Raw genomic sequence first — 107,449 nt, 5'->3', positions numbered from 1 at the left:
TTTGCCCAATGATGCCAAAAACTTGTTGCCTACTGAAGCTTTATATAAGGTATAGTCAGGGATGGACAGTATTTCTGATAAATGTATTACATATACGCATTTTAAATAGAAAATAGTATTTTGGAATTTCTATTTGATAGTAATTATTTTGTATTTTCTATCAAAAATCTTTTAGTGTTCTATATTTTTGTATTTTAAAAATACTTTCCCGGAAACTGTCTGCGTGATGACGTCACATGTATGCAAACTGACGCACCGGCAGTTGGACAGTGTGGCCGGTAATTTACCCAGGCTTGTTCAAGAGGCATGAGAATGGAGCTTAAGGTGGCTGAAACGTGCTGGTTGGTATATTTCTAACAAGTAAAGAAAAAAAAACATAACATTTGCCCTTATATTTGAGAGTTAATTTGAATTAGTCCCTTTAACTATTTTAACATATTTGTTAAATTAAAGTATTTTACAGGGCAAAAAAGGAGAAAAGCTGTTTCAGAACTGTGGTATAATAACACTCATGTCTGCCACGAGAATGTGTAACTTGTTAAACGCACGCATGTGTTGTGCAGCATCGTCATTAAGAGGTTGACATGTTCTATTGTTACCAAACAAATCAGTTTATTACACACTGGCCCTTTGTATCATTTGGAAATGCATGTTATAAAATCATATTCCCTTCATGCTCCCTTGAAAATGTATTCATAAAATACAAATAATATATAAGTAGTGTGTTAGTGCTATATCTTGTAGTTTAATTTGATACACTTACAATATTAATCTTGTATCAAATAGATTTTGATGTATTTTTTTCTATCTCTGGGTATAGTAAAGTGGATCAGGTGTCTCCATCTCCCTTTCATTTTCCACAAAACACAAGTGTCCACACTAACAAGGGGCTGCTGGATTCCTTTTGGACATCTACAGACCTGCGTAGGACTGCGCTGGACATCGAGGCAGGCTTATCATTTGTAGATCTGCCTCAGGCTCCAAATATCTCCGGAGACCTTTGTACACCTCCCTAAACCCTCATTATAGAACGGGGTCTTGTTGTCCTGTTGTGTCTTGTAATGTCAATTGTTCTGACCTGCACTGTCTCTGTAAAGATAGAGGATCATCTGCCATAAAGCTCCGATGTTCATCAACACACTCGGGTCATAGGATGGAAAAAAAAAAGATGTTGATTTCCAAACCCACAGATAATCATCTTAAAAGTGCTTGAGGAAAATGAATGGCGGTAGTTCAGCCGTCACGCCGCCTGCAGTCTGACAAAGTCAGACAGTAAGAAAAAAGGGTTTGAAGTTATTATTAGCATATAGCACAGAGCCTGTCTAAGGGGATTCATTTGTACTTAATTAAGGGGAAAATTTGCCACCTTTTATGTGGATGTCCAATCAGTGTTGATGGTAAATGTTGTCGATTGAAGCAATAAATTCCTCAGAGCATGCTATATTCACTCAAAAAGCTGAGTTTGCAGCAAACAAACCAGATGTGGAGTAGAGTTGGCACCACGCACATTTTTACAAGATATTTGTTGATGCTGCTCTCTTGACATCTGATCAAGGAAATGGCAGGGTCTATAATCATAGGCGTTTAAACTTCCCATAACACAGCAGCTATACAAAAGGCTGCTGTCTTTGATGGCATGGTTGTGTCTCTGTGTCTAGACGGTCTCCCCAGGCTGGCTGTAAATAAACCTCAAACTTGGCATGGCTCTGAAACAGTGCTACAGTAAGTGTGTTATGTTGGATGAATGGGGAGTGAGCCGACGGTGTCCATCCTCTGGTTGTTGTGGATGTTAATTGATCGACTGTGAAGTTGTTTCTGGATGAAAAGTCTCAAATTCTCCTGGCAGTGAGATATCCAATGAGATAGCTGTGCTGTCACATGTATAGCTCTGGGCTGAGGTTAAATCTGTTGTTAACATACGTAAGCTTCATTCATACAAATGCAGGCCTCTTACTAGAAAACACTGCTGATGAAAGCCATCGCAAAACTTCTTTGGATGGTCATACTTTTCAACCTAAATGCCAATCAACTCTTGTCAGCACACCCTGCACACCCTGCTGAAACAAAGCAGACACTACTTACAGGTACAGTGTGAAACATCTGGCGCCATCCAGCGGTGAGGTTGCAAGTTGCAGCCTCTCCCATGTGCCAGGCGGTAGCCGACGTTAAAACGTGAATGACCCTATCTAGAGCTGTCTTAATGGTACGTGCCACAGCCTCCGTCCTTTCCACGCTTCCCATTCATTGTCAATGTAAGCTGGTAGCATGGCGGCGCGATTCAAGAGACAGAGCGTCACGACGGCCATTCCTCCTTTGCATAAAGTTGAGGTCTAGTCTACTTTATGCAAATCACGGGCGTCCGACGTGACTCGCCGCCTCTCGAAACTTCCGAGAATCTTTTAAACTAAAGGTTGTCGATCCAAACTAAGGACAGATTCAGCAACTGTATGGCTCATTTCTCGCCTCAAATGTTTTCAGAAACACATTTCGGCGAACTATTTTCGTAATATTAGAGAAGACAGTTTTTCCAAACGAGCCGCCATGTTGTTTCCGGTTTGAAAGCTGGGAGCAGCAGCCCACGGAGGGAAAGTGTTTGTCCAATCAGGAGCCTAGTGCCTTGTGTCTAGTGACAGCTCATCAAGTGTCCAATCCTGGGAAGCGGTGCGTCCCCTCGCGATAAAAAAACACCCCGGGGGACACGTACCATTAGAGTAGCATATAGGTCATTTAGAGTACGTGAGAAGTGAGTGGTGAAGCAAGAGAGAGAGAGAGTGTCAACGACTGTGTGTGAGCGAACAAGTGAGCTAGTGGAGCAGAAGACAGAGTTAGTTGAAAGTTAACACAGTGGTTTGACCGTTCTGGGCTACTGTAGAAACATGGCGGCCGGCTCCGTGAAGAGGACCCGCTCCCTATGTAGATATAAACACCTCATTCTATTCTAACGAATTCTTATTTTCAGGTGATTATACACTAAAGAAAGCTTACTTATTAATATTGTATTCCATTTCTGCTAATCAATCCCCCTTATAGTTACACACTGGTCCTTTAAAGGAGCGTTAGCAGCTAAACTCAACATATTAATGATTTTCTAGAGCCTCATGGCCCAGACCAGCTGCCAGCATTTAAAAGTGTTTACATCCAAACATTCAGTCCCAACACACTCTGGTGGTAAATGTTCTGTCCTGTTGACAACCAGCCAGTTCTCTTACACTGCTGTCATTGGATAATCAGGTTTTCCCGTCCACGGAGAATATGGCTGACAGTGGAAGCAGATGCTGCCAGGCTTGCACTGATCCCCAAGCTCAATTATGTCTATTATAAACACTGGGATGATGAATGTCTGCTGCTCTTCCTCTTCTCTCTCTTCATCATTAACAGCTTGACAGTTAGCTAATTACACCCGAAAAGATTATTAACAGGAAAATATGAAACTTTCCTCTCTGTTTTTAACAGTGTCTTTAGGGAGGAAACGGAGAAAAGCTGTGGGTGGTGTTAGCTGCAGAATGACTGAGACTGTGAAACACGACTAAACTATCGAAGAGGTTTGTGGTTTGTCAGAATCAGAATCAGAAATACTTTATTGGTCCCGGGGGGGGAGGAGGAATTGGGATGTTACTGTTTCTCATATATAAGCAAAAAGAAATAGAAGAAAAAATTAAATAAAGGAGGATTTAAAATGTAAATTATGTACATAATGCTATGTATAACACAATATATGTAGAGTAATATAAATAAATAATAAAAATAAGAAATGAGAAATATAAGAAATGTATACAGATATGTGCTTCAAACACATACAATATATAACAATATAAGTAAATAAAAAATGCTGAGAAGTGGGATCTATTAAGTGTGTTAAATATAAATGCAAGAATACTATAAATAAGAATTAAACAAGAATATTTCTTGAAATGAAAATGAAATCTCAAATGTTTTCAGAACCATATTGTAGTGTAGTGAGAAAGTTTGCTCCGGCTGGTCGGCGATGCTTGGTATTTCCTCAACTGATCTCAACATGGCTGCCGGGTCACAAACTTTCTAATTTTACAGTTAAACCGTGCACTACAAGATGTTTCTGAAAACATTTGAGGAGAGAAATAGGCATTACAGTAACATAATATTGATTCATATTTGATCAGCGCTGCCTAGTTTGACCGTTTGATCAGAGTTTGTGAGTGATTGACAGCCGGCTCTCATAGACGGCTGACTCCAGCTCGGCTCTGATTGGTTGTTTTCCTCCGGTCTGTGAAATCTTGCAGACGCTATTAGGAGCACCGGAGGACACAGAGACACACATGATTTTTTTCAGATTACCTGTCTCTGTCTCATGCACCACTGTTAGGATATAGTGACCGTTTTATAAAAATAACTTTTTTAATCATCGTTTCTCCAATTCTACCCACTTCAGCTTAACTTCCTGATAATGGACAACCCGAAGGGCATTATCCATCCATGGTCACTTGCCAAAGATAAAAAAAATAAGACCATTAATTGATATTTTCATATATTTTGCAACCAAAATCTAAAGTTCTCCACAATCCATTCACTCCGTTTCCCTGGTAACCCTGAGGGTTTGCTAGTACCAGGTAAAATAATTACCATCCCATAAGGTTCTTATGCAATGGAAACATTGTCCACTGCTCCAGTAAACAGAGTGCTGCAGGGATGATGTATTTTATAGGCTGACCAGGAAGTAAGCATCTCCCTTGTTCCCTCGACAAAAAGCCATTGGTATTTTTCAATCTGGATTTTTGATTATTACAGAAAATAAGCTCTGTTTAGGATACTTTTTGTTCAGCAAGATAATCATCACAAATGAACAACAACTTTTATGATTTTTGAAGTGTAGGCCTAAATGTAATCGGCAGAAGTAAAAAGTTAACGTTAGGCTATAAACGGACTACAACGCGGTCGCAGGCGGACGAGTCGCCGTGATGGCGTCTTGTAGTCTCATTTAGCCACTTGTTAGCAACCGCCTTGACAGTAAAAACAGAAAATATAATTTGACTGTATGTTTAACAATGAAACTAAGTTAACCAGCTATCCAGCCATGTCATTGTCCCCAAATCAATATTTATCACACACAAATGAGAGGCCATGTCCTACTGTCGGCTGCAGTCTGAAGTAACGAGTTCAATAGTGAATTAGATGTGAAATAATCGTGTTATGTCAGTAAATTCAGAGGGGCAGTGTATAACTTACTTCTTGCAGCTTGTGTGTTACAGTCGCCACCCTGTGGTGTTCAGAGGATGAGGTGCTGGAGGACTGACGTTACACTCAGTGCTGTAAATAAGGTATTCTGATTTTGTTTTGTAGCCAGCACATTCATTTAGAACGGTGAACAGACATTTTCACTGGAACTGCTTAGTAGGTGTCCATTATCAGGAATTAATTGACACCATGCAGCCAATCAGAATCGAGTATTCAACCATGGTATAAAACTATATATCTAATTCTAGTGAGTGCATCCAGCTGAATATATTTTGCCTACTAGTGAAAATAAAAGACAAGATTTTAAATGGCATGTCATTTAACTGATATACAACTAAAATGCAGACATCCCCTATAATGGAACAGTATGAGAGAGAGAAACAGACCAAAAGTAGAAGGCACACAAGTTTATTAAAATAGAATTGCTGACACATTGGGCCATATACTTTAAGATTGGCTAGTGTCAAATCAATTACATACAATACAATCAAGGTAATGACCAAATTCAACACATGTGAACTGCAGACCATATCCAAAAAGGGGGGTAAACTCTCAGGCAGCCACAAGAGGCAGATGGAGGGACAGAAAAGACACAGGTCTATAGTAACTCGGATGTGGTGAATGTGTCACGGTTGCATCACGTCAGGCAGAGGAACAAGTTGTAAACACAACAAACACATGATCACCATACAAAGTTCACCAGCTCTAACTGTGTCTGTCAGCTGTTTGGGCCCATGAGCCTAGGTTTGGTTTTAGAAGTGGGGGGGAGACACAATGACAAATAGAGTTTGTAGAATTATTTGATATCTTCCTGATATGTAATGTCCTCATACATGAACAAATGACAGATAGAAGAGGTAGTCTAACTTGAATGCTGGTACAGTGGACAAGTCCATACTGCCATCTGCTGGTTTGTGAACAATATCATATAGCAGTGGTTCTCAAACTGTGGTACGCGTACCACCCCTAATGTTACTGTAGCAGAGGGAGGAGGACAGAGGACAGCGGACAGGAGGGCAGAGGACAGGAGGACAGAGCACAGGAGGAAGGACTGATACTGACTGATGTCTGTGTTCTTCAGTCTTTATAAACTTCACTCAGTATTTTCATGTCAGGAATATGATTTATTTGAGATTGTTTCCAGTGAGATATTAAGGAGTTTATATGGTGACTTTGCTGTTGTAAACATTACTGTTGCTGCTCTAGAAACAACATTTAGCCCAGTTATATTTTAAATACAGTATATGTATATGTATAGCTAATATGCACACTTCAATATTTGTTTATTTATCGCAAGTCATATCGCAATATTGAACAGTGTTATCGCAGATGGCAGATGTTCCTCATATGGTGCAGGCCTAGAGTGAGAGGCTGCTCAAGTAGTATGAGAGTTGTGTGGAAGAATTTCAGTGCCAGTTCTAGTGCTCCCCCTCCCACGTCATTTCAGAGAGAGAGAGCGTTCCTATTGGCTGTGCTCCGGCTGGAGGGCGGAGCTTGGTATTTCCTCAACAGATCTAAACATGACTGTTGGGTCACACACTTTCTCATTTTACATCTGAACAGTACACTAAAAGATGATTCTGAAAACATTTGAGGAGAGAAATAGGCATTACAGTAACAGAATATTGATTCATATTTAATCAGCGCTGCCTAGTTTGACCGTCTGATCAGAGTTCGCAAGTGATTGACAGCTGCTCAGAGGCTTCAAGGCTCCAGCTCGGCTCTGATTGGTTGTTTTCCTCCGATGTGTGGACACAGAGGCAACTGATTTTTTTTCGGATTTCCTGTCAGATGCACTACTGTCAGGATAGAGTGACCGCTTTATAAAAATTACTTTTTTTAATCATATTTGCTCCATTTCTACCCACTGCTGCTTTAAAGGAACTGTTTGTAACTTCTTACACGTATAAATCAATCCGGGTTGGTGTCCCATGCGCGCAAGCATTAGCGCGCGGCTAAGCTGTTCAGACTCAGACTCCAACACAAACTACACGGAAGCACCAAAACCGCAAAGTTATATCCAGTGAAGCCCGTCTTGCAAAACAGTGTTGTCCGCGGTCGGAGGACGCGGGGAAGACCGTAGCTTTGGTCTCCAGGGCCGGAGTCTCTGCTGTACTCTGCTCCTCTGCCTGCCTGCCTGCTTGCCTTCACTCACACACCGCGCTCGTTCTTGCTCGCTCAGCTCGCCATCCGGCCGCGGTCGGGAGGCTGAGGCAGGAAAAGCCAACACTAAGATCAGCACTGATTCATGGAGAGACCTCCGTCTGGTCAGCTAACATTACTGCCAAGCAGGTGAAATATAGAGTGATATTGTGGTTTTAGCTGACGTGTGTCGCCTCACTGTTTTGACGGATGCTCGCTCACATTCAGGTAGTGCCTGCACACAGGCGAGGGCGATCAACAGGACGCTGACTTTCGTTGACTTAACGGCCACAGGTGTCGCTGTTACAACCAATTTCTGATTCTTATAAACAGTCCCTTTAACTTTCTAACCCAATCGCAGCATAATAGCCTGTATACTTTCTTGTAATCATGTGGTTATGTAAAAAACCTATTTGTTTAATTTATTCATAACTATTACGCTCCTCACAACACCTTACAGAAATTAAACTTTTTCATACTATTTTCTCCTCTTTTTTATTATTTAAAAAAAAAATCTTTATTCAGTTTGGCCTATTTATATAATTTATTTTCTTCTGTGTCAGGAATTTTTTCTAATAATAAAACAGATAATAAAAAGAATAGTGTTTTCTCTCTCTCTCATTTCCAACATTAGTCTATTTGCACAATGTCCCCCCGGTTCCTGACCTCTGTCCTACAGGATCTTCAAAACAATAAAGTAATCTGCGTTTTATGCCACATAGACAAATTCCAGTCTGTTGATAGTAGAGTTACATTTCCTTCAGTAGGACTAGGAGCACTAGACTAAACCGCTCTTTGATGATCCGCCTCCACTTCCTCTCTCCAGGAGCCGCTGTAGAGCCTCCAGCTGGTCATATGACAGGCAGCCACAGACCGGAGACAGCAGTCAGAGTGAGAAGAGCTCTGCTGGAGGACAGTCCGTGTCTCTCTCTGTCTCTCTCTGTCTCTACATGCAGACGTCTGTTCTCGGACACGAAGGTAAGAACATAACCAGCAGGCTGTCTGTCTCCTCACTGCTGCTCTAACTGAACTAACATACTGTCTGATAGAAACATAAAGACTGCAGCAATGAGAGCAGAGGGATTGTTTTTCTCGCTTTTTAACGACACCGAGGAACAACAAGTGTTGCTCGGATTAATATTTCAAAACCAAAATACGCCTATAGCTTCCTATGTAGTGACTTTTGATTGCGAAATAAGATGCGTAGCTCGAAAAATTGTTTTTTTAGCGCGTTTAACATTAAATGTGACATATTCTACTCACTTTTCAAGATTCATGCTTTTATTTCGGCGCTCTACTGGAAAATGTTTCCATGCTTTAATGTTGAAAATCAACATAGTCTATTACATTAGCTGCTGCAGCACTACTATAACGCCTGTCTCTTTAAGAGAAGCCCCGTCTTCTTCTGTTGTCGGACAATAAGCTGAGAATGAAGAGAAACCTTATAGCTGTAAAGTGACTCAACAAGTTTTTTTTTTTATTATAAAGCAGGCTTAAGTCCTATATAAATACTGTGAAAGTATCGAAACGCTCAATCCACAGGGAAATACACATAGCCTGTATTCAGAAACTCTGCATTTGAAACAAGCTGTCTGGATTTCTGTCCATTTGTGATGTCACAAATATACAATATTTAGACCCTTTACACAGATTTAAACGTAAACATTCTAAATGTGTCCAAGTTTATTTCCTGGTTGCAGTGTATGTGAATGTCATCAGCTGACAGGAAGTACACATGGACCCAAGCTGTTGCCTAGCAACGCAATTCTGTTGCAATTCCCTCAAAATGCGCTAAAACAGAGCGTTTCAGACAGAGAGGTAAATACAGGCATATTCAGGCCGACAGTATGAGGAAAATTAAGTTTTTTTTTAACATCACAGCATGTAAACATGTTCTAATAGAAACACAAAATACAAGTATGAACCTGAAAATGAGCATGATATGGGACCTTTAAAGCATTGTTGCGATACTTAATACTTTTCCTGAAAATTAGACATTTTCTGTCCTGGGTGCAGAAGCGCACTATCATGTGCTCTTGTAGGTAAGGCAAAAATAAACAAGGGAGTGTCATACATCATACCTTTCACACAAACTGATTTTTGTGTTCTTTTTTAAAAGGAACTATGTCTGTGGTGAAGCTGGAAGAGTGGCGAGAGCGGATTCGTAAAGAACTGGACAACGTAGTGGACTTCTGGCTCAAATACTCACATGACACAACGCATGGGTACTGTAGTTAAACTGCAATGCTTTCAAATGAAAAAATTGTCTGCTCATGACTTTTTTTTTTTTAAAGTAATACTACCCACTTGCATGCCAAGCTGTTGTGTACAGCTGTTTGCGGTGTGCATGCGGTGTGTGCCTGAACCTCTTGCTCCATGTTTCAGAGGCTTCTTCACTTGTATCGGGAAGGATGGGAAGGTTTATGATGAGCTGAAGTACGTCTGGTTGCAGGGTCGACAGGTAAGTCTCTGTAATGATGCTGGCAGTGCAAAACAAGCAATCCCCTGTATGAAATGTGGTCATCAGATGTTATGTGAATGATGTTTTGGATTGTTTTCTTTCACAGGTGTGGATGTATTGTCGCCTGTACCGAACCATGGATCGCTTCCACAAGCCTGAAATCCTCGAAGCCGCAAAAGCCGGTGTGTGTGCGTGAATGTCAAGCTTGATTCAGCTAGTTGAAGTTAGTGTTAGTGTGAGCGCTACTGAAGTGTAGAGAGAGATAGTTTTCTATTCCCTCTCAGGCTGCATCACTGATGAACTATTAATAGTTATAGGTTCACAATGTATACATTGGTGGAGATTTTGACTCCCTCAAAACTGGACCAATTTCAGAAGTTGTTGTCCGTATTTGTCACTTAGACACAAAAACATGGGAAAATAGGGTCCAGGTTGAAAAATACGGAAGTTATACTTTAGAAGTCTGGATGTTCAGATGTTGCTGACATTAACAGATGAACATTTAAGTTTAATGTGATCTCAAAGTTTCACACACATCCACAGGTAAATCTTTTCAACAGATGGTGCAGCGCGGTGTTCTTTTGTAGACGTACGTGACTAATGACAATCATGATAGTGTTTGCTCTGTACTTCCTGCTAATCATCATCAAGGCACGGTGAAGTGCACAGCGTGTCGTCACCGTTGGGTGGAAAATCTTGGATCTTCAAAGTGAACATGAGCATGATATGTCCCCTTAAAATGTCATGTCTGAATAAACCATGTAACACCTGCAGTATGTCCGAATGACTACTTCAACATGTAGATGAAGCCATCAGTTTTATGTATTCATGTCTGAAAAAGGGTATACTCATTGCTCATGTTGATATGTCTAATCAAAAGCTAATGTTTTGTTGTTCTGTTTGCACCTCAGGAGGAGCATTCCTGAGAAAGTTTGCTCGTGTCTCCAGCGGCAGCAGTGGCCAGTGGAAGTGTGCCTTCTGCTTAACGAGGGATGGTAAAGCAGTCAAAATTCAGAGGACTATATTCAGTGAGTGTTTCTACATCATGGCCATGGATGAACTGAGCAGGGTCATTGGTGACAAGGACATGCAGGTAAATAAAACAATAATTAAAACTAGATAGATTGTATATTATACATAGGATAGAAATAGTATAGTTCTGGGGCCTTAGGATGACCGTGTTGGTCTGTCTGTCAAACACTGCAGAGGATCATGCTCTGACTGCTGATCAGAGAGTACTATGAAATATGAATATTCCTGGTCCTCTAAGTTTGGTGTTACTCCGAACCTTTCTTCTTTCCCCATAAGACCAAATTATCCCTTTTCACTAACTCTTGGTTCTTGACAATGTTTCTCAAAAATGAATGGCTAAGGATGGCTCCGTCTTGTCTCAGGGGGTGGAGCGGGTTGTTTGCAAATCACAGCCATTCTATCCCAGCTCTGTCTCAGAGAGGCCTGTTCAAACTGGAACCATTGTGTTGTGACATAGATGTTACATGTATTGGATTTGCGCTACTTTTGTGCTGATAGTGCATAAACAGAAACAGATGTTGAAACAGACTGTAGAAGTAGTTCCCTATTTTTTTTTTTTTTTTGCAAATCTGGATCATATTTTCCCAAAAATGGTGCCAAATCTATTTTGACACTTGTGACAGTGTGACAGACAATGGAAGACTCCCATCATAATATAACTGCTGACATTATCGTAAGAGCCAGAACACTTAATATCCAGTACTCGTCAGAGTGTTACAGTGATATGTAGTCTGCACTTTGTGGGAGCCACAATGAGTTTATCTGAAGATGTAGCCTATCAAAATATAACAAATATGTTATGTGTACCAATGTTTTGTACTTTGTGGTCAATCTACTTTTTTAATTTTCAAACATATTTTGTTTATTTCTTAAAAAATATTTTTTTCTAGACTGACTTTTAGCCGTTCAGTGTTAACTGATAAATTCATCCACAAATATTTAACAAAATTGAGCCTTTAATGCAATCATTTTTGCTGTGTTAATGAAAACGGGCTGTCAGAATTGTAACTGGCTACATATTAAAGCAATGCACATAAAATAAAATAAAAAATACTTGCACTTTATTTCAATCCTCACATACACAGTATACATAGGCTATGTGAAATTTGACCTCTGCATTTAACCCATCCGAAGCATTTAGAAGCAGTGGGCTGCTGTAAAGCGCCCACGGAGCAACTTTGGGTTTAGTGTCTCGCTCAAGGACAATTCGATATGCGGACAGGAGGAGCCGGGGATCGAACCACCGACCTTGTGGTTAAAGGACAACCCGCTCTGCCCGTGGCTCAGGGGCTCAGTCTACAGCCATGCTAAGCAGCTCTGTTAGGCTGTACGGGGGAACAGCGGTGCTTTGAGCTACATGTTAACATCAGCATGTTAACATGCTTACAATGACGATGCTAAAATGCTGATGTTACATGATCAGTATCGCTTTTATGTGTTGGCAGGCTAACATATGCTAATTAGCATTAAACACAACGTGCAGCTGAGGCTGATGGGAATGTCATTAGTTGTGGTCATTGGCCTATAGCAAAGTATTAGACAATTTAAAATGTTTGATTACCTGTTAGTGGTGCTGTAGGAAAAGTCAGGGAATCACCGTTAATTAGGGTTCATCTGCTGGACCAATGTTTTTTTGCCAAAACTTATAGTAAATGTTGAGATGTTTAACCTCTGACCTGCTGGTAGCACTAGATGAAAAGTCAGGAGATGACTAATCCTCTGAGGAACATGAATGTCTGAACCAAATTTCATGGCAATCCGTCCAATACAGTAATTACCAAGATATTTCACTGAAAACAAGAGATGTCAACATCATGGAGGCGACAAATGAAAAGTCAAGTGATCACCATAGTCCTTCAGATTGGCTAAAAAGAACAAAATAAATATATATGAACATGAAAGATGAGGGGAATGACATTATAGGCACTGCACTGATGCACGGAAAACAAAATATTTTAAGTATGGAACTTCATACAGATAAATGTTGCATTACAGAGTCAGCACCAGTTTGTTTAAAATGCCTTATTAGGGAGTTGATGGCTGATGTGTTGCTAGCTAACATGCAAGGTTTCATTTCTTGGTAAACATGCCTGAACGTGCTTGATCTTTCGCAACCGCCCTTATTCCCTCAACATTATCACACCATCACTCTGACAGTCTGGCGTCTGCTCTGTCGTGTTGCTAGCTGGAGGCTGAACAGATGATGGAGCAGCTGATCTACTGGGTTAAGGTGGACTCGTCAGGCCTGGGCCGGCCCCAGCTTCCTGGAGACGTTCCCACCAACAGCATGGCAGTTCCCATGATGCTCTTGTGTCTGGTGCAACAGCTAACTGAAGGCCGGGGTCAGGAGGTCGTTCAGAAGTACAGTGAGCTGGCCAGCTGGTGTGTACAGCAGATTCTACAACACATCCAGGTATGCACACATAGAACATGACTGATGCTTTGTGGTTAAAATGACTTCATAAAGGGATGAGATTTAGGGTAGTTGGTTATTATATATATATATTTGCATTATCGCTAATGTCCGTGTGCTTTTGATTGGGGTTTTCTACCTCTGGAACAGAAGCTTACAGTTATAGTTAGTTACAGTTTCACTTTGACTCTGTATTAGAAGATTGTCGTTAATGCAAGTTGCTTTTAATATGCTAAAAATTATAAAAGCTAATTGGATTTAATTCATAAAATTACTTTTTTCTTAACTTGGTACAGAGAGACGGCACAGCTATTTTAGAGAATGTGTCACTGGAGGGAGCAGAGCTACCGGGTTGCTCGGGCCGACTGCAGAACCCAGGTAAACACTCCACTGCCTGCTGACCAGTCAGCCAGATGATAGCGAGCACAATGAGTCCATGGGGGGATCTTTGGTTGAGCTCTTTTCCTGTTCTTTGTTGCTGACCTCAACATTTTCCACTTGTCTTTGGTCTTCCCCACGTGCTAACCTGTGCTGACTCAGGCCATGCCCTGGAAGCAGGCTGGTTCCTGCTTCAGCTCAGTAGAGAGCAGGAGGACGAGGAGCTCCAGAGGACCGCCATTAACAAGTTCGTGGAGCTCCCTTATCAGTGCGGCTGGGATAAAGAGCATGGCGGCCTCTTCTACTTCCTGGATGTGGATGGTCACTGCCCCACACAGGTGAATCAATCCTCTATACACATGATGGTGTTTTCCTTTAAGGCCCAGACACACCAATCCAACATTCAACATGCTGAATTGGCCGAAAAAACTCTGACACCGGCCGACTGGAGCCGACGGTGCGGGACACACTGAAAAACAAGGCCGACAGACGCTCACCGACGGCCTACCGACGGCCTACCGACGGCTTGGTGTGTCAGGGCCTTTAAACAGTGGATGCTGTTGCATTTTGCTTGTAATAGTAGATATTGTTTTCCATTTGGCTGATCACTAATTTTAAACCAGGCTGTATGATACTGCTGCTCGTGTATTTGACCAGTTGGAGTGGAACATGAAGCTGTGGTGGCCCCACTGTGAGGCTCTCATCGCCTTCCTGATGGCCTACAATCAAACCAAGAAGCCAGAGCTGCTGGAGAGATTCTCTGAAGTTTATCAATACACCTTTAACCATGTGAGTTTACACTGCAGTGCCAACCCATAACCTGAAATTTTAAGAACCCACAAGGTCTTGGTTCGCAGCCCTGCTGTGGGTTTCACAAACAAGGAGGTTTTGGATATACCGTACGTATGACAGTGAAATGCTGAAACCACTTTGCGTAAATGCCATTAAAACTGACACACACTTCCTTGCACTGATTATCTAAACATATATCCTGCTTGTTTTGGCCATGACAAGCTCTGATTGTTATTATAGTGTCTGGAATTATGGAAAGAGTCTCGCTCAAAGAAAAGTCTCATTCTGAAATCTGGCGAGTTGACGTGTTGCTGGACAACGGTGGAATAGTGGAATACATCCATGATGGAAGTGCAAGTGACAGCTGGGCAGAGTTAGATGTGTCAGAGTACAGAAAGAGTAGCTTAGTGTTTTTCAAGATTTTCAATGTCATGGCTGAATATTTAGTTTATTTCCACAATGTGGATGAGGTCTTTGTATTTATTTGAGCCAGAGTGTACGGATATTCAGATTTCACAACAAGACTTACCCTTGAGCGGCACTTGGACTCAATAACAAACCGGATCAAGCGAAAGGTAAAAGGTAAAAATTGTTTTATTTCTCCGTAGGGTCCCTTCCATAATGTTGTCAGACGCTTCAATACAATCTGAGCCTGTTAGTGGCAAAAACAAGCACTTTTAGTGGACGTAACGTTCCATTACAGCTCGTGGTATCCCTCAATACTGCACCAATTTCAGAAATTGTGGTCCCCATTAGTCATTTCGACACATAAACATGGGGAAAGACGGTTGAAAAATACTGTTGTTACCCTTTAAAATGTATGTTTTGTGAATATAAAAATTACATATATTGGTATATTTCTGTGCACTGTTGGCCTAATATACTGTATGTGTGCCTGATTCTGTGCAGTTTCCTGATGCTAAGAGCGGCGAGTGGTTTGGCTATTTGACACAAGAAGGGAAAGTGGCACTGGATTTGAAAGGAGGCCCTTTTAAAGGTAAGAACAGAATTGCAATGGAGAATTGACTTAAGGCCAAAGTAACAACAAAAAACTGTAAAATGACCTTAATGAAATGCTCGTGGAACACAGAATAGCTTAAAACAGCTGTATTTATTTACCAATAAGAGCAAGGTAAAGAGAAGTCCTGTCCTCGTAGTAGTAGTAGACACTAACATGCTTTCTACCACTTTTTTTTACATATCCAGTAGTACTCCCCAACACCTGGAAACACACACTGATGTGGAAAATTGGTGGAATTCCCCTTTAAGGCCTTTATCATTACTGTACATACTGTGCTTTTGGGATGCACGTGGAGCCTGGGAGCCTGTGGCAGTTTCCTGCTTTGCCTGGTTAGTAAAGATAATTGTGTTTCCCTTCTCTTCTTCAGGGTTCTTCCATGTGCCTCGCTGCCTGTACATGTGCGAGCGTATTCTGGACGATCTGCTGGTTAACAAGGACTGAGCATTCCGACATGGGAGGTTGTAATAACAGGATTGAGTCTGATTTGTCTGTTCACTAAATCCTACTCCAATAATCAGGTTATAAAGCAAATTGCACTAAATTTCAAATATGCTTTGCTGTAAAGTTAGTTTTGTCATCTCATCACAAACATCCAGTCACTGAGTGGCAGCTCATACCATTTTTTGTGAAGCTAAATTACAGCAATATTACTACATTAAAAAACATATTCTTTATATATCTTTTGGCCACCAGTGGCAGATTGTATTGATTAATTAACTCAATCATGTTTTTTCTTACTTTGCACCCTTCTGACATCGTGTTTTTAAGTGGCTGAGAAGATATCCTACCATTGATTTTGTACTGTTAAAATTCTTCCCGTAATTAATTTTATGAGCTGCTCAGTTACTGAAATTACAAATTACAAGAAACAAAGATCCAGGTAGAATACCTAATATGACAGTCAAGGCTCATACTACATCGCACTGACATCTATAGGCAATTTAGACTTCACCTGGCTTTATGTCTGCGGATGGTGAAAGGAAACCACGCAGACACAGGGAGAACCTAAAGAGATAACTCAGCATGCTGGATTGAGTTCCAACCCAGGACGTTTCTTGCTTTTAGGCAACATTATTAACCACTGAGCCGCTGTTCCTCCTTCATCATCAAAACATTAACACCAAAAAAAACACCAAATGTTTTATTTAGAAATGTGCCTTCTACATGCACACGGAACTTTTGAGCCAGCTTTGAAGACCTCTCAAGGCAGATGTATCTTTACATTCTATTCATTCCAGTTTAGCTAATGTAGAAACTATGCTACAAGCACGCCAATGGCTATTCTAACATACTGGTGAACCACAATGTATGTTAGAGAAAGATTTATGCTACAGTAGCTTAGTGCTAGTCACATGCTTCGGATCTGTAGACTTAGACTACAGGCCATTGTATATTGAAACATGACAATATTACATAATAAATGTGCAATGTAATGTATGCAAATGATTTCATTGAATTCATTTGTAATTAGACAGTTCATGATGTTCAAGTTTCGGATATGACAGGTGATAGAAGAATATTTTGTGAAGCCAGCACTCGCAGAAAGTAGGATTTGACTGTAAGGAAGGGATCTACCACTGTATACAGCATGAGTCAGTTCATGATCATTTTTACTTATGAGAATTAGCATTATTATTATTATCACTTTATACAGTTGATATGGCCAACTTGCTAGCTAACTGTTGTTTTGGGGTCATGTTCAGCTCCTGAGAAAGAATTCTGGAACTTTAGCCAAAGAACGTATATTACTAAGAAGTGAAAGTCAGTTGTTTGTTCCATTGCAACATCAGCACCCAGCAGCAGAGCTAACGCTTCCCCCATTTTGGACTGAAAGCGACTACCGGACGCTAGTAAAAACGTCTACAAAGTGCCGTACAAAAGTAAAACTAAATAATTTCTATTCTATTGTCATCATTTTAATGTCTCTACCAAAATGGCATGTGTTGTACAATAAAAAAATATTATAAATATGCATACTATTTTCACAATTTTTCTTATTTAGTTATTAAACTTTTTTCTGCCCGGCTGCTTCCCAGAGGAGCAAGTGGTTGTGTCCTGTGCTTTTGCCCTGCGTGTTAGTAGATAGCCTACACCTACATTAAATTTTGCTTATGTCATGCTACTAGCACTACTAGCTACTGGCCGATAGCCGGTTGTTTGGGAACAGAGACGTTAATACATCCACCACAGTACAGGCTTACAGCATTCATGAATTACAGCTAATATATCCATTATCCAGAAATGAGTTTGCATTTTAGCACTTCCGGTTCCCTCTTCTGGAAGTCAATTGGTTTTCATTTAGATATCTGAAATAAGGTCTGTAGTTAACACAAGCTGAAGAGATTTCAATGTTTTGTTCTACAATATAAAATACGTCAGTAAATATCCCACACGTGAATTTGGAAGCCTTTATGTGTCTTTAAAAAGGCGGTTGCTAACAAGTGGCTAAATGAGACGACTAAACGTCATCACGCCAACTCGTCCTCCTTTACAGCCTCGTTGCGTGTACTCGCGGTCATGCGACTGTGGTGTAGTTCGCTTATAGCCTAACGTTAGCTTTTTATTTCTGGCGATTGCATTCACACTTCAAAAATCATAAAAGTGGTGTTGATTTGTGAAGATTATCTTGCTGAACAAAACGTGTAAGTATCATAAACGTTTATTTGTCACAGAGCTTATTTTCTGCATTAATCCCAAATCTCAATAGAAAAATCCCATAGGCTTTTTGTGGAGGGTACCCAGGGCGGTGCTAACTTCCTGGTTGGCCAACAAAAATAAGTCATCCATGGAGCACTCTATTAAAGCCGCATATAACTAGCAGGAAGCTGGCAGAACCAGATATGTCATATGAGCGTGCAGGGCGGTGTAATCATGGATGTATTAAAAGAACGGTTGCAGTCCCTTTGGTCTGAGGCACGTTCATTATGCCGAGGAAAATAACTCTGGATTCTGCAATTAGTTCATTTTACAACTTTTAGGACATAATGGGTTTAAATGCGGTGCTATAGTACTGGGATGTTGATTTACCTAAAAAAAATATATTATCCTCTGATTTACAGGCATCTCTTTATATGTCTAGTTTTTGATGTCTATTATGTCAAAATTTAATTGAAATATGTGTCGTGTAATTATCATGAATAATAATTTAAGTGATTATATGTGCACACATACCAATCATAGGTAAAAACATTGCTAAAATTGGCTGAATTATAATAGACAGAAGTTTTTATTTTTTTTTTATTTCACAAACTGGTCATACAGGTTCAATTACAAAGACATGTGCAAAACTGTAAAGGAACAGCAAGACAAAATAACAGATGCCAGGGGATAAACAGCTTTCAACTTACAAGTACAAAGCCAGGGAAAATAAACATTTAGATAAATATATTAAAGAAGTGCATAAAGTTTCCGTCTTAATAGCTTTTTTGTTTTCGGAGGAGAGAATGAATTTAATGTATTGTTTGGTTTCATGTTCAAATACAAAAAATGAAGGTTTAGATTTACTAAATTTGGATTTATGCATATGAAATTTAGCTAAGAGAATAATCAGATTAATAATATATTGTTTTTCTGATTTTACTGTTATCTTTATGGAAACCAAAAAAAACATTCTCTAGACTTAGAATAAAATCAGGGTCAATATTATCAATAATGAATCTACTCAAGTCCTTCCACAGACTTTTTGCTATATGGTCACAGTGCCAGAATAAATGAAATAACGTTTCTGGGAGTACATCACAGAATGAACAGTTTACATTGATGTCCTGTTTAAACTTAACAAGATAATGACTTGCTGGATAATACCTGTGAAGGATTTTAAAGGATACTTCTCTTATTTTGTTTGTCAAAAGATACTTATAGGGTAGAGTCCAGATGTTCTTCCACTTGAGGTCTTTTACAAGGTTGTTCAAGTAATTGACAACATAAGGCAGACAAACAATATCATTCTGAAAATATAATAGACAGAAGTGGTAGCCTGCTAAAGCCATAATTCTCATCACTAGAGGGGAACCGAACATGAGGAATGTTAGTGGAAAGGAGTGTTCAAAAGCTCCCAGGGTTTGGCAACACTACTGTAGCCTACACGTTTTGTGTGGCGTCAATAACTGTGATTATAGATGGGCAAAAATCCAAAATAACTATATTTAGCTTAAACAGATAGTTTTTGGTATAAAAAAAAACACTGTTTTAGGGGATTAACATCAAAGTAATAATTATAATAATTTGCTGCGTTGAATACAGCCCGTGTAACAGACCGGAAGCTCGATGTAACGGAAGCGGAAACGGAAGCCGAGATGTGAAGAGCCAGAAGAGAAATATCGAGTGATAATAAATGCGAATAAAACGGTGGTTTTATTGAGTTGGTCGATGGGAGACCACGGCGATATTAAAGACAGTCTCTCCGTGTAACGTTACTTGAGAGACGGAAGTGACGACGCAAATACGTACCGTGTTTTTTACGTTATTTATAAGTAACCCTCCGTGCCGTTAACACACCTGACCACCGCCTACGTCACGTCAGTGTGTTCCATTGACTGACGTTAAAGCTGCTGTTGTCTTAGTAACGCTGTCTGACTGGATGGGAACACTACCAGACAGGTTTCACCTGATTTCATGAGTCATGTATCCCTCAATGAAAGAAATGGATCCAGTTCACAGGTGAGTCAGGTGTGCTGGTTGATGTTGAGCCAAAGTCTGAGTTTTCATTAATGTCATGAAGGTGGCTCTCTTTTAACCCTTTGAACTCTGCAATAGAAATGGTCTGTCAGTGCCAACATTGGTATTTTTGCCTAGTGTGTGATGCCATTTCCTGGAGTATCTTCAATACGTCATACCTCTCAAGTCTGTACATCATAAGCTACAAGGTTGTGTAAGTCAATATACTAGGGCTCTCCCTCCCAATAGATTAGTGGACTGATCAGTTGTTTTGGTCTCTCTGGTAAACTAAAGATTTAAATTGGTCCTTTAGTGTGTGATTCTTTGTGGGGACACCGTTTCACAGATCTGTTGATTAAATCAACTAATCAATTAGTCGACAAAATCGTATGAGTGTTCTTTCACAACAATGAGCCACTAGCTGTACATTATCCCGCTTATTACACGGCTACTTACTGAAGACATCAATATTTTGACACAAAAACGGTCCGCCAGAGTCCGACATCCGAGCTGCGCCCATAGCAACGGTCTGCTATACATAGCAACAGTCTGTTATACATAGCAACGGTCTGCTATACATAGTAATGGTCTGCTATACATAGCAACGGTCTGCTATACAGAGCAACAGTCTGTTATACATAGTAATGGTCTGCTATACATAGCAACAGTGTTATACATAGTAATGGTCTGCTATACATAGCAACGGTCTGCTATACATAGCAACAGTCTGCTATACATAGTAACGGTCTGCTATACATAGTAATGGTCTGCTATACATAGCAACGGTCTGCTATACATAGCAACGGTCTGCTATACATAGCTGCGGTCTGTTATACATAGCAACGGTCTGCTATACATAGCAACGGTCTGCTATACATAGCAGCGGTCTGCTATACATAGCTGCGGTCTGTTATACATAGCAACGGTCTGCTATACATAGCAACGGTCTGCTATACATAGCAACGGTCTGCTATACATAGCTGCAGTCTGTTATACATAGCAACGGTCTGCTATACATAGCAACGGTCTGCTATACATAGCAACGGTCTGTTATACATAGCAACGCTCTGTTATAGAGAAATTACAGACTGCTGACTGCCGTGATTGACCAATCAGAATCTAGTATTCAACACAGCCGTGTAATAAACCATAATAATTGCTAAAAGTATTGAAATTGTGTCATAGATAAATAAAAAAACACAGAAATCAGACATACAATTTTACTAAATAAACAAGCAACAGGACAGCATTGAAGGACAGTCCTCTCCCAGTGAATGTTTTGACCTTGGCGCGGTTTTGCACCACACGTAATGTAATGACGCCATCATGAGCATGCGATGTGATATCGCGAAAGACATAAGCCATCTTAGCTTTATGCTGCTAACAAATGAATGCTCTAGCTCAGTGGTCTCAAACTCAATTTACCTGGGGGCCGCTGGAGGCAGAGTCTGGGTGAGGCTGGGCCGCATCAGGTATTCCACAAAAAAAGCTTTGTTAAAAAAAACCCAATCTTCTCAAACGTCATTATTAACAGTTCTTTAACTTGAATGGGTTCTTCTGAACATGAACGGTTCTTCTGAACATGAACTGTCCTGAACATGAATGGAACATTGAAGAACATGAACGGTTCTTCTGAACATGGCCTCTATTGCGTCTCCCACTTTTCCTGAAATTGTCTGTGCTCGTCACCAACCTTTCTCTTCACTGCAGGCTTTGAAAAAGACATGATTGGGGCTGTGTGACAAGATATATATTCATTCCACTTGGTGTCACTCCACAATAAAGTTGTGCCTGCTGTGTTTGTGTTGCTCTGCAATTACACCACCAAACCGCTAGTTGGCGGCGGCGTCTCTATGAGTTTCCTTCTTCTTCTTGTACTACAAACAGAAACTGAGCGGAGTTGGAGCTAATAACTGTTGAACCACAGAACTTTTACTGACATTACTGCAACGCCGAAAAGAGAAAATATATCTGAGTCGATTTGTGTGAACAAACATTGAACAGATGGAGGCAGAGAGAAGTAGAACTTTCTGTGGTTGTCTGGGGTCCTGTCCGTTCAGCATCGCTGAGAGACTGGACCAATCACAGCTGTTGCGGTCTGCGTCGCCGCGACGTGTAGTTACATTTCTGGAGAGGTGCACGTCAGGCTACGGCGTCGATTCAACGCAGAAGTATAAATCAAGCTTTAATCAAGCTTATGCGATGTTACACGGGCGCCGCCATAGTTGTTGTGAAATGTTTCTCAGCTTGCATCAAGCCCGGCCGATTGCCCGTCCCCGGGAGCCATATACCCCGCTGTGATTGGTAGGTTCGTTCAGCTCGGGCTCGCGCAACAAAGGGACCTTCCACGGCAAACTGCCATTCACATAAAACTCGCGGGCCGAGGGCGCCTGGTTAGCTCAGTTGGTAGAGCGGGCGCCCATGTAACAAGACTTGGTCCTGACCGCGGCGGCCCGGGTTCGAATCCGGCCTGTGGAAAAAAAAAAAAAAACTCGCGGGCCGCACTAACATTAAACTTTCATATCAAGGTGGGGGCCACAAAATATCGTCTTGCGGGCCGCAATTGGCCTTCAGTCTGTTTTTAAAGGGTTAACCACTAGATTACCATGGTAACTCTGTTAGGCTGCACGGTTAACCTGGTCCATACCTGAGAGTTTCAGATTAAAATTGGAGCCAATATTTTTTTCTTATTCTTCATAACGCGGCACGTTATTGGTCCATTTAGTGCGGTAGAAGATAGGTTTGGGCGTTTGGTACATCTATGCAGATTACCCTTCACTAAACGAGATAAAAAGTAGATTTGAAGGGTAAAAAACCATAACGTGTCTCCGTCAGATGCGTGTCTCACGGAATCAGTGCAAATTGATAAAATGTATTAGATGGAAGCGTATCTATTCCGTGAGGCGCATGAGTGACGGACATCAAAAACGCTTCCAACACTTTCAGTGGGGATTGGCCGTCAGAAAGAAAACAAATAAGCGCATTTCCAAAAATGTTGAACCTTTCCTTTAAGGGCTGTACAACTGCAACATTGTAAAGATCTAGACGTGTATTGTTTGGGAATAATGCCCTTTGACATGTTAGTGAACAGAATTTTTTCGCTTTGGACTAGAGATGTTAATAATTAACCGTTAACCGACATTAAGAATTTTAACTGCTTAATGTTCTCGGTTAAACGGTTAAAAGAAATATTAAAAATGAATTAAAAAGCTGAGCAAAACTTAGAGGAGCGGCTTGTCACTGTAAGGAGAAAAGCTGGTCCACCTTAACAGCCCACTGTAAGAGAGTCTGAGCCGGTGTTGCAAGATACAGGAAGTTGGCTTGGGTCTTGAGCGGAGGAGATGTAGCATTTATTCACCGAAAAATAAACTGTACACACACTGCTACAGCTACAATCACAGCTATATCGACACCAACAACCCCACACTCACGCGGTCAATTCTAACGTTAAATCTCTGAACGTAGCACAAACGGACACGGTCCTTCGAACACTTGCTAACGTTACGCCAGGCAGACAGAGTAACGTTACGCCAGGCAGACGATCTCGCAGCTAAACCAAGTGGTGCGGTGGAGACTTACTGGGAAAGTGGCTGCATGTTTCCTCGACAACACACGTAGCATCGTGGCTGCTACAGTAACTCTCCCTGACGGTGAACTGGGGACTCAGTTGTCTGTTTTGCACATAACTGTTAGACTGCAGCTGGCGCACCGCTGCATGCGACGCACTAATCTTGTCGGTTAACGGTTGATAATTGGTTAACAAGGGTCGGTTATCGGTTAAAAAAGAAATTCAAAATTAGCATTCTTACTTTGGAAAAAAAGGGTCTGCCAAATGAATTCTTGTAAAAATGTAAATACGTTTTTACCTATTAATCTTTACTGTTCTTGACTGACATGTTTGTGTGTTGTTTTTTTCTCTCAGTGGGACCGGTATCTTCTACCAGGCAATACCTGCTGTTGCATCCGATGGAAAGAACATCATGAAACTGATTCCTGTGCAAATGGTCGACGGACAGTTTTTCAAATCTCAAAATAGCCAATGCAAATCGGATGCTACACCACAGAAAGCTGTAACCACAAATATTGTCTCGGCACCTGTTCAGATGGTAAAAATGGCAGCTTTGAATCCTTCTGCCACTAAGCAAATTGTCAGACAGCAGGTTTCCCTCATGAGTGTCTCCTCTAATCAAGTAGGTTTGGATCTTGGTAATTCGCTGAACAAGCATCCACTACAGCAACAAAATGCAAATTTAATGGCCATAGTACCTCCAATGACAACACCTGCAACAAACAGTGGGAAGTCAGGAAGACCTCCAAGTCAGCTCCCAGTCACAGTGAAATCTCCAACACTCTCCAGAGGACAGTGCCTTCAGTTTCCCCCTAATGCACAAGTCCCAACAGTCCCAGCATCGGAACTACTTCCGGTTATCAAGAAACCGATTTTTACTTCATCAGCCAACTCCTCTCCAAATTCAGGTTTACCCAGTGCAGCCTATGTGTCACCTATCGCAAGTGTCAATATAGGCCTTACTCCACAAAGTGATTCTGCACTTGACAAGCTCAAGTTGCTTTGCAACATAGCAAATATAACTTCACGTGAACCTCCATCAAAAGGATCAAAATTATTTCCAAAGGTTTCACAAAGGCCCAACAGCCCCATAAAGTGGGTAATTGAAGAAGAGGACAGTTCAACGGCGCCAACTCTTGATCATATCGATTGTTCTGTTACTTCAGAGGTTCTTCGCGTTGTTGCAGGGAGAGAAATATTTGGGAAGCACTGTGACATCATTACACAACCAGGTCCAACTCTTGATCCTATTGATTTTTCTGTTACGTCAGAGATTCTTCGAGTTGCTGCACAGCTAGAAAATGCTGGGAAGCCCTGTGACGTCATTACAAATCCAGTTTTTGGGTCGAGTCAGGGTAAAAGTGGACGAGGACAGGAAAAAACCATGGCCATATGCAACGGGAAGCATCAACTACATCAACAGAAAGCTCCGATGGCAACACCTGTAACAAACAGTAGGAAGTTAGGAAGACCTCCAAATCAGCTCCCAGTCACAGTGAAATCTCCAGCACTCTCCAGAGGACAGTACCTTCAGATTCCCCCTAATGCACAAGTCCGAACAGTCCAAGCATCTGAACTACCTCCGGGTATTAAGAAACAGATTTTTACTTCTTCAAACAACTCCTCTCCAAGTTCAGGTTTACCCAGTGCAGCCTACGTGTCACCTATCGCAAGTGTCAATCTAGGCCTTACTCCACAAAGTGATTCTGCACTTGACAAGCTCAAGTTGCTTTGCAACATAGCAAATAAAACTTCATGTGGACCTCCATCAAAAGGATCACAGCCACATTTAAAATTAATTCCAAAGGTTTCACAAAGGCCCAACAGCCCCATAAAGTGGGCAATTGAAGAAGAAGACAACTCAGCGGCTCCCACTCTTGACCCTACTGATTTTTCTGTTACCTCAGAGATTCTTCGAGTTGTTGCTGAGAGAGAAAATGGCGGGAAGCACTGTGACATCATTACAAAACCAGTTTCTGGGTCGAGTCAGGGGAAAAGTGGACGAGGACAGGAAAACAACTTGGTCATGTGCAGGGGGAAGATGTTTTTTGTGGCCCAAAATCCCCAACAATCACTTGAGTCAGCTGCACCTCAGAAAAGGCAGGGCGTCAAAATGATTCTTCTCGATGGGTCGGATGAAGTGATTGACCTTTGTGACGATGACACTCACGATGACACGTCTCAGCAAGCAGCATCAGTTCATATGTCAGCAGTCACTCATCCGGATGAAGACAATGTAATATTTGTGTCGTATAGTCCACCAAAATCTGAGTCTGAGTCTGAGTCAACACAAGATTTGAGACTAAAAACACAAATGGCACTTGTGAAGGAAACAGACCAGATGGGCAAAAGCAGCTCGAACAATGTGACGGAACAAAAGAGCCTGGATGATACAGCTGGCACTCTTGGAAGAAGAAAACCTGGCCAGAGCACGTCAGTCAACACGGTCAAAAATCGTACGCATGCCTGTGGTTCAGCGGTGATGCACGAGGCCTCAAGCATCAGCAGTCAGCAGAGCACCTCCACCAAACAGTTGGAGAGCATGGATGTAGAAACAAAAAGTCCAGCCGATCCCAGCACCTCTGACGGCAGCAGCGAAATATGCTCTCGAATGGAGGACACCCACAAGATGGAGGTGAGGAATCTGCAGGTTGTCAGCTGATCAGCTTTACATTTGTACATGTTTTATTATCTTAATAGGTAAAAATCTCAAAGGTATAGTCACATTACCCTCCTGTCCTATGAATGTTCGTTCAATTTCACATTCACTTCTATTGAAACCAGCGTGATGGACAAATTCAAGCATGTGTTTGCTGTTTAGGTGCAATCTTTAGCCGGCTCCTGTTGACGCCGAGGTCAGAGTTCAACTTGGATCAATTGGATGTGCTCAGTTAGCCAACAGAAACACTGATGCACAAATGGAGAAGTTGTCATTGGTCACTCTACTAGACAACAAACTGCAGCGTCGCTCTCACACACTGTTTAAAGTCCGTGGTCGCTCAATATTTATTTCTTGCCTGCAACAGAAATGTGATATGATGTCCTTTTTCGGGACTGAGTGCCGGGGGGAATTTTGTTAAATAGAAAAGTAAAGAAACATAATGTGACCATACCTGGCCACGTGCTCCAAACAAATAGCAGTCAGCATGTCACCTCTACTACTGGGTCCATACAATCTACATTTACAATCATCAGTTATAAAAAAAGCAAACTACTAACTAACAGCAGGGCTAGAATATCTTTGTGTTTGTGCCACTAACTGGGGCTGTGCAGTGCGCGTACGTTTTGATAGTTTCTTTATTGGATTAAATCCAAAGTGTCAGAAACGAGAACATGACTAATATTTTTGTTTCGTGCTGCCCCCCAGTTAACTTAGGCAGCTATTTTAGATTTAGTCTTAGTCATGCTATTTAGACAAAAACGCTTAGTAGTTTTTAGTCACATTTTAGTCATTTTTATCCTTCATAGTTTTAATCTAGTTTTAGCTGACAAATGTCATTACATTTTAGGTTATCTCTCTTAATTTTGTCAGCTATTTTTTCATTTAGATTTAGTCCTGTGTCAAATGTCCTTTCTTAGTCATCAGATTATATTGAGCATTTCAGTCAATGTAGTCAAGTCAAACCAATCATTTTGTCATTTAATCAAACTTATTTTACACAAGATCTGATCTTATCATTATCTGATGAAAAACACAGGTTGGGATGATTAAGAATGCAGCTTCTCTACTCCAAGTCCCATCCGGTCCGTTACGAGAGCCAATCCGCACCGTCCAACATGCAAAAATATGTGTTAATAAACCACCTAAACACGACCCCTCAAACCGCAAACTTTATGCATTATAGTTATAGCACAATTGTCAGGACTGAGGACTGACACAAGAAGGACAGAGACTGACCGCCGCTGCGGGGCTTGGTGTATGTGTGTGTTTGAGATGGAGAGAGAAAATAACGAGATTTTGGTAAAGTTTTTATTTTTTAAACTGCATTTACGTCTCGTCTTTTTTCATAAACAATAATGCGTGTTTGATATCGTCGCAGATATCGGCAGATACGTCGCGCTGGACGGGCTCATTTGGATTAAGTTGAGATTTTTCAACTTAAAAAAAAAATAACACATGTATAACTTAAATTTGTATAGTTCAGTGTTTGCCGTTTCAATCGCAACCGCTCCAGCTTCCTCGCCTGCCATTTTCACAGGTTTGAAATGGGTTGGTGGCTCCTCTCCTTCCGCTACATAGCAAAGATGGCGATCCGTTGAGGGTGAGAAGTGTCCAGCGTCTCGCACTCGATGTTTTGGCCGTTATGAGTACAACATCCGATCTTAAGAGTGCACTGCATTTTGCTATACTTCTCATGAACGCACTTATGCAGTCAAAATAGCAAGTGTAAGTAGAGAAGTATGCTGATTGAGACACAGCAGTAGTCTCGTTTATGTATTGTTTGTATTTTAAAGAGTGTTTGTTTTGTTTTTTTCTCCCTGCAGAGCTCTATGAATCCCGCAGAAAGCTGGACATCTTCGCTGTCACCAGAATCGTGTGAAATGGCCGATAATCTGCTGAGACAGATGTTTGGGATAACCGCGGATGTGAAGATTTGCCTGCAGAGAATCGATGGAGCCTCAGTTGGGTCTCTTCCTGCAGAACCTCTACAGTGTGTGTCCATGAGGTCAGTGGAGGATCATCAGGAACCCACGAGCGAGTTGAAAGAGAAAGAACTTTTTTCACAAGAAACTGACAGCTGCAGTGGTCTCATCAATGACGAAAGAGTGAAAGTACCAACTGACCAGGAACTGTCAGGAGACTCTGCCACTCCAAGCCCTCACACAGATATTGGACCTCTCGAATGTTCACATTTCAAACCGAACACAAAAACGCTTTCTGTTTTGAGGAATAAGCGCCATTTAGGTAACACTTCGCTCACAGGAACATCGGATGATGTTGAAACTGAGTCAATGATTGGCTACGTGGAACCCATAGATGAGGATTTCCTCAGCACAGATGAAAGTGACACCCACAACTCACAGGACACGGCTGCCCGGCCACAGACTCCGACTTGTGTGGATCTGGATACAAGCACAAGGAGAATGGGAAGAAAAAGGAAGCGCACAACGTGTCCATGTTGCATCCCTGGTACTCAAGAGCCAGAGCAGTGGGCGTGGACGACAGAGCGCACAAGTAAAAAAGGGGGAAGAACAAACGCTGTAAGAAAAGATGTAAAAACATCTGGAAGGATCAGCTGTCTAACAGCCAAGAACAAGCACATATGTAGGACTTCTGAGGATCCAGCCAGTGAGAGTTTATCCACAACATCCGTGGACTATGATGAACTAAAACTACATGAACAGATCACAAGACTCAAAGAGCTTCTCCATGAGAAGGAGGCAGCTTTAGAACTGATGAGAAACAGCACAACCTGAGATGAATCAGCCAACGTTACAAACTCTAATATTCTAACAAAGTTAATGGATATATATTTTAGTATTCATATGTTATTGCTTCCATTTTTGTTTTGTTGGAGTTAACAAGGACTAACATATATTATTATATCATATTGGCTTCAGTACAGTGTCATGTACACAGGGCTGTAGTGGGAGATCTATACTACAGTCCTGCATGTACATACCTGGACATTAGAATATGATGGCCGCTCATCACATTTTAACAGAAGTTTATTTGTCAAATATCAGTTGACCACTGAGATCCACCAGCCTGCAGACAATTATTTACCTCCGAAATCTGAGAAGAAACGTTCACTCAAGTGGCTCACTTGACCAATTTCAATTCTGTATCTCTACAGAGATTTAAAACACATCTGTCACAGTGATCGTAACTTACTATTTATTTATGTTTATTTTATTCTGATATCTCTGTATGTATTTGATATATATCAATACTGAATATTTGAAACCTTTTCAGTACTCATTTTCCACAGTATGGATACACTGGTACCAGCTGCACTTTGTGCTCTCTCTGACAGTGAGTTGACACACACATACTGCTATTTATCTCTTAATAAAAAAATAAAAAATGGTATGCCCTTAATTGAAAATGGTATTGAATATAGATATGTTTCAAGGTATTGTATCGAAGTTTAAAAATTCAACTGGCTGTCAATCGATTCAAATATTTAATCCAGATTAATTGCAAATTAATTCATTATTAATTGTTACACCATTAATTTTTTATCTGTTCAAAATGGAGAATTGTCAAGTATTGGCTTATCAAATGTATGTATATATTTCTTATTGGAAATCAATTAACAACACAAAACAATGACAAATATTGTGCAGAAACCCTCACAGGTACTGCATTTAGCATAAAAAAAAGGCTCAAATCATAACATGGCAAACTCAAGCCCAACAACGTGTGTGTCAGTGTGCTGACTTGATTATAACTTGCCCCAAACTGCATGTGCATTATCATAAAGTGGGCATGTCTGTAAAGGGAAGACTCATTGAACCCATTTTCATTCACATATCTTAAGGTCAGAGGTCAAGGGACCCCTTTGAAAATGGCCATGACAGTTTTTCCTCGCCAAAATTTAGTGTAAATTGTACACGTTATTTTGCAATACGGATGATACCATTGGATTCCTCAGGTTTTCTAGTTTCACATGATGTCAGTATCTTCACTCTAGCTTTAAAACTGAGCCCACTACAACCTAAAAGTCACAAGTTGCATTAAAGAAATTATTTGCGTTAAAACTAATTTGTGTGAACACGTTATTTGACAGCCCCGTATATTCCTCTGATATTTCTTTGTCATCAGTATTATACTTATAACTCATGTCTAAATCCACATGTATCTAGTTTTAATATATACCATATAGTAACATACATTCTGTTACAGCTACTCAAAAGTGAGTTTATTATATTTTTCTCTCACATCAGGTGTCGGACTCGGTATCAGTGTATCCGTATATTATAGGGACTGTCGGTCTGTGAGTCTCTCCAGATAACAGGGAGACTTTTCATTATACACCCCATAATACACCACATGGTTGTGTTGACCAATGCTACACATCACACACACCTTTTAAATGTGCCTGTCATATTTATGAAATACTAATGCAATATTTATATTGTATTAAGGCACTAATGCAAATAAATTCACTGGTTCAAATGATTCATGTGAACACATCTTTTGAGCTGTAGACAGCAAAACTGACTGTATAGTGTTTGGATGGAGTTACTGTATATTATTACTTGTGTTTTTAGCGACATGGATGAAGATTTGTGATGTCGTTAGGTCGGTCAGTCATCAACCTTTTGGTCCAACACTTCCTACTAGTACTACTGGCCAGATTTCCATGGGTTCTGCTGGCTGTGGATTTTCATCTGGGGATGGATCCGAATGTTTTTAATAAACCCGCCTTGATCGTAGTTCTATTTTCTGTCTTGGTTGTCATTAAATATGTTTGGCTCTATGATCACTCCATCACATTACTGTGCCACAGGGTAAACCTCTATTGATCCCCAGAGGGAGAAATTCAGCTGTTGCAGGAGTGCAAGGACAGAAATAAGCACCGAAAGAGAAAAGGGGAAAGAAGAAGTCTAAGTATATAAAATAAGAATAGAAATAAAAAATAAAGCAGTTAACAGTACCTACTACCAGTGTATTTAGACTAATAGTGCAGTACTGTAGAAGTTGTATCACAATACAGTGGATGGTTCTTCAACTGAAAACAGTTACAGACAATACGATTTAGCTTTGCAGGTTATTACAATATTATGATGAGATGACTTTTAATATGAAGAACAGTCTTTCCAAATCGAAAGTAAAGATGTTAAGAAAGTACGAGATGTGAGCTTTGCTCTGTCTCTGACTTCTGGAATCTCTCTAAATGTACTTACACGAATAGAAAAAACAGCCAGAGACAAGTAATACAAGATTCAAGATTCAAAATGTTTATTGTCACACCAGTTATACAAGTACAATCGTGTGAAATGCTTTTTGCTGGGAAGCTCCATTCAAAATAATAAGTTATATTACAATTATAAAAGGAAATACTTTGTACAAGGCATATAAAGAACATATACATATTAGGAAGTATGAATGTACATATATAAGAAATACTTTGTACAAGGCATATTAAGAACATATACAGTATAAGATATATGATTTAGGAACTTTTTGTGTGAGAAGGTGTCATATGAATCATCTATTTAAAAAGTCTGATGGCCTGGGGGAAAAAAACTGTTCCTCAGTCTGCTGGTGTGAGTCCTGGGGGTCCTGTATCTTCTACCAGAGGGCAGGAGGGAGAACAGGCTGGTGTGTGGAGGTTGTACAAATAAAGGTGCACTGTCTATATTAACGCCCCTGGGACAGGATGAGTATTTTAACATTTAATTCAGCCTTTAAAACCTTTAACAATCTAGTTAGAAGTGTCACTAGCAGCACGATGTAAGAGATCTTGCAAACAGTGCAGATTACAGTTTAAATATGAAGAAGAGGCCAGGGTTACTATGAAATGAGTACAATTTATTTTAAATTGTTTCACTACTGTAACCTAGCACATGGTCTGTGAAGGTCTGATTGGGTTTTTTTTTTTATCAAATGCTGCTAACTTAACATGTGTGTGTGGATGAAGTAGGAGTACAGGATATATACAATTTCTTTATATTGTGTGCTCTGCATATATTGTTTGTCCGTTTTTATTTGTTTAGGTGACGCTTTTATTCTGAAGAGTACGGCCCCGGAAGTTCTGTTATTTAGCGACGAAGTGAAAATAAAACAAACACGTCGGTGTCTCTGAAGCTGGATGCGTTTATCTTCTATCAAGGTAGGAGCAACTATACAGGACATTTATTTATTTGTTTAAGTACAGCTGTTATTGTCGTTTGGCATTATTTAGTTCACAATTCAGTGGTTATATTTGTTACTGTAGAAACATTAAGCTCAATCTTCCATTAGTAGTCGGTAACGTTAACTAGTTTCTAACTATATAACACACAGCGGATGTTCACCAGCGGTTTGGTGGAACATCTGTACAAAATGGTGTCTGTTTAAAGGTACTGGATGTCAACAAAGAGAAGGGCTGTCTTCGCCTCCACCTCGGACTATTCTTCTCTAGATAAAGAAACTTAAATATTGTCCAAACGCCATTTAAATCCAGGAGGCCATTTTCCGTCTCCGTAGATGCGCCTGCTGGTAAAATACCTCTAAATAACACGTTTCCATGTGGGGAGACGGCTGACAGGCCATCATTAGAGACATATGCAACGTCTTCTCATACGACGGTTCGTATGATATGTCAAGAAAAAGTTATTCCTCTTTCTTTCGTTTTCCTAGGAAATGTCCAGCAACATGTGTCAATATGCGCTCCTTACATGCATGCAGTCCTTTCAAAATAAACTTCCGTCTTCACAGGAAACGACTTCCGCAGGTTTACACAAGAAAGCTACTTAGTTAGGCTGAGGAAAAGATTGATTTGGTTAGGATTAGGCAACAAAACAACTTAGTTAAAGCTGAAGTAGGCGAGATTGGAGCAAATATGATTTTAAAAAAAAGTTAATTTTATAAAACGGTCGCTATATCATGACAGTAGTGCATGAAACAGTCTGAAAAAAACATGTTCCTCTGTGTCCTCCGGTGTCCTCCGGTGCTCCTAACGGCATCTGCAAGATTTCACAGACCGGAGGAAAACAAGCAGTAAGAGCTGATCTGAGGTCTGCTGTCCAGCTGCCGTCTATGAGCCGGCTGTCAATCACTCACAAACTCCGACCAAACGGTCAAACTAGGCAGCGCTGATCAAATATGAATCAATTTTCTGTTACTGTAATGCCTATTTCTCTCCTCAAATGTTTTCAGAATCATCTTGTAGTGTACTGTTGTGCTGTAAAATGAGAAAGTTTGTGACTCTGCCGCCATTCTAAAATCTGGTGAAAGAACGCCAAGTACCGGTCACATGACCGGAACACAGCCAATAGGAACGCTCTCTCTCTCTCAATGAAATTACCTGTGATTGGTCAAAGTCTCTCGTCACGGGCTAGATTTTCTAAAGCCTGAAAACAGAGCCATGAGGAGGTGCAGAAGTCTAGTTTTCTCTCAGAACACTTGAATTACAATATGCTGATCGTGGTTTGGTTTAAAATAACTCCGGAAGAGGCGTTACTGAAGTACGTAATTTACATGACAAATAAATCAACGTTGACTTCTGGTTTCACACGGGACAAGAAGGCCGGTCTCCTGGACGAAAGTTCGATATTTTTTTTACCCATCCATTCGCCTCCCTACGCAGCGTTCGCCGCTAGTTATATTTACCGGTTCACGATTACGGTAATTACACACAAATTGATTTTGTGGGATATACACCAATTACAGCACATTACTTTTTGTAGGTATAACTATGAAGAGTGTATGAGACCAGACTGAAATGTGACATGTATGCTGGTTTATGGGTCCTGGAGTGTTTTTGCCTGGTTTTGATTATAAATTACTTGGCCAACCAAAAGCTGACTAAATGTCTTATATTTGAAGGTATGTCACAAACAGAGATCTTGCAGAGAAGTATAAAAGTACAGCTCTAAAGACAAATTTGATGGTGATGTTATACAGTTTAATCAAATATGGCATATGTGACCATTTTAATTTCAAAGTAAAAGTTGTTGTAGTCATCAGTGATCAATATCCTGTCAGATTATTTCTACATCCAGTTACTACCAACATAAAAAGTCACCCATAGTAACAGCTTACAAAAACCACAATCATCAAAATATCAAGGGCCTTGACTGCAGTGCAAGGATGTCAGCTTCTGGAAATGGCTGAAATTTTACAAAATCAAAAATTCAAACTAATTTGAAAATAAAGTAATGTAGGGAATAATCTGTAGTAGTTGTCTTCAGTTAATAAAGGGCCACTAAGTCAATGCCTGTGATCACCATAAGGTGACAGCACAAGATGAGGGCTGAGGTTGGAGTTGAATGAAGTGAATGAGCTGAGCTTGTCACCTTGAAATCATCTTCTTTTGTGCTGCAATTCCTTTCCTACTATTATGTGCACATTATGTTTATTTATCTTCTAATCTTATTGCTGTTTGCTTCGTATTCATTAGCATTTTGTGCCTGTTCAGCACTTTGGTCAACTGCGGTTGTTTTTCACTGTGCTATACAAATAAAGTTTGACTTGACTAACAACGGACCTGATTCGATTGTTATCAGTCCATTAAATGGGTGTTGTCAGTCGCTATAAGCACCATAGATGTGGGTCATTAGGGGCCTACTACACCTGCTACGTTAAAAAAAAAGTGAAAAAGGTGAAAGTGAAACTTAAAAGCAACACGTTCTAACATGTAAAACTGAATGAAACGCCTAGTTTTGAACACAAAGCAAAAGGGCTTCTTTAGGTTTAGGCAACAAAACTACAACTTCTTTAGGTTTAGGCAACAAAAAAACACTAAAGTTTAGGTGAAAACATTGTATTTTGGGTTAAAATAACTAGGAACACAAAGACAACATCACACTGTTGGTTTCACACGGGATGCAAATTCCAGTCTCCTGGGTGTAAACCCTGTGTTTTATGTCCCATCCATCATCCTCGACCATCACCCCATATGGAGTTTCACAATGTCTGTACTACAGCACCTGACTTCCACTTCTGCTCCTGTCATAATTACTATGTTCACTAGAGGTCGCTGTTGTGTTCTTTTATACCTTCGGTGATCTACTATGTGAATAGATGAAAAAAACCTACTTGTGGGGTTTTTTTTCACTAGTGGGGGTAGTAGGCCCCTAATGACCCACATCTATGGGGCTATCTATAGCAACTGATAATTATGTAATAGCCTGACAACAGTCTAATTGGCTGAACAACAACTCTGCTCTAACACTGTAATTTTATTATTGATTTATTTAGTAATTTTTTTGAGTAATCGATTTAAAAAAAAAAAAAAAAAATTAACTACAAATGTCCATCACAACTTCACAGATCATAATCGTTATCAATTATCAAAACTGTTATGTAAATAATCATCTTAACTTGTAAACTAGTAATTGCAAGAACTGTTAAGTTTATCCGACGAATGTAGTATGAGAGTATAAGAAAGAATTCCAATACTCCCATCCCCAAATTTAATTTCAGAACATCAATATTGAGCTGGGAGGAAATAATGGGAACTGGTTGTGTTATTGGGACCTATAACTCCTAATATAACTCTTAATGTGTACACAGGGAAATACTCAGAACATGGATCTCGTTGGAAATCTGGAAATCTACATCCCAGTGGAAGCTGAGGTGAAAAACATCCCTCTGTGGAGTTTACCAAACTCAGTGCTTAGACGAATGGACCTCCCCCTGTCTGACCAGGAGGGCTCCAGGAAGCTCACGGACTCTCCAGAAGGCATATGGATTTGTCCAGCGGTCATACGGAAGAAAGGCCAGAAACTGGCCTCCCACACAGAGAACATGTCCTCACTGCTGGGCAGACAGTTTCAGGCCGTGCCGGGTCCCTTCCAAATGTCCTTTGTTTCCTCCAACCGCACAGCTTACAAGGTGCTGAAGGAGACCATGCCTGGAAAATCGGTCTCCTCACACACATCTCATAGCTCCGTGTTACCTCAGGGCTCAGCACCGCAGAAGTACAAAGCTGCTGTCGTCATCTACCACGGACGCATTTACCTGTCCAGCAAGAAGCGCAAACGAAGCCGACGTCAACGAGAGACGGGCGAACCGCAGATAGAGTCGTCTAGAAGCCAAACTAAGGTAACGTGATGTTTAAATTGTTGATTACATTCAAGTCACAGAAAAAAACTGGGAAAGACAGGCAAGGTAATTTGAGAAGTTGTAGCATTAGTCTCGGAAGTGACTCTTCAGTCATGCTGTGAGGCTGTACTTAAAACTAACGTCAAAGAACTAGCGGCGATGAAGGCCGACTGTTGCGTCGCCTCACGTCGCCCGTGTCTTGGCCGACGAGTTGCACTTGAACACACCGCAAAGACTACAGCTGACGCCAGTAAGCACGCACTCATGCACCTGCGTGAGAGGAAATAACTCTCCTCGTCAGCAGACAACGGTAGTCTGTATTTGTCATTCAAAAAGGTAAACCGTAAGACCGAAGGCTGCGGATATACAAGCCTGTGTTTACTCGTTGGCTTGCTTTTCCTCACTTCGGTTTCTCGTGGACTAATTCGCTTAAGCTGAGCAGCCAATCAGAGTGATTTCTCTCACCGACAAGCTCCGGCTGAAAAGCCTCTGAGACAGGCAGACTAGAGCTAACAGTGTAGGATATACCATAAATACTAGGCCGACAGACGCTCACCGACGGCTGTTGACTCGGTGTGTTAGGGCCGTTATGCACAGTGGTGTTTTGTCAGCATGTTCAAATGCTCACAATAGAAGGTTATAAAATTTAAAGCTAAAGATATTTGACTGTTCCTCTTATAGAACATATTTGTGCGCAGTAACATTTATCTGAGACTTGTTTATCCTCCTGCAGTGCCGGTCTCCTCAGGTTTGTCTTGAACCTGCAGACAAAAAACTACGAAGGAAGAAATTGCGTGCCACGTTGCCCCGAACATCCCCACAACAGCTGAAAGATCGTCTCACAAAAACGGATCATCCCTCCACCACAGACCAGGTGAGCATAATCATAATTCAATGTGACATAGTACAAACAGGTGACAAATTACACAGACAAAGGGGGTAACACGAAATATACAGACATTAATATGAGACGTAATGAAACAGATGCTATGATTTGAATATGGTACAGATTTTAGATTTTTTTTTTGTTGTTAGTGGGAGTATTGTCAGTGTTTTGTGTAATTGTATCATATATGATTATTCATATTAGGGCTGTTGTGGCTCAGACGCAGAGCGGGTCGCCCTCCAATCGGAAGGTCGGTTATATAAATGCAAGTCCATTAACCATATGTGACAGAGGCATGTGTAGGTATGTCCGAGGAGGAGGAAAAATAAATGCATAAATATTATAATAATATTGATGAGTAAGATCAATAACTACATCAAATAATAATAATAATAATATGTAAGGTTGTTTGTTAATTTTTTTATAGATACCATTTAAAAAATTAACTTGCATTTATGTAGCACTTTTCTTTGCCATTATTCACCCTTTCACACACTGATGGCACAGCCTTCGGTTGCAGTTTTGGGTTCAGTATCTTGTCCAAGGACACTTCGACTTTCGACACTTCCTTTGAGCCACAGCCGTCAACAAGATAACTCAGATACGTGGCTAATTGAGATTCAGATTTGCATCGAAAAACTACACACAAATTATGGGCAGAGGGCTTGGCGCTTGTTGGTTTCCTCAAAATTACAAATCCTCCAGACCCCCCAAGAGAAAAAAATCAATGACATACACAAGGCTACTTCACGTTAGTTCAAGTACAACTCTTGTTCCTGGGTTCTGTTTGTATACTGCTAGGATTGAATTTTGAGTCTAATTGCTCCTTATGCTATTTTATTTTATATACTTTTAATTGTTATCATTTTACCTTCCTCTGAGTATCTGTTTATATTATTATTTCTCTCCTGAAATTTCAGTTTTAGGATTTTTGGTTCATCGTGTATTGCTGTGAATCCCAACGTGTGAATATGAGCCTTAAGTGATACCACTCTGTATGTCCTTCAGGAGCTGCTAAATGACAACAGGCCCAAGGAGAAACACACCACAATGAAAGTAACACACAGTGAAAACAAGAAGGACGTTATGATCAAGAGAGGTGATGTATCCTCATCCACAACTGGCCATTCTGTCCCTCAGTCCACTGACCGTGTGCTCAAAGCGTACAGCCGTCCTCATAGGGATACTGATGCAAAGCAGGCTGTGGAGGAAGCAGGAAGCTCAGAGCCAGCTTGGTGTCAGCCTCAGGGAAAGCAGCAGCAGCAGGAGGAGGAGGTGGCCAACAATGGTGGTGGTGAATGCGACAACCAGGATATGGGCGACGAAGAAGCCGACTACATACAAATGGACAGCGGTGAACCTGACAATATTGTTGGTTTTGCAGAGCAAAGTAGCAACCGTAGCTGGACCAGGAGAGAGCCTGAGGGTGTAGCTTCTTCTTCCTCCACGTCACTGCAGGAGTTTGACTTTAAGGCTCTGGCGGAAGAGGAGAAGATCGCTCAAATGAAGGCCAAACTCAGACGGAGTGAAGCTGCTCTCAACAACCTGCACGCCTCATAGTGACGGCTCAGTCAGAGTGAGCAACAGCAATGATGCTTCAGTTCCCCGAAAGTTAAACTCACAACGATACATTTACCCTCGAACACATGCAGTATCCCGGTACATCCACAATATGGACATATTGGAACATACATGAATACTAGGGGTGTCCCGATTTTGATTCTAAATTGGAAATCCATCGAAATGAACTTCCGATCTCGACCATCGAAACGGTTAAAACTATAAACCTGCACAAAAATCACTATAACCAACATAAGCCAGCGTGTTCTGAACAGACGCATTACATTAACATTTGCATTTTTGGAGCATAAAACGGCAAACTTAAACTACTCAGTTCTCGAGTGGCATTTTAAACTGCATGATTTAGCCTAGCGGCTAGCAGACTTTAGTTAGTTATTTTTCCTTACTCATAGCTCTCCTACTCTTACTTGGTTTAACATTAAGTCACTGATCAGAGGAGAGAGAGAGAGAGAGAGAGGAAAGAGGAAAAAAAGAGAGGAGAGAAATGAGCGCGACAGTAAATGACAATAACACTGTATGTTGTAGATTACAGCACACTGTAATGCACTGCAGAAGGATTTCTGTTATGTTTTCGTAATGATTCCGTACTGAGGTAGGTCACACAGATACTGATATTGAAAAGATGCAGCTTTATATATTGTAAACTGCTGTAGTTTAGTCGTGTGTGTGTGTGTGTGTGTGTGTGTGTGTGTGTGTGGGGGGGAACGTTGCCTTGGAAGGAGCCCCGAGGGGGGGGGGGGGGTTTAGACGGAGCTCCTGAGGCCATGCTACTTTAAAATATATGCTAGCTTTCCAACATCGTCGACCCCATCTTTGAGTTCTCTTTTTAAAGAAGGATTTGAAAGTGTAAATGACAGTTGTCAGGGCATAAAACCAATGAACTGTTGATCTTTACCAATCAAGACTCCGTAGTCTAACGATGGTGATGTTTAAATCGAAAAATCAAGTCAAATTGGGGATTTGGAGAATCGTGAAAACCTTAATACGTACATATATACAAACCAGGATACTCGTGTGCATGTAAACATACTTGGTACAAGATCTTTTGAAAACTTGTAGTTGCATTTCCTCGACATTTGCGAGGAAATACTATTTTTTCTGTTCATCTGTTGTATTTTTGTTTTTCATGTCCAGCCCAGCCTTAGATGTGCCACTCTTCTCATGTGTTAAAAAAAAAAAAGGTAATTGTGACTTTGATTTCTGCTGTCTGGACGCGGCTCCCTTCACTACCATGTATCCAACCTATATCGTTGAGTTTGCGTCCTTGAATTCCTTAGGTTTAGCTCATTTACCCCGTGCTTGTGCCTCTGATGAAACATAATTTTGTTTTGAACATATTGTATATGATGTTTAACACAGACATAGTCCCTTTTCATGTGATGACTTTTGAATAGTGAATAGTTTTGGTTTGTGATAAAGATGTCTGTGTACGGAACTGTGACTTTAGTTGTTATTTAAAGGACCATTCAGCAGATTATCTCCCAGATGATCTGCATTATTTCCTGCTGCTGCCTCTCGCATATACAGTGTACATTATATTTTTCTGACTTTGTGCCAAGCAGCTCTTCTCTTTCTTTCTTTTGAAATGTAATCTTGGAAGCAAGGGATCCAAGGAAGTACACTGATGTTCTTCTCCTCAGAGATTCAACTTCCCAAAAAAAAAAGATTAAACTTTAAGTTAAAAACCTTCAACTTTCTATGTCTTCCCTTCTTCGTGTTGCTGATTGTGGGACAGCCATTATCTCCTTTCATTTGGTGGCCCAGTGTATCCTATGCTAAAGGAGATAAGAAAGGAAGCATTGAAGCACCTTTCCTTAGCACTTAGAGACTTCGACCAGCTCTTATCGTGGCTGCTACTTAGATACTACCGGGTCATTTCACTCAGTTAGGAACCTTCCTAAGCAAAAAAAAAAAGACTATTCAAACCACTGCTTGGGCCACGCTGCACGTTACCATGATTTGTGTCTCATGGAGTTACTGTAGTTGATTATCCGTCAGTGGTGTAAGTTTGTTTTAGTGTTAACATTGTGATTGCAACATTCAGATATTAATGCAGATATTTGCTGTTACACTTTTGCTGATTACTAGCTTACCAATTTCAAACTGCATCATGTAATCAGAATGTTTAAACTATAACAAAACTTACATCATTGGCTCATTTCCATGAATTAAAGGGGCCAGTGTGTAGCATTTCAGGAGATCTAATAGCAGAAATGGAATATCATATTCATAACTATGTTTTCATTAGTGTATAAATCACCTGAAACTAAGAATCGTTAGCTTAGAATGAGCCCATCATATTTTCATAGGGAGCGGGTCCTCTTCACGGAGTCCGCCGTGTTGCACCGCCGTGTTTCTACAGTAGCCCAGAACGGACAAACCAAACTGTGTCTCTACAGAGAGCCTTTCAACATGTTTATGTTACCTGAAGGCCACCGTAGTTCTCTGACATGCTTGTAAAACTGTGGTTAGGAGTAACGTTCCATTGCTCCTAAAGTAGTGTTATTATGGTAAAGATGGTCTCATGTTACCGCATTCTTGGAAAGGGAAGAGTGAGCGGAGGGGTACTCGGTTGGTTGCAATCTGCAACCACACCGCTACACTCTGTAACCTTCAAACAGCTTTGTAAACTAATTTCTGTTGTGTTCCACGTGACTTGCAGCATTTCTGTATTTGTTGTGTATTTTTCACAGCGTTTCTTTGTCTAGATGCTGCTCACGTGTGAATGTGTTATCTGACGGCTGTTTTCCTCATTTGCTTTTGTTTTGTCTATTTGCATGTTTTCTTGCTCAAGCTGCGGTGAGCCGCGCTCTCAGGGCCACCGTACACACTTCACTTGTGTCCCGTACCGAATGAATAGGACCAAACAATTCAACTCAATTGATAGAAATGGGGTGGACAAAATAATGGGAACACCTCAGCAGGGGGGATCCCAGGTAGCTCTGGGACCAAGGCTGAGTCCTTACCGCAGCAGCACCAGGTTCCAATCCAAACTGCATGTGGCCCTTTGCTGCATGTAGTCCCTTCTCTCTCCCCTGTCCTGTCCATCAAGTAACAGCAAAACAGCCAAAAAAATATCTTTAAAAAAAGAAAGAAACACCACCGTAACTTTGTGGCGGTACTGAGTTCCCCAGACTTTAGTTGTTCAGTCAGAAGACTGAAAAACAGTTCCCATCCACATAATTATATAAAATAAAATGCCTTCTTAATAATAATAATGAACAAATGCCTCTTCGCTAATGAACAAATGCCTCTATATTAACAAACAATTAAGGAAACTGAAATATTGGTTTGTGTTTTTCCTTTTACCCTCCTTTAAAGTTTTCCCAAATAAAATACACTAAAAGAAATGGGTATAAAGGGTTTCATTGAAAATCAACAAATGAATAGAATACAAAAATACAGCCTGCAGGCGTTAGGCTATCGTAAGGCAAGCCAGCTGTTGCACAAATAGCACCTAATCGTCCCAGTGCAGGTAACCCAATTGGTTGGCACTTAACTTGTTTCCCCAACTAGGAGAGTCAACACTCTCAACAAACAAAACACAAAGATCACAGAATCCCAAAAGGGCCCAAAACAGACCAGAGTTTCTGGTAAAGCTGGTAACACATGTTGCATTGAGTGAAGGAGAGATCAGAATGACACTGGGTGTGCAGTTTCCCTCCTCTTTTAAGCCCTACAGAAAGGGCGTAGTTACACCCTGATTGGCCAAGAGGGGAATGCACCAAGCTGCTCTCAACTATCATTTAAGAGCCAGTCCCCACACCCTGCGCAACAGGTGAACTGAATAACCCTCTAATCACTCAGCAACTCAACCAAAAAAACACCAGGGAAAAGGGAAACAACAGCAAACACCAGAGAATTGGCAGCTGCCACACTCCCTCCCCCATATAATAAACACCGCCTCCAAGGTGTTTTACACACATCCTTTAGACAGTTATTTACCTGGTTTCAGAGACAGGAAGTCACTGCATCTTTGCAAATACACCAAAGGATCTTTCTCATCCTGAGGCCCGCCATAGCAAGGGAAAAACATCTTAATTGGAAGTTTGCCATCAGTCACTCTACAACCATCATCCTGGAAAATTTCACCCTTAGGAGCAGCAGCTCCTGAGCAATCTGAAGGAACTCCCACAGGTGCGGAGGTAGGCAACAAAACCACATTTTTAACAACTGGAGAAACAGGATATGTGTGTGCTTGAGACGAAACTGCAACAGGTGTGACTGCTTCTTTAAGGACCCATTCCTCTCGCTTATGTATTGAATTGACCTGAGAATTGAGTGCACACTGTTGACGCACAAGAGACTCAAGGGTAGCCTGCACTGAACCCATCTGCTGTCGCAATGTACGCACCTCGGTCACCAGAAGTTGTACATCCTTGTTTTCAGTGACCGCGGATGTAATGGAGGTCATCAAGTTTTGACGGTCAGTAATCAGGGACTCTTGGAACTCAGACTGTGTTTGTTGTGCATTCCACTGAATGGCATTTATGCACTTTGAACCAAAATCCCTTACTTCTGCGAGCAAATCGTTACTTGCTTTCTCCACCACATTTGTTATGAGAGTAGTACACATTTTTAGAGCTTTATCAATGGGTATGCCCTTTGAAATGTTTGACAGCCACTCACGCTGCCAATCCACTGTATTTTTAAACACAAGTTTCATCGACTCTACAGCATTAGCAAAAATGACTAAATCTGAATCTGAGTGTTCCTGGGTGGGAGGAGCTACAGGAACTGGGGATGAAGGCGGAAGTAATAAGCCCTCTAAAGCCAAAAGAGGATGAGTGTCCACAGACAATTGTGGTTCTACTGGAGCATCTACCCATCCCTCTTCATCATCATCATCCCGTAAGTGCACCTCCTGCCCAACTACAGGCATATCCAAGCTAACATTTAAAGAAAGCTCGGATTCCAATTCCGCAAGCGACGGTTCAAATGCGGTCATTGTAATGTCTGGATCTTCCCAAGACATGATGGATAGTCACTAGTAATTATTTGGACTAATAGTCAAGCCACACTCCAAATACACATTTCCGAAATATACACTCAAATACACTTGCTAAATAGATATCAGAAGATGGGACATAAAACTAAATCTCTTTATTGAAAGATTATGCTTTGTGTTACGTGTCCCTTCGTGGTTGCCAATTATGTGGCGGTACTGAGTTCCCCAGACTTTAGTTGTTCAGTCAGAACTGAAAAACAGTTCCCATCCACATAATTATATAAAATAAAATGCCTTCTTAATAATAATAATGAACAAATGCCTCTTCAATAATGAACAAATGCCTCTATATTAACAAACAATTAAGGAAACTGAAATATTGGTTTGTGTTTTTCCTTTTACCCTCCTTTAAAGTTTTCCCAAATAAAATACACTAAAAGAAATGGGTAAAAAGGGTTTCATTGAAAATCAACAAATGAATAGAATACAAAAATACAGCCTGCAGGCGTTAGGCTATCGTAAGGCAAGCCAGCTGTTGCACAAATAGCACCTAATCGTCCCAGTGCAGGTAACCCAATTGGTTGGCACTTAACTTGTTTCCCCAACTAGGAGTCAACACTCTCAACAAACAAAACACAAAGATCACAGAATCCCAAAGGGGCCCAAAACAGACCAGAGTTTCTGGTAAAGCTGGTAACACTGTAAAGGAGAGATCAGAATGACACTGGGTATGCAGTTTCCCTCCTCTTTTAAGCCCTACAGAAAGGGCCAAGAGGGGAATGCACCAAGCTGCTCTCAACTATCATTTAAGAGCCAGTCCCCACACCCTGCGCAACAGGTGAACTGAATAACCCTCTAATCACTCAGCAACTCAACCAAAAAAACACCAGGGAAAAGGGAAAAGGGAAACAACAGCAAACACCAGAGAATTGGCAGCTGCCACAACTTATTACAGTATAACTCAATACAATTTAGGGAAGATTTATTGTAGGACTGTTGTATTTTAGCTATAGGTGAACCTCTGTGTTAAAAGTTGGTTCCAGACTTCAAAGAATGGATATCATGTCTGTGACTATGATGGATATCCTGTTACATATACGTGGTAGGAACACAGCAGAACAGAGACAACATGTTAAATCATCTGATATGAGTTCCAGATGAGATTTGAGCGTGAAACGGCGTGACAAGTGCAGGGCAGAAACGTCGGTGCTGTGGTCCTGCCCCTCCTGCTGCCGCACTATAAGATTGTAGGTCTCCTCCTGGAGCCGGTCCACACAGACAGGATGCACTCCTCATGCTGCCCTTCTGCCTCACCACAGACACTGAAGGTAAGACTTCGTTTCACTGTTGTTGATTTCCCCTGCAGTGTTGTTTACTGCTACTACTACTTCTCATGGTAGAGTTGAAATGATTTACTGATGAGTAATTGAATAGTTGCTGAAGATTTTCTGCTACTTTTCTTTCATGCGTCCAATAGTTTCCTGCAATTCCCTAGAAAGAAACATTTGTACTGTATAAAGGTTATCAATTGGTTCTGATTAGAGGGGAAATTGAGGTCATACAAATATACAATTCAACGTATTTGGAGAATAAAGTTGCCACCAATAAATTAACAATGGATGAATATTTACTTGGATTTAAACAGAGCGGTTCTTTCAATGTTCTTCCCCTGAAAATCATTCAAATGCTTATAAACTCAGAGAACTGTCTCATAATTTTGCCTTTATTTTTCCAATAATTAGTACTTCTTAGGAAATTATGGGGCCATAAAATAAAGCATGATGTCATATCTTTGTAAACTTTGGATTTTGAACTGTATCAAACAAAACAAGCAATTCAAGGACATGACTTTAGGATTGGGAACTGCTGATGGGCAAAATGAATCCAGGTCTGACCCCACTTGGGGTCACTCGATATGCTGAAGAGGGAGTGGGAGCTTTATGAAATTGATACATTATAAATGGTGTATTAGTAGTTGATATATTTCAAACAGAAAAAATTAATTAGGGCAGCAACTTTTACAATTTTTATACTGACCAAAAACAAAACATCTCAAGGTCTTCTTTTTTTTTTTTTAGCTTTTTCCAGAGCTGCCTGGTTTACAGTTTTGGTTGAGAAATGTTCTCCTTCTGTATGTGACAAAGTGAATGTTGTCTTCTAATCATACCTGCTTTACTGCCCATAGGTGTGGAGTATATCAATAGGGAAGAAAAGGGAGTGAAGGTCTCAATAAATAAATACAAAATAATAAATAAGGTCTAATGATTCTTAATTACAAACGTTCTGATCAGTCAGGAATGTTTCTTAATATTAATAGCTATTTACAGACTGTGTGGGCTAAAACGCACAAAGAGCCTAATTCTCCTGTTCTGTTTACAATCAGACAAGCTCATTAAAATATGCAATAATTAAGATTAGTGTATATGATGGAATAGTGGCATTAGGATGTGCCAGAGGAGCCAAATTTGGGCTTTTGCGGTCAAAATATTTCTCCAGAGAGAAACAGTCTAGAACCGGGCCTGGTGCATACTAAACAAAAGCCTTTTAATAAACTTTGGCCAGTAAGTCGATTTAAAATAGTTTTCACTTGTAAATGTAAATCAACTTTTATTGTCACACATTGTAGTGTACACAGCACAGCACACAGGGAAATTTAGCTTCTGCATTTAACCCATCCTAGTATTAGGAGCAGTGGGCAGCCACTATACAGCTGCCCAGGTAGCAGTTTGTGGGTCCAAGGTCTTGGTCAAGGGCACCTTGGCAGTGCCCAGGAGGCAAACTGGCCAGCTACCAGTCCGCACTCCGTATATGGTCCGTGAAACTGGAACCTTCTGGTTCCCAAAGCCAAGTCTCCACGGACTGAGTCACATTTCCTCTACTGTCATCTGACCGGTGAAGAAAAGGCTAGAGGAAAGTCATTATGAGCACATTTTTAGAGGCATTTTTTGGCCTTTATTAGACAGTCAACAGTAGAGAGATTACAGGAGGACATGAGGAGACAGAGATGGGGAACGACAAACCAGGGAAGTTAAGGTTGATGGCTGGCACCTTAATCCCTCTAGGCCTCAAGGGCACCCTGGCTAAATGAATTCCATTGTGTTTTGATAATGAGCTTGGACAGAAACACCATCAACCCATTTGTATGTTATAGGCTCTGAGTTGTGTATTAAAAGGTTTTTCTTCTCATCTTCAGGTGATGTGTGTTCGGATGTGTATTTTCTACTCCACCATGTGTCTGGCAGGCTGGCCGCAGTCCTCGGAGGCAGCCAGACGCCGCTGTGGTACTGATCTCCTCAATGACCTCATATTTGTGTGCGGGGATCGTGGAATCTATTTAGGTAAGTCTATATCATGTTTTCCACTTATTTCGCAGTAACTACTTAATGGCACCGGTCACCGGAAAGTGTGGCTTTATTGTGTCAGTAAAGGTCAGGAGGTCACCAACATCATTTTTGATTAATTCTCTGGAAACTGAGACACAAGTGAATGCAAGTACATTCTTCAGATGTAAAAGTGTTTTGTATGTGATCCAATATTGAAGCTACCACCTTGCAAGATGAAAAGCTGAAGTTAAGGGGCCCTATTTAAACAATCTATATAGCGCATGGTCTAAAGTGCATGACGCCAGTGCACTTGGGGCGTATCCAACTTCACTTTTGCTCGTTAAGCAGTGCATAATCTGGGCACAAAGTAAGGCGCGAGGGGCAAAGGGGTCGTATTTAGTCTTTTAATTAAACATAGGTGTTTCTGGGCGTAACAGGAATTAAACCAATCAGAGTGTCATCCCCCATTCCCTTTAAAAGCCAGGTGCATTGCTATTTAAAAGGCGGATTCTTCAAATTGGAGAAGCAAGCCTTTTTCTGCTGAAGAAACGGAGCTGATCGTGTGCAAAGTGAAAGTGTGCATGCACCGTGATCTCTCTGGCCACGGCGGTCACGCCAATGAGAGCGCGCTGCAGGTTGAGCAATACAGAATGCCTGTGAGCCTTACTTCATTGTGTTTTGTTAAAGGAGGTTGCGCTTCAATGGGATTCACGGTGGAGTGCTAGACCCAAAGTCCACTAAGCATAAAAATATGATAGGGTAGCACATTCCAGATTTCAAAATCAAGGAGGACAAAATACTAACGTTTCACTTGTTTAATTGGCTCACGTCACAATAGACATATGTTTACGCGTTTCGGCACGGAGCCTTCTTCAGAGCGTGAGCTCATATGCTACCACATCACATTTTTATCCTTACTGCCTTATATACCATTATATTCCGAATTGTCACCTGCCGCCTAAATTTTGTGTTTTCCTTAACATAAATAAAAACATTGTTAGAGCGCCAACTGAGGAGGAGGAGCGTTGCTGCGCATCCCTGTGTGTGTGTAACAAGCAGAGTGTACGCATGTTGTGAACCTGCCAATGTAGACGTATCTTATTATCTGAATAATGCGCCCTTTAAATAATGACAGAAATGAAGATTGATTCTATTTTTTTTCTACTCTAGATTTGAATAAAGATAATAGGACCAAATGTTATCAAGGTTATTCTACCCTGTGGGTTAACACTTACACTAGCAGAGGTGTATAACACAGATATGGTCAAGGTCATAATGTCAACGTGAAAACACTGCAGTAACTCTGAGCAAGTTATCAGCTCCACAACAAAACGCATCCTGTTCGTTTATTTACTTAAAGGCTAGACACAACACGGCTCCTCTGTACCACAGGTTTCAGCAGCAAACTGGACAAACACAACTTTTTATGCAATTTAATATCTCATGGTTTATCTTTTTCAGGCCAATCTTGATTCCACTGTTTTAAACAATAGTGATTCATCATTAGATACAAATATGTGACATGTAAATAAACTGACTGGTTGGATTGAGAGCAGTCACTTCACAGTGGACCTTATACTGTAAGGCATGTTGCAGCATTTAATTGAAATAAAATGTATTATTATTATTATTATATAATAATAATCTCTCCCACTGCACACAGAGAATTACCCACATGACCTTTCACTTGATTACCTTTACCCAGTTCTGACCAAGGCCACTTTCTCCTCATGCTATCAGAATGGTGGCAAGCCACCAAGATGGCAGCGTATTCACCAGGACACTGTGCCTCAGTATGTGATAGCTTTATTGTTAAAACAATTGTTATCTGAGAGCAGTGCAGCTTTCACACTAATAACAAAGAAAGGTATAGACAGGGAGAAACTGCAGAGAGCCTCTCAAACAGAAATCATTCAGAAGAGTTCAATCTCACTGAGCAAAGTAGACAATTCACAGTATATACTATTACTACTACTAATATTATTATTATTATGATTAATATTGATATTATTATTGATATTAATATTATTATTAATCATAATAATAATAATAATTATTATTATGATTAATAATAATATAAAAGCACACGAAAGTTTGAAAAAAAGCTTTCCTTTACCCTGTCAAGCTACCATGCATGTTTTGGCGGCTGTGGCTCAGAGGGTAGAGCAGGTCGTCCACCAATCGGAAGGTCGGCGGTTCACATGTCGCCATCAGTGTGTGAATAAGTGTTTAGATTAGATCCTGATGGGCAGATTGGCAGCCTCTGCTATCAGTGAATGGGTGAATGCTGACCTGTAGTGTAAAGTGCTTTGAGTGGTCAGAAGACTAGAAAGGCTCTTTATAAATGCAAGTCCATTTACCATTTGTGACCACCTGAGGACATTTAAGCTAGCCCGTTTTTCTTTTTTAACGTAAGGGAGGCTTTGAAGAAAGACAAGAATCTAATGTTGGACATTTCTCTCTCCGCAGGTAAAGGTACGTGGTCTGGTTACGGCTCTCGGCCCAGAGGGAAGGGGATAGTGGACCAGTGCTGTCGGCCAGCTGGCTGCGAACTTCAGCATCTGGAGATGTACTGTGCCAAACCAAAGAACCAGCAGCACACCACAGCATACCCAACTACAACCACAACCACAACCTCAACCACAGCGCTTCATACCACTACAGAGCAAGACACGGTATGACCTCTACTGTTTGAGCATTATAGTTCAGCCTCGACCTTTGGAACAGTAGCTTGATAGAATAGTCTTAACTCAAGGTTCACCAACAAGACTGTAAAAATGCAGCTCAGGTGCTTGTATAAGGGTGGTGTGGGATGTCTTTGTTGTTAGGGAGTCAGTGGATGGGAGCAGAAAGATCAAGGAGGTACAGTGAAGGTCCTCATGGGTGCCAAAGTCTGGGCCCGATTTGAAACAGACCCATGGTAATCCTACACTAACCTGACATGCATAAATACATTTTCAAACAAAGAGAGACCAAATCTGAAAGGAGCCCGAGGACAGTCAGACCCAGTCCGATTAGATCAGGGGATAATTAGACCTGATCTGAGAGAGACCCACAGCAATACAAGGGGGCTGAGTTTAGAAGAATTTGTCTCTCAGCTCTTCTGCTGTCTGAAGTGAAATACAATGCAACTTTGTCCTCCACTTAGCATAAGGCACCAACCACCACAAGAAACAAAAATTGTATGTGGTTATAGTTTGAGAAAAGTATTAATTTATACAAGTGCAGATTTTAATGAGGTGGAAAAAAATCTAAATGTGAGAATGGTGACTTCAATACCTGAAGCAAAAGTATACCATAATAATAAAGTTGGTATCTGTTGTCAAGTTTACCTGCTGCAGCCAAGCAACATGTCCTTGAATCAACTCCTTATTCTTATCTTTGTCTTGCAGACTCAGCAGTTCCAAGCAGTGTTTCAGAAAAGACTCTCTGAGCACCTGGGGGCTCCCAACAGTCCAAAGAGGGAAGCTTACAGAAAGAAAACGCAGACTTCACTTCGACGGAAAGGCAAAGTTGCGTCGTCACGCAGGAGGAGTAAAACAAGGAACACAACCAGCAGCCCTCCGTCAACCTCTGGGAGTCCCCCTCAAAGAATGACGTTTCAATCGTGGCCTTTGACCTCATGAAAAGCTCAATATTTATGGTTACTGGATTGGACCCAGCAAGTTCGAAAGACTGATGCTGACTGTTGTAATATTAATTCTCTACTAAGTAGGGATCACAGACAGATTTGGAGGGAGTGGTGTTTGTGTCCTCTTTATAAATAGAACTCCTCCTGAGGGAAATATCTGTCTCTTTAGCTGTGTTCACCAGCTAGTGCCTATAACTGTGTCTGCCTGCCGTTTGCTGCTGAGCAGGTAGTCTACAGTGGCTTTTTACGTTTAATGTGTGTGGGAAAGAGCTGCATGGGTCACATTAGTTGATAATGTGTTTACTTAGATGTGCTGTTTTTTAACAGAGAACTAATCGTGACACCGATATGTTAGCTTGTCATCCACTGTGGCTAATAATGTTTTCTGATTAGTCTTTTTTAACACATTAATTATCATAGATGTATGACATATATGTGACACACCTGCAAAGAGTGTGTAGTGTGGAATACAGTGCACAGCATGTTAATACTTTTTATAGCACTTTTGACTGGCTTACGGTATGTAGCTTTATGTGATTGGGGTCCAGACATTAGAATGTACCAAAGAAGTGTGTGTAGCCTTAAACTTATTGAATGGGTCTGTAGAACTTGTCAGTTGTACTGATTTGTTTTTATTCTTTTCTCTGTCTGAGATTAAGAAGTAAGATGTTTATTATTTTGTGTTTTATGTAAAAGAATTTTATTGCATTCGTTATTTATTATGACAACATAAGACTATAATAAATATTAAAACTTAATAATATTTTCTGGTGTTCATGTTATGGCTTGATTTGAAGGAGAAAACTTAAAAAAAAAAAAAAAGTAATTTGAAGTTTGACCATGATCATGATTCTTCCTCAGGTGATGTTTCACTTGTTGCTCACACAGACTGTAACAGGGTTGGTGTAGGTGGAGAGAGTTAGTAGCGTGGGGCTAGTTAGCAGGAGTTCCGTGAGAGCCGATTAGAGAGTCGACAGACAACGGAGCAGAGATTCCCGCTCTGTTACTTTATTCTACAGTACTTAACATCGACCGTACAATGCCAGGTCTCTATGGCACTATATTCACTAATCATACATGAGCAGCAAAAGCATGAATCCTATAACAGTCGGGGACCAGCCACTGGAAGAGGTCGACAAATTCACATATCTAGGAGGTGTTATAGCTGTGGATGGTGGAACAGAGGAGGACGTAAAATCAAAAATCTGAAAGCAAGAACAGCATTCAACATACTGAACAAAATCTGGCAATCCAAAACGATTTCACTGAAGACCAAGCTCAAAATCTTCAACTCCAACGTTAAACCAGTACTGCTGTATGGATCAGAAACCTGGAAGACCACCACTAACATCATCAACAAGCTGCACACATTCACTAATCACTGTCTAAGACGCATCCTTGGGATCTACTGGCCAAACACAATCAGCAACATCAACCTGTGGGAACTCACCGAGCAAGAGACAGTAGAAGTACAGCTAAAAAGGAGAAAGTGGAGCTGGATTGGACACACTCTAAGAAGCAAAATGGCAATAACTAAGCAGGCACTGACATGGAACCCACAAGGCAAACGGGGGGAGAGGAAGACCCAGAAACATCTGGAGAAGGAGCACGGAACAAGAGTTCAAAAAGAATGGATTGATGTGGAAACAGCTGGAGAAGATGGCCCAAGACAGACAAGGGTGGAAACAAGTCATCAATGGCCTATGTTCCTCAAGGAATACAAAGGCCAAATTAATGATATGAGCAGTAGAACATAAACAGCATTACCTGCACGAACTCAGTTATCTATTGTGGACGTCGTGCACAACTCTCAACTCAACTCAACTCTCAGTACATCACACAAACAACAAAAGGAGGCACCACCTTCTGGCATTACAGTAAAACCACAACTCTGGTTGTTACAGCGCGTTTTGAATCTCATAAGATTATATAACTACATGACACAAATTGACCTTTTGTTTTGACGTTCAACTTCGGTGAGATCATAAACTGCTGACTCATTTTACTTTGACATGACTAAAGTTATCGTCTCTTTCCAAGACCTTTCCAAGATTAGTGAAGGCCACCTCAGCACTCAGTGAAGAGCAGCCTGATAAAACCAATGGCTCTTCTATCCTTATTAAGCATTATTCTGTGATTAGATTCAAACAAAGTTGAATTTGCTTGTTGTTTCTCTTGAGATAGATGACAAATCTGGGTTGTTTTGACATTACTGTGGTGGCACCTCACTTTTAACACTAATGTATGCAAATGATTCCCCTTTGCAAGAAATCGGTGCAGCACATCCTGTAGAATATGTTTAAAATTAAGTCATCAAATTACATTAAAATAAAGGCTACAGTCTACAGAACTGCACACGTGATTAAGCTTTATATCTCTGCTTCCACTGTCAGTGCTGGAGATTAACAATAGTCATCCTAATTCTAATAAAAAGGTGAATTTATTGGTTGTTCCTGGAGATTTCAACTGCATCTCACAGTCTATCTAGGTGGATGTATTTTTGCTCAATGATGCCAAAAACATTCTGCCTACTGCCACTTTAATGCATACTGCAAAGCAGTCTTTGTAAACCATATGATTTTAAAGTTTTTCATACGGTATTCTTCTAGATTCATCCACAGATATCCTGAACTTTTGTGCTGTTCATGCCAAACAATCTGTCTGATGATGAAAGATCTGTATGATTGAAGCACCAGCATCATTTTGGAGTTATGCAACACAACTCTAAATGTGCTTCCATATCTCATATTGAAAGTTGACTGATTGAGAGGAGAGATGCTGTATCAGTGCTCATTTTGCACATTAAGCTTTATATCTCTGCTTCTCATTAATTTTTCGAGAAGGTACCTGAGTTCAGAAGTACTTTAATGTTGTTGTCTGGTGGGAGCAGTTAACTCATATTCCAAGTTGGAATGTAACAGCACTGCCAACCAGCTTGCTAAAGCCTGCCCAGAGCTGTGATTTAGGACAGGATATTGGTTGGATTTTAAGAGACAGGGCTTGGGCTGCTGGGCAGTGATGGCACAGCTGATTCTTCAGGCAGTACCATAAAAGGCCACAGATGGGGAATGCTTCCAAATACCTGCTTTTTCCACAAAGCGTTGTGCAGAGCAGGTGACATCTATAGCAAGGGACTCCATGGAGTACTTTGTCGAATTTGGTGTAATTTGGACCCGCGACACGTTCAGTATTAATAAACTTTGAATAAACAAGCAAACAGCGTTCCGTGCAGCCGTTGGGGGCGGGCCGCGGCTCATTGAGTGTATTTCAGTTTTGCTGCTTGATGTTGGATATACTTATGTTACAACTGATCTCAACGAGCACCAAGTGGTTCTTGTTAACGCTGCCCGGAGCACTTCCTTGGGGACAAGCAATTGGCACGCTCTGAACAGCCACATGCTCCGAACGGGCACGCCACGATCTGTTCGGGTACTGCTCTAGTTTATGATAAATGCTCTCAAAGTCATAGATGTGGGATAAAAAGCACACAGCCAGTCTCTATAGCAGCTAATTTTGTTCTTGTCTTGCCATAAGACTTGTGAGACTGGCTTAAAAGAACAGCTTTGGGAAATACACTCTTTCTGAGAGTGAGATGTCCAGTTGGATATCAACCTACCTCTGAACAGAGATGGAATCAGGATGTAGTTAGCCTAGCTTAGCATAAAGACTGGAAGCAGGGGGAAACAGCTAGCTTGGCTCTGTCCAAAGTTAAAAAAATGCACCTACCAAGATCTCTAAAGCTCACTGATTAACATGTAGCATCTTGGCCAAATTTGCAACTTGGGAAGTCAAAAGATTTCACAAGTGTCAGAGTTCAGCTGTTGTGGCCATGGATGGAGAAAAGGAAGTAACTAAGTAAGTAAAGTTTATTTGTATAGCACCTTTCACAGATACACAATCACAAAGTGTTTTACATTAATAAAACAAAATGCATCAGTCAATATTAAAAGTAGCAATGACAAGCACAGGGCTGTCAAGCTAAAAACACAACAAAACAAACAAATGAGGGATGGGGATGGCATTCCATAAATTGGGTGCGACAGCTTGAAAGGCACGGTCACCTCAGGTGTTATAGTGGGATCGGGGGACTGCCAGAAGTTTTTGGTAAGAACACCTAAGAACCCGATTTGGTGTATAAGGCAGGAGGAGGTCAGTGATATACTAGGGTGGTGAAGGAGGTGCCAAGACTTCCAAAAGCCGATTGATACCCTAGAAGTCTTTTCCAGAAACAGAACTGCTTCAGCCCGAGGAACTCCGGTTAAAACGCTCAACAGCAGAACAGTGGAGGGGTACGTCCAGTGCGCGCACAACCATGTTGCAATGAGCAAGTGACTGTGATTAGTGATTACTGTGCTGTCTAATTAACGTTTGGTAGGTGTCAGTCTATGATAAGTTACAGTGCCTATGTGTGCTGTATAAACACAAGGCGAAAGTGAGCATGGCTCACATACCCCCGGTCACTGCTTGACCCCTGCTAAAGTAAGGAAAAAAGGTTTTGCCCTATTGGAAAAATTTCATAAAATTTGGGCACCCTGGACTTTTAACCCCCAAAAGGCACAACCAGACCACACTGTCAACCATCATACCAAATTTAAACTTCCTTAAATAGTTTTTGAGTTCTGCTCCGGAAACAAAAGTGTGACACGCGAATGGACGGAAGGACGGACGGACAGATGGATGGAAGGAGGGACACGCGGAGCGCTATATACCCCTAACTACGTTGTCGCAGGGGGTGTATTAAATTATAAAGGGCTACGCTGAAATACATTATGAATGTTGAAAAGGAGGAAGCCGGAGAACCCAGAGAAAACCCAAGCAGGCACAGAGAGAACCTGCAAATTTCACACAGAAAGACCCAAACTGGGTTAGAACCCAGAAGCTTCTTGCAGCGAGCCTTCGTTCACCCTTACTCTTTTCATTACCAAAAGAAAATTAGTAACACGTTACTAAGTAATGTGACATTCAGTACAGTAAGTGTATTGATAATTCAGAAAATAATGCAGCATTCTAACAATTCTATTTCTAGGATGACTGAACGAATCATGGTGACCAGTTTGTTAATAACGTGTTAAATAAGTAGATAGGATTGCAGGATTTTTGTTGCTGCCATAGTCAAACCCCCTATCTTTATTTTGTCCCCAACTGAATCTGATTTGCACATCTGAGTATAATCTGGTCCAAACTTCACAAGCTCTTCTCAGGCAGGAAGGTGTTTTTGAATCCACAACATAGTAACAGCTGTTCACAGTCAGCTTGATAAGGCAGGAGGGGAGAGCTTTCTCCTTGTGGCTGCTTGCGTCACAGCCAGATAGTGTTATTTACTCCCATCTCTTCCCATGCAGAGCTATTCGAATAAAGCCCCCACTCACATTTGATTTTCTCATGGCCATGAGTACGCAGTTGTTGTCAGCCCAAAAGGGTAAATGTTGGACTGGTAACTTTTTGCCCAGATTATATGTTTGACAATTTTAACAAATCTGTGATGAAGGAATACTGTTGCCCTTTTTGTTTTTCTGTTCCAATTGTTTCCAGCAGGTCTCATATAAAAATGTACAAATACATTTAATGCAGACTTTATTTGAAGGAAGTCTGTAGTAAATAACATGGGTGCAGCTGTTGCAACATGCAATATGTGGATGTAAAATGTGTGAGGATGGGACTTATGCAACAAGTTCTTCAACCTAATGGACAAAATGAGTTACTTGTTGTTTCCCTCTGCAACAATTTGTGCGTGGTTTCTGACGCTTAGCCTCCGTCAGCATTTCTTAGTGTATTCCAAAACGGTTACAAATTACTTATAATAAGATTCACTTGAGTGTGCTGATCTGTCGTCTCTATGCAGGGCCGGATTATCCTCTGGGGGACCCCGAGTTGTGGGCCCCTATTGAACCAGGTTTAATGTTTAAATAATATTGTTATAAATAATATTGATCTTGGCTTGTTTTATAAATATGTTCTCCAATGGTAATATACAGGGGATAGGGGGCATCATATTCATGCTTCCAAAAGACAACATATAGGCTACATATTGTGAACCAACCTAACTATTTAGCCTGCTACCTGGCGGGCAAGCTTTGCCTTTTAAAGTAGCAGTAGGCAGTATATTTTTGGCATCATTGGGCAAAAATTCCATAATAACCTTTCAGCATATTGTAATTCAAGTGTTCTGAGAGATAACTAAACTTCTTCACTTCCTCATAGCTCTAAGGCTTTAAAAAATCTAGCCCGTGACGGGAGACTTTGACCAATCACAGGTCATTTCAGAGAGAGAGCGTTCCTATTGGCTGTGCTCCGGTCAAGTGACCAGTACTTGGCGTTCCTTCAAGCCATCTTAACCTGATCTCAACACGGCTGCCGGGTCACAAATGTTCTCATTTTACAGCTAAACAGTGCACTACAAGATGTTTCTGAAAACATTTAAGGCAAGAAATAGGCATTAACGTAACATAATATTGATTCATATTTGATCAGCGTGGCCTAGTTTGGTTTGGTCGGAGTTTGCGAGTGATTGACAGCCGGCTCTCATAGACAGCAGCTGGATGGCAGACCCCAGATCAGCGCTGACTGCTTGTTTTCCTCCGGTCTGTGAAATCTTGCAGATGCCGTTAGGATCACCAGAGGACACAGAGGCACATGATTTTTTTCAGGCTACCTGTTTCATGTACTATTGTCAGGATATAGCGACGGTTTCATAAAAATAACTTCTTTTAATCATATTTGCTCCAATCTCGCCAGCTTTAAGTTTAAGGTGTGGTTAGATTACGTCGTAATCATTACGAAAACTACTTCATTAAGGTTAGGGAAAGATGGCGATCTCGATTAAAAGAAACCAACAACAACAAATGTGCCTTTTTGTCTAAAAACTACCGTGGTTTAAAGGTCCTACTTGTGCTACATTTTCGCCCAATATTTTTGCCATAAATCAGCTACAGCATTATAAAGCCTCAGAAATACTGACACGGGCTTGACACGTCTGCTGTGCATGCACAAAATTGGCACAAAAGCCAGCCAGTTTTTTTATGTACAAAGCCTGATAGTTGAACAGACTGTCAACAGATCCACCTGTCTCTAACTTCAGGAGGTCACTGAAGCGGTGTCTCTCTGTCAAGGCTGCTGAAGGATATGGATGCTCTCTTTTTCCTGCTGCCCTATCAGCAGGCTTTGTATTTGTAGCAGAGCAGCTGCAAACACAAAGACAAGCTGCCCAGCTAACAGCTAGTACTCGACCTGGACCAATAACACATCCTGCATCTGCCATCAAACAAAATTAAGAACTGATCATGCAAACTGGCACCTTGAACTGTCCAGTAACTGCATAAGTGTTTTTTAATTGAGGTTATTCATCTTTGGCCCCTGAGCTCCAGGATAAACTACTTCACTGTGCCAGAACAGCTCAACCTGCTGACACATTTTGGCTGGACGCATAATTCTCTAATTTGACTTTTTCATAAATGTAGCTCTTTGTTTGTAGGCCTTTATCATGCTGTGTTCCATTGTTTCACTTGCCTTGTGCTCAATTATATTAAAGGTACTATATGTAACTTTCAGAAGATCCTTGTTATTTATGACACCCGTGGCTGTTAAGTCAACTGCAGTCAGCATCCTGACATCTCTCCATAATAATGGACAGCTCGTCAGGATATTAAAATTTCATCTAGTCTACACACTTTTCTTTATCTGAACATTTGATTTTCTTTGGCTACCATTAGTACACTTATTTTTTTGTGATAGTAAACATCATTCACTGATGATATCAGTGTCATTTGGAATATGGCCGTAATGAAATCCATGCAATCCCACCTATGCCTGTCATATGTCCTCACCAGGTAATATTAAAGGTGCAGTGTCTAGGATTTGGCAGCATCTAGCGGTGAGGTTGCAGATTTTTCAACCAACTGAAACTCGTGCCGTGTGCCAAGCGTGCAGGAGAAGAGGACCCGCTCCGTATGTAGACATAAAGGGCTCATTCTGAGGTAACAAACACACAACAATTCTTATTTCCATGCGATAGTACACTAATGAAAACATGCTTATTAAGATTATATTCCATTACTGCCAATAGATCCTTCTAAATACAACACTTTTAAACCAAAAAAAGCCACTCTGATCTTGTTTCACATGTTGTTCATCATAGTGAGACTACAGTGTGCTCAGCCCCTCTGAGATTCTTTATCTGCAGTGTTCCAACCACCAACCACCTGCTCAGCTTTGTTGCCTTCTCATTGAACCTGCACCAATGTAAACACAGGCCAGTGTGTGCATGGACAGTGCTCACTAGTTCAGGAGGCATTACTGTCCAAAGGATTAGACATTGTCGAGGGCTTTTCAATGCCAGCACTATTCTATTGCAGCCATAGACTGTATATAAGAAGTGGACGTAGTTACGTCGCCCATTGCTTTGTGGAAGGGGTGGGCGGATCAATCCGAAAATATCGATACTACCAATACCTACATCTCGTTTGAAGATCGATTCTAGCGTACATAGGAACGATACAAAAAAAGGGGCCCGTTTTATCAAAGAGTAGAACTATCTGTGCAAACAACGTCCATTGTACAGTGTGCTTCTCACTGCTGTGAGCATTCAAACAGCATGCGTTGTGCATGTGCACACGCACCCTGATCATGGATGTATTAAGAGAAGTGGATACAGCGTCGGAGGCGGGCTCCCATTCATTCTTATGAGGGTTGCTCAGCGACGCACGAAGCCAAAATGGCTCGACTGCTGAGTGATAAAGTAGTCAGATCATCCGGCCCATATGGGCCCATAGAGCAGGAGCAGTAGCGTTTCCTTTAACTCCGCCTCCCAGCCCGCGGTCCAGCCTCGGTCTGGGTCTCATTCACGTGAACGGAGGAAGGAAAATAACTCTGGATTCGGCTATTATTGCATTTTACATTTTAATGATTTAAATAAGGGCTATTCAAGTGTTTGTACTGGGAAGATAATTTAACTAAAAAAAAATTATACTCTGAGTTACAGTCTCTTTCTCAATGTAAGTCTATGGATCTTTTTAGGCCCAATGGCATCACGTGAAGGACACGGAAGATATAGTACCGCCGTTTGGCCAGGACGAAAATTTGCTTCAACGCCAGGCGCTCCTCCTGTCGACCCTGACTAGTTACTCCGACCAACACATAATGGCTAAACAAAAAAGGAGCATGTTTAGAGCTATTTCACAGCTGTGAATGATGGTTGAAGGTAGTTTGTGCTTTGCACTAGAAAAGTAAAAAAAAAAAAAACCATTGTGTTCTCAACAAATAAATGTTTGCACTTTGTTTATTAAAAATTAAAAATAAAAAGTTTCACGTTTGCGCATTTCATTTATAATAATGAAAAAAAAAACATATTTGTTTGCTTTTAGAAAATGTCCTGTGTTTTAAAATGTGATTAAGTAATTAACAATGTAAAGCAACATGAAAGTATGCTGTTATAATTATAAAATATATCACACAATAAATCACATGCTCTGACAAAAATAAAAAATTTAGTGTACTTCGCATTACAATCAGCTGTTTGTTCATGACTCGTGTTCACAATGTTCAGTTTCATTTTCACTGTACAAATGTAGTGGTTTTAAGACCAACCATGTTGTTTTTTCCTAACTAAGTGGTTTCGTCGTTATGCCGATTGGTCGTTAAGCACACGTTTACTACGACCGAAAAGTGATGCTGAGGGGTCTGACAAAGTGCCAGTATGTGACAAGTTGGGATGAGAATGTGTTGACATATCCCCTGACTGGGGACACATGTTTAAATGTCTAATTAATAAAGCATTCTGTAAACATTTCTACTAAATCTAGCTGTGTTGATATTGATCAGTAATGGTGAGCTTTTGTTGTTTAGTGGAGAATTGTTGCTTTCATAAAGTAGAAGCATTTTAATAAGCTCATCTCTACCAATTTTCATATTATCCAATGTGGGTGGGTGTGTGCTCGTAAGTGCCATGTTAACCTGGTCAAAGTTGCTATGATTGGACCTACAGTTGTCCTACAAGAGACAGGCGTTAGTACATTCATTAGACTTGCACAGTGGGCCCAATGTATGAGTTCTTTACTTTACTTACCAAGCTCTTCATTGTCTACTGATCTCCTTGTGTTGTGCTGCACAGTGTTAGATTGAATATGTCAGTGAAATAAGTATAGCTACAGTAGATTGTGATAAGTGTTTGGGTACACCGATAAGATTAGTATGAATGTAAACAGAGATGATTACGGAGTGTGACCAGGAGAGAGTGTCGTCTTTATAAAAAAAAATTTTATTCAGCAGTTTGTCACTTAATCTTTTGTCCTTTCTTTTATCTGCTGCTTGCATAACATTTGAATTGCGCAATGAATCACACATGTGTTTGTCGATTTAAAAGATAATTTTCCAAGTCAAGAAAGTTTGTTGTAAACTGTTGAAGTATCAGACTGATATGATAAATGATAAAATAGGCATCCCGGGCACAGTTATTCCACATATTTGTCAGTTGTGTCTAAACAGAGAGCGAGAGAGATCAAGCAGACACACATATACACTAAAGCAGACCAACACGTTATCATCCCAACTCGAAAATGTTTGGAAATTATGATATTTTTTTAAGGGAATCGATACCAAATGAGTAGCTTTGTGAGTGTCAAAGTATGGATACCACAGTATCGATCAGCCCATCCCTAGTTTAAGGCCCTGACACACCAAGCCGATGGTCGGCCAGTTTTCGGCTGTCCATGAGCATCTTTTGGCCTAGTTTTTTGCGGCGTCCGTGTCGGAGGCTTTTCGGCCGATTCGCAGCGTGTTCGAGAGAAATCACTCTGATTGGCTGTTCAGTTTGAACAAATCGGTGCACGAGAAGAGAAACGGAAGTGAGGAAAGCAAGCTGACGAGTAAAGTCAAGAGGACACACACAGAAGACTCTTCTTATTTTTCATCTTCATATATTTTCACAACGACATGAACATCTGGAATGAAGCTAACGGCGTGGACACACATCCAACGTCAGGAGCGCGCGGCGGCTGCGTGGCGTGTTGTTTTTTATTTTGGCGTCCATGTTAACAGGTTAGAGCAGCCACACTGCCAGCATGAGACGCGCGTCTCATGCGCGTCTCCTTTATAGAATAGAGGTCTCGCCTATTTTTCACGCGAGCCGCACGCATCTCAGCTGCTTCTCACAGCAGCAACAGACAGTGAAAGTGATCTAGTGACAGAATATGGGCATCATACTAGCAAGACTTTACTACAGTTTTGAGGTCTATTTGTAGAATAGAATATGTTACAGAGATTAAAAAAAGTTAAGACTTATTTTTAAATCAACATTTCCTGCTTTCATTTCAAAATAAAAGCCCTCAGGCGTTTTTTCTAAGGACCGAATTCCTTAATTTGTTAACACAAGGCTTTTATTCTGAAATATGTGCCGGACAGTGTTCTAGAACATAAAGTGACCTGGAGATCTCCATGAATGAATATAGTACGGAGTTTTAATTGTGGATTATTACTATTATTTACTAATTACCACACGTTTCTTAACATTTCTCTGTCTAAAATAGATGTAAATCACTTTTAATGGCCATTAAAAGCAAACGCTATATAGAAAGAAAGGGCTGACAGCAGCAGCAGAAACACAGCAGACACGCAGCCGCCACGCAGCTAGTGTGAACACCCGACGCGCGTATCACGCAGCCACCACGCCACGCAGCCGCCACACGCTCCTGACGTTGTACATGTGCTCCGGGCTTAAGTGGTGAGTGACAGTGGTCCGAAAATGGTTGGCAAACGCCGCTTTGTTTCATGTACAACGGCTTGTATATCCCTGTGGGAAGGTGCAGAGTTGCCGGATTTTTAATTAACACAGTCGAAGGGCAGGCTTCATCCTATCCTCTGTCTGTGTGTGTTTGTGTGTGTGTGTGCGTGGCTCTGCACACAGTAGAGGAGAGACAGACGAGCAGTGGGACACTGGAGCACATGCACACAGAAACACCCTGTTGTCATCCGTCAAATATGGCCGCTTTGTATCTGACAGAGTTAAAGTGTGACTTGTACCACCTTGTATCAGACGCCAAGGGGTGTGACAAAGCGGCGATATTTTGCGACCTGAACGGGTTATACCGTGCGCACTGTTATTGGCTGGGGGTTACACCCCCACGTAGGGCACAAAGCCACTTGGCAGACGCCCAGAAGAGTCAGACCTCCAAATTAAGAAGAAAAGATAAAATCCAGGCAGAGGGCTGCAGGGTCTCTGCAGAAACATACAGGGAGAGGGATTATTTTTGTATCAGTCTATATCTATTGTTTTTTTAGAAAATTCCTGCATATTATGCCTTCAATCATAGCGTCACAGATTTCCAACAATGATTTGTAACAGTTTATGAAGTCACAGACATATTATGTGGTCCTGCTGATAGGGGAGTCAGATCACAAAACACTGTATTTAGTTGTTTAATTATTTTTTTTAACTGAAAACACGTTAACAGATATTAGGATCATTACGATAATGTGACAAAAGGCCTAGAAAATATCTCATAAAGTGAAAAAAAATGATCTGCAGTGATGTCAAATGATCACAGAGTGCAGAAAAAGAGCACAAATTCTGCTCATACAGGAGCCGTCTGTAGGTGTGATGCTCTGCCGTCTGATGGGATCTGATGTTTGAACTCCGACAAGCATTATGTAACAGATTTATCTTTGATGTGCTCAGTGTCGTGCTTTTGGACTAAGAGACATCAACATGCAACGCTAATATGTGGCACAAGGACTTTGTGATTAGTCCTTGTCTGTGACCCGTTTCTCTACCATGTCCAGACTGCGTGGCTCTGAGTGACGTCCTGATCCAGTCTGTCTATTATCACATTTGACAACACAGGATGAGTGACAGGCGGGAACACATCAGTCTGAAGAGAGATATGTTTATGACACTGACATAATCATATTATTTGGATGTTTCCCCATATACAGTATGTACCTCCATATGGGTTACCTTCTCAACCAGTTAATGAAACTGTTTATAATCCTGTTTCATATCTTATACATTCTATATGATCTCTGAGTTTGTTTGTTTTTAAGATCTGGGCTTATTGTACTTTATTGTAAATCAAACAAAAAAGACAAAAGCCCTGCTAGTTGTGTGTAGTTTTATTGTCACTGTTTTGTCCCAACAAACTTTTTTATTCATTTTATTACACTACATATTTTATTACAACATAACAGTGGTAGTTATTTATGTAGGACCGTGTGCATATACAGTATATAGTGTATATGTATAGCAAAAATGGTCAAAATAATAATTTGGTGAGTGGTCTGTTAGAGGGGGCAGGAGGGAGTTATGGTGAATGATCAGGCATCAGCTCCACACACAAGTTTGAAATATGCGTTAAATGTTGCTGTGTGGTTTTGAATAGTTAAAGCTTAAAGATTTCAAGTCAAAAATAATGTCCAATGCAACAGATATGAGCGTGTTCTGGGACTCCGTTGCATCTGTTGCGGCTGTAAAACGGTGGATACATTGTTTTGAGTGTCTCAACCCCCTGCAAAATGACTCGTTTTACTATCAAAATGTGATCGTTTTTTTTCGATAATATTTGGAAATTCTAGTTAGCATAGAGCTAACCGGAAGTTAACTGACTCGGTCGGCGGAAGTCAGTTCAGATCAGAGAATACTGCTTATTTCTTTCATGATTTTGAAATTTTATATACTTGCCGATTTTTTTTAATCATTCAAATCTGGCTGGGTGGTTAATAACACATTTTTTGTAGTGTGACAAACTCAAAACACACATTTATTTTTTCTTTACCCTGACTTTAAAGCTTGCTCAAGTCTCCAACAAGGCGAAGAGTGGGTCAAGGGAAACACTCTGGCCAATAATGATGGATACCTGTTGATGCAACTGTGTAGGTCCATAAGGCCGGTTTACTTGCATGGTGCAGTGTTGGCAGCTTTCAGTGTGTAAAATGGGTGCCATGTAATATTTTATATTTTGCGTTTTCAATGTATTTATACATATAGAAGTCCAGAATTCAGGGACATCTGCTGCCCCATCTCTCATGGTTGGGCACACACAGCAGTGTGTATGATAATCATGGTTTGGTACATTTTGGGAAGTTTTCTCCTCTTACCAATCAGGTAAACAGATAGCAGCACACAGCAGAGCAGAGAGAGAGGAGCAGGGGAAACAATGAAGCACATGAAAACATACAGCGATGTAACAACCTGTTGGTCGTCAAATACTGCCACTTTGTATCACAGACACTAAAGGGTGCCTCAGTGTCAGACGCCAAAGGGGCGTGACGACCTGGGAATGAGAACGAGCTGCACACCCTGCTTATTGTCTGGAGGGTTTCACCCTCACATGGGGCCCAAAGGATCTTTGCTGAAGCCCAGAAGAGTCCTGAACACAGCAAAATCAGAAGAGAAGAGAAAATACAGGCAGAGGGCTGCAGGGTCTCCACTACACACTTCTAGTGGGTCATAGGGATGATTGAAAGGGATTATTATCATAATATATAATATATCAGTCTTTTTTGAGAAAATGATGCATATTATAGGCTACTTTTAATGGATTGGTGTATCTTATTGCAGGTTTGGAGGAAAGGAATACATTTCAGCTAATTGTTTAAAGGGTATGAACTGATTATTCTGAATTACATGTCCAAACTGGATGATGTGCTTTGAGCTCCAGGAAAATAAACAGATTTGTTATTTTTAGAAAATTTAGATTGTGCCAAATAACCTTTTATTTATTGTATGCATTTGATGTACGTTCAACTAGGCTTCTATTGTAGAAGAAATGCACGGACTGTGGAGGCAGTTCAGTTTGTTAGTGGCCACGCCTAAGTGGACGGCCTTGTTGATGAACTGATGGTGCCTGACTGTTTTAGCTCCAGCCAGGAGGGAGAGTCACACAATTTTCTAGGTAATTTTGTTCTAAAAAGACTGCAACTTAGGAAGATAACCACTCCATTTGTCTAACACAGAATGCTGAAGCCTCATATTCAGTTCAGATGAACTTTAGAATAAACTTTTGCACAGAACATGAACTTGGCAGTTGTGCTACAAAACAATACTCCAGTATGGATGGCCAGTATGGACAGGAGGAGTTATTACAGCGACCGATAACTCATGAAAGTTCATATCAAAAGGAACTGAACAGACAAGGCAGTATAGTATATACACTATGTAACTTGTAGCTGCACCTCCCCAGTAGGGGGTCTGTCAACAGAGCATCTGTTTTATGGATGTATAAAGAGAACTGGATACAGCGTCAGAGGTGATGGGCTCCCGTTCATTCCTATGAAAGTTTCTCAGTGGCACATGATGCCAAAATGGCTCGACTTCCGAATGGAAAAGTACCCGGATCTTCCAGCGATCTTCCGCATCCATTGGGCCCATAGAGCAGGTGCAGTAGCGTCCGCTCGGTCACATGGCTCGGTCACATGGTCACAGCCGTCACGGCTTGTTAACTCCACCTCCCAGCCCCTCGCTCCATCCTCGGTCTGGGTCTCATTCACATGAACGGAGGAAGGGAAATAACTCTGGATACAGCTATTAGTGCATTTTACAACTTTTAGGACTTAATGATTTAAATAAGGTCTATTCAAGTGTTCATACTGGGAAGTTGATTTACCTAAAAACAATTATCCGCTGAGTTACAGACGTCTCTTTCCCAATGTAAGTCTATGGGAAAAAGTCTTTTGGGCCCAATGGCATCACGTGACGGACACAGAAGTTGTTGTGCCGCCGTTTGGCATCTAAGAAAATTGGCATCAACGACCGGCGCTCTTACTGGAGGACTGATCTGTTCTCAATGGCTAATGTGAGAGCTTTTGTCCTAAATCAGTTTACATGAAATTAGTATTAATACAAATATGGTTTTGATAACTGCTTCTTCCTTTGCACTTACAGTACCATACACTTTACCATTATGACAGAAGTAACTATTACAACTCTCTGAAAACTCATCAGGTTTTAACATTAAGCAATTTGATAAACTTCTAGAACCCACTCGCAACCTTATTATCACACTGAAGGTCTGTCCGTATCCCCGAGTAATAAAAATAAATAGTATCAAACAGCGAGTTGATATCAGGCTGACCATCATGTAACGCACTGTATGTTAAAGATGATATGGCTGATGTGACCTACTTCAGTTAGTGAGGCTTATCAGAGAGGATATGATGCGTTCGTATCGCAGAACTTATGGGACGAAACTGTGTCAACTTTGAAAAGTGTTTACAATGTTTGCTGTCAATCTGTTTCTGTTTGGTTTTGGTTTATTGATAAGTACATCATTTCCTTTTCTGTGCGTATCACAAACGATAAGACATGTTAACTCAGTTAGTATCGCAGTTTTTTATTGAAACTAGACATAATAACCAGGTTTGCCTGCATCAATCATTTTGATGCATGGAATGGAAGGAATACATGCCATATAAGGATGATACTGTCTACAACACAGGGCCTAAAGGTAATACAGCTGGCTACCTGTAACATTTACTAGCAGGAACAAACATGTCTTCTCATGAGATAATAATCCCTCCAGGGCACAGGTAGCAATGGAGATAATGGTGACTTCTTGTTACATCTAATGGAAGTCATTAACACTAAACCTTGCTGCTACACCAGCTACTAACCCTGAGTCCCAAATGGTCGCTGACTCCGAAGTAAGGATGAAGGGTGAGTTGGCCTTGTCCCACGCAGTGTTGCCGCACTCTTACGTTAGATTTCTTGACATTCTGAAACCAATTAATAGGACAAATAACTACCATGTGACTGTGAAGTATAACATTTATATATTTTATATTGTATATAATATTTGCATGCCAATAATAATTATGTTATATCATATTTTATTACACGGCTTTGTTGAATACTCCATTCTGATTGGTCATTCTTGGCGTCCTACGGTCTGTTATTTCTTTATAACAGACCGTTGCTATGTATAACAGACCGTTGCTATGGGCGCAGTTCTGATGTCGGACTCTGGCGGACCGTTTTTGTGTCAAATTATTGATTTCTTAATTAAGTAGCCGAGTAATAAGCGGGATAATGTATAGCTAGCGGGTCATTGTTGTGAAATAGGGGTTTCATCGGGGTCCACCCCTCCGCTCAGCGTTGGGGTGCAGCATCTCCCTGTCGGGGTTTATTTCACAACAATGACCGGCTCGCTGTACATTATCCCTTACATATTATATTATATTATATTATAGGCTATCTGGGGTTTCACCAACTCTGCTATACTTAAACATCAGCTCTCAAGACTACAAAGTGAGAGTCCTGGTGTAAGACGCTACCTCGGGCATTGCCAGACACAAACAAGCCAGCCTTCAACGTTGAAAAAGTCCTGCAAGACACCTCTTGAAGTTATATTAAATCAGGTCACTAGACCCCAGTGCAAGACGATACCTGCTTCCAGCCCTGCCAGATGCAAGAGCCAGCCCTCACTGCTACAAAGAAAAATCCAGCCACCAGATGCGACTGTTTCCGGATGGATTGTCAGTCCTGCTTCATACGGGGCTGAACCTTTAATCTGAGTCGCTGTTCTGATACCACCTTGGCCTCTTAGCAATGACCTCCCAGTATCCCTCCAAACAAGCAAACACGCCAGCCTTCAAGGTTAAAGTCCTGCCAGACGCAGAAGACACCTCTCGAGGTTACAAAACTAATATCAGGTCACTGGATACAGACAGACTCTGGTGCAAGATGCTACTTAGGGCGATGCCAGCCCTGCCAAGCACAAGGGCAAGCCCTCACTGCTACAAAGAAAAGTCCAGCCACCAGATGCGACTGTTTCCAGATGGACCCATAATCTCAGCTGCTGTCCCTATACCACCTTGGCCTCTTAGCAATGACCTCCCAGTATCTCTCCCCACTCGTCTTTGTGGAGGAGCTGAGGCCAGACGTTGAGGGAGTGCGCTCCTCAAACGTTTCCTCTTCTCTGAGGCATCTAGCAGGATGTGATGTAATTTCATGCCCTTAAACCAAAATAACAGTGTTTTCAAATCACTACACCATTGTTGATATATCCCACACATTTCCCGCGACTTTCCAAACCAACTAATTACACTTTTACACCAAGAAAAAGTCGAGCTTCACCCAATCAGTATTTCTCAAACAGGCCCCCACATATTCTTTTACTTGTTCACCTTTAAGTTCAACAAGTTGTGTTAATTTTTTGTACTGAGGAACTGTCCACTGTGAGTGCGACAGTGTTATAGCTGTGTAATGCCAGATCAGTGGCGTACTCTTTTAAAGCAGAATGTTTTTGGCGTCACAGATAACTAACCTTCGGCTGGTGGGCGGTGCTTGGTATTTCCTCAACTGATATCAACATGGCTGCCGGGTCACAAACGTTCTCATTTGTTGAGAGAAATATGGTGCATCTTTGCAATATATGAGCCTGCATGTGACATAGGAAGGGGAGTCAAATCTGAATGGCTTGTTGAATCACATGTTTTCTGACCTAGGCAGTCCACAAAAAACTGACTGGGTTGTCTTATTTCATAGTTTGTGGGTTGGTATCCAGATACCCAGATGTACAGTTTGTGCACTAGCACTGAAAAAGAGAGTTTTTCATGATATGTCCCCTTTAAAAGTACAATAGTTTATTAGGACAAGGCTTACAGAATTGTGAGGCAGGACAGGGTCAACACCAGGAAGTCAGTCCAAACAAATCCAACGAAGGGCAGACGCAGAGGTTCATACAGGCAGGTAATAACTTTCAGAAGCCAGGTTACAGGTAACAGAGACGAGGAAACATGTGGCACATGCAATGAAAATGAACTGGCAGTGTGTGAAAAAGGGAGGGTTTTAAACTGCAGAGCTGATGAGGAAAATGGCAGTTGGTGTTTGTAGGTGGGAGGGGATGTCAGGTGAGCAGGACTGGAGTCTGAGGGCATCTAGTGGATGGTTCGAGGATGGCAGGTCTGGGGAGGAAGAGGAGAGAACATGGCCTGAAGGGAAGTGAGCAGTGGCTAGAGACAGGGAGGAACAGAGAGCCAGGCCAGGCAAAACAACAACAGACTGTAGTCAAGTCATGTAAAATGTATTTATATAGCCCAATATCACAACTTAAAGATGCAGTGGGTAGAAATGGAGCAAACATGATTAAAAAAAGTTATTTTTATAAAGCAGTCACTATATCCTGACAGTAGTGCAAGCATGAGACAGGTAATCTGAAAAAAAAATCAGGTACCTCTGTGTCCTCCGGTGCTCCTAATGGCATCTGCAAGATTTCACAGACCGGAGGAAAACAACCAATCAAGCTAAAGTACACTACAAGATGTTTCTGAAAACATCTGAGGAGAGAAATAGGTATTACAGTAACAGAATATTGATTCATATTTGATCAGCGCTGCCTATAGTTTGACCGTTTGATCAGAGTTCACGAGTGATTGACAGCTGCCTCCGTTGAATGAACAGCCAATAGGAACGCTCTCTCTTTGACATTCTGCCTACTTGACTTTTACTCTGCCGCTCTCTGGGATGGATTTAAAAGAGTACGCCACTGATCTGGCATTACACAGCTATAACACTGTCAAACTCACAGTGGACAGTTTTAAAAGAAGGATTAAAGCTAAATGGTTGGTAATTCATTCAATCATTCATTCATTCATTATCTGTAACCGCTTATCCTATTCAGGGTCATGGGGGGGGGGGCTGGAGCCGATCCCAGCTGACATTGGGCGAAGGCGTGGTACACCCTGGACAGGTCTCCAGACTATCACAGGGCTGACACACAGAGACAGACAACCATTCACGCTCACATTCACACCTACAGGCAATTTAGAGTCAACAATTAACCTAACCTGCATGTCTTTGGACTGTGGGAGGAAACCGGAGAAAACCCAGGCTAACACGGAGAGAACATGTAAACTCCACACAGTAGGGCCCCAAGCTTTATTAGTAAATTAATAAATCAAATGCTCTGACAAAAAAAGTTATAAATCTGGTAGCTGTGCCTGTCGCAGGACTGTAATAAGCCCGTCCAATCATTTCATTCAGCCCAAACAGATATTGTCTTTTTTATTCCATTAATTCTTCTTCCATACAGCTTTTTGTTTTCCTGCTAACACAAGCATGCTCAGGTTTGTAGAATGAGTATACAATATTAATCGTTATCCAGCGGACTAACCGGTTCCAAAAGCTGATGAACAGGTTTCACTGCACAACACACCCTGACACACACACCCACACTGTGACGCATGCGTCACTGTACTTTGGTTTAACGTTGAAAGAGGAAATCCCAGCCTGAGACTGAAGTCCGTCGACCGCACGTTTCAGCAAATGCACTTCCTCATACATGTGCACTTGCTGCTTAATCGTCTCCAGTAACAGTTGTTGACACGACCGGTGTGTGTGCTGTGGAAGAGAACATTTTAAGCTGGTATTTATAGATGGAGGAATAAAATCAAAGTTATGTCAGAATATTAGAAGTGGATCCAGTGGAGAAATACTTTCCTTACATGTGCTAAGCCCAAGACAAATGGACAAGACGTCACAGCAAGCGCAGGTGAGTGTGTTCCAGCTGTAAACCATGCTCTTTGTGTTTGGACTTCAAGGCGGCTTCACTTGTTTGAATAGGCTCAACTGTGATTAACTTGCCATGTTCATGCTCACTTTACATTGATATCAGGCTCGGAAAAATATCACAAGTGTAGGTGCAATACTCTGTGCAGTTGGTGGAAATTAGGAAACCAGAACAAAAAGAAATTGCACAGTTAAAGACGTTGAACATCTGAGACATTTCCTGTGAATATCACATGACAGGAGGAATAGAGAACTTTGATGATAACAACTTCACTTTTACTTCCTGTGGTAAGAATTTCATGAGCTGTTCACACCAGTTTGATGCTGAGCTGAGTGTGTGTGTGTGTGTGTGTGTGTGTGTGTGTGAATGTTTTGACTTGAGGGCAATCGTGTAGGTATGAAATGTACCCACAAAATATTGGTAACCTAAACCATCTGCTATTGCTACTTCCTGCACACCTCAGTCTCAGTCTTTCCACATCCAAGTTAGTACAGAAGACTTCAATGAATTAGATTGATTACAAATGACCTATTATACTATTATACTATTTTATTTATTGTAGCGTTAACCAAGTTGTATCATATAATTCTAAATGGTATCCCAGGGTCTACTCCATTTCACTGTTTACATCATACCATCACTGTATATGTGAAACGAAAACACGGTGTGTGATTACTTTATAATTTCATCAGGGTATTTATGTTTCCACAAGGACGTGGAAACATAAAAAACCCTGATGTTACAATACCAAGTTATTGGTATTGTAACATCAGATCTGGTATGTTGTGTAGGCGTATATGCATAGTTATCAGTTAGTTATTGTATTGTGCTAACTTGATTAAGCAAACTAGATTTTAATTCTGGGCCCCTCAGGTTAATGTAAATAATCTCAATATAATGTAAACGTTTCTGTATAAGGCCATATTACACAAACTGCCTCCTTATCTGTGTTCCCTAGGATAGGATAGGATAGGATAGGATAGGATAGGATAGGATAGGAGGAACTTTATTAATCCACAACTGGGAAACTGGTTTGCCACCATGAACAAAGACATGCACAAGAAACCGACAAAGCCATAGACACAATACAATACGCCAACTACACAACAGGTGACACCACACAGTCATTGAAGGGAAGTACATAGTTCCTTCGCAACAACGATAAGGGGTCAGTAAAAGCTAAGTATAGGGTCATAAAAAGTGCATACAGTGAATGAATAAATAGTGAACAGGACACTGTATCAACAATGTTCATTTAAAAAGCCTAACCGCTGCAGGTATACAAGAGACGCCCTGAACCTCTCAGTGGAGCATTTTGGCAGTAGGAGCCGGTCGCTCCTGCTTCTCTTCATGAAGGCACTGAGCAAAGGATGATCATCCTGTGACAGAACACTCTGAAGCCTCCTTCTGGTTCTCTGCTCTGAGATATGGTGCCTTCAAATGAAACTCGTGTGAGCTTGTGTTTACGACACCGCTGCTAAGCAACGGCAATATTGACATTACTGTCGGTCACAGAGGCTAACAATTTGGCAAGCTAAAAATGCAGGAAATGCAAAGGCATAATGACAGAGGGAAAAGATGAGGCCGTTGGGAATATCAGCATTTTCCTCAGAACTATTATAAAATTATTAAGAATTACAATATACGACTAAAATTACAATATATTCACTTATTATGCACCAAAAGATTTACTTCCATGGCCTCCGCCAAACACGTCACAACTCGTGAACTCAGAGCTTTCAGAAACTTTCCACTTGCGAGGTCGTGAATATGACATGAGGGGGCGTTCATATGGACTCAACTCGTGAACACGGTAAACACGACCCCATTCGAGGACACCAATAGTCTCTGGAGGCAGGCCAATAATAGATCGGGCCTTCTTGATCAACTTATTGACCCTCTTCCTATCAACAGCTGTAATGCTGCCACCCCAATAAACAACAGCATAGAAAAAAACACTTGCTTAAATACCTTCATTAAAAAAAACATGTAAAAGAGGCCTGCTCACTTCAAATGACCTGATCTCCCTGAGGAAAAACAACCTCGACTGGGCCCTCTCAAAGATGACATCAGTGTTCTTCTTCCAGTCACCCAGGTATTTATTACGAGGGGACCACCTCAACCATCAAACCACAATAAGCTCCTTAGTACTATCAAGATGTAGAATAAGATGAGCTTCCTCACACCATCTGATAAGTCTGTCTTTCCACTTCCTTCTCGAAAGCTGAGTTGTCATCGTTTGAAATTTAGCCAGCTGGGGTAGACTCGTCAGAGAAGTTTTGTAAGTGGTATGATTCATTGCTTTGCCTGCAGTCAGAGGTGTACAATGTGAATAATAAAAACGGAGATAAATCCCGTACCCTGTGTCTCCCCTGTGTTGGTGGTGATGGTGTCAGGTGAGGTGAATTGGCGAATGAATTACACTAAAATGTGAGCATAGGGAGGCAGAGAGAGTCTGTAACCATAACTGTATATATAAAATTACTTATGAGGCGCTGGGTTATTCACACAATATTATCATGTGTGTACTGTTAACATGATATCGATATTTCATTTTTAAATATCATGGTTATCGTCAATACCGTGACGATATTTATAAGTAAAAGTCCTGCATTCAAAATTTCCCTGAAGTAAAAGTGCAATTATAATTATTCTATATTTTAAGTGAGTATGAAAAGTAAAAGTACAGTGTAGATGGTAATATAGCAGATAATACAATGGCCTTACTTTATTGAAGTTGAAGAGATAAGCTGAAGAAGCACTGCAATCTTGTAATAAATGTGTGTGTAATTGTGATGGAGTTAATGTACAAATCACATCCTGTATTGTGTACTGACAGGCGTGGTCACTATAGCCGCTGAAGCCATCTGTTCTTTGAAGTGAATGATAAGCCAGAGGAAGGACAAGTTTGCACAGGTCTAAAAGCACTCCAACGGCCACCAGCCAGAGGCCTAAAATAACATTTGCATTTTGGTATGTTAGATGTGTTTTTTTAGGGCTGGAGCAAGCTATTTAGAGGCAACAGCAGGATTCCATTTCATTTACAGTAAAGCCTCTGTGTGTGGAGTTTGTATGTGATTTTATAGTGTCTTATTTGAAAGGCGATGTCTTTTTTTTGTTTGAAGTGGGGGCATTAAAGGTGCTAAATACAGGATTGGGAGCATTGGTATTGCCTCTCAACAGCTCTTAACATGATGAAGGTGAGCCAATGGCCAGCAGCTAACGGTGCTAACAGCGCTAAACAGTGTAAACAACAGCGAAAGTGCTAGCAGTGTTAACCTGAAGGGGGAACCGGAGGGTTGGTGCTACGCTTTCACGACGACGACGTTGGTCATGACGGCGTTATCGGCTGTAACTGCCGTATGAGAGCGGTTCAGAGCGGCAGACAATGCACGAACAGAAAAAAGCAGAAAAGCACACACGGCCGGCCCGGCTATGTCAACAAAGCACGGATAAACTCGGATTACAACACACACAGAGGGAGAGCGACTTCATTCTCTCCTCAGGTAGACTTTTTTTCATATTACCACTGGGACCAAAGTTGACTTGTTTTCAACTCTACACATAGTGACTTTAAAGGAATAGTTCAACATTTTGGAAAAACATACTTATTTGCTTTCTTTATGAGAATAAAATGAAGATGAAGATCAATATAAATATCAGGTCTCTGGGTTAAAGCCGCAGTGGGTAGAATTGGAGCAAATATGATTTTACAAAGTTATTTTTATAAACAATCACTATATCATGACAGTAGTGCATGAGACAGGTAATCTGAAAAAGAAATCATGTCCTCCAGTGCTCTTAATGGCATCTGCAAGATTTCACAGACCGGAGGAAAACAACCAATGAGATCCGAACTGGAGATTTGCTCTCTCTGATCAGCTGTCAATCATTCGCGAACTCCGATCAAACGGTCAAACTAGGCAGCGCCGATCAAATATGAATCAATATTCTGTTACGTTAATGCCTATTTCTCTCCTCAAATGTTTTCAGGAACATCTTGTAGTGTACTGTTTAGCTGTAAAATGAGAAAAATCTGTGACCCAGCTGCCAGGTTGAGAACAGTTGAGGAAATACCAAGCACCACCCACCAGCCGGAGCAAACTTTCTAATTTTACAACTAAATAGTACACTATAAAATAAATAGACATTACAGTAACAGAATATTGATTCATATTTGATCAGCGTGCAGAAGTCTAGTTTTCTCTCGGAACACTTGAATTACAATATGCTGAAAGGTTATTATGGAATTTATGCCCAATGATGCCAAAAACATTCTGCCTAGTGCAAGTACAGATCTGGAGTCAGGCCATCGTTATCCGAGTAACCATTAGCCTTATAGTTTTGAATTTTCAATTAGTTTTTATTTCATTTTAGTTTTCACTCTTTGATTTCATTTTAGTTTAGTTTTTAGTTTTCAGAGTGTGTTTGCTAGTTTTAGTTTAGTTTAAGTTTTGCAGAAAGGTTTAGTTTTAATTTGTATTTATTTAGTTTTAGTTTGTTATTGTTTGGGCCAGGTATAATGTCTCAGAAGTACATTTAGCTACATATACATACAAAATACATGGGTGGAGAACTGCGTAGGAATGGCCACAATGTTTAATCTTTGCGCTAGCCTACTTTAGTGTCTAATGTGAAGCAAAATCTTCTGGAATGTCAAGTCCATTCAGTTTCTGTGGTTCAATGTCACAAGAGTTGATATAAATTCATGCTGTCTCCTTTATTCGGTAGTGATACATTATAGCTAAAAAACAAAAACTGAAACGAATTTACTATCATTTTTTTAATTTTCATTAGTTTTTTAACCAGGCAATATCATTTCAGTTTAGTTTTAGTTTTTCTTAAAGAATATAGTTTTTCTTTAGTTTCAATTTGAATATTTTTCACTGCTTATTTTCATTTTAGTTTAAGTTTTAGTTTACAATAATAACCCTCTAAAGCATCTGTATCATGTTTGTTCAATCCTTAGACAAGCAATGTGAAAACAACAACTTGTTGTTTTAGAGGAGCTACGTGCTGCGACTATTTCTTGACAAACAACAGCTGGCAACATCTGTGCAAAGCTTCCTGAAGTCTTGTCGACACAAGGAGGTTGTCAGGCTTGGTGGTACGATTGTTGCTGCACAGAACCAAAACCAACTGACCGTAACTGACAAACTGTACCAGAGCTGGAGAGGCTGCACAGACGTGTTGGGTGGATGGATATGAGGTTGTTTTGGCTTTTACTTCCCATGTTCTCTTCCCACTATGGGGACGATTCCTGGAACTTAATTTGAGCACTGCTCAGGAGATGATGATGCAAGTGCTACATACTTTCAGGGCCAAAGACACTGCACAGACGTGCTGGGTGGATGAATATACTGTTGTTTGTCAAGATATAGTTCCAACATGTAACTCTCCCTTTTCACTTTTCAGTGTGTGTAATGCATGTTAATCAGTGAGCCTTAGAGGTGTTGGTCGGTGTATTTTTGAACTTTGGACAGAGCCAGGCTGACTGTTTCACCACCATTATACGCATCGCAGTGTAATGCAATCAAACGAATGAATAGAGCTTGTTTTTGTTTCCATTTTAGTACTAATCACTCATTGCTATGAGTATTTAAATATTTTTTTTAATTATATTTGATAAGAAGTGTTTGCATATCTACTGATGGTTTGACAAATCAGTCTCAGTCAGTGTACGCTGATATCTTCTCTCTCTTGGACTTTCTGGTAAAGAGCTCTGACTTAATGTAGGCGGTACTCTTTGCTTGGGTTTTCCTTTGCTGCTCATGCTCACTACCCGCTTTATTTAAAACAAACACGAAACATAAAACTCATCACTTCCTGTGCCAGAGAATTTTTCCCAGGAAATATCAATAACTAAAAAGTTAATGTTAAAACTTTCAGAAACTCAAATATGGAAATTCTGCTGATGGCGAAAGCAGAAAACAGACAATGTTTTACAACTATAACGAACTAATATTACAGATACTTTACTTGGTGTCGTGCTCCACTAACCCTGCCTTGATGCATTCCACTTGTACACTGGTGGTTTATATTGCTGGGGAGTTTTCCCATAGGGCATCATCATGTCCTGTCATTTTGGTTCGGCTATAAATAGTGGCCGTGTCTTCCCATGCAGAGCCAATAATGCTCATTTTACAGTTCATGCATGAGCTTCCAGTTGAGTATTTAAACAAGGGTCAGCAGCCCAACTAACTAACTATAAAAGCTGCAGCAACAACAGTGGTTTGGTGGTAGTAAAGGAATGGTATCCGTAAACTGATATTAGCCAGTGTCAGTGACCTGGACTACACCCTGACTTCAGTTTCTAAGGTCACAGCAGAGCAAACATTGAACTATTAAAGCCACTTGTGCCTGTACACCAAGGTCTAATAGACTCAGACCAACTTACTGTTTACATGAAATGCCCTTAGCAATTACTGTCTAAGTAACTACCATACACAAATAAGTGGGAATGTACAGTATTACTGTTAAAAACATTTAACAAGAGTTTAAAGGTGCACTTTTCTTTGCTACTTTTTGAGCCACTCGGAGGACAAACATGTTAGCACTACAGGATCACCAAAACCCATATGGTTCATAATCATTTTACCTGAGCATTGTGAGAAAATCATCTAAGTACCAAAATGGACCAAATTACTCTCAGGAGCAAAAAAGTGTAATGGGCAATCTCCATCCATCCACCCAGCGATCTATTGTGTAAAGCCTATCCGGGTCTGGGAAGCAGTGGCAGCAGGCCATGCAAGGTATAGCCCAGACATTTTCCTTTGACATGTCCTTCAGCTATTTCTCCAAAAACATTCTCAGACCATATGGGATATGTAAGCCCTCCAGCGCGTTTTGGGTTCAGGGTATTCATCCAGTTGGATGTGCCCTAAAAAGATGCAGCAGTTCTGCTCCAAGATCCTTTCAGATGTCTGTGCTCCTCTCACTCACTCTAAGTTTAAACCCAGACACCCCTGCGAAGGAAAATCTATTTTGGCTGCCTGCAACCAGAATCTAATTCTGTTAGTCATTACTCAAAGCTCACAATGGTTGAACATGAAGTAAATTGGTTGCTGCAGTCCCTCTTCACCACAGCAGTCCAGTAAAACACCCTCATCGCTGCTGACAGGGAATCAATACGCCTTACCCTCACTTGTGAACAAGTTACTTAAATTCCCTCACTTGGGACTGCATGGTTAAATTCGCACTAAATCAGATGTTGCAGCGATTAGCGCAGTGTTGTGTGGAGGTGTCGGAGTGTCACTTAAATGGTCCATTTGTTTGACACGCACTTTGATTGACCCTTTTGATTTGAAATGGCCCATTGATCGCTGGTTATGTGATTGGACACCGCAGCGTGACGTCGGATTGCGTTTTTGTCGCAGGCCTCTGTGTTTTACTTTTTCCGGCATCCCCTGCGGTCCCCACCACCACAGCCCAAATGCACTACTCCACATGAATGGGAGGACTAGCGTTTTTGCCGCAACACCTGATGTGGTGTGAATGCAGCCTGACTACAAAGTTGAAGGGAGCGATGGGCCCATTAGATTTTGGGATATCTTTAGTCCTGATCCAGTTAGATAAAAAAGTAGAAGAATGTTGAAAGACAACATCAGGCGTGTGTAAGAGGAAGAAAAACATGATTTGCTCAGACCGAGAATGTTCTCTTCCATTTAGATTTAGGTCAATGCAAATCATGTGAAATCAACGATGGCACAAGGATTTAGTCCTCGCTCACTGACTGGAAGTGCTGCTCATCTGCAGTGCACTCAGTTCTGCTGCTGATGGCTGTCAGACATTTTGCAACAATAATAACCACTTTCAGTTGAAATGTAATGAAAAACATTAGAATTCGTCCTCTGCCCACCGTGAACATTCACAGCAAATGTCATGACAATCTGTGTATGAAGTTGAAGTTGTCAAAAAGAAAAGAGTTCATCCTCTGGGGACCAAAAATGTCTATTGAAAATGTCCTGGAAACTTGGCCATTAGTTAAGACAAGTTGGATCAAAAGTGAAAATTCTGACCCAGAAGTAGCACTAGATCAAAGGTCAAGAGGGTCACCAAAATCTGCTTGTGTTGAATTCTCGATTCTGATTGGTCAATCACAGCGTTCTATGGTCTGTTGTTTCTTTATAGCAGACCGTTGCTATGAATAACAGACCGTTGCTATGGGCACGGTTTTGATGTTGAACTCTGGCGGACCGTTTTTGTGTGAAATTATTGACTTCTTAAGTAAGTAGCTGTGTAATAAGCGAGATAATGTACAGCTAATGGGTCATTGTTGTGAAATAAACCCCAACTGGGCGATGCGGCACCCCGTCGCCAAACAGAGGATCCCTTACTTACTGTAGTAACCAGTAGCTGTTGAGATACTGACAGACAGACTAACATGCTTATTTCTTTTGCTAGCAAGGCGGAAAGTTATTCTAATCTTTCTTTCTAAACCACTTCCTATTTAATTTAAAAGTATCTTTATTCCCTTTTCTCTCAGAATCCGGACCAGCGACTGTCTCCAAACTCAAGAAGGAGTTTCAGCTTCTCATCTCTCCGTATTACCAGTAAGACAGCGGATCATACAATACACATTCACGGTGGTTTAATTAAAGACAATGCTTGCATCTCAATTATCCTTTTATTTATTGATCATTATGTCAATGTGAATTTCCGCAGAAAGGAGCAACAGTTGTGAAGAGAGTGGATTTACGGAGAGGCGGAAAGGGTTGCGGTCTTTTTCATCAGTTCGGGAGACATCCAGAAAGGGTAAACAACACACTTTCATAATTCCCCTACAGTTAACATCTCTTACAATCTTAAATTCACCGAGGTGATCACAATAATCCCAGACATTCCCATACAATAGCATGACAAATCAGTTTGTTCCCTTATGAAGAATGCCAGCTGGTCAAAGCTTTTAATGCAAACCTTGTAGACCGCAGGTTGATTTTCATTTCTAATTCTATAGAGTCAGTCCCAGATGGAGCTGGTGTCTCACAGCTACACTGTACTCAGGACCAGGTGAATCAGACAGGTATGTATGAAGGTAATATGAGCATTAAGTGGAAATGGCAAAGCATGGCATACTAAATGGAGCATAGCATTCTTTAAGGCAGAGCATTGTCAAGTCACGCTTGCGTCAGCTATTTCATTCATGCTTTACAATTACTGCCTCATTCATCAGCTGCTTGGCTATACCAGCTGACGAGTAATATCCAGTCATATTCATACAGGTGTGGAGTGTGGCTAAACCTAACACCTCTCACCATTAATATGTGTTCAGACAGAATGCAAAGGGAATTTTACATTTGTGGCTCTGGATGAGCTTTCTAATGTGTGTTATATAGTACAGTATATGGTACACATAGGCTATATTGAGTTACATTAAGGCAGTCGTTCCCAAACTAGGGGGCACGACACCTAAGGAGGGCCCAGAGTTATAAAAGGAGGGGCTAAATATTGATGATGCATGGTTCTGCACTGGCATACGGAGGGGCTTGAAAATATTTTGATCTACTAAAGGGGGGCCCTGCAGAAAAGTTTTGGGAACCACTGCATTATGGGAAGAGTAGGATCCAGAGTTGGAGCTTCACCCATACTATTGAATAAAAGCTAAGCCACCTAGACCTCTGCTGAATCAATTTTGACCATTAATTTTTTTTTTTTAAATATGTCTATCACAAGTCCCCCAACTTTGTGAAAGTGCAGACGATGTCGTTTCAGCAGGCTATTATGACGAGCATCTGAAAGTCAGCTGGAAAACATGCCAGCTATTAGCCCTCTGAAAACTGATGTGATCAGAGTTTCGAAGGCTACTTGACAGATGTGAACTTTATTCTATAATTGTGGGTATTTCTCTATTTAAAAGCTCTACTTGTAAACAGCATTTTCCAGAAATCTCAAACTGTCTCAACAGTCTTGTCAAAGTGGAAGAAAAGTCATTAAAAGTAAGTCTGATTTAGCTCCCTGACATTTAAACAGGTTCCTATGAAGGTAAAAAGCTATTCTGGCCTGCTTTTACTCAAGGAGTTTGAGTCACTGCCAGCTGCTTGTTGTTGCAGTGTTACAGCTGGAGGGACTTAAAGGACTACATACCTTTTTTTTTTATTTCTGCTGTTGTTAGCCTGTTGAGCTTCTACGACACATATAGATGTTTTAACTTGATGTGTTGATTCCGTTTAGTGGTGGCTTAATCAGATTCCAGACAATAAGAGTTGAACTGACAGAACAGGAGGAAGAAATCTACTTTGGGCTGTTTCTTTCGGACCTATCTTGAACGCATCACGAGAGAGGACCGCTCGGGCACGCTCAACTCAGCTCCCAGCAACTAGTGATGGGAATTCCGGCTCTTTTTAGTGAGCCAGATCATTTGGCTCAGCTCACCAAGAAGTGCCGGCTCTTTTGGCTCCCAAAAGGCTCTTAATTGTACCACTTCTGCCTTCTATAATTCAGGCAAATTTAGCGCTGTTTTGACCTATGATTAGTTTGTGTGTACATATTTCACTTAAATTATTATTCAAAAAAATATTATTATTCAAACCTTATTATTTCCAGAATACCATAACTTTACATGCTGCTTCATTTTCCGACTGTCACTCATCTTGTCTGCTCTAGGCGCACCACACTCCTCTCTCTTTCTCTCCTCCTCTCCCTCCTGCTCTGTAACTGGAGACCGTCAGCGTGCCGCCCCTCCCTGCTTGATGGTATGATCCTTGTCTGACATCACCTGATTAGTCGCATGGACGTCATTAACACAACATACAGTCACAGTCAGTGCATGGAGTGCCCGTGGCGCGGAGAAGATCGTCCTATCATTCTGCTTTGAATTAATTAAAGAAATAAGAAAAAAAACGTCTCTCGGACGGGAGCCGGCTCTTATCGTTCACTAAAAAGAGCCGGCTCTTTGAACCGACTCGTTCGCGACCGACGCATCACTACCAGCAACAGAGCTGTTTCAGCCTGAGTGAAGCAGCACGCGGACCAGGATGCTATGTACGTGCGGGAATGGAGACGATAAAGTGCCGCTGTTTATGTTGTGTTACTAAGTACTAAGGACTTACGGTGTGTTAGTGGGGTGAAGCAGCGATGAGTGAAACGATAACGAGGAGGAGGACGAAGGAGGCCGGTGGACTGACGGACTCCAGGAGCAGATGGAGTGAGTACCGGACCGCTGACAGACATTATCTGTCTGACTGACTTAGTTTATTACGCAGATATATCCAGGTGTGAAACCCTACGGACGGACGGTAACAAATACGTCACTAACGTAGGTGTTGAACGGTGTTTTGTTCCCATATATATATAAAGAAAGTGAAATAAAGTGCAGCATGGTGAGATAGAAACACGCCAAAATGACTAATGGACTCCACTGAGTGGGTTTGTAGAGTTTACTACCTCAAATGACAACGTTAAATTCACTCATTTCTGAATGCAGTCTGGTAATAAATACGTTTTTTTTCTGGTTCATTGTGTCAATCCAGAGCCAGACTTTTTGACTGTGACAAGTGCACTTCAGCATGGTGCATTCACTGCCTTGATACCTTTAAATGTTCTTAATCTTATTCCATCATCTCTTAGCTATTAAATGGATTACATTTGAGAATATTTGAAGCCTTGGGAGCTGAAGTGTCTGTTTGAAACACTCTGTGTAATATATAGGCTACCAATTGAGCCACCTTTCATATTTGAAGTGTTTCCACACAGTAAACCTTCATGTGAGGCTCTTCATATTAAAGCCAGGAATGTGGTTGCTGCTGAAATAGAAAAGGGTCACAACAGGTGATGAAAGTGAATTTAGAAGCTAAAAAACAGCTGTATTTTGGATATGACTCGACTCATAAATAAATAAATAAATAAATAAATAAATAAATAAATAAATAAACAAACAGCTCAGGTGGACAGATTTTATTTGAAATCTACAGGTTGCAGGTTTTGGAAAATGAAGAAGAACAACAGGATTCATGCAGTTTTAGCTAGGCCTTGGTGACTGCGCCATTCCTTTTCTTCTACAATTGACAGCATGGTGTTGTAACATGTTCAGGAGCCTGAGGGCGGGAGGCTGTTCAACCACTTTTATTTACACCCTCATAGTAGCTGAACAGCAGTAGCACAACTAGACAGTAGCAAGCAGGCTTAAGAAAAGTTTGCACTATTGTAATAGTCTATGTCAGCGTAAAATATGACACTAATATAGTTTTTGCTGTAGCTGACTGAGTGCAAAGCTGTGTAACTGCAAGGTGTTGGGTGGGGAAAATCCGGCATTGCTATTGACACAGTGCAAACACCGTGTCCTGACAACAGAGGTTATACAAGGTGGACTTTAGGCTTCAGAAAAGGTTGTTGTCAGCACCCAAGTAAGGGAACCAGATTGAAAGTGAAACCTGGACAATGTCCTTTTTTTGTCTACGCCAGTTGTAGGTCATCTGGGACACTTCAGTTGAACTCATTCTTCATGTACTGTATATGCTGCTCATTCACCTTTTTAACTCAACACATACATGTACGTCTAAGTTGCTGATGGCTCATGTTTGACAGCAAACCGGTCATTGCAGTGACACAACCACACACCAACAAGAATGCAGTTTGTGGTAAAGTGTGACCAGTCTTGTCATAAAGGGATTCACTCTGGGTTAGAGCTCCGGTTTCTGTGTGGCGACCGTCTCTTTACCAACAGAGTTCAACACATTGAAGCCCCCCCCCCTCCAGTGTATTTTGGCTTTTCTATGATATTTCATATTTATTTGAGTTAATTTTGTGCTCAAAGTTAAAAAAAAAAGAAAGAAGAGGAGGTTGTTGGTAAAAATGGGATTATGACGTATGACTATAGTAGGAGCTGCAGGTCTTACGTCATCCTCATTACGTCACAGGTCAGTTTGTCTTTCTAGTTAGTTAGCAAGTTAGGTGTAGTTAGCTAGCCCAACTTGTTGCATTAGCTAACTGAGGGTTTTCATTTTATTTTTAGTTTCCTTCACCTTAGTTTAGTGTGTTTATTTTCACCATGACAACGTCCCGAAAGTGCATTTCAAACGGCGGACCTCTGCAACATGTCTATCCGTCCTCCGGTGCACCGTGGCCGGCGTGCGGCAGTGCGGCTCCTCGGTGCAGCAGCAGCCAGACGGCTGCCTCGCCAGGAGGAGACGGTGAAGAAGAGAGCGAGTGATAGAGAGTAAGAGAGAAAGAACGTTAACCAAAAAACAGGAAGTAAAACTGTCTGGGGGGAGGGCTTTCAGCAGGACCTAATACCTTCTTTTTACACGGCACATTTTCAACCCATACTTGCTCTCACTGGGCTGAACTGTGTGAGTCCCTTCTATAATAAACTGGTTGGACTGCAATATCTGGTGTCAAGACAATTATAAATGACCTTCTTTCAGACTTGCCCAAATAAGTAAGGGATAGTGCACAGCGAGCCGGTCATTGTTGTGAAAGAATCCCCGACAGGGCGATGCCGCACCCCAACGTGCGTCTCTCATCGCCCTGAAGGGGATTATTTCACAACAATGACTAGCTGTACATTATCCCGGTTATTACACGGCTACTTACCGAAGAAATCAATATTTTGTCACAAAAACGGTCCGCCAGAGTCCGACATCAGAACTGCACCCATAGCAACGGTCTGTTATACATAGCAACGGTCTGTAATACAGAAATTACATACCGCAGAACGCTGTGATTAACCAATCAGAATCGAGTATTCAACACAGCCGTGTAATAAATATATTTATATAGTTATAGATCGTTTCTGCTTTATGTGCCCAGGTTTTGAAATATCGACCCTATGAAAATCGTAGGGGATACACTTGAGTATCACAGTATTATGTTTTGTGAAACTATCATTTCTCAAAAACACTATTGATTTTTAATGAACAGTTTACATATTAAGATTCGTGGCAAACAATAGCTTGTTCAAGCCAATCTGTTCTTAAGTGGAACTTAATTGATTTCGGACAGCAAGGCTTAAAGGAATAATTCAACATTGTGGGAAATGCGCTTTTTCACCTTCTTTGCCAAGGTAGATGATTTTGTTACCTTTGGACAGAGCCAGGCTAGCTGTTCCTCCTTTTTCCAGTCTTTATGGAAAGCTAAGCTAACCTTGTAACCATACAGACATGAGAGTGGTATTGATCTTCTCATCAAAGTCTTGGCAATGAAACAAAGAATATTTCCCAAAATAACTAACTTTTCTAAAAGGGCATCGTGGTGGCTGAGGGACGGAGACGCACATCCCTGTTGGGCTGCAACTACCGATTATTTTCATTGTCGATTAATTTCTCGATTAATTAGTTGTTTGGTCTAGTCCTATAAAATATAAAATGGTAAAAAAATGTAGATCAGTGTTTCCCAAAGCCCAAGACGACGTCCTGAAAATGTCTTGTTTTGACCACAACTCAAAGATATTCAGTTTACTGTCATAGAGGAGCAAAGAAACCAGAAAATATTCACATTTAAGAAGCTGGAATGAGAGAATTTTGACTATTTTTTCTTCAAAAAAATCCTCAAACCGATGATCAAAATAGTTGCAGATTAATTTGATAGTTGACAATCAATTAATCGATAAATCTTTGCAGCTCTACATCCCTTGTTCGATTCTGGCTGGGGAAATTAGTTTCATGTCTTCCTCCTCTCTCTCTGGCCATATATACTGTCTGCCTCTTGACTATAGGGCCTGCTCTTTCAATTAAAGAAGTAAAAATGCCCAAAAACTATATGTAAGAAAAGAAGGAGAGACAGGTGAAGTGAGGATTGTCGGTACCGGTTGTGTTTTTGTGGTTTTAGCTAAGCTACACCAGAGAATATTCTGTTAAAACAGATCCTCCATGTTCTCTGTGAAGTTTGTTAGAAGTGATGTAATGTAGCCATTTTTAAAAGCTTGTCAGCAACCGGTCGTACGTTAACCGAAGAGGCAATTTGGCCTTGTGTGCTCTGATTAAATTGGCATGCATTTAACACACCATTCATGGTATTTGCTCCTGGTGTTCTTCACCACTGTTTTGGAAGAAGGAAATAACAGGACCGTAACAGCAAACCATATTTGCTTTTTAAGTAGGTGATGTGTGGTGGATCTAATTTATGCCGATGTGAAGAGTGGTTTATGTGGATTTTGAAAAGTAACTGATACATATTTAAAGAAACTTTTAACACTAGACTCTGTAAGAACATGCAAAATGTTCTTGCACGAGGCCGTCCCAGCTACTCTGGATAATCCACAGAACACAATACATACATAATACATTTGTATTACTGTACACAAGTATTTGTAATTATTGTTTGCTCTTCATTTAAACTGTCCTGCATCTTCAAACAATGTGTATTTTATGTCTGGCTTCAGTAAGAATAATCTACCTTTTCAGTGTGGAAGAAAGTGCATGTCTTATTTTTGATAATGAGCGCACATAACATGAGATACCGTAACACTTTTTTTTTTTTTTTAACTTAATTTTTATTGCAGTTACAGCAACTTATACAATCATAATAACATTCTATACCACTGTATTTTCATTTTGATAGCTGTCTCATAGTTTTAACACAAAATCTTACAGCTTAAAACAAGGGGGAAAGAGAGAACACAAAAAAGACAATCCAAATAATTAAAATAAAGTAAAGTAAAATGAATAAATAAATAAATTTAAATAATGATAACTGTGGTAAGGGGTTGGAGGTAAGGGTGTGTGCTGTATGAATGCGTGTACGTGCCCAGAGAGGTGACCTGGGTCAGGAAGACAAAGACACGAGCATGATCCAGGATATACAAGAACACTCAGATCACCGCACTAGTACAATCCCGTAACACTTTTTACTTGGGTCAAGCTTCTAGCAAGGTATCTCTCTCTTTCTCTCTCTGTTCTTTCTTTCTGATAAAACGAGTTGTGAAATTTGCTCTTTGTTTGCAATGATCTCATACACTTGACTTGAGGCATTTCCTTGTTTGCAATACCAACATTTGGTAAGCCAGAGTTTGGTGATGGATTCTCCGAGTTCCAAAGTGAGGATTACTAAATTAAGATGAAGAATATCTTCTTTAAAAAGCTGATTTATTTACCATCTGGAATCATCAACATAGTTTCGTCGTGTAGAAAGCTGTTTTTTGTCCGACATGACCTGAATGCAGCACAAGTACGAAAATTCTTTCCTCGAAGCCTGAAGTAAACAAATGATTCAGCACTGTTACAGCTGCAGTATATACACAGATTAATAGGGATGATCTGTGTTGCAAAACCTTTATTGTTAGTGATGGTTGCTCTGGTATATTGTAATTACCAATCCAAATAGATTAGACTGCACTTATTCTTTACACCGAGCAGTTTGGGGAGGCTTAATCTACTAATAAATATCATATGCTCCACAACAACCAGAGCTACAGTCTGTGTGATATTAGCAGTGATTTTTCCTTGTCTGGGGACTCCCCAGTCAACTGCAGCATATTTTAGTTTCTGCTTCTCTGTTCGTGGTCGAGGGGTTTTGGTCACTTGATTGAAGAGGGTCAGTACAGGTATTTGTGTGCCTGAGGGGTATTTCAGAACAGAAGTAAGCCTAATTCAGTAAATCAAACCTGTATTCAGGAAATTCTGTTTCATAAAGCAGGTTTAAATGGGTCTGACCTAAATTACCATGGAAACGTGACCTTCCAGACCACCTTGGTCCTCGTCAGCCTAGTTTTCAGGCTTCGCTTCACCTCAGACTTAACCGATGTTACAATCAATCTGCAAGACGGAAACACAGCGCTCAGTCCCTCAGAGCACATGTGACATGTAATACAGTTTAGTTTAGCACATGGGCTTCAGTTATTACTCATTTATTATTCAAAATTAACCTTCAATTTCAAGTATCTGCATAGTATTCCAATCCAGACCACTTTTGTGCTTCCAAATGCACTGCAAACATTTGCTTTAGATTACAGCAAATGAGTAAGTTTGACCCATGGCTACAGCCTGATACTGTACTGTATTTTCACCATTTCCTCTTTTTTTTTTAAATGTAAACTAAACACGATTAAGGAAATATAACAGACACCCAGAAATACCTTTATTAATAAGGTTTTTTAAACCGTTGTTCCATGGCACCATTATGCCACAAATCAAATGGTAAAATCCAACTGACAAAGAACGTTAGTTCCTAGGAAATCATAGGAAATTCCTTATTTCATACTTTAAAGTTCTTCAATGTCATGTTGCATCTTATACATCTTGCACTTTATTCACTTAATTTGTGATAGAAAAGAAACTGACATTTCAAAGTCAAGAATTTCACCCCACTTTGGTTGAAAGGGCACAAACAGAACCTGAAGATATTATTGTATAAGTGATGTAGGTAACAAACATGGTGTGTAATGTAAAGAGGCAGCCTCAGAACTGTTGCTCCACCCAACTTTTCTCTGTGTTGTTTTGACGAGCAGCCCAAAGGTAACCTCATATCGGATGTGGTTGGAAAGCACAGTAAGTGCAGTAGCTGGATACACTTTTCTTTTGACGTTATTATTAAGATTTTCTTTAATCATGTTACCTTGGATAGTCAATTAATATAAAGGGTTCATAATTTAACATTTATGTCTAATCAGTCTTAAAAGAAATAGAAAAGATATTTATTGTTGTGCTTGGAACAATGAAAATGTGTCTAGCAGTTCTTTAGCAGGTTGCTGCATAAAAGTACAAGTAAATAAAGTAAAACAACAAATAAAAATGAAAGCAGAATATATACAAACACAAGTGATAAAAACAAGATAAAGTGACCAGTGCAATGCAAAGTTATAATAGTTTTTTAATTTTCAATTCGTTTTTGTTTTTTATTTTACGTTAGAATTTTTTCATTTCATTTTAGTTTAATTTGTTAATTTTCAGAGTACATTTGCTAGTTTTAGTTTAGTTTCAGCGTTTCAGAATGGTTTAGTTTTTATTTATTTAGTTTTAGTTTGTTTTTGTCAGGGCCAGATATAATGTCTCAGAAGTATGTAGCTATATACATATAAAACGGAATGGCCATAATGTTTAATTTTTGTGCTACTTTAGTTAAGCAATTGCAGCACAGCGGCACCTACTGGATTGTCAAGCTTCAATTTCTGTGGTTCAATGTCACGGGAATAGATGGAAATTCAGGCAGTAATATATTATAGCTAAAAAACGAAAACTGAAATGAATTTACATTAATTTTTATTTTATTTGTATTAGTTTTTTTAACCAGGCAATATCGTTTCTGTAGGATATAGGGTATGGGATAAAGGATATAGTTTTTATTTAGTTTCAGTTTTACAACAGTATTTTTCACTGCTTATTTCCATTTTAGTTGACTATAATAATACTGGTGCAATGTTGGATAAGTAGCTGCATATATGGTGGTATGTGCATTACTGTTCTATGTGCAATATGATAGTAAAGTGTGTAGTGCGTAGTATTTATACCCTCCGCCCGTAGACTTGAAGAGGAGAGCAGCTGTTACAATAAATTCTGTAGCATAATCCACTTCTCCATGTTTGGTCTGTATGCTCAGTATGGATGTTGGTGACATAATTCTACAAACACTTCTGAGGCGTGACCTTTAAATCAGCAGAGGAAGTGAATGTTGTTGTGTGAAGGTTTCAGTATGAAGCAGCTTCTGCTTTTGTTTCTGCAGCAGCCATCCCGTCAGGTGAAGATGAAGGTGGACGACAAGGGGCCCTCAAGAGGTTCAGTGCCATGTTGTCCTCCTTCCGCAAAGGCAAAAGAGATAGTAAGTATTACATTACATTACCTCATCGAAGAAAATTCATTCGCTTTTTTTTGCATAGCAAGTACTTCCACTTTCTTATTCACTACTGCCTTGGTGCTCAGTCAGACCAGAAAGTGGAAAAGCTGGTGCTGGATGTTTGGTCATGTGATTAGCGGTTAGCATACACATACTGAACAGACCTTACAAACAGTGCTGAGCAGTGATGAGAGTACTGCTAGGTGATTTCCCATTCAGCTCCTCATTTCCCTCAGAGAATCTCTGTGGTTGCGCTTTGATACTGAGGGAAGTGAAAATAGTAAAACAAATGTATAACTAAGATGTCCTTATTTCCCACCAAGCAAACTACCTAAAATGACTGGATAGAATGCTAACGAACCCCATCCCTAGCAGTGATGGATTATTCCGTCGACTATTATGAGGATGATCACGAGTCGTTTGACTTTGATGGCCAGCCGTATTTGTTTGAGCCGTAGTAAATAGGGGTGGGGAAAAAAATTATTCACCTATTTATCGCAATACTTTTTTTTTACGATTTTGAAATTGATTTTTTAATGCCAGAATCTATATATTTGCTTCATTTGAGTCTATGCAGAGGTAGAAGGAAGTTACAGCTTTTATTGTTGTAGTCCAAGTAACGTGACCTCATATCTGTTTCAAAAACCAAAGCGCCGCCGCAGTGAGTCGAAACCATAGACGTGTTACTAGAACGAGAAAGTAGAAAACGGCGGAGGGTCCGTGTGGATACGACCTGCACCCTCACATTTTAAATCCAAAGTAGTTAACACTACACATCCAGTAAAGTATGGAAACACTTTGGGTTTCACATATTGCAGGAAAAGCAGAACTAGACATCATGGCTAAAGCTGCAGGCTAACTCTGGCATGGACAGGAAACGTTATCATAACATGCGGTCAAGCCACAAACAAAGGGATCTGTATATACAAAATACATATATGGAAATAATATTGATTAGATTATATTCACCAGAAGTATAAAACATAACATGTCCCTTATAAATTAAAAAGAAAATACCACTAATTTGTGAGGGAAATGTCTTTATTCTCTGATTTTTATTATTATTATTATTATTATATTAAATATATGTGTCCACAGATGAGTGATCCCATGAGTCATTCCAATGAACATTCTCCTGAAGTGTTTTTACCAAAACTGCACTCAGTCTTAGCTACCAACCCGACAGACTCACTTCAAAGGAACAGGTTTTTCAGGTTGGACATACCATCTCTGCATACCCCAAACCTTGTTTAAGGGAAATCATATTTACTGATCATCAAACTACACACAGGTCAACAGTATTTTTGCATGTAAGTGTGGTAAGAATTTCACCAGCAGGCCTAAAACGCACAAGACACATGGCGGAAAGCCTGAGGGAAAAGCCCCTTGCTGGGGTGCTTTCATTTTAGACAAAAAGGGAGGAATGCAGCAGAGGACACGTGAACAGTCTGGCAGCCAGTGAAGAAGACAGGCCGGAGCTGGGCTGAATAATGGTCTCTGAGCAGAGCAGCAGAGTGCAGTCAACCGGAGAGATGGATAGGTAGAGTTGTCTGGGCCAACGTCTGTAGGCAAACATTTGTTGAAGACACTGTAAATAAATAATTCAGTAGAATCAGTAGAACAAGAGATTTCATCCAAAGAGAGGGTAAATATTATATCCAACAGTCGGCATTGTGAATATTTAGACATCAGCTTCTGACCCCTGTAGGGCTGAAATTCTTCAACCAATCGATAAAAAAATCTGCACATTATCTCTAGATGAACTAAACCGGCCATTGTGCACTGTGTGCACTCTACCTGGTAGTCTGAATGTATTATAAATAAACATAAAAGCTATTTGCAACCTATTAAATTATTATTAACCTAATCATTTTACACTTATATAACAACAGACTAGGGATGTTAATAATTAACCGTTTAACCGTTAACCGACATTAAGCATTTTAACTGATTAACACTATCGGTTAAAACGGTTAAAAGAAATATTAATAATTAATTAAAAAGCTGAGCGGCTCAGAGGAGTGGCTCGTCACTTTAAGGAGAAAAGCTGGTCCACCTTAACAGCCCACCTTAAGAGACGGAGCCGGAGTTGCAGAATACAGGAAGTTGGCACCGGTCTTGCGAGCTCGCTTGAGCGGAGCGGAGGAGTTGTAGCGTTTATTCACCGACAAATAAACTGTACACACACTGCTACAGCTACGTTCACAGCTATAACGCCACCAACAACCCCACACTCACCGCCGTATGTGTGTGGCAGCGGCGAGCACGAAGCCACCGGCAATGCTAGAGCTCCTAATGTAGCACAAACACACACACTGTATGTCGGCCACTTGCTAAAGTCATGACGGGCGGACACACAGCTGACAACCTGCTAAACTAAACTAAATGTGCGGTGGACGGTGAACTGGAGACACTGAACGCAGCATCGTGGCTGCTACTCTCCTGACAGTGAACTGGGGACTCAGTTGTCTGTTGTGCTCCTACACTGCAGCTGGCGCACCGCTGCTTGTCGGTTAACGGTTAATAGTCAGTTAACGAGGGTCAGTTATCGGTTAAGAACATTTTTCAAATTTAGCATCCCTACAACAGACTCAAAGCCGACCAGCGAGCACCTGTTCATATTCATATGATTTCTGAAAATAGAACGAGCCGCAGAAGCTGTAGTAGCGCCTGCAGTTATATTATAAACAAAACAATTAGGCTATTTATAAGACCAAACATATTGAAATATGCAAATTCTGATATGTTCTCAGTGAAAGCCAATCAAGTAGTGATGTGAGGGTCAGAACCCAAACCCACTCAACCTGTTAGTGAATTTGTTTTTCCTAGCATGGCGAAGGCATGACCCCGCCCTGCTCTGCCTCTGATTGGCTAGTTGGCCATGCCTTCATCATCCTAGGAAAAACAAATTCACAACCTGTTATGAGAGCTAATCCCGCACCGCAAAGTTGTGATGTCACAACTATACAGTCAACGGTAGAAGTGAGGCTAAACTCCATCTAGTTGGCACACACAGTGAGTCCCTGACTGTAGTGACGCTGTGAAGACGGCGACAGCGCAGATGTGGAAGACAGAAAAACGCTGACCAATCAGAACAGACTGGGCTTTTTCGGGAGGGGGGACTTAAAGAGACAGGCGTTTCAGACAGTGGGTGAATACAAGTTTATTCAGACAGACAGTATGAGAAAAATATTGTGTTTTTTTTTTTTAACACTGAAGCATGTAAACGTGTTCAAGTAGAAACACAAAATACAAGTATGAACCTGAAAATGAGCATGATATGGCTCCTTCAAGGTGGGGAGACATTACATTTGATTGCATACAATATGGTGATGATTTCAGCGTCACTGTTGCCTTCTGATCAGACCACTGCCCATCGTTCTCATTTAGATCATTTTAAACCATGGATGTATTAAGAGAACTGGATACAGCGTTGGAGGCGGGGCCCCGTTCATTCCTATGAAAGTTTCTCAGTGGCGCATGAAGCCAAAATGGCTCAACTTGCGAGTGGAAAAGTACCCGGATCTTGCGGCGATCTTCCGCATCCATTGGGCCCATGGAGCAGGCGCAGCAGCGTCCGCTCGGTCACAGGTGTCACAGCCGTCACAGCCGTCATGCTGTCATCACGGCTTGTTAACTCCGCCTCCCAGCCCTCGCTACAGCCTCGGTCTGGGACATGAACGGAGGAAGGGAAATAACTCTGGATTCGGCTATTAGTGCATTTTACAACTTTTAGGACCTAATAAGGGCTATTCAAGTGTTCATACTGGGAAGTTGATTCACCTCAAAAATTACCCGCTGATTTACCCATCTCTTTCCCATAGACTTACTATGGGAAAAAGTCTTTTAGGGCCCAATGGCATCACGTGACGGACACGGAAGTTGTAGTACCGCCGTTTGGCCACTACGAAAATTGGCATCAACGACCGGCGCTCTTCCTGGGGGCTTGTTTTAAACATGTTGGATTTTTATGACTTGAATAGGCAAAATAATTTAAAGGGACTGTTTGTAACTTTCTAAGCGTATAAATGCACCGGGTCGGGACACATGCGCGCTCGCAGATGCGCGTTCGCGTGTAGCCGCTGCATCTCCTCCTCAGCCTATGGTTATTTAGTCATATTGCTCTGTCTTGTCTAGAATTAAAGGCATGGCACTACTGCGATATGAGCCACCACAGGTCAGGGACCAAGTGCTTCTCCAATGACCACTGTAAACCTTCCATCTGGATCATAATGGGAACCCAGCATGCTAAAGCACAATGTATATCTACGTTTCTGTGTAGGAGTCAAAGAGCCTGAGTCGACAGAGCCGCTGGGCCCGGCGGTGGCAGACAACACACCCAGGCAGCACCGCTACGTCAGTGGTCAGTACTTCTTTGAGTATCTGGTGGTGGTCAGCCTCATGAAGACCAAGGACGGCAGCAGCTACGAACCTCAGATCACCTACCAGTTTCCCAAGGTCAGTTTGAAATATATACAGTATACAGTAGGTCAGCCTCACAAAGTAAACCTGGAGTGTTTGTTGAGTGAGACAGATTACAGTTATGCACTATGTTCACTTGGAAAGAGCAAAGCTGTGTGCTCGGTCCTGTATACAGTATATTGCCTGTATTGTGGTGGTTTAAACTTCAACAAACAACATTAAAATAAAAACCTGATTGTTTCTCAGAATTAAAATTGTAACTCAAGAATTGCACATCTTCCTGTATGACACGGTTGCAGGAAAAAACCCTCAACCCTCTGTTCATCTTTGACTGCTGCAATAGACAGATCTATAAAAATGTGTATCTAACGTGGTGCGAGTTTGACCGCGGGATCATTTGTGTTAATTCATGTTAACTCATGCAAGACGCGCCAGAGAGGTGGAGGAGCTTACCTCCATGTAGACATCACGGCTTTCGCGTGGTGCGCGAAGGCTCCGCAAGTTGTCACGGTGCTCTGTCGTGCCCCTGCGCGTTTCATTTCAACATGGACACCTTCGAGGGAAGACTGACTAAGCAGGTTCACCTGTACAGACATCTCTACAACTGTTCATTGAGAGGCAACAGAGACAGTCACATGACATTTAATACTTACTAAGAAATGAGCAACACACTGGGGAAAGAAGAGGCTTTTTGCTGCAGGCTGTGACAGAATACGAGAGATCATTTTGTAAAAGCTAAATAAAGGTCTCATGAAAAGAAGGGCGACCCGAGTGGAAGCACCGAGAGACAGAAAACAATTTAGACTTGGAGGTAAGCGACAGTAATATTTACAGTACACAAATGTTTGGTCGGTACGTACGTCGGTGTTTGGTGTTTACTACTGTTGCCAGGCAACCTACTTTCATTTCCGGTGCCACTCGTTGACTTCTTGCTTATCCACAGAATATTTTGTTTCTACTCCCCCAGGCGTTTTGGAGCACATTTTCAACGAACAATGTGCTGAGCATAAAAGCTTCTGTGCATGCTTGTAGTGCTCGCCCCATCTACGGAGGCCTGCGCCACGGTGTCTTGCGCCAGCATAAACAAAGCTTTACTCTGTGATTGAGTGGCTTGTATCCATAAAATGTAGCAGTGCACTTAATAAAAGAGGAGAATAAGACTGGAAGCTGCAGCCACTTGACCTTAGGTTTCTTGCAATGGTAAACTTTGTTACCACTATGAAGCATGGGAAACTAATAAAGGTGTGTGGTTGTTTACTTTCAGAGAGATGGGATGGCGAGATCTCAGAAGGAGGACGAGGAGAAGACGTTAAAGGCGCTCACTCTCTTTTGTTTCCCAGAGGGCATCAACTGGGCTCCTTTGACTGAATACCACAGGTACAACTGCTCCTCTGTCAGCTGTTTCATCGCTTTAATAACTTGCATTCCTCTGTTCATGGTTCAGTTCATTGAACGTCAGTGTACATCCCTTGTTCTGAGTTTGCCCTGTTGTTTCCAGTGAGACTTTCTCCTTTGTTCTGACTGAGGTCGATGGCAGCAGAAGAAATGGATACTGCAGGAGGTTACTGGTCAGTGAGTAGACTGAAGGTGTCTTCTGTGTGTCAACCTCTGGATCTCATATTCCAATGTTAAATTTCATTAAATATCATCTCCTTTCACTCTCCAATCTGCAGCCCGGAGGGAAAGGAGCTCGACCACCTGAGGCGTACTGCATCATCAGCTCGCTGGCTTGTTTCGGCCTCTTCTCCAAGGTGTGTTCACTGAACATTTCCAATATCTTTTTGAGCATCTCTCAAAATCTGTTTCTTATTGTGACTAAACTTAGTTGTGCTTCTCTACAAACATTAGGAATTTCCAAAATATCAAACTGTCATTTAAAATCTATAGGAAACTGGAAAATGTGAGTTTGTAACCAAGTAGGTGTATCGTGTTAGTGGCCTTGACTTCAGCTCCAAGATCAACAGCCGTTCAGTTCTTTATTTATCGCCTGGTTCAATCATTGTGAATAATTTGTTTTCAATATGTACTTCTGCCCTTGATGACCTGTGATATATACTGACAGGTTCAGTACTTAGCTATTAAGACTAAATATTAAGACGTAATAAACTATTACAACTTGCCAAACTATGTAGTTGAAAACCATAATTTTTCAATTTTTAGAACGCCTGGAGGGAATTTCTTCAGATTTGGCACAAACGTCCTCTTGGACTCAAGGATGAATTATGAATCAAGAATGATTAGATTTTGGTGGTCAAAGGTCACTGTGACCTCACAAAACCTTTTTTTTTGGTTTTGTTATTTTGTAACTTGCGACTCAGATAAGTTCACTAAATCAGAGTTGGGCTCGGTAGATTGAGAAACAATGGAAAATTTGTATTGCCTTGCCCTCATTTTTTTTCAATGTCATTAAACAGGAACTGTTTCATTGGCCAAACATTCCTGACAGCAAAATGTCAGCAGAAACAAAACAGCTGAACAGTTTTTTCTAGCACACAAAATGAAATCTTTATTTGCAAGTGGAAGCCAAACTAAAGGATTTAATGACGTCCTAGCTTTGTGCTGATATCTTATCTTACATTTGGACTTGTGTCGAAATAATGTATTTAATGTAATACTAACAGAGACTGTGCAGGAGAGTCGAACAGTACAAATTGGAAAAAACAATTGCATGAAAACAAAAAAATGGTTTGGTGTGTGGTGGCTCCATTTTCTACATTTCGCACAGCTCAGAAACAGATGGATTTTTCAAATGAATTGTGAATAGGTAGTGACTATATACAAAAAGATAATCAGAAAAGTTTTTTTATACCTCTGCGACAACGTAGTCTGGGGTATACAGCCTGTCCTTGTCTCCGGAGCAGAACTCTGAAACTATTTAACTTAGGAACTTCAAATTTGGTATGATGGTTGACAGTATGGTCTAGTTGTGCCTTTTGGGAGTTAGACGTCCAGGGTGCCCCGAATGTTTGAAATTTGTCCAGGGTGTACCCCTCCCCTTGCCCAATGTCAGCTGGGATCGGCTCCAGCGGCCCTGAATAAGACAAGCGATTACAGATGATGGATGTTCTGATCTGTGGGCTGTTGTTGCAGCATTATGCTGTATTAATACAAACTCCTGTATACATTTCAAATTTAAAGTCCTGTAGCGTTTCCATGAACAGAATCCCTTCATTTCCTTACTTGCAAGGTTCCCATAGGGGAATTCAAATGTAGCCACCGCCATCTTGTGGCACTTTTACGTTACTACAAAATACAGTTAACACATTAACACACATACACTCACAGTGACTGAAATAGGACAATAACACTTTAGATGAGTAATCCAGAACAACAAAGTGTTGAAAATGAGATGATTATATTTTTTAATTCTTTAAATTAACGCAGTCCTCAATTATTGGCTGAAACATATCTTAACCATGTCATGTGATATGTTGCTTCAGTACACTTTTAGAAAAAATACCACTACAAATACCAGGACAGAAATTTGGCCATAATTTAGAACATTGACTGTCCAGCCATATACCAGGTTTCAACCTTATCTGTTACTTGTTATTGTAAAGATGGATCATTTATAAAGAAGTTCTGATTGTATTATTATTTATCGGTACTGTATGATGACCGTGTGTGCAGATATTTGACGAGGTGGAGAAGCGGCGGCAGATCTCCATGGCCATGATCTACCCATTCATGCAGAAGCTGAGGGAGTCTCCATTCCCAGCTCCGGGAAACACTGTGGAGATTAAGAGCTTCATTCCTGGGTCGGGCACAGAGGTCAGTCCTAAACCCCTCCTCCTGCTCATGAGAGTCCACTTAGAGTTTGATCATATACTGTAGATATCACAAGTCTGTGTGCTTTCTTTTTTTCAGTGTAAATACGGTAACCAAAGACTATGCAGATCCATAGAGTCAATTTCTCTTCTTATCTTGGTAGCAGTTTATCATGAAACTTGATCTTTAAAGATTCAGAATAGCTCAGATTTACTCTGCTGCAACAGAATTATTAGGTAAGATGCACTTCCTTATTTTGTTTACAGAGAGAATGAAATGCATCCAATCTGCCACTACTCAACACAATTACATAATCAGCCATATAATATTTAAAGGGGCACTTTATTTATCCAGTCAGATGAAGAGAGCCATAAGAATTCAAAGAAAAGCTGTGTTTTATTAAAACTAGGGTTTTATTTCGGCAGCTCTGACCATTGGCTCTAGGATAACATTGTTGTCACAAAGTAATTTGCTGAAATCTCCGAATGATCTCTAGGAAGAAGAATTCCAATGCACAAAGAAACAGGAGCAGGCAGATAATCAGGTTGGAAACAAAGTGAGACAAACCTACTTGTCAGAGATAAGGAAGGTGAATAGTTAAATTATCCCCCAGACTGTTGTAAACATCCATCACAGTTTACAGACCCACTGCACACAGTTTTTTTTGTACACTTTCAGTTCTCCTCCAAGTAAAATGGTTTAGATATTTTGGCTAAACTGTTGGCCTGTTTCCAACCTGTCTGACTGCTTGTTTTCTTGGCCCGTTGGACTGATTAGAATTTGGTGGTCAAAGGTCACTGTGACCTCACAAAACACATTTTTGGCCATATCTCAAGAATGTATATGCTAATGATGACAATTTCACACAAATGTCTAATAGGATAAAATGATGAACATGGATGTAAACTGCAACTTGACCTGTTAGCAGAGACATACAAGTGTGAGGCGGTTGTATGAGGGACTTATCCACAGTCAGTGTATTACCTACAGTAGAAGGCGGTAGGCACACCCCAGTTTGGAGAAAAAGAGAGGAGTACCAGCAAGGGAGTCCAGGGATACTATCAGGATATAGTTTTATAAAAGTACATTTTAAAATCATATTTGCTCCATTTCTACCCACTGCAGCTTTAAACACACACATGAGTGCAATGTAACCCAGTGACTTAATATAGCTCCTGCAGGTGGGTGTGTTCCTGCAGGTGTGTCTGAACCTGTCCTGCGTTACCCAACCTTTACCTCAGGCCGCATACCACGTTACAGCAGTCATCTCCAGTATTCACTGATGCTGCCCATTGTTTGTGCTGCAGTTACTGTGGGGTGAAGCACGGACAAAGACATGGTTCTCTGGCTGTGTTCATGACGGCAGTAAGGCTGCTGTTCTAAATACGTACGACAATGAAAAGTGGAAGAAATAAATGATGAAAAGCACTAAAACTATCCTGCACCTCATCCCTTCCTTTAGAGCTAAGTGAGGCTTTACAATCAGACATCAGGTGTAGTTGAGAGTTGAAGGTCAGTGACTTGTCAGTTGAGTGATGTTGACATATTTGTGACAATGGTGACTCTCCACCAGATCATCAGTCTGACCCGGCCGCTGGATTCCTGGCTGGAGCACGTAAACTTCAACACGCTCTTCGGCTGCCTGACGGACGAGGAGGTGTTACTGGTGTTTGCTGCCGCCGTCTTGGAGAGACGGATTGTTTTCATCGCTGATGAACTGGGGTATTACACGCTCACCTGTACACTCGCACAGATATAGATGCCATGGAGACCTACTCAAGCTTATTCCAGCATGGCTCATGTACCAAAGGTCCTGCACAAAGTGAATGCAACAATGAAGCTCTCTGTGTGGCTCTGACTTGAGAGTCAGAAGTGGCAAAGATCTTTTAAATGTACACCAGTGACTTTATGGTAGGGCTGCACAATTAATCAAATATTAATCACGATTTTGGCTTCCCACAATTAAATGAACATGATCGCCTGCGATATTGATGTTTATAATACGTGCTCCGCTCATAGAAAACTCTGCTGCATAAATCAAGCGCTTCCTAAACCAACAGCTAGAGATGCACCGTCAATTAGCAGCAGATCGAAGCCGGACAGTTTTCAACAGTCTCATATACCCGTTCTCTTTGCCGGTCACACACAGATGCAGCCGCCACATGATGGTTTTACATCGACACAGTCGGTGCCGATGGTGGTGCGTTCAAGCTTTACTTAGTAAAATGAGTATTGGGCGATGGTGCGTTTAAATGTAATCTTGAGAAGCTTGAATAACTACAGTTGTTTGAAGGAGATGTTTTCACAGCACTATAAAATAGATATTAGAAAGGGAATTATGACCTGTTGAACTTCCTAACACTAGCTCTAAGCTGCTTATAATATATAATTAAAACTACTAGAGCCAAGATTCTTTCTAATCAAAGCAAATATTTAAATAAAAATACAATAATTTATTTCCTAATTGTTTGAATTCTGTGTTTTCATGCAAATAACCACTATTAGATGACAATAACAAAGTAAAAGGACAACATTTCTCACAGAGATTAGTTCTGAAAGCTGATTGGCTGATCTGGTGACACTGGCATGGCATTGCATTGAAGGTACCGGTGCTTGTAATAGCTTTGCAGCACAAATATAGGGAAGACCTGCAATGACTTGAGTTTATGATCAAACAGATTGGCCCATCAAACCTGGACAATTTCTTTGGAGTCCGTTCTGATATCAGCTCTCTCATCTCTCTACAGCACGCTATCCCAAGTCATTCATGCCGTAGCAGCCCTCCTCTACCCCTTCACCTGGCAGCACACCTTGATCTCCATTGTTCCGGAGATCCTGATCGACGTAGTGATGGCACCCACCCCCTACCTGCTGGGAGTCCAGAAACGCCTGCTGGACCTGGTCGACGACCAGGGTGACGTGAGTTGTAATGTTTAATTTTTACAAAGGCAGCGTTTGTGTATTTAAATGGCATTACTAGTGAATACATTATTCTGCTTTTTTTTCTTTTTTCTGTAACAGCTGCTGGTGGTCGACTTGTCTGAGGATAAAAAGGAGACTTTCATTGGTTCAGTAAGTGTTGCATCGACAAAATGGTTGAATAAATAATCTTTTAATTTTGAAATTCACAGGAAACAACCATCTAGTCAAAGTTGAAATTGTAAAATCTTCCTTTTCCAGGTTGGGGATGAAAGCTCTATTCTGCCCCCGAAGCTCCAAACTGAAATACTAGAGGCACTAAGTAACAGACAAAAAGCATCAAGTGAGTGAACTGCAACCCAACTCAAACACAGGCGTATCAGTTAGAAATAGAACTACAGTTTTCTGTCCTTTGTTTTTCAGCGGTGGAGGAGATGAACCGGGTGGTGTCGGAAGCCTTCCTGCATTTCTTTGTGAGAACAGTCGGCCATTACAGCTCGTATGTGAAATACAGTAATGCTGGAGGGCAGGGGGTGTTTGAAAAGAGACGTTTCTACAAGGCCATTGATTCCAAGACCACGCGACACTATGTCAAGAAGTTCATCCAGACGCAGATGTTTGACCTGTTTATTCAGGACGTGGAGCAGCAGCAGCCTGGACCGCAGCAAGGTGAGGACAAGGAACACATAATCCAACTCACAGTTATGATCCAGATCCAGATTCCATGTAGGACTGCTGTTAGATCTCTCTGCAGGGATGTGACTTCAGTAAACTGGCTTCACACAGCCTTACTGCATCTCTACACAGCTCAGTTATCTCAAAACATCAAGTCAAGAATCATCGGTCAGTAATTACGTATCAGACCAATCATCATATTCAGATCATTGCATGCCTCACCAACTCTCCAAAACCTCATTAACAAGGATTAAAACTTGACTGACTATAGAATGGCAGTGCAACAGCGAGGTCAGATGAAGGATCTAATCAGGCTTTGAGTATGCAGCGTATTCACTCTGGAAATATAACAAAATGCAGTACACTGAAAGCAGTCAGTATGCAGGCTAAAAAACAATGGGCCTCATTCACCAATACAGTATCTTCTAAGTTTGTTCTTGAATTTGTACTTATGAAAGGTTCTAAGAAAAGTATACGTCAGATTCACAATTTGTTCTTAAACTGCAGAATTGTTCATACCTATATGCCTATATACTGTACCTCATACATATTGTTCTTATAGCGATAAATCCTTGGCTGCAGTCAAAAAGTATTTTTCTCTTAGGAAAGTTCCTAACGGAGTGAAATGACCCGGAAGTATCTCAGCAGCAGCCATGATAAAAGCTGTTTGAATTCTCCAAGTATTAAGGAAAGGTGCTTCAATGCTGCCCTTATCTCCTTTAGCATAGGATACACTGGACCATCCTTTATCAAAAGAAAAGGAGATAATGCCGTTCCACAATCCCTTGCAGCTGCCGTTTTAAGTGACGCACCATTCGGCCGTTCATGAAAACAAACAATATACTTATCTTGTATGTTATCTTCATACAGTCGTATACTAATTGTCTGTCTGTCTGTCCTTCTGTTAGCAGGATTACTCCGAAAGTTCACAATGGATTTTGATGACATTTTTTGAAGGAGTGGAGTGTAGCATAATGAACAATCCATTTGATTTTGATGGCGATTCGGATCATGATCCGGATTCAGGATTTTTTTTTAAGAATTCCGATCAGCCTGAGCATTAAGACCACAGGGTGTAACACATGCGCAGTGTAACTGACGAGCGTTGATGACGCATGACCCCGCCTCCTTCTGAGAGCAGAGAGATATGTGTGTGGATGTGTGGCGAGACATCGAGGTGCGGGGGCTGCTGGCCGTCCGCAGTGAGAAAGAAAAAAACGCTAGATGACGGGATGAGAGACAACATAGTGTGACGTTATACAGACATAACAAGGCTGCTGAATGAGAGAGGCATCTGCCGATACGTTACACGGAAACGTACCGTGTTAATAATAAGCCGACCACCTCACGGTACCGCCAGCTGTGAGCTGTGATCTGTTTTTAAAGTCAGGCACCTTGGCGGAGGTCTGCGCTCTCCGAGTGCCATTCTAGTTGTAATTTGAATCCTATGTTATACAACTGTAGAATTGAGGAAAATGCAATTACCAATTATTTTGCACAACATGTCAGCTCTCAAATGTGCACAAGTGTGCTCTTGAGTGTGCGTAGATTCTGTTCGTACCGAAGAACAAATCTCAAATAAGAAAACATCGGTGAATGTCAGAATCTTTGTGGAAACTGTGTAAGTGGGTTTTAAGAAGAAATTTCTTCTTAATAGCAGTTGGTGAATGAGGCCCAATGATATTTGAGTGTGCTGGTGGTGAACACTATTGTCCCACAATGCATTGCACAAAGGAAACAAAGGAGCAGCTCACAGCTGGAAAACAAATTGTGGATGGTGGCGCTGGTAAACCAAAATCTATTAAACTATTAAATCTTTGGGAAGACATTTTGTTGTCTCTTTCTGAAGTTGAATTGTCAGTGACCTTCTAAAGTTACAGTTTGATTGAAGTGCGACAACTCAATTATTGTATGATTTCCTGTTAGTATAAAACACTTAAGTATGTTTGTTTCATGCATGCTAACCACAACAACAGTATACAGTAGTGTAGCAGTAGCATCCATCATGTTTTTCCAGTTTAAAAATAAAAAAAGGGCAATGAAAGCCCAGGTGTAGGAAAGGTTCATGATGTTTTTTTGTCAGCTATAGAATCTGACTTACACTCTCTTACTGATATTGATGTTGGACCTTATAACGACAGATCAGCAGATCCTCTTTTTTTTTTTACATAAATGCACAACATAAATGATCAGGAATCCTTAAACATGTTGATTAAAGAATTACGTCCAAGATATATAGTGAGCAGGACATTTTACAGTGTAAGAATCAACTATGTGATGATGAAACTGTTTCTAAATGACCTCGGACGTTCTGTATCTTTGACTGCAATGTCTCGTTGCTCCTCAGTCGACATACGGCAATAACAATATATCCGTGATAAGCTAATACTCTACTCAACAATTAGTCGACTGTGAAACTGTGAAAATCACGAGTTGTATGTACACCTACACTAAAAAAAACTCATTAATTGAATTAAATCAACTCATTTTTTATCATTAGCTGGATGTAGTTTAATAAATTTCAAGTCTGCTCAACTTAAATTGACTAGTTATCCCATATCTCATATTTTACATACATTATCATTACCGAGTCTTGTACCTTGAGATCATACTGAAACAACTTTAATGTCTTTACATTGCACTGATTCAAGCTGCTGTCCTTTGTCCTGCAGGAATATTTCACAGAAAGGTCCTTGAATACCAAGAGAAGAAGAAAAGGGAGAAGACAAAGAAACACTAGCTCTCAGCGCAGGACCCCTGGTGTATATAAAGTAGTAGATAGGAAAAGATGTGAATGTTGTACTGTGTTTTATGTCCTGTGTCAGTTTGGGTTTTAAACGAGTATGTACCAATGTGTGAATTACTGTATGGCTATGTTGCTGCTACTCTGTGAAACACTGGCAGAATGAGAGACTTCAGTTCCACGTGTTGGTTCTCAGCCTGTGGCCTGATGAGCAAGAAAATCATTTCAAATAAAGACTAGTTTTTCTAAGTCCATGCACCTACAGTCTCTGATTTGTAGGCAACCGGGCCCCAAAGGCAGGAAGCCTTTTGTGTCTGTTGGTTTTATAAAAAAAATCATTTAGAATCATTATATACATACAGAAAGTTCACCTCTGCACCGACAGTAGGAAGTGGGGATTGAGCCACCAACCTTGTGGTTAAAGGACGATCTACTCAACCCACTGAGCTACTGTCACCCCTTTCTTGCCATATATTTGTCTATTCCTCTGTTTCATTCTTTTTTCATTCTTTCTTGACTCACTTGACTGACAAATAACTAAACCTCCTTGCTTTCTATGAACAAAAATGCAGGAAATGTAGCAGTTCAGTCCAGTTCTCTCCCAAATTATATATAATTGCTGTGTGTGAGATCTCTGTTATGTGTGAATTCTAACTGGGTATGTATGCCAAAATACTAGGGCTGTCAATTGATTAAAATATTTAATCGCATGATTGTCCATGATTAATTGCAAATTAATCACTCGTTTTTTTTATCTGTTCAAAGTGTATCTTAAAGGGAGATCTGTCAACACGGGGGTGGGCAAATATGCTGCTTTATGCAAATGTATGTATATATGTATTACTGGAAATCAATTAACAACACAAAACAATGACAAATATTCTCTAGAAACCCTCACAGGTACTGCATTTAGCATAAAAACTCAAGTCCAACAGGCAACAACAGCTGTCAGTGTGCTGACTTGACTATGACTTGCCCCCAAAACTGCATGTGATTATCATGTCTGTAAAGGGGAGACTTGTGGGTACCCATAAAACCCATTTTCATTCACATATCTTGAGATCAGAGGTCAAGGGACCCCTTTGAAAGTGGCCATGCCAGTTTATCCTCGCCAAAATTTAGTGTAAGTTTGGAGCGTTATTTAGCCTCCTTTGCGACCAGCTAGTATGACATGGCTGGTACCAATGGATACCTTAGGTTTTCTAGTTTCATATATCTTCACTGCTTGTGTGCAGATTGAGCTCACCTGTGCCTAGTTTCATCTAAACAGCACAGGTGAGCCTGTGGCTCCTCTCTGAGCTCATCAGGGTTATGCAGACATAAAACACTTTCTAAAAGCCTCTTACAAACAAGAGACATTAAGGCAAACATAAATCAGAATCAAATAAATAAATTATTATTATTATTTCTTTTCTTAATTTTATTTCAATTTTGAATGTTGAAGTTGTTTTCTCTAGTGTACTTAATGAGTTTGTGTATAAGCTCATCTACTTAAAAATTGGTTTATAAACTATTGTAATTACGAACTGTAAATTGCATATATGAAAACAACCTTGAAAAAAGGGAAAAAATAAAGTATAAAAAATAAATAAATCAATAACTTAAATAATACAGAAGGGGTAGGCAATACAATCAAATTTCTAAAAAAATATATATATATTATCATGCATAGGCATATTAACTATATTACACATTTATTATTTTTACAATTTGGATAGAACAGGGGTCTGCAACCTGCGACTCCAGAGCCTCATGCAGCTCTTTAGCCCCTCTCCAGTGGCTCCTTGTGGATTTTTAAAAATGGAAATGAATAACTGTTTTTTGTTTACATTTTCATTTTATTTATCATTGTTGTAGGTCTATGGTACGAAGGTAACTCGTTAAGTTATGACTTTATTCTTGAAATCACAGATGTTTTTTCCCTCAATGTGGCCCTAATACTCTGTAGTACATTTGCTCTTTGGCCCTCACTGCATTTGACTTATATACTATATACTTAAACAATAAGCTGTGTTACCTTCATCACAATGCTCAAATGATTTGTGGCTCCAGGCAGAATATATATATAAACTGGAAAAACAAAGTTTGGAAACTTGTGTTTGGTCGATTATTTCTCTGTTGTTCCAATGCTAATTGGCATTGTATTTTACATCGTTGGAAAGCCTGTTTATTTACCTTCACAATGATGTCCAACTTGTAAGGATCATGCATTTGCGGGATGAGCAGCACAGCTGATTATGTGGGTAGCGCCCAAGAAGAATTTGCCAAAATGCTCCGTCAATGGTAAACAGTGGATTCTCCTGTTGCTATTGACTCTTGTTTTGAGTTGTTTGGTGGATTGGATGATTGAACTCTCTATCACTAACAAGGAACAAACAAGACATATTGGCAATTTTACACTTTATTCATTTAATACACCGTCAGGAGCCTCAGTAGCGGTGAAAGATCCATACGCAGCCACAACAGCCTGGCACCTCCTCCTCATGCTGGTCACCAACCTGGTCACACGTTGCTGTGGGATGGCGTTCAATTCCTCAACCAGGATTCGTTGCAGGTCAGCCAGCGAGGTTGTGTTGGTCACTCTAACACGTACAGCACGCCCAAGCTGATCCTACAAGTGTTGAATTGGGTTGAGGTGTGGACTCTTGGCAGGCCGTTCCATTCTCTCTACTCCCACATTGTTGAGGTAGTCTGTGATAACCCTGGCTCTGTGGGGGCGAGTGTTGTCATCTTGGAGGATGGAGTTAGGTCCCAGATTGTGGAGATATGGGATCGCCACTGGCTGCAGAATCTCATCCCGATATCTCACTGCATTGAGATGGCCTTCAATGATGACAAGCCTTGTTTTGCCAGTGAAGGAGATGCCGCCCCACACCATGACACTGCCCCCACCAAAAGCTGTTACTCCATCGGTTCAACAATCAGCATAGCGTTCTCCACGTCGTCTCCATACTTTGACCCTGCCATCCAACTTTGGCAGACAGA

General features: G+C 40.8%; 5 protein-coding genes and 2 long non-coding RNA genes across 9 annotated transcripts; 6 read left to right on the top strand and 1 right to left on the bottom strand.

Moving 5' to 3' along the window:
* The first annotated feature begins 8,174 nt into the window (after window positions 1–8,174).
* On the top strand, window positions 8,175–16,580 carry LOC119490370 (renin binding protein). Its single transcript, XM_037773742.1, has 11 exons — window positions 8,175–8,331; window positions 9,473–9,578; window positions 9,739–9,814; window positions 9,921–9,996; window positions 10,726–10,907; window positions 13,032–13,259; window positions 13,556–13,637; window positions 13,800–13,975; window positions 14,295–14,426; window positions 15,339–15,426; window positions 15,818–16,580. The coding sequence occupies exons 1-11, from the start codon at window positions 8,304–8,306 to the stop codon at window positions 15,889–15,891; spliced, it is 1,248 nt and encodes a 415-aa protein (XP_037629670.1). The 5' UTR covers window positions 8,175–8,303; the 3' UTR covers window positions 15,892–16,580.
* Window positions 16,581–19,196: 2,616 nt separating this feature from the next.
* On the top strand, window positions 19,197–29,301 carry lrif1 (ligand dependent nuclear receptor interacting factor 1). Of its 2 annotated transcripts, none has more exons than XM_037773852.1 (3): window positions 19,197–20,109; window positions 24,029–26,309; window positions 28,160–29,301. In XM_037773852.1, exons 1-3 carry the CDS (start codon window positions 20,072–20,074, stop codon window positions 29,090–29,092), a joined length of 3,252 nt encoding a protein of 1,083 aa, XP_037629780.1. In that variant the 5' UTR covers window positions 19,197–20,071; the 3' UTR covers window positions 29,093–29,301. The 2 variants fall into 2 exon arrangements, with proteins under 2 accessions (XP_037629780.1, XP_037629779.1); XM_037773851.1 differs by lacking the exon at window positions 19,197–20,109 and adding an exon at window positions 20,158–20,320.
* Window positions 29,302–32,317: 3,016 nt separating this feature from the next.
* Window positions 32,318–40,021, top strand: si:dkeyp-110g5.4 (uncharacterized protein LOC561637 homolog). The gene is made up of 4 exons (XM_037773420.1): window positions 32,318–32,457; window positions 35,844–36,374; window positions 37,108–37,248; window positions 38,269–40,021. Exons 1-4 carry the CDS (start codon window positions 32,437–32,439, stop codon window positions 38,818–38,820), a joined length of 1,245 nt encoding a protein of 414 aa, XP_037629348.1. The 5' UTR covers window positions 32,318–32,436; the 3' UTR covers window positions 38,821–40,021.
* On the top strand, window positions 35,061–35,825 carry LOC119490190. Its single transcript, XR_005207354.1, has 2 exons — window positions 35,061–35,241; window positions 35,302–35,825. It is a non-coding gene; the product is annotated as an uncharacterized LOC119490190 (long non-coding RNA).
* Window positions 40,022–42,909: 2,888 nt separating the features above from the next.
* On the bottom strand, window positions 42,910–70,873 carry LOC119489979. The gene is made up of 3 exons (XR_005207300.1): window positions 70,456–70,873; window positions 51,583–51,595; window positions 42,910–42,919 (listed from the first exon to the last, which is right to left on the bottom strand). It is a non-coding gene; the product is annotated as an uncharacterized LOC119489979 (long non-coding RNA).
* On the top strand, window positions 44,668–51,501 carry igf3 (insulin-like growth factor 3). The gene is made up of 4 exons (XM_037773059.1): window positions 44,668–45,117; window positions 46,983–47,127; window positions 49,582–49,787; window positions 50,505–51,501. The coding sequence occupies exons 1-4, from the start codon at window positions 45,073–45,075 to the stop codon at window positions 50,736–50,738; spliced, it is 630 nt and encodes a 209-aa protein (XP_037628987.1). The 5' UTR covers window positions 44,668–45,072; the 3' UTR covers window positions 50,739–51,501.
* A 168-nt stretch (window positions 70,874–71,041) lies between the features above and the next one.
* LOC119489977 (DENN domain-containing protein 2D-like) lies at window positions 71,042–104,722 on the top strand. Of its 2 annotated transcripts, XM_037773057.1 has the most exons (16): window positions 71,042–71,217; window positions 79,721–79,787; window positions 79,900–79,989; window positions 80,192–80,257; window positions 89,827–89,922; window positions 94,220–94,395; window positions 95,624–95,736; window positions 95,858–95,927; window positions 96,033–96,110; window positions 97,990–98,130; window positions 99,701–99,849; window positions 100,875–101,046; window positions 101,149–101,199; window positions 101,308–101,389; window positions 101,470–101,715; window positions 104,394–104,722. In XM_037773057.1, the coding sequence occupies exons 1-16, from the start codon at window positions 71,191–71,193 to the stop codon at window positions 104,459–104,461; spliced, it is 1,692 nt and encodes a 563-aa protein (XP_037628985.1). In that variant the 5' UTR covers window positions 71,042–71,190; the 3' UTR covers window positions 104,462–104,722. The 2 variants fall into 2 exon arrangements, with proteins under 2 accessions (XP_037628985.1, XP_037628986.1); XM_037773058.1 differs by lacking the exons at window positions 71,042–71,217; window positions 79,721–79,787; window positions 79,900–79,989; window positions 80,192–80,257 and adding an exon at window positions 82,106–82,378.
* Window positions 104,723–107,449: the final 2,727 nt, after the last annotated feature.

The sequence above is a fragment of the Sebastes umbrosus genome, chromosome 6, assembly GCF_015220745.1.
Source record: "Sebastes umbrosus isolate fSebUmb1 chromosome 6, fSebUmb1.pri, whole genome shotgun sequence".
Classification (NCBI taxonomy): domain Eukaryota; kingdom Metazoa; phylum Chordata; class Actinopteri; order Perciformes; family Sebastidae; genus Sebastes; species Sebastes umbrosus.
The sequence above is the reverse complement of the archived record's forward strand: the minus strand, read 5'-3'. Positions and strand labels throughout refer to the sequence as shown.

Coding starts and splice junctions, on each gene's coding strand:
- igf3 (XM_037773059.1), top strand. CDS start 45,073: ATGCACTCCTCATGCTGCCCTTCTGCCTCACCACAGACACTGAAG. Junction 47,128..49,581: donor GGATCGTGGAATCTATTTAG/GTAAGTCTATAT, acceptor CTCTCTCCGCAG/GTAAAGGTACGTGGTCTGGT. Junction 49,788..50,504: donor CCACTACAGAGCAAGACACG/GTATGACCTCTA, acceptor TTTGTCTTGCAG/ACTCAGCAGTTCCAAGCAGT.
- lrif1 (XM_037773851.1), top strand. CDS start 20,208: ATGGTCTGTCAGTGCCAACATTGGTATTTTTGCCTAGTGTGTGATGCC. Junction 20,321..24,028: donor ATCATAAGCTACAAGGTTGT/GTAAGTCAATAT, acceptor TTTTTCTCTCAG/TGGGACCGGTATCTTCTACC. Junction 26,310..28,159: donor AGGACACCCACAAGATGGAG/GTGAGGAATCTG, acceptor TTCTCCCTGCAG/AGCTCTATGAATCCCGCAGA.
- LOC119489977 (XM_037773057.1), top strand. CDS start 71,191: ATGGACAAGACGTCACAGCAAGCGCAG. Junction 101,047..101,148: donor TGGTCGACGACCAGGGTGAC/GTGAGTTGTAAT, acceptor TTTCTGTAACAG/CTGCTGGTGGTCGACTTGTC. Junction 101,200..101,307: donor AGGAGACTTTCATTGGTTCA/GTAAGTGTTGCA, acceptor TTCCTTTTCCAG/GTTGGGGATGAAAGCTCTAT.
- si:dkeyp-110g5.4 (XM_037773420.1), top strand. CDS start 32,437: ATGCGTTTATCTTCTATCAAG. Junction 36,375..37,107: donor CGTCTAGAAGCCAAACTAAG/GTAACGTGATGT, acceptor ATCCTCCTGCAG/TGCCGGTCTCCTCAGGTTTG. Junction 37,249..38,268: donor ATCCCTCCACCACAGACCAG/GTGAGCATAATC, acceptor TATGTCCTTCAG/GAGCTGCTAAATGACAACAG.
- LOC119490370 (XM_037773742.1), top strand. CDS start 8,304: ATGCAGACGTCTGTTCTCGGACACGAAG. Junction 13,638..13,799: donor GGGCCGACTGCAGAACCCAG/GTAAACACTCCA, acceptor GTGCTGACTCAG/GCCATGCCCTGGAAGCAGGC. Junction 14,427..15,338: donor ATCAATACACCTTTAACCAT/GTGAGTTTACAC, acceptor GATTCTGTGCAG/TTTCCTGATGCTAAGAGCGG.